This window comes from Ranitomeya variabilis, chromosome 5 (genome assembly GCF_051348905.1).
Source record: "Ranitomeya variabilis isolate aRanVar5 chromosome 5, aRanVar5.hap1, whole genome shotgun sequence".
Classification (NCBI taxonomy): Eukaryota; Metazoa; Chordata; class Amphibia; order Anura; family Dendrobatidae; genus Ranitomeya; species Ranitomeya variabilis.
Genome location: NC_135236.1, coordinates 17,420,739 through 17,564,917, shown reverse-complemented (window position 1 = coordinate 17,564,917; position 144,179 = coordinate 17,420,739). Strand labels below are relative to the sequence as shown.

Sequence of the window (144,179 nt, the reverse complement as noted above, 5' to 3'; positions counted from 1 at the left end):
TGTTCTCTGAGAAGGGTTGTTCAGAGTTGCCGCCACATCTCTCCTATGACTGTACTATCAGGTTTAAACCAGGGGCCAAATTGCCTAAAGCAAGGATGTTTAATATCTCCGGTCCGGAGAGACAAGCGTTAAAGGATTACATTGCTGACCGTCTGAGCAAAGGGCACATCAGGCCTTCATCCTCGCCTGTGGCAGCGGGGTTCTTCTTCGTTAAGAAGAAAGATGGTGGACTACGTCCGTGTCTGGATTTCAGGGAGTTGAACCAGATTACGGTTTGTGATCCATACCTTATGCCACTGATACCTGATTTGTTCAACCAGGTGGCAGGTGCTAAGTGGTTTACCAAGCTTGACCTCAGGGGGGCGTATAACCTCATAAGAGTCCGTCAAGGTGATGAGTGGAAGACGGCTTTTAATACCCCTGAGGGTCATTTTGAAAATTTGGTGATGCCATTTGGGTTGACAAACGCACCAGCAGTGTTCCAACATTTCATAAATGATGTGTTCTCGCATGTTTTGGGGAAATTCGTTATTGTATACCTGGATGACATTCTCATATATTCTTGAGACTGTGATACTCATTTAGATCATGTCAGGCAGGTGTTACAGCTTCTCCGTGAGAATAAGCTCTATGCAAAACTTGAGAAATGTGTATTTTCGGTTCAGGAGTTGCCTTTCTTGGGTTATATTGTGTCAGCTTCTGGGTTTAAAATGGACGCCGCTAAGGTGCAAGCGGTGTTGCGTTGGGTACGGCCTGATAACCTAAAAGCACTTCAGCGATTCCTTGGGTTTTCTAACTACTATAGGAAGTTTATCAAGGATTTTTCTATCATTACTAAACCGCTAACAGACATGACTAAAAAGGGTACCAATTTCTCTGTTTGGCCTGAGGCCTGTTGTGAATTCCGTTCTTGGGCTCCCTCCCGTGGTTGTGAATGGTACTTTTGTGAATTCTGCCCTTGGGCTCCCTCTGGTGGTTTCAAGTGGAACTGCTGCTCCTTGGGTTTAGCGTTAGCAGCTGCCTTCACTGATCATCTCTCCTGGCTCTGCTATTTAACCTGGCTCTGGTCTTTAGTCAATGCCAGCTGTCAATGTTTCTGGGTTGGATTCAGATCTCTCCTTGGATTTCTCTGATGGCCTGTCCATTTCAGCAAAAGATAAGTTCTTGCTAGTTCTTTTGTTGTCCATTTGCTGTGTACTTTATTGCTCAGCTCATGTTAGGTTTTTTCTTGTCCAGCTTGTCAGCATGATATATTCAGTCTAGCTGGAAGCTCTGGGGAAGCAGATTTGCCCTCCACACCGTGAGTCGGTGTGGAGATTATTTTTGTAAACTCTGCATGGACTTTTAGTGTTTAATACTGACCGCACAGTATCCTTTTCTATCCTGTCTATCTAGATTAGTATTGGCCTCCTTTGCTAAAGTCTGTTTTCATTTCTGTGTATGTCATTTCCCTCTCCACTCACAGTCAATATTTGTGGGGGGCTATCTTTCCTTTTGGGGTTTTCCTGAGGCAAAATAGCTTTCTGTTTCCATCTTTAGGGGTAGTTAGTTCTCAGGCTGTGACGAGGTGTCTAGGGAGTGACAGGAACATCCCACGGCTATTTCTAGTGTTGGTGTTAGGATTAGGAACTGCGGTCAGTACAGATACCACCTCCTCAGAGCTCGTCCCATGTTGCTCCTTAACCTCCAGGTCATAACAATGTTGCTCCTTGACCACCAGGTCATAACAGTACAGCTGGCCCGCAATGTGTTGAATGCATCTCAAAAGAGGGAAAAGAAAAGTTCTGAGCCATATTTTTTTCTTCTGTGCAGTTAGTTTTGTCTTTTTTTTCCCCTTAATCTCTGGGTGGTCCAGGATTTTGGTGCTAACATGGAGGTTCAAGGTTTGTTCTCTCGTGTGGATCAACTCGCTGCAAGGGTACAGAGTATCCAAGATTATGTTGTTCAGACCCCGGTTTTAGAGCATAGAATTCCTACTCCTGATTTGCTTTTTGGGGATAGATCCAAATTTTTGAACTTTAAAAATAACTGCAGATTGTTTTTTGCTTTGAGACCCCGTTCCTCTGGCGACCCCATTCAGCAGGTGAAGATTGTCATTTCTCTGCTACGTTGAGAACCGCAGGACTGGGCATTCTCCATTGAGTCAGGGAATCCTGCATTGCTCAATGTAGACGCATTTTTTCAAGCGCTCGGATTGCTGTATGACGAACCTAGTTCTGTGGATCAGGCAGAAAAAACCTTGCTGGCTCTGTGTCAGGGTCAGGAAGTGGCAGAAGTATACTGCCAGAAATTTAGAAAGTGGTCTGTGAAAAAATACATACCAAATGATACAGCCTTCCTAATACCCTGTCTGATGACAAATACACACTTAGCAGGATGCAGCAGGCCTCCACTGATAAAGGCTAGGTGCGGCACGAGTGCAAACTACTTGATAAAAACAAACACCCCCATCCTCCAAATATTGCAGGGGTTGGCTGCCTAGTAGAAATGCACATTGATATGACTCACATAGGATGCCAGTCACACTGATAGGTGTGGTGCACAGTGTCTGGTATGCAACCTATTAATGACGCCCCTTGTATTAACAGGTGGGCTGCCCAGCACTATAATATGCAGCACACGGTGACAGACGCCCCAAAAAAAACCTAACCAACGTAAAGAGGCCTGGCCACATCCTGCAAAAAAGGATATGATATAGTGCAAAAAAAATGTATGCATATGATAAACACATACACTATATGAGGTATTGGTTTATTATTTTGGCCAAAACAAAGTAAGCCCGCAACCCAACGTCAAGGGTCCCCATAATATTTCGGGTCCTACCACTAATATCATAAAACAGCTAACATAGAAAAAAAAAACTCAGAAAAAATACATACCAAGTGATACAGCCTTCCTAATACCCTGTCTGATGACAAATACACACTTAGCAGGATGCAGCAGGCCTCCACTGATAAAGGCTAGGTGCGGCACGAGTGCAGCCCGCCTATTAATACAAGGGGCGTCATTAATAGGTTGCATACCAGACACTGTGCACCACACCTATCAGTGTGACTGGCGTCCTATGTGAGTCATATCAATGTGCATTTCTACTAGGCAGCCAACCCCTGCAATGTTTGGAGGATGGGGGTGTTTGTTTTTATCAAGTAGTTTGCACTCGTGCCGCACCTAGCCTTTATCAGTGGAGGCCTGCTGCATCCTGCTAAGTGTGTATTTGTCATCAGACAGGGTATTAGGAAGGCTGTATCATTTGGTATGTATTTTTTCTGAGTTTTTTTCTATGTTAGATGTTTTATGATATTAGTGGTAGGACCCACAATATTATGGGGACCCTTGACGTTGGGTTGCGGGCTTACTTTGTTTTGGCCAAATAATAAACCAATACCTCATATAGTGTATGTGTTTATCATATGCATACATTTTTTTTTTGCACTATATCATATCCTTTTTTGCAGGATGTGGCCAGGCCTCTTTACGTTGGTTAGGGTTTTTTTGGGGCGTCTGTCACCGTGTGCTGCATATTATAGTGCTGGGCAGCCCGCCTGTTAATACAAGGGGCGTCATTAATAGGTTGCATACCAGACACTGTGCACCACACCTATCAGTGTGACTGGCGTCCTATGTGAGTCATATCAATGTGCATTTCTACTAGGCAGCCAACCCCTGCAATGTTTGGAGGATGGGGGTGTTTGTTTTTATCAAGTAGTTTGCACTCGTGCTGCACCTAGCCTTTATCAGTGGAGGCCTGCTGCATCCTGCTAAGTGTGTATTTGTCATCAGACAGGGTATTAGAAAGTGGTCTGTGCTCACAAAATGGAATGAGTATGCCCTGGCAGCAATTTTCAGAAAGGGTCTTTCTGAAGCCCTTAAAGATGTTATGGTGGGGTTCCCCACGCCTGCTGGTTTGAACGAATCAATGTCTTTGGCCATTCAGATTGATCGGCGCCTGTGCGAGCGCAAGGTGGTGCACCATATAGCGGTGTCCTCTGGGCAGAGTCCTGAGCCTATGCAATGTGATAGGATTTTGACTAAAGCAGAACGGCAGGAATTCAGACGTCAGAATGGGCTGTGATTTTACTTTGGTGATTCTGCTCATGCTATTTCTGATTGCCCTAAGCGTACTAAGAGGGTCGCTAGGTCTGTTACCATTATTACTGTACAGCCTAAATTTCTCTTGTCTGTTACCCTGATTTGCTCATTATCGTCCTTTTCTGTTATGGCATTTGTGGATTCAGGCGCTGCCCTGAACTTAATGGACTTAGAGTTCGCCAAACGCTGTGCTTTTTCCTTGGAGCCTTTGCAGAGCCCTATTCCCTTAAGGGGGATTGATGCTACGCCATTGGCCAAGAATAAACCTCAGTACTGGACACAGTTGACCATGTACATGGCACCAGCACATCAGGAAGATTGTCGCTTTTTGGTATTGCATAATTTGCATGATGTTGTTGTGCTGGGTTTTCCATGGTTACAGGTACATAATCCAGTGCTGGATTGGAAATCTGTGTCTGTGACTAGTTGGGGTTGCCAAGGGATACATAGTGATGTACCTTTGATGTCAATTTCCTCTTCCCCCTCTTCTGAAGTTCCTGAGTTTTTGTCGGACTTCCAGGATATATTTGATGAGCCCAAGTCCAGCTCCCTTCCTCCGCATAGGGACTGTGATTGTGCTATTAACTTGATTCCTGGCTGTAAGTTTCCTAAGGGCCGACTTTTCAATCTGTCTGTGCCAGAGCATGCCGCTATGTGGAGTTATGTTAAGGAGTCTTTGGAGAAGGGGCATATTCGCCCGTCTTCGTCACCGTTGGGAGCGGGATTCTTTTTTGATGCCAAGAAGGATGGCTCCTTGAGACCCTGTATAGATTATCGCCTTCTCAATAAGATCACGGTCAAATTTCAGTACCCTTTACCTTTGCTTTCTGATTTGTTTGCTCGGATTAAGGGGCCTAGTTGGTTTACTAAGATTGACCTTCGAGGGGCGTATAATCTTGTTCGTATTAAACAGGGTGACGAATGGAAAACAGCATTTAATATGCCCGAAGGCCATTTTGAATACCTCGTGATGCCATTCGGGCTCTCTAATGCTCCATCTGTGTTTCAGTCCTTCATGCATGATATCTTCCGGAATTATCTTGATAAATTCATGATTGTATATTTGGATGATATTTTGTTTTTTTCCGATGATTGGGAGTCTCATGTGAAGCAGGTCAGGATGGTATTTCAGATCCTTTGTGCTAATGCGTTGTTTGTGAAGGGGTCTAAGTGCTTTTTTGGAGTTCAGAAGGTTTCTTTTTGGGGTTTTATTTTTTCTCCTTCGGCTATTGAAATGGATCCTGTTAAGGTCCAGGCCATTCATGATTGGACTCAACCCACATCTGTGAAGAGCCTTCAGAAATTTTTGGGCTTTGCTAATTTTTATCGCCGCTTCATTGCTAACTTTTCCAGTGTGGTTAAGCCCCTTACCGATTTGATGAAGAAGGGCGCTGATGTGATGAATTGGTCCTCTGCAGCTGTTGAGGCCTTTCAGGAGCTTAAACGTCTTTTTACTTCTGTCGCTGTGTTGCATCGGCCAGATGTTTCTCTCCCTTTTAAGGTTGAGGTTGACGCTTCTGAGATTGGGGCAGGGGCTGTTTTGTCTCAGAGAAGTTCTGATGGCTCTTTGATGAAACCGTGTGCCTTCTTCTCCAGAAAGTTTTCGCCTGCTGATCGTAATTATGATGTCAGCAATCGGGAGTTGTTGGCTATGAAGTGGGCATTCAAGGAGTGGCGACATTGGCTTGAGGGAGCCAAGCATCGTGTTGTGGTCTTGACTAGTGTTGAGCGATACCGTCCGATACTTGAAAGTATCGGTATCGGAAAGTATCGGCCGATACCGGCAAAGTATCGGATCCAATCCGATACCGATACCCGATACCAATACAAGTCAATGGGACTCAAGTATCGGACGGTATCCCTGATGGTTCCCAGGGTCTGAAGGAGAGGAAACTCTCCTTCATGCCCTGGGATCCATATTAATGTGTAAAAGAAAGAATTAAAATAAAAAATATTGCTATACTCACCTCACCGAGGGAACCGACAGCGTTCTTTGCTTAAAATTCGCGCGTTTACTTCCTTACGTGAAGTCCCGGCTTGTGATTCGTCGCGTGCCGCCCATGTGGCCGCGACGCGACCAATCACAGCAAGCCGTGACGTAATTTCAGGTCCTTCAGGATTTTAAAATTACATTCTGGCTTGTGATTGGTCGCGTCGCGGTCACATGGGCGACGCGACCAATCACAAGCCGTGACGTCACGGGAGGCAGGACACGCCCGCATTTTAAAATGCGCGGGTGTCCAGCCTCCCATGACGTCCCGGCTTGTGATTGGTCGCATCGCCCATGTGACCGCGACGCGACCAATCACAAGCCAGAACGTAATTTTAAAATCCTGAAGGACCTGAAATTACATCACGGCTTGCTGTGATTGGTCGCGTCGCGGCCACATGGGCGGCACGCGACCAATCACAAGCCGGGACTTCACGTAAGGAAGTAAACGCGCGAATTTTAAGCAAAGAACGCTGCCGGTTCCCTCGGTGAGGTCCAGGCTGCGTCGGAGAGGTGAGTATAGCAATATTTTTTTATTTTAATTCTCTCTTTTACACATTATTACATTAATGTTGTTTCGATACCGATACCCGATACCACAAAAGTATCGGATCTCGGTATCGGAATTCCGATACCCGCAAGTATCGGCCGATACCCGATACTTGCAGTATCGGAATGCTCAACACTAGTCTTGACCGATCATAAGAAACTGATTTACCTTGAGTCTGCCAAGCGGTTGAATCCTAGACAAGCTCAATGGTCTCTGTTTTTCTCCCGTTTTGATTTTGTGGTCTCGTATTTTCCGGGATCTAAGAATGTGAAGGCTGATGCCCTTTCTAGGATTTTTTTGCCTGATTCTCCGGGAGTCCTTGAGCCGGTTGGTATTCTCAAGGAGGGGGTGATTCTTTCTGCCATCTCCCCTGATTTACGGCGGGTGCTTCAGGAGTTTCAGGCTGATAAACCTGACTGCTGTCCAGTGGGGAAACTGTTTGTTCCTGATAGATGGACTAGTAAGGTAATTTCTGAGGTTCATTGTTAAGTATTGGCTGGTCATCCTGGGATTTTTGGTACCAGAGATTTGGTTGCTAGGTCCTTTTGGTGGCCTTCCTTGTCGTGGGATGTGCATTCTTTTGTGCAGTCCTGTGGGACTTGTGCCCGGGCTAAGCCTTGCTGTTCCCATGCTAGTGGGTTGCTTTTGCCTTTGCCGGAACCTGAGAGGCCCTGGACGCATATTTCCATGGACTTTATTTCGGATCTTCCTGTTTCCCAGAAGCTGTCTGTCATCTGGGTGGTTTGTGACCGGTTTTCTAAGATGGTCCATTTGGTACCTTTGCCTAAGTTGCCTTCCTCCTCTGATTTGGTTCCATTATTTTTTCATCATGTGGTTCGTTTGCATGGCATTCCGGAGAATATTGTGTCTGACAGAGGTTCCCAGTTTGTTTCTAGGTTTTGGCGGTCCTTTTGTGCTAAAATGGGCATTGATTTGTCTTTTTCTTCAGCATTTCATCCTCAGACAAATGGCCAAACTGAGCGAACCAATCAGACCTTGGAAACCTATTTGAGATGCTTTGTGTCTGCTGATCAGGATGATTGGGTGACCTTCTTGCCGTTGGCCGAGTTTGCCCTTAATAATCGGGCTAGTTCGGCTACCTTGGTTTCGCCTTTTTTTTGTAACTTTGGTTTTCATCCTCGTTTTTCTTCAGGGCAGGTTGAGCCTTCTGACTGTCCTGGTGTAGATTCTGTGGTGGACAGGTTACAGCAAATTTGGACTCATGTGGTGGACAATTTGACGTTGTCTCAGGAAAAGGCTCAACGTTTTGCTAACCGTCGTCGGTGTGTTGGTCCCCGGCTTCGTGTTGGGAATTTAGTCTGGTTATCTTCTCATCATGTTCCTATGAAGGTTTCTTCCCCTAAGTTCATGCCTCGCTTTATTGGTCCTTATAAGATTTCTGAAATTATCAATCCGGTATCTTTTCGTTTGGCCCTTCCAGCTTCTTTTTCCATCCATAATGTTTTCCATAGATCTTTGTTGCGGAGATATGTGGTGCGCATGGTTCCCTCTGTTGATCCTCCTGCTCCGGTGTTGGTTGAGGGGGAGTTGGAATATGTGGTTGAGAAGATTTTGGATTCTCGTTTTTCGAGGCGGAAGCTTCAGTATCTGGTCAAGTGGAAGGGTTATGGCCAGGAGGATAATTCTTGGGTTGTTGCCTCCGATGTCCATGCTGCCGATTTGGTTCGTGCTTTTCACTTGGCTCGTCCTGATTGGCCTGGGGGCTCTGGTGAGGGTTCGGTGACTCCTCCTCAAGGGGGGGTATACTGTTGTGAATTCCGTTCTTGGGCTCCCTCCGGTGGTTGTGAATGGTACTTTTGTGAATTCTGCCCTTGGGCTCCCTCTGGTGGTTTCAAGTGGAACTGCTGCTCCTTGGGTTTAGCGTTAGCAGCTGCCTTCACTGATCATCTCTCCTGGCTCTGCTATTTAACCTGGCTCTGGTCTTTAGTCAATGCCAGCTGTCAATGTTTCTGGGTTGGATTCAGATCTCTCCTTGGATTTCTCTGATGGCCTGTCCATTTCAGCAAAAGATAAGTTCTTGCTAGTTCTTTTGTTGTCCATTTGCTGTGGACTTTATTGCTCAGCTCATGTTAGGTTTTTTCTTGTCCAGCTTGTCAGCATGATATATTCAGTCTAGCTGGAAGCTCTGGGGAAGCAGATTTGCCCTCCACACCGTGAGTCGGTGTGGAGATTATTTTTGTAAACTCTGCGTGGACTTTTAGTGTTTAATACTGACCGCACAGTATCCTTTTCTATCCTGTCTATCTAGATTAGTATTGGCCTCCTTTGCTAAAGTCTGTTTTCATTTCTGTGTATGTCATTTCCCTCTCCACTCACAGTCAATATTTGAGGGGGGCTATCTTTCCTTTTGGGGTTTTCTCTGAGGCAAGATAGCTTTCTGTTTCCATCTTTAGGGGTAGTTAGTTCTCAGGCTGTGACGAGGTGTCTAGGGAGTGACAGGAACATCCCACGGCTATTTCTAGTGTTGGTGTTAGGATTAGGAACTGCGGTCAGTACAGATACCACCTCCTCAGAGCTTGTCCCATGTTGCTCCTTAACCACCAGGTCATAACAGTGTTGCTCCTTAACCACCAGGTCATAACAGAGGCCGCTGTACGTGCATTTGAATTTCTTAAGAACAGTTTTGTTTCGGCCCCCATTCTTGTGCAGCCAGACGTATCGAAACCTTTTGTTGTGGAAGTCGATGCGTCTGAGGTTGGTGTGGGGGCGATGTTGTCACAAGGCTCATCCTTGAGAGATTTGCGTCCTTGCGCCTATTTCTCCAAGAAAATGTTGTCTGCCGAACGTAACTACGATATTGGCAACAGGGAGTTGTTGGCAATCAAGTTGGCCTTTGAGGAATGGCGACATTTTTTGGAAGGGTCAGTTCATCAGGTTACTGTAATTACCGACCATAAGAATTTGCTTTATTTGGAGTATGCCAAGCGTCTATCTCCCAGGCAGGCTCGCTGGGCATTGTTTTTCACGCGGTTCAACTTTGTTGTTACTTACAGACTTGGGTCTAAAAACTCTAAGGCGGATGCTCTATCCAGGTGTTTTCCGGGGGGAGAACCTCGGGAAGATCCGGTACCAATCCTCCAAAAGGGTGTTGTGGTTTCGGCTCTCTCGACCGAGGTTGAGGCTGAGATTGCCGAGGCTCAGGAGGAGGTACCATCTGAGCTTCCCATCAACAAATCGTTTGTTCCGCTTCATCTCCGCTTAAAAGTTTTGGCAGAGCATCATGATGCTGTCCTGGCTGGCCACCCAGAGGTCATGGGTACTTTAGAGTTCGTGTCACGTCGGTTTTGCTGGCCCAAAATCTGACAGGATGTGGTCTCATATGTGTCAGCTTGCACTACATGCACTAGGGCTAAGACGCCCGGTCCCGCCCTGTTGGCACACTACTTCCTCTCGAGGTACCTAGTAAGCCTTGGACAGAGATCTCTATGGATTTTATCACTGACTTGCCTTCCTCAGCTGGGAACACGGTCATTTTGGTGATTGTTGATCGGTTCTCAAAAATGTCGCATTTTGTGTCTTTGTCTTCGTTGCCTGTCTTCGTTGCCTAATGCTAAGACTTTGGCTCAGATATTTGTGCAGGAGGTGGTCAGACTTCATGGGGTTCCGTCTGACATCGTTTCTGATAGAGGTACTCAGTTTGTGGCAAAATTTTGGAAAGCGTTTTGCTTACGGCTGGGGATCAAGTTGTCTCATTCTTTGGCGTTTCATCCGCAGTCGAATGGTCAGACCGAGCGTATGAACCAAAATTTGGAGCAGTACTTATGCTGCTTTGTTTCTGATAACCAGGAAGAGTGGTCGGCGTTCCTTCCTTTGGCTGAGTTTGCCATCAATAATCACCGCCAGGAGTCTTCTGGGGAGTTTCCGTTTTTTTGTGTTTACGGGCTACATCCTCAATTTTGTACTTTGAGTCAGGGGGGCTCTTCCGGCGTCCCGGAGGAAGACCAGTTAGGAGCACAACTGTCATCAGTCTGGAGGAGAGTTAAGCAGCGCTTGTTGAGCGTGGGTGCTAGGTACAAATGTGTGGCTGACAGTAGGCGTGTGCCAAGTCCGGACCTGAGTGTGGATGACTGGGTGTGGTTATCCACAAAAAACATAAGACTCAAAATACCATCCCTTAAATTGGGTCCTAGGTTTATTGGTCCATTTAAGGTCACCTGTTATGATCCTTAGTGGCTGAGGATCACAAATAGACCAGCAAGTGATAAAACTTAGGACAAGCTCTAGGGAGATGGTAACTTGTCATGATCTCAATGGCAAGAGAACATAGCATAAGCATATATAGGAACTAGCTCTTGGAAGATGGGAACTGAGCTGACCATGAACTAAACCTAACGCACAACTAGCAGTGGCCGGGTAGCATGCCTACGTTGATTCTAGATGCCCAGCACCAGCCGGAGGACTAAATAAAACTAGCAGAGGAAAATATTAGTCCTAGCTCACCTCTAGAGAAATACCCCGAAAGGAGACAGAGGCCCCCCTGTTGTGAATTTGGATTCTGGGCTCCCCCGGTGGCCGCTTGTGGAATTGGACTTGTCATCCTCTTTCCTGTTTCACCTGATTCCATCAGTAGTGGGTGTCGCTATTTAAGCTCATTTCTCTGGTGGTTTCTTGCCGGTCAACAATGTTATCTGATGCCTCTCAGTGCTTGTTCCTGCTTCTGACAACTACTAGATAAGTTGGACTTTTGTCCATGTTTTGTTTTGCCTATTTGTTCCAGTTCACAGCTGAAGTTTTGTTACTGTGTCTGGAAAGCTCTCGTGGATCAGGGATTGCTACTCTGGCGTTATGAGTTAATGCCAGAGTTTAAGGTAATCTCTGGATGGTGTTTTGTTAGTGTTTTTCTGCTGACCATGAAAGTATACTATCTGTCTTCTGCTATCTAGTAAGCGGACCTCAAATTTGCTAAGACTATTTTCCTGCTGCGTTTGTTGTTTCATCTGAACTCACCGTCATTATATGTGGGGGGCTACTGTCTTCTTGGGAATATTTCTCTAGAGGTGAGCCAGGTCTTATATTTCCCTCTGCTAGCTATTTAGGTCTTAGGCCAGAGCTGGGCATCTAGCGATAAATAGGAAATGCTACCTGGCTATTTCTAGTTGCGCGGCAGGCTTAGTTCATGGTCAGTATAGTTCCATCTTCCGAGAGCTTGTCCCTCTATAGGCTTGCTATGATCTCTGCCTGCAGAGATCATGACAGTTTGACCGGACAATAAAGTGTTAAAGACCCAGGTTGAGAAAGGAGAGTGATAAGAAGTCTGCTGGAATTTTTTTTTTTTTTTTTTTTTCCTCCAGTCTGCCTTGCTGCAGTCTTTTTTCTCTCCCTCCTCCTAATCTCTGTATGCTCTGTGTGCACCTGACAATAATGGATCTCCAGAGTGTAACTGCGGGTTTGAATAATCTCATCACGAAAGTACAAAATTTACAAGATTTTGTGGTACATGCTCCGGTATCTGAGCCGAGAATTCCTTTGCCGGAGTTCTTCACAGGGAATAGAGCTAGCTTCCAGAATTTCCTAAATAATTGTAAGCTTTATTTGTCCCTGAAGTCTCGTTTAGCTGGAGACCCTGCTCAGCAGGTTAGGATTGTGATTTCCTTGCTCAGGGGTGACCCTCAAGATTGGGCCTTCTCATTGCCAGCAGGGGATCCTGCGTTACGCGATGTGGATGCGTTTTTTCTGGCCTTGGGCTTGCTTTATGAGGAACCTCATTTGGAACTTCAGGCAGAAAAAACTTTGATGGCACTATCTCAGGGGCAAGACGAAGCTGAAGTTTTCTGCCAAAAATTCCGTAAATGGTCTGTGCTTACTCAGTGGAATGAGTGCGCCTTGGCGGCAACTTTCAGAGAAGGTCTCTCTGATGCCGTTAAGGATGTTATGGTGGGGTTCCCTTTGCCTGCAGGTCTGAATGAGTCCATGACAATGGCTATTCAGATTGATAGGCGTCTGCGGGAGCGCAAACCGGTGCACCATCTGGCGGTGTCTATGGAAAAGACGCCAGAAAGTATGCAGTGTGATAGAATTCTGTCCAGGAGCGAGCGACAGAATTTTAGACGGAAGAATGGATTGTGTTTCTATTGTGGGGATTCTACTCATGTTATATCGGCATGTTCTAGGCGTACAAAGAAGCTTGATAAGTCTGTTTCCATTGGCACCATTCAGTCTAAGTTTATTTTGTCTGTAACCCTGATTTGCTCTTTGTCATCCATTGCCACGGACGCCTATGTTGACTCTGGCGCCGCTCTGAGTCTTATGGATTGGTCCTTTGCCAATCGTTGTGGTTTTGATTTAGAGCCTTTGGAGACTCTTATTCCTCTGAAGGGGATTGACTCCACCCCATTGGCTAATAATAAACCACAATACTGGACACAAGTAACCATGCGTATCAATCCGGATCACCAGGAGATTATTCGTTTCCTGGTACTGTATAATTTACATGACGATGTGGTACTGGGATTGCCATGGTTGCAGTCTCACAACCCAGTCTTGGACTGGAGAGCAATGTCTGTGTTGAGCTGGGGATGTAAGGGTATTCATGGGGACGTACCTTTGGTTTCTATTTCGTCGTCCATTCCCTCTGAAGTCCCTGAGTTCCTTTCTGATTATCAAGACGTCTTTGACGAACCCAAGCTTGGGTCGTTACCTCCGCACCGTGAGTGCGATTGTGCCATAGATTTGATACCGGGTTGTAAATATCCAAAGGGTCGTTTGTTTAATTTGTCTGTGCCGGAACATGCTGCTATGCGGGAATATATAAAGGAGTCTTTGGAAAAGGGACATATTCGTCCATCTTCTTCTCCCTTGGGAGCTGGGTTTTTCTTTGTCTCAAAAGAAGACGGCTCTTTGAGACCATGTATTGATTATCGGCTTCTGAATAAGATCACTGTTAAGTATCAATACCCATTGCCATTGCTTACTGATTTGTTTGCTCGTATAGAGGGTGCTAAGTGGTTCTCTAAAATTGATCTTCGTGGGGCGTATAATTTGGTGCGGATCAGGCAGGGGGATGAGTGGAAGACCGCATTTAATACGCCCGAGGGCCACTTTGAGTATTTGGTCATGCCTTTTGGTCTTTCTAATGCCCCTTCAGTTTTCCAGTCTTTTATGCATGATATTTTCCGTGATTTTCTGGATAAATTTATGATAATATATCTGGATGATATTCTGATTTTTTCTGATGACTGGGACTCTCATGTCCAGCAGGTCAGGAGAGTTTTTCAGGTTCTGCGGTCTAATTCTTTATGTGTGAAGGGGTCTAAGTGCGTTTTTGGAGTCCAGAAAATTTCCTTTTTGGGGTATATTTTTTCTCCCTCTTCCATTGAGATGGATCCCGTCAAGGTGCAAGCTATTTGTGACTGGACTCAGCCCTCCTCTCTTAAGGGTCTTCAGAGATTTTTGGGCTTTGCCAACTTTTACCGCCGATTTATTGCTGGTTTTTCGGATGTCGTTAAACCACTGACTGATTTGACCAGACAAGGCGCTGATGTTGCTAATTGGTCCCCTCATGCTGTAGAGGCCTTTCAGGAGCTTAAGCGCCGTTTTGCCTCTGCCCCTGTGTTGCGTCAGCCTGATGTGAATCTGCCTTTTCAGGTTGAGGTTGACGCTTCGGAGATCGGAGCTGGGGCAGTGTTGTCGCAGAAAGGTTCCGACTGCTCCGTCATTAGGCCTTGTGCTTTCTTTTCTCGCAAATTTTCGCCCGCAGAGCGGAATTATGATGTTGGGAATCGGGAGCTTTTGGCCATGAAGTGGGCGTTTGAGGAGTGGCGCCATTGGCTCGAGGGGGCTAGGCATCAGGTGGTGGTATTGACTGACCACAAAAATTTGATTTATCTTGAGACTGCCAGACGCCTGAATCCTAGACAGGCGCGCTGGTCTTTATTTTTTTCTCGCTTTAATTTTGTGGTGTCATACCTACCGGGTTCTAAGAATGTTAAGGCAGATGCCCTTTCTAGGAGTTTTGACCCGGACTCTCCTGGTAATTCTGAACCCACAGGTATCCTTAGGGAGGGAGTAATTTTGTCGGCCGTTTCTCCTGATCTGCGGCGGTCCTTGCAAGAGTTTCAGGCGGATAGACCGGATCGTTGTCCGCCTGATAGACTGTTTGTTCCGGATGATTGGACCAGCAGAGTCATCTCTGAGGTACATTCTTCTGCATTGGCAGGTCATCCCGGAATTTTTGGTACCAGGGATTTGGTGGCAAGATCCTTCTGGTGGCCTTCTCTGTCACGAGATGTGCGAGTCTTTGTGCAGTCATGTGACGTTTGTGCTCGGGCCAAGTCTTGTAGTTCTCGGGCTAGCGGACTGCTGTTGCCCTTGCCTATTCCTAAGAGGCCTTGGACACACATCTCGATGGATTTTATTTCAGATCTGCCTGTTTCCCAGAAGATGTCTGTCATCTGGGTGGTCTGTGACCGTTTCTCTAAAATGGTCCATTTGGTTCCTCTGCCCAAGTTGCCTTCTTCTTCTGAGTTGGTTCCTCTGTTTTTTCAGAATGTTGTCCGATTGCACGGTATTCCTGAGAATATTGTTTCTGACAGAGGTACCCAATTTGTGTCTAGATTTTGGCGGGCATTCTGTGCTAGGATGGGCATAGATTTGTCTTTTTCATCTGCTTTTCACCCTCAGACTAATGGCCAGACCGAGCGGACTAATCAGACCCTTGAGACATATCTGAGGTGTTTTGTCTCTGCTGACCAGGATGATTGGGTTGCTTTTTTGCCATTGGCAGAGTTCGCCCTCAATAATCGGGCCAGTTCTTCCACCTTGGTGTCCCCGTTTTTCTGTAATTCGGGGTTTCATCCTCGATTTTCCTCCGGTCAGGTGGAATCCTCGGATTGTCCTGGAGTGGATGCGGTGGTGGAGAGATTGCATCACATCTGGGGGCAGGTTATGGACAATTTGAAGTTGTCCCAGGAGAAGACTCAGCGTTTTGCCAACCGTCATCGTCGTGTTGGTTCTCGGCTTTGTGTTGGAGATTTGGTGTGGTTGTCTTCTCGTTTTGTCCCTATGAGGGTCTCTTCTCCTAAGTTTAAACCTCGGTTCATCGGCCCTTATAGAATATTGGAGATCCTTAATCCTGTTTCTTTCCGTTTGGACCTCCCTGCGTCCTTTTCCATTCATAACGTTTTTCATCGGTCGTTATTGCGCAGGTATGAGGTACCTGTTGTACCTTCAGTTGAGCCTCCTGCTCCGGTGTTGGTTGAGGGTGAGTTGGAGTACGTTGTGGAGAAAATTTTGGACTCTCGTGTTTCCAGACGGAAACTCCAGTATCTGGTCAACTGGAAGGGTTACGGCCAGGAGGATAATTCTTGGGTCAATGCATCTGATGTTCATGCTTCTGATCTTGTTCGTGCCTTCCATAGGGCTCATCCTGGTCGCCCTGGTGGATCTGGTGAGGGTTCGGTGCCCCCTCCTTGAGGGGGGGGTACTGTTGTGAATTTGGATTCTGGGCTCCCCCGGTGGCCGCTTGTGGAATTGGACTTGTCATCCTCTTTCCTGTTTCACCTGATTCCATCAGTAGTGGGTGTCGCTATTTAAGCTCATTTCTCTGGTGGTTTCTTGCCGGTCAACAATGTTATCTGATGCCTCTCAGTGCTTGTTCCTGCTTCTGACAACTACTAGATAAGTTGGACTTTTGTCCATGTTTTGTTTTGCCTATTTGTTCCAGTTCACAGCTGAAGTTTTGTTACTGTGTCTGGAAAGCTCTCGTGGATCAGGGATTGCTACTCTGGCGTTATGAGTTAATGCCAGAGTTTAAGGTAATCTCTGGATGGTGTTTTGTTAGTGTTTTTCTGCTGACCATGAAAGTATACTATCTGTCTTCTGCTATCTAGTAAGCGGACCTCAAATTTGCTAAGACTATTTTCCTGCTGCGTTTGTTGTTTCATCTGAACTCACCGTCATTATATGTGGGGGGCTACTGTCTTCTTGGGAATATTTCTCTAGAGGTGAGCCAGGTCTTATATTTCCCTCTGCTAGCTATTTAGGTCTTAGGCCAGAGCTGGGCATCTAGCGATAAATAGGAAATGCTACCTGGCTATTTCTAGTTGCGCGGCAGGCTTAGTTCATGGTCAGTATAGTTCCATCTTCCGAGAGCTTGTCCCTCTATAGGCTTGCTATGATCTCTGCCTGCAGAGATCATGACACCCCCCACATGTATTGGCGGTGAGTTGAGATGAAATAACAAACGTAGTATGAAAATAGGTTTAGCAAATTTGAGATCCACTTACTACATAGCAGAAGACAGAAAGGACACTTTCATGGTCAGCTGAAAACCCTATGAAAAACACCATCCAGAAATTACTTTAAAACTCTGGCATTAACTCATAACACCAGAGTGGCAATTCCTGTTCACAAGAGCTTTCCAGACACAGTAACGAAACTACAGCTGTGAACTGGAACAAAAATGCAAAAACAAACATGGACAAGAGTCCAACTTATCTAGTAGTTGTCTAGGAGCAGGAACAAGCACAGAGAGGCTTCTGATAACATTGTTGACCGGCAAGCAACTAACAGAGCAGCAAGGTTATATAGCGACTCCCACATCTTGATGGGAACAGGTGAACAGAGAAGATGAAGACACCAGTTCAATTCCACCAGTAGCCACCGGGGGAGCCCAGAATCCAAATTCACAACAGTACCCCCCCCTCAAGGAGGGGGCACCGAACCCTCACCAGAACCACCAGGGCGATCAGGATGGGCCCTATGAAAGGCACGAACCAGATCGGAGGCATGAACATCAGATGCATTCACCCAAGAATTATCCTCCTGGCCGTATCCCTTCCACTTGACCAGATACTGGAGTCTCCGTCTGGAAACACGAGAGTCTAAGATTTTCTCCACAACGTACTCCAACTCACCCTCAACCAACACCGGAGCAGGAGGCTCAACGGAAGGCACAACCGGTACCTCATACCTGCGCAATAATGACCGATGAAAAACGTTATGAATAGAAAAGGATGCAGGGAGGTCCAAACGGAAGGAAACAGGGTTAAGAATCTCCAATATCTTATACGGGCCGATAAACCGAGGCTTAAACTTAGGAGAAGAGACCCTCATAGGGACAAAACGAGAAGACAACCACACCAAATCCCCAACAGAAAGCCGAGGACCAACACGACGGTGGCGGTTGGCAAAAAGCTGAGTCTTCTCCTGGGACAACCTCAAATTGTCCACCACCTGCCCCCAGATCTGATGCAATCTCTCCACCACAGCATCCACTCCAGGACAATCCGAAGATTCCACCTGACCAGAGGAAAATCGAGGATGAAACCCCGAATTACAGAAAAACGGGGACACCAAAGTGGCAGAGCTGGCCCGATTATTGAGAGCGAACTCCGCCAATGGCAAAAAAGCAACCCAATCATCCTGGTCAGCAGACACAAAACACCTCAGATATGTCTCCAGGGTCTGATTAATCCGCTCGGTCTGGCCATTCGTCTGAGGATGGAAAGCGGACGAAAAAGATAAATCTATGCCCATCCTAGCACAGAATGCCCGCCAAAATCTAGACACGAATTGGGTCCCTCTGTCAGAAACGATATTCTCAGGAATACCATGCAAACGAACAACATTTTGAAAAAACAGAGGAACCAACTCGGAAGAAGAAGGTAACTTGGGCAGAGGAACCAAATGGACCATCTTAGAAAAACGGTCACACACCACCCAGATGACAGACATCTTCTGAGAAACAGGCAGATCTGAAATAAAATCCATCGAGATGTGCGTCCAAGGTCTCTTAGGAATAGGCAAGGGCAACAATAATCCACTAGCCCGAGAACAACAAGGCTTGGCCCGAGCACAAACGTCACAAGACTGCACAAAGCCTCGCACATCTCGTGACAGGGAAGGCCACCAGAAGGACCTTGCCACCAAATCCCTGGTACCAAAAATGCCAGGATGACCTGCCAACGCAGAAGAATGAACCTCAGAGATGACTCTACTGGTCCAATCATCAGGAACAAACAGTTTATCAGGTGGGCAACGATCAGGTCTATCCGCCTGAAACTCCTGCAAGGCCCGCCGCAGGTCTGGAGAAACGGCTGACAATACCACTCCATCCTTAAGGATACCTGTGGGCTCAGAGTTACCAGGCGAGTCAGGCTCAAAACTCCTAGAAAGGGCATCCGCCTTAACATTCTTAGAACCCGGTAGGTATGACACCACAAAATTAAACCGAGAGAAAAATAATGACCAGCGCGCCTGTCTAGGATTCAGGCGCCTGGCGGTCTCAAGATAAATCAAATTTTTGTGGTCAGTCAATACCACCACCTGATGTCTGGCCCCCTCAAGCCAATGGCGCCACTCCTCAAAAGCCCACTTCATGGCCAAAAGCTCCCGATTCCCAACATCATAATTCCGCTCAGCGGGCGAAAATTTACGGGAAAAGAAGGCACAAGGCCTCATCACGGAGCAATCAGAACTTTTCTGCGACAACACTGCCCCAGCTCCGATCTCAGAAGCGTCGACCTCAACCTGAAAAGGTAGAGCAACATCAGGCTGACGCAACACAGGGGCAGAGGAAAAACGGCGCTTAAGCTCCCGAAAGGCCTCCACAGCATCAGGGGACCAATCAGCAACATCAGCACCCTTCTTAGTCAAATCGGTCAATGGTTTAGCAATATCCGAAAAACCAGCAATAAATCGACGATAAAAGTTAGCAAAGCCCAAAAATTTCTGAAGACTCTTAAGAGAAGAGGGCTGCGTCCAATCACAAATAGCTTGAACCTTGACAGGATCCATTTCAATGGAAGAGGGGGAAAAAATATATCCCAAAAAGGAAATCCTCTGTACCCCAAAAACACACTTAGAACCCTTCACACACAAAGAATTAGACCGCAAAACCTGAAAAACCCTCCTGACTTGCTGGACATGAGAGTCCCAGTCATCCGAAAAAATCAGAATATCATCCAGATACACAATCATAAATTTATCCAAATAATCGCGAAAAATATCATGCATAAAGGACTGGAAAACTGACGGAGCATTAGAAAGACCAAAAGGCATCACTAAATACTCAAAGTGGCCCTCGGGCGTATTAAATGCGGTTTTCCACTCATCCCCCTGCCTGATTCGCACCAAATTATACGCCCCACGAAGGTCAATCTTAGAGAACCACTTGGCCCCCTTTATGCGAGCAAACAAATCAGTCAGCAACGGCAATGGGTATTGATATTTAACAGTGATTTTATTCAAAAGCCGATAATCAATACATGGTCTCAAAGAGCCGTCTTTTTTTGACACAAAGAAAAAACCGGCTCCTAAGGGAGATGACGATGGACGAATATGTCCCTTTTCCAAGGACTCCTTTATATATTCTCGCATAGCAGCATGTTCAGGCACAGACAGATTAAATAAACGACCCTTTGGGTATTTACTACCCGGGATTAAATCTATGGCACAATCGCACTCTCGGTGCGGAGGTAACGAACCAAGCTTGGATTCTTCAAAGACGTCACGATAGTCAGACAGGAACTCAGGAATTTCAGAGGGAATGGATGATGAAATGGAAACCACAGGTACATCCCCATGAGCCCCCTTACATCCCCAGCTCAACACAGACATAGCTCTCCAGTCGAGGACTGGGTTGTGAGATTGCAGCCAAGGCAATCCTAGCACCAAATCATCATGTAGATTATACAGCACCAGAAAGCGAATAATCTCCTGGTGATCCGGATTAATACGCATAGTTACTTGTGTCCAGTATTGTGGTTTATTATTAGCCAATGGGGTGGAGTCAATCCCCTTCAGAGGAATAGAAGTCTCCAAAGGCTCTAAATCATACCCACAGCGTTTGGCAAAGGACCAATCCATAAGACTCAAAGCGGCGCCAGAGTCGACATAGGCGTCCGTGGTAATAGATGACAAAGAGCAAATCAGGGTCACAGATAGAATAAATTTAGACGGTAAGGTGCAAATGGAAACAGATTTACCAAGCTTTTTAGTGCGCTTAGAGCATGCTGATATAACATGAGTAGAATCACCACAATAGAAACACAACCCATTTTTCCGTCTAAAATTCTGCCGCTCGCTTCGGGACAGAATTCTATCACACTGCATACTCTCTGGCGACTTCTCAGTGGACACCGCCAGATGGTGCACTGGTTTGCGCTCCCGCAAACGCCTATCGATCTGAATAGCCATTGTCATGGACTCATTCAGACCCGCAGGCACAGGGAACCCCACCATAACATCCTTAATGGCATCAGAGAGACCCTCTCTGAAAGTCGCCGCCAGGGCGCACTCATTCCACTGAGTAAGCACAGACCATTTACGGAATCTTTGGCAGTAAATTTCCGCTTCATCTTGCCCCTGAGATAGGGACATCAAAGTTTTTTCTGCCTGAAGCTCCAAATGAGGTTCGTCATAAAGCAACCCCAAGGCCAGAAAAAACGAATCCACATTGAGCAACGCAGGATCCCCTGGTGTCAATGAAAAAGCCCAGTCTTGAGGGTCGCCCCGGAGCAAGGAAATCACAATCCTAACCTGCTGTGCAGGGTCTCCGGCAGAGCGAGATTTCAGGGACAAAAATAATTTGCAATTATTTCGAAAATTCTGAAACCCGGATCTATTCCCCGAGAAAAATTCCGGCAAAGGAATTCTCGGCTCAGATACAGGTGCATGACAAACAAAATCTTGCAAATTTTGTACCTTCGTGGCGAGATTATGCAAACCTGCAGTTACACTCTGAAGATCCATTACAAACAGGTGGACACAGAGCCATTCAAGGGTTAAGAGGAGGTAAGAAGCAGCTAGACAGCAATTAAGGGCTAGGCAGCAAAACTCTGAGGGGAAAAAAAAAAAAAATTTCCCTTCAACACTTCTTTTTCTCCTGCTTCAGCCCAAACAATTAACACTTTGATGGCCGGTCAAACTGTCAAGATCTCAATGGCAAGAGAACATAGCATAAGCATATATAGGAACTAGCTCTTGGAAGATGGGAACTGAGCTGACCATGAACTAAACCTAACGCACAACTAGCAGTGGCCGGGTAGCATGCCTACGTTGATTCTAGATGCCCAGCACCAGCCGGAGGACTAAATAAAACTAGCAGAGGAAAATATTAGTCCTAGCTCACCTCTAGAGAAATACCCCGAAAGGAGACAGAGGCCCCCCACATGTATTGGCGGTGAGTTGAGATGAAATAACAAACGTAGTATGAAAATAGGTTTAGCAAATTTGAGATCCACTTACTACATAGCAGAAGACAGAAAGGACACTTTCATGGTCAGCTGAAAACCCTATGAAAAACACCATCCAGAAATTACTTTAAAACTCTGGCATTAACTCATAACACCAGAGTGGCAATTCCTGTTCACAAGAGCTTTCCAGACACAGTAACGAAACTACAGCTGTGAACTGGAACAAAAATGCAAAAACAAACATGGACAAGAGTCCAACTTATCTAGTAGTTGTCTAGGAGCAGGAACAAGCACAGAGAGGCTTCTGATAACATTGTTGACCGGCAAGCAACTAACAGAGCAGCAAGGTTATATAGCGACTCCCACATCTTGATGGGAACAGGTGAACAGAGAAGATGAAGACACCAGTTCAATTCCACCAGTAGCCACCGGGGGAGCCCAGAATCCAAATTCACAACAGTAACTGGACTGATCGCAAATCTGAACCTATCCAACACAACTAGAGGTAGCCGGTGAACGTGCCTAAAAAATTCCTAGACGTCTCGAGCCAGCCTGAGAAACTAGCTGCCCCTAAAGAGAAAGAAAGACCTCGCTTGCCTCCTGAGAAATAATCCCCAAAGATATAGAAGCCCCCAACAAATATTAACGGTGAAGTAAGAGGAAGGCACATACATAGGGATGAAATCAGATTCAGCAAAAGAGGCCCACTAATACTAGAAAGCAGAAAATAGAGCAGGGGTCTATGCGATCAATAAAAAACCCTTACAAAATATCCATCCTGAGATTTCAAGAACCCACACACCAACTAACGGTGTGTGGGGAGAAACTCAGTCCACTAGAGCAACCAGCAAGCGAGGGAATCACATTTTAGCAAGCTGGACAAGAAAACATGATAAACACTGATGATCAAAAAATGAGCAAACAAAACTTAGCTTGTCTTGGAGGGACTGGGAGCAAGGTAGTCAGAAGGAATCTGAGTAGCACTGATTACATCGACAGCCGGCAACAAGTGGAAGTGAAACAGGGCTATATAGGAACCTCCCAGAGGATAATGAGAGAGCTGGTAGCCAGAGACCAGCAGGATAACAAATAAAGCCACCAGGGGGAGCCCAAAGCAAAAGTCACACCATACCACCTGTGACCACAAGAGGGAGCCTGAAAACAGAGTTCACAACAGTACCCCCCCCTTGAAGAGGGGTCACCGAACCCTCATGAAAACCCCCAGGGCGATCAGGATGAGCCACATGGAAGGCACGAACCAAATCGGCCGCATGAACATCAGAGGCGACAACCCAGGAATTATCCTCCTGACCATAGCCCTTCCACTTAACCAAATACTGGAGCCTCCGTCTAGAAATACGAGAATCCAAGATCTTCTCCACCACGTATTCCAATTCTCCCTCAACCAGCACCGGGGGAGGAGGCTCAACCGGAGGAACCACAGGCACCACATACCTCCGCAACAACGACCGATGGAACACATTATGAATAGCAAATGATGCCAGGAGGTCCAGACGAAATGACACAAGGCCAAGGACTTCCAGAATCTTATAAGGACCGATAAACCGAGGCTTGAACTTAGGAGAGGAGACCTTCATAGGAACGAAGCGAGAAGACAACCACACCAAGTCCCCAACGCGAAGTCGGGGACCCACACAGCGACGGCAGTTGGCAAAGCGCTGAGCCTTCTCCTGTGACAGCTTCAAATTGTCCACCACATAATTCCAAATCTGATGCAACCTATCCACCACAACATCCACTCCAGGACAGTCAGAAGGCTCCACCTGACCCGAGGAAAAACGAGGATGAAACCCCGAATTACAAAAAAAGGAGAAACGAAAGTAGCGGAACTCGCCCGATTATTAAGGGCAAACTCGGCCAACGGCAAAAAAGTAACCCAGTCGTCCTGATCAGCAGAAACAAAACATCTTAAATAAGTCTCCAAGGTCTGATTAGTTCGCTCGGTTTGGCCATTCGTCTGAGGATGGAAGGCCGACAAAAAAGACAAATCAATGCCCATCTTAGCACAAAAGGTCCGCCAAAATCTAGACACAAACTGGGATCCTCTGTCGGAAACAATATTTTCAGGGATCCCGTGCAAACGAACCACATTTTGAAAAAACAGCGGAACCAACTCGGAGGAGGAAGGCAACTTAGGCAAGGGCACCAAATGGACCATCTTAGAAAAACGATCACACACCACCCAGATGACAGACATTCTCTGAGAGACAGGGAGATCTGAAATAAAATCCATGGAAATGTGCGTCCAAGGCCTCTTCGGGACAGGCAAAGGTAACAGCAAACCACTGGCATGAGAACAGCAAGGCTTAGCCCGAGCACAAATTCCACAAGACTGCAGAAAGGAACGCACATCAAGCGACAAGGAAGGCCACCAAAAGGACCTGGCCACCAAATCTCTGGTACCAAATATTCCAGGATGGCCCGCCAACACCGAAGAATGAACCTCGGAAATAAATCTGCTGGTCCATCTATCCGGGACAAACAGTCTCTCCGGTGGACAACGGTCAGGTCTATCCGCCTGAAACTCCTGCAGCACTCGTCGCAAATCTGGGGAGATGGCAGACAAAATCACCCCTTCTCTGAGGATACCAGCTGGCTCTGAATCTCCAGGAGAGTCAGGCACAAAACTCCTAGAAAGAGCATCAGCCTTCACATTCTTCGAACCAGGCAGGTACGAGACCACAAAATCAAAACGAGAGAAAAACAACGACCAACGAGCCTGTCTAGGATTCAGCCGCTTGGCTGACTCGAGATAAATCAGATTCTTGTGATCAGTCAAGACCACCACACGATGCTTAGCTCCCTCGAGCCAATGTCGCCACTCCTCAAATGCCCACTTCATAGCCAACAACTCCCGATTACCGACATCATAATTCCGCTCGGCAGGCGAAAACTTTCTTGAAAAGAAAGCACATGGCTTCATCACAGAGCCATCAGAGCTTCTCTGCGACAAAACAGTCCCCGCTCCAATCTCAGAAGCATCAACTTCGACCTGGAAAGGAAGAGAGACGTCTGGCTGACATAAGACCGGAGCCGAAGAAAACCGGCGCTTCAGCTCCCGAAAGGCCTCCACAGCCGCAGGAGACCAATTAGTAACATCAGAACCCTTCTTGGTCAAATCCGTCAAAGGCTTAACAACACCAGAAAAATTAGCGATGAAGCGACGGTAAAAATTAGCAAAACCCAAGAACTTCTGAAGACTCTTAACAGATGTAGGCTGAGTCCAGTCATGAATAGCCTGAACCTTGACTGGGTCCATCTCAATAGTAGAAGGAGAAATAAATGAAACCCAAAAAAGAAACCTTCTGGACTCCAAAAAGACATTTTGAGCCCTTCACAAATAAAGCATTGGCACGCAGGACCTGAAACACCATCCTGACCTGCTTAACATGGGACTCCCAATCATCAGAAAAAAACAGAATATCATCTAGATACACAATCATAAATTTATCCAGATATTCGCGGAAGATGTCGTGCATAAAGGACTGAAAGACAGAAGGAGCGTTAGAAAGTCCAAAAGGCATCACCAAGTACTCAAAATGGCCTTCGGGCGTATTAAATGCAGTTTTTCATTCATCACCCTGCTTAATACGCACAAGGTTATACGCACCACGAAGATCTATCTTGGTGAACCAACTAGACCCCCTAATGCGAGCAAACAGATCAGATAACAATGGCAAAGGATACTGAAATTTGACCGTGATTTTATTTAGAAGGCAATAATTAATACAAGGTCTCAGGGAACCATCCTTCTTAACCACAAAAAAGAACCCCGCACCAAGAGGGGAGGAGGAGGGGCGAATAAGTCCTTTCTCCAAAGACTCCTTTATATAACTCCGCATAGCAGCATGCTCCGGCACTGACAAATTGAAAAGTCGTCCCTTAGGAAACTTACCACCAGGAATCAAATTTATAGCACAATCACAATCCCTATGAGGAGGTAGAGAACTGAGTTTGGGCTCATCAAATACATCCTGGTAGTCCGACAAAAACGCAGGGACTTCAAAAGGAGTGGATGAAGCAATTGACACCACAGGAGCGTCGCCATGAATTCCCTGACAACCCCAACTTGACACAGACATTGCTTTCCAATCCAGGACTGGATTATGAGTCTGCAACCATGGCAGACCCAACACGACAACATCATGCAGATTATGCAGTACAAGAAAGCGAATCACCTCCTGATGAACAGGAGTCATGCACATGGTCACTTGTGTCCAGTACTGAGGTTTATTCGTAGCCAATGGTGTAGCATCAATTCCCCTTAGTGGAATAGGGAATTTTAAAGGCTCCAAAACAAAACCACAGCGCCTGGCAAATGACAAATCCATCAGACTCAGGGCAGCACCTGAATCTACAAAAGCCATAACCGGGTAAGATGACAGGGAACAAATCAGGGTAACAGACAAAATGAACTTAGGCTGTAAAGTACCGATGGTGACAGATTTATCAATCTTTTTTGTGCGCTTAGAGCATGCTGAGATAACATGAGCTGAGTCACCACAGTAAAAGCACAACCCATTTTGCCGTCTATAATTTTGCCGTTCACTTCTGGTCAGAATTCTATCACCTTGCATAGACTCAGGTGTCTGTTCAGAAGACACCGCCAAATGGTGCGCAGGTTTTCGCTCCCGCAAACGCCGATCAATCTGAATGGCCAGAGTCATTGACTCATTCAGACCTGCAGGCGTAGGGAACCCCACCATGACATTCTTAATGGCTTCAGAAAGACCTTTTCTGAAATTTGCAGCCAGGGCACACTCATTCCATTGAGTAAGCACCGACCATTTCCGAAATTTCTGGCAGTACACCTCTGCTTCATCTTGCCCCTGAGAGAGGGCCAACAACGTCTTTTCAGCTTGGTTCTCAAGATTAGGTTCCTCATAGAGCAATCCAAGGGCCAGAAAAAACGCAACCACACTGAGCAATGCAGGATCCCCTGGCACCAATGGGAAGGCCCAATCTTGAGGGTCGCCACGCAAGAAAGAAATAATAACTTTAACTTGCTGAACGGAGTCACCAGAGGAACGAGGTTTCAAAGAAAGAAACAATTTGCAATTGTTCTTAAAATTCAGGAACCTAGATCTATCTCCAGAAAACAACTCCGGAATAGGTATTCTAGGCTCTGACATAGGACTGTGAACAACAAAATCCTGAATACTTTGTACCCTTGCAGCAAGATGATCTACACTGGAGGCCAAACTCTGGATATCCATATCAGCAGCTGAACTCAGAGCCACACCAAGATTAAGAGGAGGAGAGGAGCTAGACACACAGCAGCTAGACACACGGCAGCATAAAAAAAAAAAAAAAAAAATTTCTCAAGGCTTCTCTTCTCCTGCTTCTGTCATGCAATTAACACTTTACTGGCCGGCTGTACTGTTATGATCCTAGAGGCAAGGATCGCAAGTCTGACTAGCTAAGTAACTAAACAGATGACTAGCTCTGGGGAAGTGGTAACTAGATTGACCGCAACCTGATCCTATCCGAACACAACTATAGGTAGCCGTGGAACGTTACCTGAAAATCCTAGACGTCTCTTCACGGCCTGAGAAACTGACTATTCCTAGAGGGAAAGAAAGTCCTCACTTGCCTCAGTGAAATGACCCCAAAGATATAGAATAGCCCCCCACAAATATTAACGGTGAGTTAAGGGGAAAGCACAAACGCAGAGATGAAATAGATTTAGCAAATGAGGCCCGCTAACACTAGATAGCAGAAAATAGGAAGGGAACTGTGCGGTCAATAAAAAACCCTATTCAAAATATCCACGCAGAGATTGCTCGAGCCCCCGCACCAACTAACGGTGCAGGGGAAGCAACTCCGTACCCCAGAGCTTACCAGCAGCAAGAAATCACATATGAGCAAGCTGGACTAAACTCATCATACACAGAAATCATATTGCAGACAGATGAGCAAAAAATAATCAAACAGAACTTAGCTTCTCCTGAAGAGACTGAAAACGAAGATAATCAGGAGTAATCAGAATAGCACTGAATAAATCGACAGCCGGCAAAAAGTGGAAGTGAAGCAGAGCTAAATAGGAACCTCCCTAGTGAATAACGAGGCAGCTGATCCAGCCACAGACCTGCAGGATAACAAACAAAGCCACCAGGGGGAGCCCAAAAACAAAAGTCACACAATACCAACTGTGACCACAAGAGGGAGCCCGAAAACAGAGTTCACAACACCACCAGCCTGAATGACAGCATATCTAGTGACAGAAGTTTGGCAATGCCTGCAGTCAGAGCCTGTGCTCGTGGGTGGTTTGACGAGAAAGGCCGCCTTTTCTCCCATGCCTGTACTACCGATGGCTGTTGACTGGGCTGGGAGTGTGTGGATGACTGGGAACGTGGAGCTGCGGGTGGAATTACAGTGGGTCTCTGGACAACAGGGCCAGAGGTTCTTCCACGGCGATCCTGTGAGGAAGCCGAACCAGCTGCGTGTGAGCTGGAGGAAGAGGCAACACGAGCTGAAGTGGTGGTAGCTGCCGCTGTTGTTTGGCCTAGCTCTTCAGTGTGTTTTTCTAACTCTGCCGCGTGCCTGGTGCGCACATGTTTCCACATGTTGGAGGTATTGAGGTTGCCGACATTTCGACCTCTTTTGACTTTGTGATGACACACCTTGCATTTGACATAGCAAATGTCATCTGCAACTGTGTCAAAAAAGGACCAGGCACTGCAAGTCTTGGGAGCGCCTTTTTTGACTTTTGGAAGAGACATGCTCCTAACAGGTGCCAAAGTGGAGGCTGCAGAATCCGCAGTCTTCCCCCTCCCTCTCCCTCTTTGGCCCGTTCGGGGAATCTCTTCCTCAGAGCTGCTCCCACCACCTTCCTGTCCCTCATGCCAAGATGGGTCAAGGACCTCATCATCTACACTACCCTCTGCCACCAACTGCTCCTCCTGGGTAGTCTCAGCAGCAGAGCACACACCAGAAAGTGGCACCTGAGTGTCATCAGCGGATGTGGCCTGCGATGTGGTGACCGAAGGCACTGGCCCACCCGCCTCTTCAGAGGAAGAGAGAAAAAGCGGTTGGGCATCACTGCACCCTGCCTCTTCTTCCATTTCTCCAATGCTGCTTGGCTGGCCCCCTGTTTCCAAGCCAAGAGATTCAGAGAACAGAAGTAGAGACGGCTCCTGTCCTGGGCTCTCTGTCTGCCTGGGCAATTTGGCAGGTGGTGAAGAGACAGATGGCTGCTCTCCAGTGCTCTGTGTCTGAGAGGATGTGGCACTAATTGAAGTCGATGCGTTAGCTGCCATCCATCCGACAACGGCTTCAATTTGTTCTTCACGCAGCAGCGGTGTATGGCGCTCTACGACAAAGCTGCGCATGAAGGACTGTTCCCTGGTGAAACTGGGTGCTGATGAGTCACCGATGCCCGCAGCAGGCACAGAATCCCCATGTCCTCTCCCTGCTCCGCGCCCACGCCCACGTGCCTTACTCCCTGCCTTCTTCATCTTGGTTGACTGATAAAGATAAGCAGAAAAGTACTAACGGCTTTGTGTGCTTATTCCTGAACAGCTCCTAACAGGTTTTAAGAAACACTAATTTTCTAAAGTGTGGACTAGACTTTAATATGAGCTAATGTGGCCTACACAAATGTAAAGTGGTGTGTTTGGTGAACTTTATTATTTATTTATTTTTTGGGGGCTGAACTGACAACAGAGAGAGCTGCAGTCACATGGAGACCGTGCAGACAGCCGTAAACGGCGCTGCAAGGCCCAAAAACCCTCCTCTACATTATCCTATGTAGTGTTTTTCCACAAGTTAGCTGGATACGGGTGGAAAGACACTAATAGGAATTTTTTGAAAAAATGTGCAGCAGCATGCACTACTTAAAACAAAAGGAAAATTGATTTTACGGTATGACGCAGTGAAGAACCCTGAGCTGGATACAACCAGGCTATGGCTGCTCACAGACTACAGGGCAAGCTGCAGTCACACGGAGACCGTGCAGACAGCCGTAAACGGTGCTGCAAGGCCCAAAAACCCTCCTCTACGTTATCCTATGTAGTGTTTTTCCACAAGTTAGCTGGATACGGGTGGAAAGTCACTAATAGGAATTATTAGAAAAAATGAGCAGCAGCCTACACTACTTGAAAAAAAAAATAGAACAGTATGAGGCAGTGAACCACCCTCCCTGAACTGAATACAACCAGCTATGGTATGGCCTATGGCTGCACACAGACTAGAGAGTGGGCTGCACTCACACACACACACACACAGACCTTGCAGATCGCTGTGAAAACAGCGCTGCAAGGCAAAAGCAAGGTGATTAGTAGGTGAACACAGCGGTTGCTAAATTAGCCTTGGAAAAGAACAATGAAGCAAATCGCTATCTCTAAACTGGCCCTCAGTCAGCAAACAGCGTCCTGTCACTAACTGAATTCACAGCAGAGTGAGCGCAAAATGGCGCCAGCGACTTTTAAACTGCAGCATGACATCATTTCAGCAGCCAATCACAGCCTTGCCAGTAGTTTCATGCCCTCCATGCTAAACAGCATGTTCCCACACTTGGAATTATTCTCATTGGCTGAATTCGTGCAAATTCATGCAGTTTGAATCCTGGGAACTTCCGATTCCGGTATCCGATACGCGGCAAGTATCGGATCTCGGTATCGGAATTCCGATACCGCTAAGTATCGGACGATACCCGATACTTGCGGTATCAGAATGCTCAACACTAATCACAAGCCGTGATGTCATTCTCAGGTCCTAAATTCCTAGAATTCGGAATTTAGGACCTGAGAATGACGTCATGGCTTGTGATTGGTCGCGTGGCGGTCACATGAGCGGCACGTGACCAATCACAAGCCGTGATGTCATTCTCAGGTCCTAAATTCCTAGAATTCAGAATTTAGGACATGAGAATGACGTAATGGCTTGTGATTGGTCGCGTGGCGGTCACATGAGCGGCATGCGAGCAATCAGAAGCCGTGACGTCATGGAAGGCCATAAACGCGAAGGCTGCCAGTTACCAGCGGTGATGTCAAGGGGCCTCCGGAGAGGTGAGTATATCAATATTTTTTATTTTAATTCTTTATTTTACACAGTAATATGGATCCAATACCGATTCCCGATACCACAAAAGTATCGGATCTCGGTATCGGAATTCCGATACCGCAAGTATCGGCCGATACCCGATACTTGCGGTATCGGAATGCTCAACACTAACAAGAACATTACATAACTGAATTGGTCGTGGACTCCTGAATATTCAGAATCAAGTTCCAGTACTTAATAAAGGGGCAAGGATATAGCCCTGTCGATAACTCCTGGGAACCTGTACAAAATACAAATGCTCCTCGACTGTTTAAAGAGTTTCCCAAAATATACCACCATAAACCAAGTCAATCATTGTCCAGAGGCTGCTTTTGTAAGGGAGGAGTAATGTCAGGATTCCTGTTGTCCTTCTACAGTTTGATCACTAGTGGCTGTTATTTTGCACCTTAATAATTTTACTGCAATTCCACTCCTTACCACTGAAGGCTGTTGTTGTGTTCTACAATTGCCCATTACTAAGATGGCAGGTTCTGAACCTGTGGAATTTATCTTGTTTCCTGTTTGGGCCTACTTAAAGCCTCATGGATCTCTCAGTCATTGCTTGAGCATTGTGACTATCTGTATCTCTAGCTCCAGTCTACAGCTCCTGAACTGCCTTACCCAGGCTGTTCTTACTTGTCACTGGATTGTTTCCCACAACTTCTTTGCTATTTCTAAGAGCTTCTATTACTGTTTGTTGTTCCTACTCATGCTCCATTAGCAAATGGATTCGAGCATTGCTACACCAATATAGTAACACAGAGACATTACAAGATAAAGTGAGACAGGAGAAGACATCATAGGAGACAAAGGGATAGAAGTAGAGCCATCGCAGGAGATACTTGGACCATTGCTCACCAGGACTGTCCAACATCAAGACATTATCCTTCAATACTTGCATGTGCATGCTGATAAGAAGAAATTCAGGGCCAGTGAAAGACAGCCACTGACTCAAGCACTGCAATAGCCAGGAATCTGTCCAGGGGCCAGAGAAAAGGTTGTGCCTTCTTAAGTTATTCCAGGTATGCATGTTTGCGGCCTGCAGGTCGGAGTTTCCCCACCCTTGGGCTATGGTAAAAAGCAAGTAATGATTAATAATGAAATGAGAAGAACAAATCTTTTGTAATTCAAATTCCCCAGATTCACTCAATATTCCCAAAAAATTGGATTTGCAGAGAATTAAGTTGCAATAAATTAAAAGCATCCAAATCCTCAAAATTCCCCTGAAAAAATGTGTGTGCCTTTATTTTCTGTACCTTCCTCTCACACTAATCTTCTTATTGTTTGGCCATCATAACAATTCATAGTTTTTTCATTTTTTTCAGTATTTTTAGGATTTCTCTCCCCATCTCTATAGCTCTCCTGCGAGATGTGATGATCCATGTTAGGCTATAAGTTGAACTTGATGGACTTAAGTCTACCCGAAAATTTAAAAATTGTGAAATTATACAAATTCTCAGTATGTGTAGTTTTTATTCTAGATTTACATGATAGATACATCATTCTCCAGGGTTTATATATATATATAAAAGGTCTAAAATTTGGCTGTGTAATAAAATGTTGGTCTGAGGATTTCTAAAGAAAGGATTGATAGTTTTTATGACTCTCTCTAAGGGAAATGATAAGTAAATAAAACTTTGTGTATGTGATAAATATAGATTTTTTTAAGTCGGGATTGATTTTTAGAATTTTGACTAATTTTTTTCTTCAAGATTATAAATAAAATTCTGTAATTTTTTTAATATACATTTTTTACCTTCACTCAAAATAGAATTAATTTAAGTAAAATATGTTGATTTCTGCTTTTCTGTTTTTATTATATTTAAATTATTTTGCAAGTTATCAAATATGACATAAAAATAAAAAAATAATCCATATGGAGTAGGTCTCAATAGAGAAGTATTGTGCAGACGCTCAGGGATCAGTTGTGAAGATCCCTCTGGACTAAGCAGGTACAAGACACTCTATAAATGTTGTTCGGAAATGACGGGATTACTGGACACATAACAATGCCTGTTATACTGCCAGAATCAGCTTACAGTTTAATAATGCATTCATGTTATCACGTCCTAATTCTAATATTATAAGACTAAGGAAATGTAATGTCAAATGGACGAGATAGAAGAAGCTCACGTGAGAATACTTATTTAGATTTGGTTAAAAGCTAAACTTATTATTTTGCTTGTTTAGTAAGATGAAGCTTTTACTTGTTTTCTTTTACATTGACCTTTTCGTATTCTCATTTTGATGTACTTCATTATTTGCTCACATAAAATATGTAAATAACTTAAAAAAATAATGTAACAATCCTGATAAAAGCCAAAAGGAGTTTGGTAGGTTTTGCCTTTATTGTAAAATCTGAGACAAAATAATGGGTCTGATGTAATTATCAAAAGTCCAAAGAATAGCCAGTGCTCACATCTTCTTACAATAATTGACCTAATAGTATAAAAGGCAAGAATAATTGGGTAAACTCAACAGCATGAAAATTAAAAAAAACGAAAATAAATATCCGCTGAACTCTCAGGAAACATGTTTCAGACTTACATGGTCCTTATGTCAAGCCTGACAGAGGACAGTGTAGGTCTGAAAAATGTTGCCTGAGAGTTCAGCGGATATTTCTTTTCTGCCTTTTTAATTATTGTTTTGTTGTGTCCAACCCTTTTGGTGCCTTTTTTACTACTGGATCAATAAAGCAATTCTGTTAAGAAGATGTGAGCGCTGGCTATTGATTTGACTGTTGCTATCACTGGAGTATTTTTCTGTGCACCCGGACAGGTGAGGTGGTTGGGCGGCAATTAAATTATGTTTATTTTTATATTTTTTCTATGCATTATTCATGAAGATTTTCATGATAACTGTAATGCACAATTGCTAACTTTTTTTTTTTTAATAGATCAGACCTACAAATAATGTTACATCAGTTATTCTTCTGGGGTTCTTAAATCTTGAAAATTTCAAAATCCCATTCTTCTCACTCTTGGTCCTCATTTACTGTGCTACCATTTCAGGGAATTGTCTAATCATTGCTCTATTTCTGCTGAGTAAAACCCTCCAGTCCCCCATGTACTTCTTCATTGCTCAGCTCTCCTTGTGTGACATCCTGCTGACCACAGACATTGTGCCCACCCTTCTTCTCACTGTACTGTATGGGGGAAGCTCGGTGACTCTCTTTGGATGTATCCTCCAGCTTTCCTTCTTTGTTTTGTCAGAGACTTCGGAATGTCTTCTTCTGTCACTGATGTCTTATGACCGATATCTGGCCATTTGTAGCCCCCTCCGGTATAATGCCATCATGAATCACATGTTTTGTGTGTTGTCTGTCAGTATAATTTGGTTCACTGTTTTTATTATAACATTAATTGATGTCATTCCTCTGTTTTTTATGTATTACTGTGGACCACATATTATTGACCATTTCTACTGTGACATAGAACCCATTTTACAGCTCTCGTGCTCTGATACATCCTTGATCCATATACAGATTCTTATCATTGGTGTTGTAAATGGATTTTTCCCTTTTATAGTAATTGTTACATCCTATGTGTGTATTGTCATCACCATTCTGAAGATCCCATCCAACACCGGTAGACACAAAGCCTTCTCCACCTGTAGCTCCCACCTCATTGTGGTTTCCATGCTCTATGGGACACTAATCACTGTTTATATGTTTCCAAGTGGAGGACAATCCCTGACCCTGAGCAAGATCTTATCTCTGATTTATACTGTCCTGACCCCACTGCTCAATCCCATTATTTATACTCTTAGGAACAAGAACATTAAAGAAGCTCTTTATAAACTAAATCTTGTCTAGTATAGAAGTTTGAGGAAGGGATTTGCAAGTACTGTATGCAAAGCTGAAATCTCTGGGTCCACTGATACAAATGTTCGGTTCTTAAAAATCTTAAGATGCCATACCAATAAATGAATAATTGTTTTCCTTTTGAGCCTTGAGCCAGCCCCCCCTGCATAAATCACCAAAATAAGAAAAAGTTTACTTGCAATTTTTTGAGCAGACAAACATTATGAAGTTTTAGGAAATGCAATATACATTCTTGTTGCTATATGTTGGTGTAAAAATTGCAAATTACATGAAAGCTGTGTCCCAGGCATGGATATGCAATTAAAGAGATTCAAAAGTCAAAAGAACAGCGCTCCAACCGGGTGTTATGATCCAATAGAACAAATCTTTATTCCAGCCATGTTACAGCAAAAACGTTTCGACCGTAAATCGGTCTTTATCAAGCATAAAGACCGATTTACGGTAGAAACGGAGCGCTGTTCTTTTGACTTTTGAATATATTAATCACCCAGGAGGGTTCCCTGGATCTGGAACGAGCGCCCTAAAAAGTGAGTGCTGGCAGTCACCATTATGTTGTACATGCAATTAAAGAGAATCTGTCATCAGAGGACGGACGAAAAAACCCGTTTCTAGACCATTTGTGCTCACTGGGCTCCGTGCAGCAGTCTGGATCAAACTGCTTGTCTAGTCCTCTCAATGATAAGCTCCTGCTATGAAGTCCTTGATATCCATGAGATATTATTATTATTATTATTATTATGGCGCCATTTATTCCATGACACTTTACATGTGAGGACGGGTATACATAATAAAAACAAGTACAACAATCTTAAACAATGCAAGTCGCAACTGGTACAGGAGGAGAGAGGACCCTGCCCGCCAGGGATCACAATCTACAAGGGATGGGTGAGGATACAGTAGGTGAGGATAGAGCTGGTCATGCAGCGGTTTGGTTGATCGGTGGTTACTGCAGGTTGTAGGCTTGCCGGAAGAGGTAGGTCTTCAGGTTCTTTTTGAAGGTTTTGATGGTAGGCGAGAGTCTGATTTGTTGTGGTACAGAGTTCCAGAGTATGGGGTGATGTGCGAGAGAAATCTTGTATGCAATTGTGGGAAGAGGAGATAAGAGGGGAGTAGAGAAGGAGACCTTGTGAGGATCGGAGGTTGTGTGCAGGAAAGTACCGGGAGACGAGGTCACAGATGTATGGAGGAGACAGGTTGTGGATGGCTTTGTATGTCATGGTTAGGCTTTTGTACTGGAGTCTCTGGGTAATGGGGAGCCAGTGAAGGAATTGACAGAGGGGAGAGTCCGGGGAATAGCAGGGGGACAGGTGGATTGGTCGGGCAGCTGAGTTTAGAATAGATTGGAGTGGTGTGAGAGTGTTAGAGGGGAGGCCAAAGAGCAGGACGGTACAGTAGTCGAGGCAGGAGATGATGAGGGCATGGACTAGGGTTTTTGCAGATTCTTGGTTTAGGAATGTACGGATCCGTGAAATATTTTTGAGTTGAAGGCTGCAGGAACTGGAAAGGGCTTGGATATATGGTTTGAAGGAGAGATCAGTGTCAAGGATTACCCCGAGATAGCGGGCTTGTGGGACTGGGGAGAGTGGGCAGCTGTTTACTGTAATGGATAGGTTCGTTGGGTGGGTCGCATGAGATGGGGAAAGACTATGAATTCTGTTTTGTCTATGTTAAGTTTTAGAAATCTAGTGGAGAAGAAGGATGAAAGAGCAGATAGACATTGAGGGATTCTGGTTAGTAGGGTGGTGATATCTAGTCCAGAGATGTAGATCTGTGTATCATCAGCATAGAGATGATACTGATAGCCATGAGATTCTATAAGCTCTCCCAGGCCAAAAGTGTAAATGGAGAACAGCAGGGGCCCTAGAACTGAACCTTGCGGGACTCCGACAGATACGGGGCGAGGTGAGGAGGTGGTGTGTGAGTTTGAGATGCTGAATGTCCAGTCAGTTAGGTATGACAAGATCCAGGATAGGGCCAAGTCTGTGATGCCAAGGGATGAGAGGGTCTGTAGTAATAGGGAATGGTCCACTGTGTCAAAGGCATAGGACAGGTCCAGGAGGAGGAGGATAGAGTAGTGTCACTTGCTCTTGGCGGTTAATAGGTCATTGGTGACCTTAGTTAGGGCAGTTTCAGTGGAGTGGTGTGACCGGAAGCCTGATTGTAAGCGGTCGAAGAGGGAGCATGAAGATAGATGGGAGGCAGTTCAAGATGGACATGTTGTTCCAGTAGTTTTGAGGCATAGGGTTGAAGTGATATAGGGCCATAGCTAGATACAGAGGATGGGTCAAGAGAGGGCTTTTTGAGGATAGGTGTCATTGAGACATGTTTAAAGCTTGTGGGGAAAACACCAGTTGTTAGTGATAGGTTGAAGAGATGGGTTAGGGTTGGGATGAAGACTGTGGCGAGGTTTGGGATGAAGTGGGAAGGGATTGGGTCAAGTTCACAGGTGGTGAGATGCGATCTTGAGAGTAGAGTGGAGAGTCGATCTTCTGTAATGGTGAAGTTGGTTTTGGAGGTGGAGGGCTGGGTAGTTGGGAGGAAGGTTCTTTTTATTCCCACTACTAATTGGCAGGGTTTTGCTCAAGCACAGTGTAAGTAGAAACATGATAATACATTTGGAGTATGAGTTTGGTTAGGGATCTTAAATAACCCCTTACTACCTAAGAAACCTATAAAGGATCATCTATGTGAATGGGAGTATGAATTACCAACGAAAACTATAGAAATACTCCCACAGACAAAAAGTCATTATAAAACAATTTTTTATTGAAACAATTAACAATTATATAAAAAGCAAGTAAAAAGGAGAGGTCATATAGCAAAAAGATCATAGGGTAAATATATCAATAATTGGTTCCAAACTACTCAAAATCATTTTCAAGTTAGTACAGATAGTTAGATACATCTCATATGAACATGTGGAAAAAAGAGAGGCAATAATATCTAATGGATTCAAATAAAATAATGCCGGCGTCCGGTCTAAATTGTATGCCATGTGGGATTATAATGGCGGATTTCATGTGTGACGGCATTGAACAACATTTGAGGCGCCTGATGGGAGGTAATTAGTGTTGAGCATTCTGATACCGCAAGTATCGGGTATCGGCCGATATTTGCGGTATCAGAATTCCGATACCGAGATCCGATACTTTTGTGATATCGGGAATCGGTATCGGGATCGATATTAATGTGTAAAATAAAGAATAAAAGTAAAAATATTGATATACTCACCTCTTCGACGCAGCCTGGACCTTACCGATGTAACTGGCAGCTTCCATTCCTAAGAATGAGCGCTTGAAAGACCTTAGATGACGTCGCGGCTTGTGATTGGTCGCGTGAGCGGTCACGTGACCGCCACGCGACCAATCACAAGCCACGACGTCATCTAAGGCTGGTTTCACACTTGCGTTTTGATCTGCAGCGTTTTAAAAAAACGCATATGATGAAAAAACGCATGTAAACGCGGCAAAACGCAGCGTTTTTTTGACGCATGCGTTTTTGCGCCAAAAAAAAAATTCGCTAAATTCCCGCATTTACATGCGTTTTTTCCCGCGTTTGCGTTTTTGAAACGCATGCTGAGAAGTGTGTGACAGCTGCCAAACATCAAAATCAACTAGAAAACACACTATTAATAGAATTAGCTAGGGTTAGGGTTAGGGTTAGGATCCCTAGGGTTAGGTGTTATGGACCTGGTGGTTAGGAGCACCTGGGATGACCTGATGGTTAGACTAGAAGACAGAACAAGCTCTGGGAAGTGGGATCTCTGCTGACCGCAAACCCTAATCCTATCACACACACTAGAAATAGCCGTGGAGCGTACCTAACTCTTCCTAGACGCCTCTTCACAGCCTAAGAGCTAACTACCCCTAAAGATAGGAGATAAAGCCTTACCTTGCCTCAGAGAAATTCCCCAAAGGAAAAGGCAGCCCCCCACAAATATTGACTGTGAGTTAAGAGGAAAGTCACAAACACAGGAATGAAACAGGTTTTGGCAAAGGAGGCCAGTCTTCACTAAATAGACAGAGGATAGGAAAGGGATCTATGCGGTCAGCACAAAAAACTACAAAAAACCATGCAGAGTGTGCAAAAAGACCCCCGCACTGACTCACGGTGCGGAGGTGCCACTCTGCAACCCAGAGCTTCCAGCTAGCAAGGCAATATCATGATAGCAAGCTGGACTAGAACTTAGCAAGTACTAAGAAATATATTCAGTACACAATGAACAACAAATGAACTAGCATGGACTTAGCTTCGGCTGGAGTAGACAGGTCATCAGAAAGATCCAAGAGAGATCTGAACCAGTACTGAGACATTGACAGCTGGCATGAAGTAACGATCTGAGTGGAGTTAAATAGAGAAGCCAGCCTAGCAACAAACGAGGGCAGCTGAGGAAGCAACCTCAGGAACCAGCAGCTCCACTTACAGCCACCAGAGGGAGTCCACGGACAGAACTCGCCGAAGTACCATTCATGACCACAGGAGGGAGTTCAAGAACGGAATTCACAACAGTACCCCCTCCTTGAGGAGGGGTCACCGAACCCTCACCAGAGCCCCAGGCCGATCAGGACGAGCCAAATGAAAGGCACAAACTAAATTGGCAGCATGGACATCGGAGGCAACAATCCAGGAATTATCCTCCTGACCATAGCCCTTCCATTTGACCAGGTACTGAAGTTTCCGTCTTGAAATTCGAGAATCTAAAATCTTCTCCACCACATACTCCAACTCCCCCTCGACCAACACCGGAGCAGGAGGGTCAACGGAGGGAACCATTGGCACCACATATCTCCGCAACAACGACCTATGGAACACATTATGAATGGCAAAAGAAGCTGGAAGGCCCAAACGAAATGACACAGGATTGAGAATTTCAGAAATCTTATAAGGACCAATGAAACGAGGCTTAAACTTAGGAGAAGAAACCTTCATAGGAACATAATGAGACGACAACCAAACCAAATCCCCAACACGAAGTTGGGGACCAACACAGCGACGGCGGTTAGCGAAACGTTGAGCCTTCTCCTGGGACAATGTCAAATTGTCCACCACGTGAGTCCAAATTTGCTGCAACCTGTCCACCACAGAATCCACACCAGGACAGTCCGAAGGCTCAACCTGCCCTGAAGAAAAACGAGGATGAAAACCAGAATTACAAAAAAAAGTCGAAACCAAAGTAGCCGAACTGGCCCGATTATTAAGGGCGAACTCAGCCAATGGCAAGAAGGTCACCCAATCATCCTGATCAGCAGAAACAAAGCATCTCAGATATGTTTCCAAAGTCTGATTGGTTCGTTCGGTTTGGCCATTTGTCTGAGGATGGAAAGCCGAAGAAAAAGACAAATCAATGCCCATCTTAGCACAAAAGGACCGCCAAAACCTTGAAACAAACTGGGAACCTCTGTCCGACACAATGTTCTCCGGAATGCCATGCAAACGAACCACATGCTGGAAAAATAATGGAACCAAATCAGAGGAGGAAGGTAATTTAGGCAAGGGTACCAAATGGACCATCTTAGAGAAGCGATCACAAACCACCCAGATGACCGACATCCTTTGAGAGACAGGGAGATCTGAAATAAAATCCATGGAAACATGCGTCCAGGGCCTTTTCGGGACCGGCAAGGGCAAAAGTAACCCACTGGCATGAGAAAAGCAGGGCTTGGCCCGAGCACAAGTCCCACAGGACTGCACAAAAGAACGCACATCCCGTGACAAGGAAGGCCACCAAAAGGACCTAGCCACCAAATCTCTGGTACCAAAAATCCCAGGATGACCAGCCAACACCGAACAATGAACCTCAGAGATAACTCTACTAGTCCATCTATCAGGGACAAACAGTTTCTCCGCTGGACAACGGTCAGGTCTATCAGCCTGAAACTCCTGCAGCACCCGCCGCAAATCAGGGGAGATGGCAGATAGAATTACCCCCTCTTTGAGAATACCAGCCGGCTCAGGAACTCCCGGAGAATCAGGCACAAAACTTCTTGAAAGGGCATCCGCCTTCACATTCTTAGAACCCAGAAGGTATGAAACCACAAAATCGAAACGGGAGAAAAACAGCGACCATCGAGCCTGTCTAGGATTCAACCGCTTGGCAGACTCGAGATAAGTCAGATTCTTGTGATCCGTTAAGACCACCACGTGATGCTTGGCTCCTTCAAGCCAATGTCGCCACTCCTCAAATGCCCACTTCATAGCCAACAACTCCCGATTGCCAACATCATAATTACGCTCAGCAGGCGAAAACTTTCTAGAAAAGAAAGCACATGGCTTCATCACAGAGCCATCAGAACTTCTTTGAGACAAAACAGCCCCTGCTCCAATCTCAGAAGCATCAACCTCGACCTGAAAAGGGAGCGAAACATCTGGCTGACATAACACAGGGGCCGAAGAGAAACGACGTTTCATCTCCTGAAAAGCCTCAACGGCCACAGAGGACCAATTCACCACATCTGCACCTTTCTTGGTCAAATCAGTCAACGGTTTAACAACACTAGAAAAATTAGCGATGAAGCGACGGTAAAAATTAGCAAGGCCCAGGAATTTCTGAAGGCTCTTCACAGATGTAGGCTGAGTCCAATCATAAATGGCCTGAACTTTAACAGGATCCATCTCGATAGTAGAAGGGGAAAAAATGAAGCCCAAAAAGGAAACCTTCTGAACTCCGAAGAGACATTTAGACCCCTTCACAAACAAGGATTTAGCACGAAGGACCTGGAACACCATTCTGACCTGCTTCACATGAGACTCCCAAACATCCGAAAAGGCCAAAATATCATCCAAATATACAATCATGAATCTATCCAGATACTTTCGGAAGATGTCATGCATAAAGGACTGAAACACAGATGGAGCATTTGAAAGCCCGAATGGCATCACCAGGTACTCAAAATGGCCCTCGGGCGTATTAAATGCTGTTTTCCATTCATCGCCCTGTTTAATACGCACAAGATTATACGCCCCTCGAAGATCTATCTTGGTGAACCAACTAGCCCCCTTAATCCGAGCAAACAAATCAGACAGCAGAGGCAAAGGGTACTGAAATTTGACTGTGATTTTATTGAGAAGGCGGTAATCTATACAAGGTCTCAGAGAACCATCCTTCTTGGCCACAAAAAAGAACCCTGCTCCCAACGGTGACGACGACGGGCGAATATGCCCTTTCTCCAAGGACTCCTTTATATAACTCCGCATAGCGGCGTGTTCTGGCACAGATAAATTGAAAAGTCGGCCCTTAGGAAACTTACTACCAGGAATCAAATTAATAGCACAATCACAATCCCTATGAGGAGGTAGGGCACTGGATTTGGGCTCATCAAATACATCCCGGTAATCCGACAAAAACTAAGGGACTTCAGAAGGAGTGGAAGAAGAAATTGACAACAATGGAACATCACCATGTACCCCTTGACAACCCCAACTGGACACAGACATTGATTTCCAATCCAATACTGGATTATGGACCTGTAGCCATGGCAAACCCAACACGACCACATCATGCAAATTATGCAACACCAAAAAGCGAATATCTTCCTGATGTGCAGGAGCCATGCACATGGTCAACTGAGTCCAGTACTGAGGCTTATTCTTGGCCAAAGGCGTAGCATCAATTCCCCTTAATGGAATAGGATACTGCAAGGGCTCCAAGAAAAAACCACAGCGCCTGGCAAACTCCAAGTCCATCAAATTCAGGGCAGCGCCTGAATCCACAAATGCCATAACAGAGTAGGACGACAAAGAGCAAATCAGAGTAACGGACAAAAGAAATTTAGGCTGTACAGTACCAATGGTGACAGACCTAGCGAACCGCTTAGTGCGCTTAGGACAATCAGAGATAGCATGAGAGGAGTCACCACAGTAAAAACACAGCCCATTCTGACGTCTGTGTTCTTGCCGTTCAGCTCTGGTCAAAGTCCTATCACATTGCATAGGCTCAGGCCTCTGCTCAGAGGATACCGCCAAATGGTGCACAACTTTGCGCTCATGCAAGCGCCGATCGATCTGAATGGCCAAGGACATTGATTCATTCAGACCAGCAGGCGTGGGGAACCCCACCATAACATCCTTAAGGGCTTCAGAAAGACCCTTTCTGAAAATTGCTGCCAGGGCACACTCATTCCATTGAGTAAGCACAGACCACTTTCTAAACTTCTGGCAATATATCTCCACTTCATCCTGACCTTGACACAAAGCCAGAAAGATTTTCTCTGCCTGATCCACAGAATTAGGTTCGTCAAAAAGCAATCCAAGCGCCAGGAAAAACGCATCTACATTAAGCAATGCAGGATCTTCTGGCGCAAGGGAGAATGCCCAGTCTTGAGGGTCACCACGTAACAAAGAAATAATGATTTTTACTTGCTGAATGGGGTCACCAGAGGAGCGGGGTTTCAAAGCAAGAAACAGTCTACAATTATTTTTGAAATTCAGAAACTTAGATCTATCCCCAGAAAACAAATCAGGAATTGGAATTCTAGGCTCTAACATCTGTTGTGAAATTGGATTCTGGGCTCCCCCGGTGGCCACTGGTGGAATTGAACTTGTGTGCATCATCCTCTCTGTTCACCTGTTCCCATCAGGATGTGGGAGTCTCTATATAACCTTGCTCCTCTGTCAGTTTCATGCCGGTCAACAATGTAATCAGAAGCCTTTCTTTGCATGTTCCTGCTACTAGACAACTCCCAGCTAAGTTGGACTTTCGTCCTTGTTTGTTTTTGCATTTTGTTCCAGTTCACAGCTGCTGTTTCGTTACTGTGTCTGGAAAGCTCTTGTGATCTGAAATTGCCACTCTGGTGTTATGAGTTAATACTAGAGTCTTAAAGTAATTTCTGGATGGTGTTTTGATAGGGTTTTCAGCTGACCATGAAAGTGCCCTTTCTGTCTTCCTGCTATCTAGTAAGCGGACCTCGATTTTGCTAAACCTATTTTCATACTACGTTTGTCATTTCATCTAAAATCACCGCCAATATATGTGGGGGCCTCTGTCTGCCTTTTGGGGAAATTTCTCTAGAGGTGAGCCAGGACTGTATTTTCCTCTGCTAGGATTAGTTAGTCCTCCGGCTGGCGCTGGGCGTCTAGGGATAAAACGTAGGCACGCTACCCGGCCACTGTTAATTGTGCGGCAGGTTTAGTTCATGGTCAGTTTAGATTCCATCTTCCAAGAGCTAGTTCTTATATATGCTGGGCTATGTTCTCTCGCCATTGAGAATCATGACAGTTTGACCGGCCAAAAAGGGTTAAATTATTGGCTGAGAAAGGAGAGAAAAAAGAAGTCTGCTGAAAATTTTTTTTTTTTTTTTTTCTCTCTAGTTCTGAGTGTGCTCATATTGAATCACTTGCTAGTCTGCCTATACTGCAGCCTTCCTCTCTTTCTCTCCTTCTAATCCTTGAATGGCTCTGTGTTCACCTGTTTGAAATGGATCTTCAGAGTGTAGCTACAGGTTTGAATAATCTCGCCACGAAGGTACAAAATTTGCAAGATTTTGTTGTTCATGCACCTATGTCTGAACCTAGAATTCCTTTGCCTGAATTTTTTTCAGGGAATAGATCTTGCTTTCAAAATTTTAAAAATAATTGCAAATTGTTTTTGTCCCTGAAGTCTCGCTCTGCCGGAGATCCTGCACAGCAGGTCAGGATTGTAATTTCCTTGCTCCGGGGCGACCCTCAAGATTGGGCTTTTGCATTGACACCAGGGGATCCTGCGTTGCTCAATGTGGATGCGTTTTTTCTGGCCTTGGGGTTGCTTTATGAGGAACCTCATTTAGAGCTTCAGGCGGAAAAAGCTTTGATGTCCCTATCTCAGGGGCAAGATGAAGCTGAAATATACTGCCAAAAATTCCGTAAATGGTCTGTGCTTACTCAGTGGAATGAGTGCGCCCTGGCGGCGATTTTCAGAGAAGGTCTCTCTGATGCCATTAAGGATGTTATGGTGGGGTTCCCTGTGCCTGCGGGTCTGAATGAGTCCATGACAATGGCTATTCAGATCGATAGGCGTCTGCGGGAGCGCAAACCTGTGCACCATTTGGCGGTGTCTACTGAGAAGACGCCAGAAAATATGCAATGTGATAGAATTCTGTCCAGAAGCGAGCGGCAGAATTTTAGACGAAAAAATGGGTTGTGCTTCTATTGTGGTGATTCAACTCATGTTATATCAGCATGCTCTAAGCGTACTAAGAAGCTTGACAAGTCTGTTTCAATTAGCACTTTACAGTCTAAGTTTATTCTATCTGTGACCCTGATTTGTTCTTTATCATCTATTACCGCGGACGCCTATGTCGACTCTGGCGCCGCTTTGAGTCTTATGGATTGGTCCTTTGCCAAACGCTGTGGGTATGATTTGGAGCCTTTGGAAGCTCCTATACCTCTGAAGGGGATTGACTCCACCCCATTGGCTAGTAATAAACCACAATACTGGACACAAGTAACTATGCGTATTAATCCGGATCACCAGGAGATTATTCGCTTTCTGGTGCTGTATAATCTACATGATGTTTTGGTGCTAGGATTGCCATGGCTGCAATCTCATAACCCAGTCCTCGACTGGAAAGCTATGTCTGTGTTAAGCTGGGGATGTAAAGGGACTCAAGGGGACGTACCTTTGGTTTCCATTTCATCATCTATTCCCTCTGAGATTCCTGAATTCTTGTCTGACTATCGTGACGTTTTTGAAGAACCCAAGCTTGGTTCACTACCTCCGCACCGGGAGTGCGATTGTGCCATAGATTTGATCCCGGGTAGTAAACCCTAAGGGTCGTTTATTTAATCTGTCTGTGCCTGAACACGCTGCTATGCGAGAATATATAAAGGAGTCCTTGGAAAAGGGACATATTCGTCCTTCGTCATCTCCCTTAGGAGCCGGTTTTTTCTTTGTGTCTAAGAAAGATGGCTCTTTGAGGCCGTGTATTGATTATCGGCTTTTGAATAAAATCACGGTTAAATATCAATATCCGTTACCACTAATGACTGATTTGTTTGCTCGTATAAAGGGGGCCAAGTGGTTCTCTAAGATTGATCTCCGTGGGGCGTATAATTTGGTGCGAATCAAGCAGGGGGATGAGTGGAAAACCGCATTTAATACGCCCGAGGGCCACTTTGAGTATTTGGTGATGCCTTTTGGTCTTTCAAATGCCCCTTCAGTCTTCCAGTCCTTTATGCATGACATTTTCCGCGATTATTTGGATAAATTTATGATTGTGTATCTGGATGATATTCTGATTTTTTCGGATGACTGGGACTCTCATGTCCAGCAGGTCAGGAGGGTTTTTCAGGTTTTGCGGTCTAATTCCTTGTGTGTGAAGGGTTCTAAGTGCGTTTTTGGGGTTCAAAAGATTTCCTTCTTGGGATACATTTTTTCCCCCTCTTCCATCGAGATGGATCCTGTCAAGGTTCAGGCTATTTGTGATTGGACGCAACCCTCTTCTCTTAAGAGTCTTCAGAAATTTTTGGGCTTTGCTAACTTTTATCGTCGATTTATTGCTGGTTTTTCTGATGTTGTTAAACCATTGAGTGATTTGACTAAGAAGGGTGCTGATGTTGCTGATTGGTCCCCTGATGCTGTGGAGGCCTTTCGGGAGCTTAAGCGCCGCTTTTCTTCCGCCCCTGTGTTGCGTCAGCCTGATGTTGCTCTTCCTTTTCAGGTTGAGGTCGACGCTTCTGAAATCGGAGCTGGGGCGGTGTTGTCGCAGAGAAGTTCCGACTGCCCCGTGATGAGACCTTGTGCTTTTTTTTCCCGTAAATTTTCGCCCGCCGAGCGGAATTATGATATTGGGAATCGGGAGCTTTTGGCCATGAAGTGGGCTTTTGAGGAGTGGCGTCACTGGCTTGAGGGGGCCAGACATCAGGTGGTGGTATTGACTGACCACAAAAATTTAATTTACCTTGAGTCTGCCAGGCGCCTGAATCCTAGACAGGCGCACTGGTCGTTGTTTTTCTCTCGGTTTAATTTTGTGGTGTCATACCTACCGGGTTCTAAGAATGTTAAGGCGGATGCCCTTTCTAGGAGTTTTGAGCCTGACTCCCCTGGTAATTCTGAGCCCACAGGTATCCTTAAGGATGGAGTGATATTGTCTGCCGTTTCTCCAGACCTGCGGCGGGCCTTGCAGGAGTTTCAGGCGGATAGACCGGATCGTTGCCCACCTGGTAGACTGTTTGTTCCTGATGATTGGACCAGTAGAGTCATCTCTGAGGTTCATTCTTCTGCGTTGGCAGGTCATCCTGGAATCTTTGGTACCAGGGATTTGGTGGCAAGGTCCTTCTGGTGGCCTTCCCTGTCACGAGATGTGCGAGGCTTTGTGCAGTCTTGTGACGTTTGTGCTCGGGCCAAGCCTTGTTGTACTCGGGCTAGTGGATTGTTGTTGCCCTTGCCTATTCCGAAGAGGCCTTGGACGCACATCTCGATGGATTTTATTTCGGATCTGCCTGTTTCTCAGAAGATGTCTGTCATCTGGGTGGTGTGTGACCGTTTCTCTAAGATGGTCCATTTGGTTCCCTTGCCTAAGTTGCCTTCTTCTTCCGAGTTGGTTCCTCTGTTTTTTCAAAATGTTGTTCGTTTGCATGGTATTCCGGAGAATATCGTTTCTGACAGAGGGACCCAATTCGTGTCTAGATTTTGGCGGGCATTCTGTGCTAGGATGGGCATAGATTTGTCTTTTTCGTCTGCTTTCCATCCTCAGACTAATGGCCAGACCGAGCGGACTAATCAGACCTTGGAGACATATTTGAGGTGTTTTGTGTCTGCGGATCAGGATGATTGGGTTGCTTTTTTGCCATTGGCGGAGTTCGCCCTCAATAATCGGGCCAGCTCTGCCACCTTGGTGTCCCCGTTTTTCTGTAATTCGGGGTTTCATCCTCGATTTTCCTCCGGTCAGGTGGAATCTTCGGATTGTCCTGGAGTGGATGCTGTGGTGGAGAGGTTGCATCAGATTTGGGGGCAGGTAGTGGACAATTTGAAGTTGTCCCAGGAGAAGACTCAGCTTTTTGCCAACCGCCGTCGTCGTGTTGGTCCTCGGCTTTGTGTCGGGGACTTGGTGTGGTTGTCTTCTCGTTTTGTCCCTATGAGGGTTTCTTCTCCTAAGTTTAAGCCTCGGTTCATCGGCCCGTACAAGATATTGGAGATTCTTAACCCTGTGTCCTTCCGTTTGGACCTCCCTGCATCTTTTTCTATTCATAATGTTTTTCATCGGTCATTATTGCGCAGGTATGAGGTACCGGTTGTGCCTTCCGTTGAGCCTCCTGCTCCGGTGTTGGTTGAGGGTGAGTTGGAGTACGTTGTGGAAAAGATCTTAGACTCCCGTGTTTCCAGATGGAAATTCCAGTATCTGGTCAAATGGAAGGGATACGGTCAGGAGGATAATTCTTGGGTGACTGCCTCTGATGTTCATGCCTCCGATCTTGTCCGTGCCTTTCATAGGGCTCATCCTGATCGCCCTGGTGGTTCTGGTGAGGGTTCGGTGCCCCCTCCTTGAGGGGGGGGTACTGTTGTGAAATTGGATTCTGGGCTCCCCCGGTGGCCACTGGTGGAATTGAACTTGTGTGCATCATCCTCTCTGTTCACCTGTTCCCATCAGGATGTGGGAGTCTCTATATAACCTTGCTCCTCTGTCAGTTTCATGCCGGTCAACAATGTAATCAGAAGCCTTTCTTTGCATGTTCCTGCTACTAGACAACTCCCAGCTAAGTTGGACTTTCGTCCTTGTTTGTTTTTGCATTTTGTTCCAGTTCACAGCTGCTGTTTCGTTACTGTGTCTGGAAAGCTCTTGTGATCTGAAATTGCCACTCTGGTGTTATGAGTTAATACTAGAGTCTTAAAGTAATTTCTGGATGGTGTTTTGATAGGGTTTTCAGCTGACCATGAAAGTGCCCTTTCTGTCTTCCTGCTATCTAGTAAGCGGACCTCGATTTTGCTAAACCTATTTTCATACTACGTTTGTCATTTCATCTAAAATCACCGCCAATATATGTGGGGGCCTCTGTCTGCCTTTTGGGGAAATTTCTCTAGAGGTGAGCCAGGACTGTATTTTCCTCTGCTAGGATTAGTTAGTCCTCCGGCTGGCGCTGGGCGTCTAGGGATAAAACGTAGGCACGCTACCCGGCCACTGTTAATTGTGCGGCAGGTTTAGTTCATGGTCAGTTTAGATTCCATCTTCCAAGAGCTAGTTCTTATATATGCTGGGCTATGTTCTCTCGCCATTGAGAATCATGACAAACATCGTATTCTGAACTACAAAAACTTGAATGCTTTGTACCCTTGCAGTGAGTTGATCCACACAAGAGGACAGACCTTAAATGTCCATATCTACACCTGAGTCCTGAACCACCCAGAGGTTAAGGGGAAAAGAAAGACAAAACACACTGCAGAGAAAAAAAAATGGTCTCAGAACTTCTCTTATCCCTCTATTGAGATTTATTAACACTTTATGGGCCAGCTGTACTGTTATGGACCTGGTGGTTAGGAGCACCTGGGATGACCTGATGGTTAGACTAGAAGACAAAACAAGCTCTGGGAAGTGGGATCTCTGCTGACCGCAAACCCTAATCCTATCACACACACTAGAAATAGCCGTGGAGCGTACCTAACTGTTCCTAGACTCCTCTTCACAGCCTAAGAGCTAACTACCCCTAAAGATAGGAAATAAAGCCTTACCTTGCCTCAGAGAAATTCCCCAAAGGAAAAGGCAGCCCCCCACAAATATTGACTGTGAGTTAAGAGGAAAGTCACAAACACAGGAATGAAACAGGTTTTAGCAAAGGAGGCCAGTCTTCACTAAATAGACAGAGGATAGGAAAGGGATCTATGCGGTCAGCACAAAAAACTACAAAAAACCACGCAGAGTGTGCAAAAAGACCCCCGCACCGACTCACGGTGCGGAGGTGCCACTCTGCAACCCAGAGCTTCCAGCTAGCAAGGCAATATCATGATAGCAAGCTGGACTAGAACTTAGCAAGTACTAAGAAATATATTCAGTACACAATGAACAACAAATGAACTAGCAGGGACTTAGCTTCGGCTGGAGTAGACAGGTCATCAGAAAGATCCAAGAGAGATCTGAACCAGTACTGAGACATTGACAGCTGGCATGAAGTAACGATCTGAGTGGAGTTAAATAGAGAAGCCAGCCTAGCAACAAACGAGGGCAGCTGAGGAAGCAACCTCAGGAACCAGCAGCTCCACTCACAGCCACCAGAGGGAGTCCACGGACAGAACTCGCCAGTACCAGTCATGACCATAGGAGGGAGTTCGAGAACGGAATTCACAACAGTTAGGGTTAGGGGTAGCTTTTTATTAGAATGTCCTGGTCACCAGGTCACTGATAAGCCACCCCCCACCATCAAGGTGATAAAGGGATCCTAACCCTAACCCTAACCCTAAGCCACCCCCCACCATCAAGGTGATAAAGGGATCCAAACCCTAACCCTAACCCTAACCCTACCCCTAACCCTACCCCTAACCCTAACCCTAAGCCACCCCCCACCATCAAGGTGATAAAGGGATCCAAACCCTAACCCTAACCCTATCCCTAACCCTAACCCTAACCCTACCCCTAACCCTAACCCTAAGCCACCCCCCACCATCAAGGTGATAAAGGGATCCAAACCCTAACCCTAACCCTACCCCTACCCCTAACCCTAACCCTATCCCTAACCCTAACCCTACCCCTAACCCTACACCTACCCCTAACCCTAACCATAACCCTACCCCTAACCCTAACCATAACACTAACCATAGGGATCCAAACCCTAACCCTAACACTAAGGGTTAGGATTCCTAGGGTTACTAGGGATCCTAACCCTAACCCTAACCGTTACCCTAGGGATCCTAACCCTAACCCTAAGGGTTAGGATCCTAACCCTAACCCTAAGGGTTAGGGTTAGGGTTAGGATCCCTAGGTTTAGGGTTAGGGTTAGGATCCCTAGGGTTACTAGGGATCCTAACCTTAAGGTTAGGGTTTGGATCCCTATGGTTAGGGTTTTCTTTTTTTTGTGTTTTCTTGTGTTTTTCTAAAAAAACGCATGCATTTTTAATGCAAACAAACGCATGTGCTTAAAAACGCATGCGTTTACATAGACAGCAATGCATTTTTTTTGCCGCGAAAAAACGCATGTGTTTTTTCGCGGCAAAAAAACGCCGCTAGAAATTACTACAGGTTGCATTTCTGAAAATGAACGCATGCGTTAAAAACGCATGCGTTGCCGAAAACGCATCAAAACGCATGCAAAAAACGCATGCGTTTTTAATGTTAAGTATAGGAAAAAAAACGCATGCGTTTTTTTGCATTTTTTAGCGCTCAAACGCAGCTTACAAATACGCAAGTGTGAAACCAGCCTAAGGTCTTTCAAGTGCTCATTCTTAGGAACGGAAGCTGCCGGTTACATCGGTAAGGTCTAGGCGAGTCGGAGAGGTGAGTATATCAATATTTTTTATTTGTATTCTTTATTTTACACATTAATATGGATCCCAGGGCCTGAAGGAGAGTTTCCTCTCCTTCAGACCCTGGGAACCATACAGGATACCTTCCGATACTTGGTGTCCCATTAACTTGTATTGGTATCGGGTATCGGTATCGGCGATATCGGATACTTTTCGGGTATCGGCCGAAACTATCCAATACCGATACTTTCAAGTATCGGACGGTATCGCTCAACACTAAAGGTAATGTAGTTATCAACAGCTGATAGGTTGTGATAGAAATATATATATCATGTATATCTCACTTGCATCTATAATCATATATACTCATATATCCACAGCTAATATATACTCAGCTAGTTCATAATCAATTGCTCGACTTGACCTCATGAGCTAGGCCAGATGGTTCCTCAGTACTTTCAAGACACCCAAAAAGCGGAACAGCCCCAGATGTATTAAGTGATGATCAGATGTCTCAACTTTGTCCTAGATCCAAACAGCTACACTTTAGTTGCTTAATCAGCATCCATATGTGCATTAATCACAATGATCCATATACAGTATATTTAGATAACCAATAACGGAGGAGCTAGACAATATGGTAATTAACTAACCACCCCTAACCACCCCTTTCTATATGCAATTATAAATCCATGTATGTACAATATATCATCAGTATTGATGGAATGTTATTGTCACAATGGTGTGCAGTCTCATTCCTTGAGCGCTCAAAATACTCAGTCTTATTGGGAACGGCCGCAGCACACACAGGGAGGTGGAGCTGCATATTCATCACTGTAATGAGCGGTACCACGTGACCGCTCACACAGGACAAGCTGCCGGCGCTGAGAGGAAGCATCTCGGGAGCTGGGTGAGTATTTTAATGCCAGCGGGCGGGCGCACAGGGGGTGGGAGGCGTGGGGTGACCACAAACATTATTTTAAACGCAAAAAAAAAAAACCTTTATTTTCCATTCCTTCTCTCCAGTGAATTCTGCTGGGGAGAAGGAAAGAATGCCAGCTTCAGCACCACATGCAGGGTGACAATGCTTAACTCTAGCGCTGTCTCCTGCACGGTCCGTGTGGTCCTCAGTCAGCACACGGACGGTATCAGTGTGCGGTACGTGTTGACACGCACCCATTGACTTTAATGGGTCCGTGTGATCCGTGCTCTCCCACGAGCACTGACATGTCTCCGTGTTTTGCACACAGACACACGGTCCGTGAAAAATTACTGACATCTGCAGAGACACATTGATTTTAATGTGTCTACGTGTGTCAGTGTCTCCGGTACGTGAGAAAACTGTCACCACACATACCGGAGCCACTGACGTGTGAAACAGTCCTTACATAGCATATATGCACACGATTGCTGTCACAAGTGTGCCGCATTGGGAAGACATATAATGATGCATCCCAACCTCCAGATCACTGGTGTGTTATCCTAAAAGGTATGGGAATAAATTCCCAAAATATGAAACACCATAGTTGGAAAGAGGAAAGGACAAGGAAAGTCCAATAATGGCATGTGCAGCAACACTGGGAAAAGGTCCAAAATTATTACTAAAATGGGTAAATGAGAAATGACATCAGATTCCAAAATATCTCTTGGTCAAGAATAAAAGATAGTCATCTTGGTGTCTCATCTTTTGCATGTATTTTTCCTCTTCTTTCTGGATTTTTGTATACCATAAATGTGATGTTTTAGGCTATGTATGTTTGAAGATGCTGGCATTTTTTCTCCTTTTTATGCCCACATGATGATGTTGTGCACCGCACCCTACTTTGAGATGTTTTCTTACCCAGTAAGCTGATGTTTCTGTGCCTTCATAAAATTCAAAAAACTTGGTGTTACGGCTGGCTGAACGCACCAAATAAATATAAAGATAATAAAAAGTGTGCTTGCAGCCCGGGGTCCACAATGCAGAGATGGAACCTGCTGCTAGGTAATGGCGGCACTATATGGTGGTACTACGCCGGACTAAACTTGGGTTCCGTCACCCGGTATGAACTAATGCAAACTCTGTTGCTTCACAGAGTCGCAGGAAAACAAAGGACAGCTGTGCCCTGTTAGCAGTCACAGGGTGCAGCAGATGGACGCTAGTGGGATCCCTGAAATTCACCCCCACTATGCTGGTGATTGATCTCGCTCTGACTCTCGGTGGCTTTTTAGACCGCGCCTGAGGACACCCTGAGTCAGATGCTGAGATCAAGCGGGAATTCCCACCCTACACTAACCAGTTGTCAGGACTAATTAAAGATTACTGCACAGAGTGCGTACAGTGCCGCTCTGGCAGACACCACTAACCACCCTTACAAGGGTTAGGAAAGCGTTCTAATTGAGCACGGTGCCGCACTGGCGGTCGCTGCTGGTTAGGCGCAGTAAGGATCTTGCTCTTGTGTTAAGGATAGCCCTGTCAGGTGCTAGATAGCTCCAACACTCGCGAACATTCAACAACTCTAGGAATTGAAATGATTAAGGAGCCATCACCAGAACAGGCATACAACCACACATGATAACAGGTTTATACTAGCGCATGGCCATGCTGCCATGCAAACCTTTTATAGCTGTAGCTCTCCGGCACCTTCCTAGTGGTCCAATAGGAGCTGCCACAGCTTGGGATAGAGTTCTGTGACTCCTTGCTTGCGCTCTTTGTGCGGAACTGCAGCCTTGTGACACAACAGGGTTCGCTTCATTCATACCGGGTGAAGCTAACCCGTGTGTGTATCCACATTATACCGCCATATAGTCTGTCATTACTAAGGAGCAGGTTCCATCTCTGCACGGTGGACCCCGGGCTGCGAACGCACCTTATGCCATCTTCTTAATTATTTGGTATGTTCCACTAGCCCTAACAATACACTAGCGCCAGGGTCTGGCTAGCAATGGCAGACGAACAGCGATTACAATGGTACATCTAGCAGCAGGAGGGTAGGTTGGCGGCTCTTGAGTGCACAACCTTGGCTGTGGATGTTACAGCGGTCACTGTTCAGGCTGCTAGAGTGGCTGCAGCCAGTTTGTCCACTGCCACCCCTGTTCCGACTTTGTCCCGTCTCCCGCTACCTGATAAGTTCACTGGTGACAGTAAGCTGTGTCGGGGATTCATGAGTCAGTGTGCCGTACACCTTGAGCTCCTGGCTGCACGTTTTCCCATGGAGCGGGCAAAGGAGGGATTTATTGTATCCCTGTTGTCGGGCAGGGCGTTAGAGTGGGCAACGCCACTGTGGGAGCATGACGATCATGTGGTGCAGAGTGCTCCAAGGCTTCTGGACTCTCTGAGATAGGTCTTTTTGGGACCTTGTGTCACTCATGATTCGGCGCTCCAACTGCCGGCTTTGACAAAGGGTTCATCCATGGTCAGTCACTTTTCCGTTCACTTCCGGACTTTGGCATCCTAGATGGAGAGGCCAGATAAGGTCCTCATCCCTGTGTTCTGGAGAGGACTGGCTGATCATATGAAGGACGCCTAGGCCACTAGGGAGATATCCGTCACAATGGAAGAGATGATAGCTATATCCACTCGCATTGACCTCCGTTTTCACGAGCGGGGGTTGGAGTGAGCCCAGTGTAGGCAGAGGTTTTGGCTAGCACCTACCTTCGCCAAGCCACTGGAGTACCCATTGTTCAGGTGTCCAAGCCCTATGAGGCCATGGAGGATTCTTCAGTGGGTCCTAAGTCTCGGGCAGCTCGAATACCCATGGTCTGTAATGTCTGCCAGCAATCAGGACATTATACCAAGAAATGTCCACAGCGGCAGGGGAAACGACCGCATCTAGTAACTGTAGGAGGAGTTTCACTAGACACAGCGGTGTTTTCCTCCAAATTATCCTTCAAGGGGACAATTAACTTTGGCCCTTACACTTTTATGGTCGAGCTTAGTGTGGATTCCGGGACGGAGGGAAATTTCATGTCCTCAGCCATTCGCCCAATGGCATGCAATACCCCTGGTTATGCTAGCCAAACTAGTGACCGTAAGAGTGGTGAATGGGTTGACACTGCCCTCACAAATTACACACCATACTATCCCAATTACATTGTCCATGTCTCCATCCCATTAGGAGAACATTTCCCTTCTTGACATTCCTGAGGGAATAGATGAGATTCTGCTAGGGATACCTTGGTTGCTTTACCACTTTCCACATATAAAGTTGTCCTCCGGGAGAAATCTGGGATGAAGTAAATCTTGTGAGGGCAGATGTCTGAGGGAGCGCGTTCAGATCTTACCTCTCTCCCCAAACACTATTGGTCTTATGCGGATGTATTCTCCAAGAGAGCTGCAGAGACTCTACTGCCTCACTGCCCCTATTACTGTCCTTTTGATCTCTTGCCTTGGTCAGAGCCTCCCGGGGGATGAGTCTCTCCCCTGTCTCTCCCAGAGATGAAGGCAATGTCCCTATACATCAAGGAAAATCTGGCAAGAGGATTCATTAGGAAGTCAGTGTCACCTGAGGGGGCGGGGTTCTTCTTTGTGCAAAAGAAGAATGAAGAATTGCATCCATGCATTGACTACAAGGGTCTTAACGCCATCACCGTTAAGAATCAGTACCCTCTGCCTTTGATATCTGAGCTCTTCGATAGACTACGTGGGGTGAGGGTATTTACTAAGTTAGATTTGCGGGGTGATTACAACCTGATTCACATCCATGAGGGGGATGAATGGAAGACGGCTTTTAATACAAGGGATGGGCACTATGAGTATCTGGTGATGTCTTTTGGGCTCTGTAATGTCTGAGCCGTTTTCCAAGACTTTGTGAATGACATCTTCTGGGATGTGCTCTCCACCTCGGTGGTAGTCTATCTGGATGATATTCTCATCTACTCTCCAGATATAGATTCTCACCAGAGAGATGTTTGCAGAGTCTTTGATCTCCTACAGGCAAACTCCCTCAATGCCAAGTTGGAGAAGGAGTCCTTGCCTTTCCTGGGTTATATCATCTCAGTCTGGGGATTAGCTATGGATCCTGCCAGGTTCCAAGCAGTGATGGACTGGCAGGAACCTCATTCTATTAAAGCAGTGCAGCGCTTTATGGGGTTCATTAATTACTATTGCCAGTTCATCCCCCACTTGTCCACTCTGGTAGCTCTCTTGGTAGCCGTCACCAAGAAGGGTGCAAATCTCAAATTGTGGTTGGAGGAAGCCTCCAAGGCATTCTTATCTGTTAAGTCCCATTTTGCTAGCGCTCCCATTCTGCATCGTCCCAATGTAGATAAGCCCTTCATTATTGAGGTGGATGCCTCATCCGTCTGTGCTGGGGCGGTCCTCTTCCAAAATGACGCTCAAGGTCGGAAGCATCCTTGCTTCTTCTTCTCCAAGACCTTCACTCACTCAGAGAGGAATTATTCCATTGGGGACAGGGAGATGCTAGCAATGAAGTTGGCCTTTTCAGAGTGGAGACACATCCTGGAGGGAGCTCACTTTCCCTTCCAAGTTTACACTGACCACAAGAATTTGGTGTGTTTGCAAACAGCCCTGCTACTAAATTCTCACCAGGCTAGATGGTCCCTGTTTTTCTCCCGGTTCCACTTCACCCTTCATTTCCTATCCAGGGAGAAGAATATTCTCGCCAATGCTCTCTCCCACTCTGTGGTGTCATCAGAGGAGGAGGAGCCTCGGTTAATTGTCCCCCCTGAGAGTCTGAGAACTGTGGCTCCTGTGGTGCTAGAGTCTGTGCCCCAGGCAAGACATTTGTGCCATCTAATTTGCAACTGGAGGTTCTATCTTGGGCTCATTCGTCCAGGGTGGATGGACATTTCGGGATCAAGAGGACATCAGAGCTTCTGGCGAGGACGTACTGGTGGCCGCATATGGCCTCTGACGTCGAAGACTATATATTCGGGCATATAGATATTCTCGACAATGGCCTGCTGGGCTACTTTACCCCCTACCAGTGGCTGATAAGCCAAGGGAGATGGTCGGGATGGACATTGTGGTTGGCTTACCCAAGTCCCATAGCTTCACCATTATTTGGGTAGTTACCGACAATTTCTCTAACATGGTGCATTTGGTGCCTCTCCCACGGTTACCTTCTGCACGGGCCTTGGCAGCATTGTTTGCCAAACATGTCTTCCATTTACACGGCATGCCTGACAAGATTGTCAGTAACTGTGGTCTCCAGTTTGGGCCTCGGTTCTGGAGAAAGCTTTGTCACCTACTTAGTATTGAGTTGAATCTCTCTTCAGCGTACCATCCTGAGAAGAATAGGTTGGTAGAGAGGGCAAACCAAACCCTGGTCACATACCTACAACATTTTGGGGTCACTTGCTAAGGTCCTGTTGTGGTTCCTATGGGACCATCTGAAAGGTCCCATAGCACTGCTGCTATAAAAGGTTCGAATGGCCGCTCAGCCATGCGCTAGTGTATACTTGAAAACGTGTGTGTGCAGATGGACACAATATGGGCAGCTGGTGCACCACAATAATATAGTAGATCAAATATGGGGGTGCAAACACAGTGGCTGATACATGAAGTAATTGAAAACACAAGAAAAAAGAGCCACCAAAGCATCTGCACACCACCAGAATTATAATGAAAAACACATAAGCTTTATTGGTAACATAATTAACCCCTTCAAGTCGCGGCCCTTTTTCGTTTTTGCGTTTTTTTTTTCACTCCCCTCCTTCCCAGAGCCATAACTTTTTTATTTTTCCATCAATATGGCCATGTGAGGGCTTAATTTTTGCGGGACGAGTTGTACTTTTGAAAAACACCATTGGTTTTACCATGTCTTTTACTAGAAAACAGGAAAAAAATTCCATGTGCGGTGAAATTGCAAAAAAAGTGCAATCCCACACTTGTTTTTTGTTTGGCTTTTTTGCTAGGTTCACTAAATGCTAAAACTGATCTGCCACTGTGATTCTCTAGGTCATTATGAGTTCATAGACACCTAATATATCTAGGTTATTTTTTATCCAAGTGGTGAAAAAAAATTCAAAACTTTGCTTAAAAAAAAGTGCCATTTTCCGATACCCGAAGCGTCTCCATTTTTCATGATCTATAGTCGAATGAGGGCTTTTTTTTTGCGTGCCGAGCTGTTGTTTTTAATAATATCACTTTTGTGCAGATACGTTCTTTTGATCGCCCATTATTGCGGCAGCGACCAAAAAACACGTAATTCTGGTGTTTTGAATTTTTTTCTCGCTACGCTGTTTAGCGATCAGGTTAGGTTTGTTGATAGATCGGGCGATTCTGAACGCGGCAATACCAAATAGGTGTAGGTTTGATTTTTTTTATTGTTTTATTTAGGATGGGGCGAAAGGGGGGTGATTTAAACTTTTATGTTTTTTACATTTTTTTCATATTTTTAAAAACATTTTTTTTTTACCTGTGCCATGCTTCAATAGCCTCCATGGGAGGCTAGAAGCTGGCACAACTCGATTGCCTCTGCTACATAGCAGCGATCATCAGATCGCTGCTATGTAGCTGAAATGCAGGTGTGTTGTGAGCGCCGACCACAGGGGGGCGCTCACAGCAGGCCGGCATCAGTAACCATAGAGGTCTCAAGGACCTCTATGGTTACTGTCCTGACACATCGATCATGTGACAGGGGTCGGCGATGACGTCATTTCTGCCCGACCGGCCGGAAGCTTTAGTTAAATGCCGCTGTCTGCGTTTGACAGTGGCATTTAACAGGTTAATAGCGGCGCGTGAATAGCGATTTCACCCGCCGCTATTGCGCGCACATGTCAGCTGTACAAAACAGCTGATATGTCGCGACTTTGATGTGGGCTCAGCGCCGGAGCCCACATCAAAGGGGGATTCACAGCATGCGCAGTACATGTACGGCGCATGTCATGAAAGGGTTAAAAACAGTTAAAACCATACAAAAATAACTCCCTTTGTGAACATGCTCCTGTGACAACCCTGTTCCGCAAGAAACGCACATCAAATAATGGAGCATATACACTAGATGTGCCAATAGGCCAATAATAAACACACAATACTAGCGGTTTAACAATAGACAGTCAAAATGGTGCTCAGCAAACCATGTAGAGAAATGTGACAATTATTTCATATATAAATCAAATAAGAGCCCAATAATGTTTTTAGGCCCAAGCAAGTCCAGTAGCCCCCAAAGATATCAATATAAAAGAGTATAGAGCATAGGGCCAGAAAGTTGCCCCAGACCAAGAAAAAATGTCTAAATCATAGAAGGATATCACCTGTCTTGTTAAAATACAGGACCATGATGAAGCAGACAAATGCTGCTCAGGGCATCAAGGCTCAAATGCTCATGGAGGAGGACATAAAGCTGAACAATCAAGGAGCAAGTAACACCAGAGGGAGAGCCCAACGCATGTCGCTGTTCTCAAGACAGCTTCGTCAGGGGAAGTAGCTATGCCGCGACCCATGAAGCTTATAAATACCTCATTCCATCATGGTTAATCTAACCCAGTGTGTGGCTCGCCAGGATAAATTCCCGGAGCGCCGGAAGCGATGCATGGAAGAAGGTCAAAAAGGTATGTCCTGGTAAATGAAATGTGCATGTGCCGGTAAAAAGACGGACAAAGCGCAAGAAGGTCAAAATGGGAGAATTAGGAAAAAGACTAACAGAGCACGTATGTGCAGATGTGTGAAAGTCGCTCATTAATCATCCCCCTTCCTAGTGTTGTTGACTGCTCGCGAATGGTGGATGTTTGCTATCTAGCACCCGACAATGCTATCTGTACCTAACACACGATACAGTGCTGTGACCGCCAGTGCGGAGCCGTGCACAATTAGAGCACTTTCCTGACCCAAGTCTGGGTGGTTAGTGGTGTCCACCAGAGCGGCACTGCACGCACTCTTGTGCATTAAATTATTATTTCTGTTAAACTCTGACTCCCCAGTAGCGGTGTCCAGCACAAGAGGTCTAGAGGAACTCTTTCCCTGCGTCTTGGGATAGAGTTATGTTACTCCTTGCTTGCGTTCTTTGTGTGGTACCGCGGCCTTGTGACGCAACAGGGTTCGCTTCCTTCATACCGGGTGAAGCTAACCCATGTGTGTATCCACATTATAGCACCATATAGTCCGTCATTATTCAGCAGCAGGTTCCATCTCTGCACGGTGGACCCTGGGCTGCGAACGCACCTTATACCATCTTCCTAATTATTTGGTGAATTCCGCTAGCCCTAACATCTTCTTTGTCATACAGCCCTCATCCACACTTAAACAATTATTTTTTCTGTTACTAATGTCATACAATAAAAGAGTTTTCACTTTTAAATTGTTTGGAACATCTAGTCTATTTTATACAGGCCTCATTCACAGACCCCAAAAATATTTATTCTGTTACTAGTAGTGTTGAGCGATACCTTCCGATACTTGAAAGTATCGGTATCGGATAGTATCGGCCGATACCTGAAAAATATCGGATATCGCCGATACCCGATACCAATACAAGTCAATGGGACTCAAGTATTGGAAGGTATCCTGGATGGTTCCCAGGGTCTGAAGGAGAGGAAACTCTCCTTCAGGCCCTGGGATCCATATTAATGTAAAAAATAAAGAATTAAAATAAAAAATATGGATATACTCACCTCTCCGGCGGCCCCTGGACCTTACCGATGTAACCGGCAGCCTCCGTTCCTAAGAATGAGCGCGTGAAGGGCCTTCGATGATGTCGCGGCTTCTAATTGGTCGCGTGACCGCTCATGTGACCGCTCACGCGACCAATCACAAGCCGCGACGTCATCGAAGGTCCTAAACTCCTCATTCTTAGGAATGGAGGCTGCCGGTTACAGCGGTAAGGTTCAGGGGCCGCCGGAGAGGTGAGTATATGGATATACTCACCTGTTGTGAACACTGTGTGAGTTCTCCGTTTTTTGTCTCCCTCTGGTGGCCTTTTTGTTATACTGCGGCTCTGTGGCTGGAATCAGCTGTCTCGTCACTTGCTTGTCAGGTCTGCTATTTAAGCTCACCTGAACCATTATTCCTTGCCTGCTGTCATTGTATTCAGTGCTGTTCTGAACTCTCCTGACTTCACTAGTTCCTGCCTCGTCTAGAGAAGCTAAGTTTTCCTGCTAGTTTCTTGCTCATCTTAGGTTGAAAATGTTCCTCTGTATATGATGAGTTTTTGTCCAGCTTGCAATATGTGATTCTCTGTTTGCTGGTAGCACTGGGATTGCAGTGTTGCTCCCCCCGCATCGTTAGTTGGTGCGGGGGTTCTTGCAATCTCTGCGTGGATATTTTTAGGGTTTTCTACTGACTGCACAGACTCTTGCTATCCTCTGTGTATCTAGTGATTAGCGGGCCTCCTTTGCTGAATCTAATTTCATCTCTGCGTTTTGTATTTTCTCCTGAACTCACCGTTATTATTTGTGGGGGGCTTCTATATCTTTGGGGGTTACTTCTCTGAGGCAAGTGAGGCTTTGCTCTCTCTTAAGGGGTAGTCAGTTTCTCAGGCCGTGAAGAGACGTCTAGGAATTTAGGTAATGTTCCACGACTACTTATAGTGTGTGCGGTTAGGATCAGGTTTGCGGTCAGTCCAGTTCCCACATCCCAGAGCTGGTCCTGTATTTTACTTAGCTGGTCAGTTCAGCGATCCTATGCCACTAAGGATCATAACAGTACAGCAGGCCCGAAAATTGTTAATGCATCGCCGAAGCGGGATAAGAGAATGTTGTGAATTTACTTTTTGCTCCCTCTAGTGGTTACTAGTTTTTTGACTCTGGTTTTTCTGTCATTCCTTTTATCCGCACCTGGGTCGTTAGTTAAGGGTGTTGCTATTTAAGCTCCCTGGACCTTCAGTTCAATGCCTGGCAACGTAGTTATCAGAGCTAGTCTGCTGTGCTCTTGTCTACTGATCCTGGTTCCAGTTATATCAGCTAAGTCCGCTTTTTGCTTTTTGCTATTTTGTTTTGGTTTTGTATTTTTGTCCAGCTTGTTCCAAATATATATCCTGACCTTTGCTGGAAGCTCTAGGGGGCTGGTGTTCTCCCCCCGGACCGTTAGACGGTTCGGGGGTTCTTGAATTTCCAGTGTGGATTTTGATAGGGTTTTTGTTGACCATATAAGTTACCTTTCTTTATTCTGCTATCAGTTAGCGGGCCTCTCTGTGCTAAACCTGGTTCATTTCTGTGTTTGTCATTTCCTCTTACCTCACCGTTATTATTTGTGGGGGGCTTCTATCCAGCTTTGGGGTCCCCTTCTCTGGAGGCAAGAAAGGTCTTTTGTTTTCCTCTACTAGGGGTAGCTAGATTCTCCGGCTGGAGCGTGTCATCTAGAATACGTAGGAATGATCCCCGGCTACTTCTAGTGTTGGCGTTAGGAGTAGATATATGGTCAACCCAGCTACCACTGCCCTATGAGCTGGATTTTTGTATTCTGCAGACTTCCACGTTCCTCTGAGACCCTCGCCATTGGGGTCATAACAGTTTGCCAGGCCGATGTCTCACTTCCCTTTCAGGTTGAGGTGGATGCTTCAGAGATTGGAGCAGGGGCCGTTTTGTCGCAGAGAGGCCCTGGTTGCTCTGTTATGAAACCTTGTGCCTTTTTCTCTAGGAAGTTTTCGCCTGCCGAGCGAAATTATGATGTGGGCAATCGGGAGTTGTTGGCCATGAAATGGGCATTTGAGGAGTGGCGTCATTGGCTCGAGGGTGCTAAGCATCGTGTGGTGGTCTTGACTGATCACAAAAATCTGATGTATCTCGAGTCTGCTAAACGCCTTAATCCGAGACAGGCCCGCTGGTCATTGTTTTTCTCCCGCTTTGATTTTGTTGTCTCGTATTTACCAGGTTCAAAGAATGTGAAGGCCGATGCTCTTTCTAGGAGCTTTGTGCCTGATGCTCCTGGAGTCGCTGATCCTGTTGGTATTCTTAAAGATGGAGTTATCTTGTCAGCTATTTCTCCGGATCTGCGACGTGTGTTGCAGAGATTTCAGGCTGATAGGCCTGAGTCTTGTCCACCTGACAGACTGTTTGTCCCGGATAAGTGGACCAGCAGAGTCATTTCCGAGGTTCATTCCTCGGTGTTGGCAGGTCACCCGGGAATTTTTGGCACCAGAGATCTGGTGGCCAGGTCCTTTTGGTGGCCTTCCTTGTCAAGGGATGTGCGGTCATTTGTGCAGTCCTGTGGGACTTGTGCTCGAGCTAAGCCTTGCTGTTCTCGTGCCAGCGGTTTGCTCTTGCCCTTGCCTGTCCCGAAGAGACCTTGGACACATATCTCCATGGATTTCATTTCTGATCTTCCGCTATCCCAGGGCATGTCCGTTATCTGGGTGATTTGTGATCGCTTCTCAAAGATGGTCCATTTGGTTCCTTTGCCTAAGCTGCCTTCCTCTTCCGATCTGGTTCCTGTGTTTTTCCAGAACGTGGTTCGTTTGCACGGCATCCCTGAGAATATTGTGTCAGACAGAGGATCCCAGTTCGTTTCCAGATTCTGGCGATCCTTTTGTAGTAGGATGGGCATTGATTTGTCGTTTTCGTCTGCTTTCCATCCTCAGACTAATGGACAGACGGAGCGAACCAATCAGACTTTGGAGGCTTATTTGAGGTGTTTTGTCTCTGCTGATCAGGACGATTGGGTGACATTCTTGCCGTTGGCTGAGTTTGCCCTTAATAATCGGGCTAGTTCCGCCACCTTGGTTTCGCCTTTTTTCTGCAACTCTGGTTTCCATCCTCGCTTTTCTTCGGGTCATGTGGAGCCTTCTGACTGTCCTGGGGTGGATTCTGTGGTGGATAGGTTGCAGCGGATCTGGAATCATGTGGTGGACAACTTGAAGTTGTCACAGGAGAGGGCTCAGCGCTTTGCCAACCGCCGCCGCGGTGTGGGTCCCCGACTACGCGTTGGGGATTTGGTATGGCTTTCTTCCCGCTTTGTTCCTATGAAGGTCTCCTCTCCCAAATTTAAACCTCGTTTTATTGGGCCTTACAAGATATTGGAAATCCTTAATCCTGTATCTTTTCGTCTGGATCTTCCTGTGTCGTTTGCTATTCACAATGTATTTCATAGGTCCTTGTTGCGGCGGTACATTGTGCCTATAGTTCCTTCTGCTGAGCCTCCTGCTCCGGTGTTGGTTGAGGGCGAGTTGGAGTACGTGGTGGAGAAGATCTTGGATTCTCGCCTCTCCAGGCGGAGGCTTCAGTACCTGGTCAAGTGGAAGGGCTATGGTCAGGAGGATAATTCCTGGGTGGTCGCCTCTGATGTTCATGCGGCCGATTTAGTTCGTGCCTTTCATGCCGCTCATCCTGATCGCCCTGGTGGTCGTGGTGAGGGTTCGGTGACCCCTCACTAAGGGGGGGGTACTGTTGTGAATTTACTTTTTGCTCCCTCTAGTGGTTACTAGTTTTTTGACTCTGGTTTTTCTGTCATTCCTTTTATCCGCACCTGGGTCGTTAGTTAAGGGTGTTGCTATTTAAGCTCCCTGGACCTTCAGTTCAATGCCTGGCAACGTAGTTATCAGAGCTAGTCTGCTGTGCTCTTGTCTACTGATCCTGGTTCCAGTTATATCAGCTAAGTCCGCTTTTTGCTTTTTGCTATTTTGTTTTGGTTTTGTATTTTTGTCCAGCTTGTTCCAAATATATATCCTGACCTTTGCTGGAAGCTCTAGGGGGCTGGTGTTCTCCCCCCGGACCGTTAGACGGTTCGGGGGTTCTTGAATTTCCAGTGTGGATTTTGATAGGGTTTTTGTTGACCATATAAGTTACCTTTCTTTATTCTGCTATCAGTTAGCGGGCCTCTCTGTGCTAAACCTGGTTCATTTCTGTGTTTGTCATTTCCTCTTACCTCACCGTTATTATTTGTGGGGGGCTTCTATCCAGCTTTGGGGTCCCCTTCTCTGGAGGCAAGAAAGGTCTTTTGTTTTCCTCTACTAGGGGTAGCTAGATTCTCCGGCTGGAGCGTGTCATCTAGAATACGTAGGAATGATCCCCGGCTACTTCTAGTGTTGGCGTTAGGAGTAGATATATGGTCAACCCAGCTACCACTGCCCTATGAGCTGGATTTTTGTATTCTGCAGACTTCCACGTTCCTCTGAGACCCTCGCCATTGGGGTCATAACAGAGAAGCCCTGTGTGTATTTTTTTTTCTTCTCTGTAGTTTTTCCAGCTTCTCTCCTCCCCTTAAAATCTGGGTGGCTCTGAACTCAGCTGTTGACATGGATATTCAGAATTTGGCTACTAGTATGGAGCATCTTACTGCAAGGGTACAAAGCATTCAGGATTATGTCTTACACAGTCCTATGTCAGAACCTAAGATTCCTATTCCTGAATTGTTTTCTGGGGATAGGTCTAGGTTCCTGAATTTTAAGAATAATTGCAAATTATTCCTTTCTTTGAGACCTCGTTCCTCTGGTGATCCTGTTCAGCAACTTAAAATAATTATTTCATTGTTACGTGATGACCCACAAAATTGGGCCTTCTCATTGGCGCCAGGAGATCCTGCATTGCTTAATGTGGATGCGTTTTTCCTGGCACTTGGATTGCTCTATGAAGAACCTAATCTTGAAAACCAGGCAGAAAAGGCTTTGCTGGCTCTCTCCCAGGGTCTAGATGAAGCAGAGGTTTATTGCCAGACGTTTAGGAAGTGGTCTGTGCTTACTCAATGGAATGAGTGTGCCCTGGCCGCGATTTTCAGAAAGGGTCTTTCTGAAGCTCTTAAGAATCTTATGGTGGGGTTCCCCACGCCTGCGAGTCTGAATGAGTCAATGGCCTTGGCCATTCAGATTGATCAGCGTTTGCGGGAGCGCAAACCTGTGCGACATCTGGCGGTATTCTCTGAACAGAAGCCTGAGTCTATGCAATGTGACAGGATTCTGACCAGAATTGAACGACAAAATCATAGACGTCAGAATGGGTTGAGCTTTTACTGTGGTGATTCTGCTCATGTTATCTCAGCATGCTCTAAGCAGACAAAAAAAGTTCACTAAATCTGTCACCATTGGTACTGTACAGCCTAAATTCATTTTGTCTGTTACTTTGATTTGCTCTCTGTCATCCTACTCTGTTATGGCTTTTGTAGATTCAGGTGCTGCCCTGAATCTGATGGATTTGTAATTTGCCAAGCGCTGTGGTTTTATCTTAGAGCCTTTACAGTTCCCTATTCCACTGAAGGGAATTGATGCTACGCCATTGGCCAAGAATAAACCTCAGTACTGGACTCAAGTGACTATGTGTATGACTCCTGCACATCAGGAGGTGATTTGCTTGCTGGTGTTATATAATTTGCATGACGTTTTCGTGTTGGGTCTGCCATGGCTACAGGCTCATAACCCAGTCCTGGACTGGAATGCAATGTCTGTGTTGAGTTGGGGTTGTCAGGGAATTCATGGCGATGCTCCTTTGGTGTCAATTGCTTCCTCTACTCCTTCTCAAGTCCCTGAATTTTTGTCAGACTACCAGGATGTATTTGATGAGCCCAAGTCCAGTGTCCTACCCCCTCATAGAGATTGTGATTGTGCTATAAATTTAATTCCGGGTAGCAAATTCCCTAAGCGACTTTTTAACTTGTCTGTACCAGAACATGCCGCTATGCGGAGTTATATAAAGGAGTCTTTGGAGAAAGGGCATATTCGCCCATCCTCGTCCCCTTTGGGTGCGGGATTCTTTTTTGTGGCTAAGAAGGATGGTTCTCTGAGACCTTGTATTGATTATCGCCTTCTGAATAAGATCACGGTCAAATTTCAGTATCCTTTGCCATTGTTGTCTGATCTGTTTGCTTGGATTAGGGGGGCTAGTTGGTTCACCAAGATAGATCTTCGTGGTGTGTATAATCTTGTGCGTATTAAGCAGGGCGATGAATGGAAAACAGCATTTAATACGCCCGAGGGCCATTTTGAGTACTTGGTGATGCCTTTCGGACTCTCTAATGCCCCTTCTGTGTTTCAGTCTTTCATGCATGACATCTTCCGAGAGTATCTGGATAGATTTATGATTGTGTATCTTGATGATATTTTGGTCTTTTCTGATGATTGGGAGTCCCATGTGAAGCAGGTCAGGATGGTGTTTCAGGTCCTGCGTGCCAATGCTTTGTTTGTAAAGGGCTCTAAATGTCTATTCGGAGTCCAGAAGGTTTCCTTTTTGGGTTATATATTTTTTCTCCTTCTACTATTGAGATGGATCCAGTTAAGGTCCAGGCTATTCAGGACTGGACTCAACCTGCTTCAGTGAAGAGTCTTCAGAAGTTCTTGGGTTTTGCTAATTTTTACCGTCGCTTTATCTCTAATTTTTCTAGTGTGGTTAAGCCTTTGACGGATTTGACCAAGAAAGGTTCTGATGTCACTAATTGGTCTCCTGCGGCCATGGAGGCCTTTCAGGAGCTGCAGCGTCGGTTTTCTTCGGCTCCGGTCTTGTGTCAGCCAGATGTCTCTCTTCCCTTCCAGGTCGAGGTTGATGCTTCTGAGATTGGTGCAGGGGCTGTTTTATCGCAGAGAGGCTCTGATGGCGCTGTGATGAAGCCATGTGCTTTCTTTTCAAGAAAGTTTTCGCCTGCCGAGCAAAATTATGATGTTGGTAATCGGGAGTTGTTGGCAATGAAGTGGGCATTTGAGGAGTGGCGTCATTGGCTAGAGGGAGCTAAGCATCGTGTGGTGGTCTTGACTGATCACAAAAATCTGACTTACCTCGAGTCTGCCAAGCGGTTAAATCCTAGACAGGCTCGTTGGTCATTGTTTTTCTCCCATTTTGATTTCGTGGTTTCGTACCTTCCTGGTTCGAAGAACGTGAAGGCTGATGCTCTTTCTTGGAGTTTTGTGCCTGACTCTCCTGGAGTTTCAGAGCCGGTTGGCGTCCTCCGAGAGGGGGTGATTTTGTCTGCCATCTCCCCAGATTTGCGACGGGTGTTACAGGAGTTTCAGGCGGATAGACCTGACCGTTGTCTACCAGAGAGACTGTTCGTCCCAGAGAGATGGACCAACAGAGTTATTTCCGAGGTTCATTCTTCGGTGTTGGCCGGTCATCCAGGAATTTTTGATACCAGGGATTTGGTGGCTAGGTCCTTTTGGTGGCCTTCCTTGTCACGGGATGTGCGTTCCTTTGTGCAGTCCTGTGGGATTTGTGCTCGGGCTAAGCCCTGTTGTTCTCGTGCCAGTGGATTGCTTTTGCCTTTGCCTGTTCCAAAGAGACCCTGGACGCATATTTCCATTTATTTTATTTCAGATCTCCCAGTCTCTCAACGAATGTCTGTCATTTGGGTGGTTTGTGATCGTTTCTCTAAGATGGTCCATTTGGTGCCCTTGCCTAAGTTGCCTTCCTCCTCCGATTTGGTTCCGCTATTTTTTCAGAATGTGGTTCGCTTGCACGGCATTCCTGAGAATATTGTGTCTGACAGAGGTTCCCAGTTTGTGTACAGATTTTGGCGGTCCTTTTGTGCTAAGATGGGCATTGATTTGTCTTTTTCGTCGGCCTTTCATCCTCAGACGAATGGCCAAACCGAGCGAACTAATCAGACCTTGGAGACTTATTTGAGATGTTTTGTTTCTGCTGATCAGGATGATTGGGTGACTTTTTGCCATTGGCCGAGTTTGCCCTTAACAATCGGGCTAGTTCCGCTACTTTGGTTTCGCCTTTTTTTTTGTAACTCTGGTTTTCATCCTCGCTTTTCCTCAGGTCAGGTTGAGCCTTTTGACTGTCCTGGGGTGGATTCTGTGGTGGATAGGTTGCAACAGATTTGGAACCATGTAGTGGACAATTTGACATTGTCACAAGAGAAGGCTCAGCGCTTTGCTAACCGTTGTCGCTGTGTGGGTCCCCGACTTCGTGTGGGGTATTTGGTGTGGTTATCTTCTCGTTATGTCCCTATGAAGGTTTCCTCTCCTAAGTTCAAGCCTCGTTTTATCGGTCCTTATAAGATTTTGGAAATCCTCAACCCTGTGTCATTTCGTTTGGACCTCCCAGCATCGTTTGCCATTCATAATGTGTTCCATAGGTCTTTGTTGCGGAGGTATGTGGTACCTGTGGCTCCTTCTGTTGATCCTCCTGCTCCGGTGCTGGTTGAGGGAGAATTGGAGTATGTGGTGGAGAAAATCTTGGATTCTCGTGTTTCGAGACGGAGGCTTCAGTACTTGGTTAAGTGGCAGGGCTATGGTCAGGAGGATAATTCCTGGGTTGTCGCCTCTGATGCTCATGCGGCCGATTTGGTTTGTGCCTTCCATTTGGCTCATCCTGATCGCCCCGGGGGCTCTGATGAGGGTTCGGTGACCCCTCCTCAAGGGGGGGGTACTGTTGTGAACACTGTGTGAGTTCTCCGTTTTTTGTCTCCCTCTGGTGGCCTTTTTGTTATACTGCGGCTCTGTGGCTGGAATCAGCTGTCTCGTCACTTGCTTGTCAGGTCTGCTATTTAAGCTCACCTGAACCATTATTCCTTGCCTGCTGTCATTGTATTCAGTGCTGTTCTGAACTCTCCTGACTTTACTAGTTCCTGCCTCGTCTAGAGAAGCTAAGTTTTCCTGCTAGTTTCTTGCTCATCTTAGATTGAAAATGTTCCTCTGTATATGATGAGTTTTTGTCCAGCTTGCAATATGTGATTCTCTGTTTGCTGGTAGCTCTGGGATTGCAGTGTTGCTCCCCCCGCATCGTTAGTTGGTGCGGGGGTTCTTGCAATCTCTGCGTGGATATTTTTAGGGTTTTCTACTGACTGCACAGACTCTTGCTATCCTCTGTGTATCTAGTGATTAGCGGGCCTCCTTTGCTGAATCTAATTTCATCTCTGCATTTTGTATTTTCTCCTGAACTCACCGTTATTATTTGTGGGGGGCTTCAATATCTTTGGGGGTTATGTCTCTGAGGCAAGTGAGGCTTTGCTCTCTCTTAAGGGGTAGTCAGTTTCTCAGGCCGTGAAGAGATGTCTAGGAATTTAGGTAACGTTCCACGGCTACTTATAGTGTGTGCGGTTAGGATCAGGTTTGCGGTCAGTCCAGTTCCCACATCCCAGAGCTGGTCCTGTATTTTACTTAGCTGGTCAGTTCAGTGATCCTATGCCACTAAGGATCATAACAGTACAGCAGGCCCGAAAATTGTTAATGCATCGCCGAAGCGGGATAAGAGAAGCCCTGTGTGTATTTTTTTTTCTTCTCTGTAGTTTGTCCAGCTTCTCTCCTCCCCTTAAAATCTGGGTGGCTCTGAACTCAGCTGTTGACATGGATATTCAGAATTTGGCTACTAGTATGGAGCATCTTACTGCAAGGGTACAAAGCATTCAGGATTATGTCTTACACAGTCCTATGTCAGAACCTAAGATTCCTATTCCTGAATTGTTTTCTGGGGATAGGTCTAGGTTCCTGAATTTTAAGAATAATTGCAAATTATTCCTTTCTTTGAGACCTCGTTCCTCTGGTGATCCTGTTCAGCAAGTTAAAATAATTATTTCATTGTTACGTGATGACCCTCAAGATTGGGCCTTCTCATTGGCGCCAATAGATCCTGCTGGTCCTGTATTTTACTTAGCTGGTCAGTTCAGCGATCCTATGCCACTAAGGATCATAACACTCACCTCTCCGGCGGCCCCTGGACCTTACCGATGTAACCGGCAGCCTCCGTTCCTAAGAATGAGCGCGTGAAGGACCTGCGATGACGTCGCGGCTTGTGATTGCTCGCGTGAGCGGTCACATGAGCGGTCACGCGACCAATCAGAAGCCACGACGTCATCGAAGGCCCTTCACGCGCTCATTCTTAGGAACGGAGGCTGCCGGTTACATCGGTAAGGTCCAGGGGCCGCCGGAGAGATGAGTATATCCATATTTTTTATTTTAATTCTTTATTTTTTACATGAAGATGGATCCGATTCCAATTTCTGATATCACAAAAGTATCGGAACTCGGTATCGGAATTCCGATACCGCAAGTATCGACCGATACCCGATACTTGCGGTATCGGAATGCTCAACACTAGTTACTAGTGTAATACAGAAGGGGACATCTCACTTTGAAATTGTTTGTAGCATCTATTTAATCTTATATAGGCCTCATCCACAGGCCAAAAATTTTTTGTTGGTTACTGTCATACAGTAGGGGAGATCTCAGTTAGAGATTAGAGCATATATTCTTTGTCATACAGGCTTCATCCACACTGAAACAATTCTTCCTTCAGTGACTAACAAGATTCATCATGCCATCTTTCACCTTTTCATTTTGTGTTCCTGAAATTCAGCTGTATTCAAGGGTGGTGCAGACTAAAAAATCTAAATTTTAGTTGCTAACACTTTGCTCCTAGCACACTATTTGACCAATAAGACTGGGAAAAGCGAGGTTGTGGTGAAACAGGGAACAGGCATGGTATTTTAAGTGCATGTGGGGCAAGTGTTAATGTCAGGGCCACCATCAGTGCATTATTGCCTTAACTGGCATATGGAGCCTGGTGAGCAGAGGCAGGATTCTGCTGGTACAGTAACTGAAACTGCATGTCACAACACAGCTGTCGTGTAACCCTTCACCAGGGGCTCCTTTCCTGGTCCTAACACTAGGGGGCGCCTTAGCTCACCCTGATCCCTGGGATACTTCAGATGGTGAAGATGCCTGGGCTTCCACCCTTGCATTATCTTTAAGGTTGCCCTCAGTCTATTCTCTTCACTTGTTCGCCAGAAAAATGATACTTAAAAAACTGCACTACAAAAATTGTGATCAAGATTCTTCACTCAGTTCCATTGATAGAGAGATCCTTGATAATCTGACTGCCTTGGAGGAGGAAAATAATTTGACAGAGGTTAGTACCATCCCTCAACAACTTTTTACTAGATCTAAAAAATTTCCTCCCCTTAGTATATGCCCGGCAGTCGATATCTTTACTAAATTGGTAACAAGAGATGTCAAAGAATTAGCTAGTAATCAAAAAAGTGTGTCAAATATAACCAAGATTGAATGCCAGGCCATACAAGAGCTGGCCTGATGTAGTCTATAAACTGGCCGACAAGGGTGGTAACCTTGTCATTTGGCCTAAGGAACTATATGAAAGACAAGCTTATAAATTGCTTAACGACACTTCATGCTATAAACGTCTTACCTATAATCCTCTATCCTCTTTCCAGAAACTTTTACTGGATATTATCGATAAAGCCTTCACACAAGGAATTGTTTCTAAAAAATTGGTTGACAGTATGCGGCTGAATCATCCTAAACTTCCTACTTTTTATTTGATCCCAAAGCTTCACAAGAATGCCCTGGATCCACCCGGCCGCCCTATAGTTTCAGGTAATGATGGGCCTTGTGAATTGATAGCGAATATCGTCAACTATTTTTTGAAACCCTTAGTTGCAAATTTACCTTCTTACATCAAGGATACCATGTCGGCCTTACAGAGATTAGACCAGCTATACCTGGAAGAGGGTATGATTATTGTAACGGCCGACGTGGAATCACTATATACTTCTATCCGTCATTCTGATGGGCTAAGGGCAGTCAAGCGATTCCTTTCCTCGAGTTCTCTGAATGGTTCTTTAATTGAACTTATTTTGATCTTTCTTGCGTTTTTGTTAACCCATAATGCCTTTATCTTCAATACCCAAATATACCTACAATTGCAGGGTACCGCGATGGGGGCATCTTGCGCCCCATCATATGCCAATCTGTTTTTGGGGGCCTGGGACATGGAAATCTTTCACAATGACCTCATCCAGGGAATGACTAACGTCCATAACTGGATGAGGTGCATTGATGATGTCCTCTTCCTATGGGATGGCACACTCGATGAATTGGACATATTGATGAGACAATTGAATGATAACAACCTGAACATAAGACTCACATTTAAATCTGGATGATAGATGGATTTTTTGGACATTAAGATGTGTGTAGGTTTGGATGGGCGGATTAATACGGATATTTTTAGGAAACCTACATCTACAAATTCCTTTTTGTCCGCAGATTCTTCTCACCCACCATCAACTATTCGTGGGATACCCATTGGTCAGTACCTGCGAGCCAAACGTATTTGTTCAAACGAGGAAAATTTTAACATGCAGGCCATCGATCTTACAAGTAGATTCCTCGATAGAGGCTACAGTAAAAGGGCCATAAAAAGAGGCTATCAGAGAGCTGCAAAGGCAACAAGAGACCAACTTCTATATCGCACGATGGTACCTACAAAAAAGGACAACAACCAGGTATGATTTATTTCTATATTTAACAAAGAATGGCAAAATTTGAAGAACATTATTTATAAACATTGGGAGGTACTTCTGGTGGACCCAGTTCTACGAGATATTTTACCAACACAACCATCAATTGTGGCCAGAAGATCTGCTAATTTGAAAGACCTATTGGTCCATAGCCACTACGAATCCACAAGAACAGCAAGTAAGCAAGCAAATCAAAAAGGACTGCCAGGCTTCTTCCCCTGTGGCTTGTGTAAAGGGTGCCTTAACCATACGAAATCTACATCCTTCACAAATTGGAATGGATCTCGTAGTTACACTATCCGACAACATATTACATGTGCATCAGTCGGAGTTATTTATCATGCCACCTGTCCCTGTGGGAAGGTCTATATAGGCCTGACCACGAGAGAATTGAAGGTGAGAACCCGTGAGCACATTAGGGATATAGAGAAAGCTAAATCTAGTGAAGAGGATTGTTCACTTAAAAGTCTTCCTAGGCACTTTAAACGCCACCATGAATGTAACACAAGGGGTCTGATGATTAAGGCAATTGATCAGGTAACACTTGGACCTCGGGGAGGGGATCTATCTAAAATATTAGCTAGAATAGAAAGCAAGTGGATTTATCGGTTGGGCACTATGAGTCCGTGTGGTCTTAATGAAAGTTTGGGGTTTGCATCATTTCTGTAGACATTTACTGTAATGTAACTAATGTTCCTTGAAGCATCTTTTTTAGGGATGGGTTTTTCAGGTTTTTATTGTTTTTAGGAGTTATATGTATTTATATGGTCATATTTGTTTATTAATCAGTGTTTTGTCTTGTTGTAGTTTACTTACCTTGAATTTTTATTTCGGCTATGAATTGGGAGCTCTCATGGACGTGCAGGAAGTAATCCGGGTCTCCTCGTTGGGGTTTTTTCCAAGAAACTCTGATATTTGCAAATGGACTTTGGCTAAATTCAGTGGATACACATTTAGCAGGAATGGACATTTTTTAGGGCATTATTGTATATTGCCTCTATGTGTGATGGCTGTATTAATATTATTTCTTTTCTAGTTTTTCAAGTAGGGATTATGTCATGTGAATTAATATTGATCCAAATGTTTATTTTTATATGCAATTTACCTATATTGAACCTTGTATATGGTAATTTTATATTTAATGTTTATATATTGATTGTCCCCCTTTTTCCTTTCCTTTCGCATTTTAAGCTTACCCATTTTTCTAGCTTATTCACTTACCTAGTTTACCCACCTTCCCAATGTTCACTTTTCCTTCAATGTATTATTGACGGTAATGTTCAATAATATTCTTTAATAAGCACTTTATTGTAAATCTGTATAATTTATGCACTATGCGTATTTTTATTAAATATATCTTTTTATGCACTTTTTCTCATGTCTCTCACTCGGCACAATAGACACTTTACCAGGGTTCATGGTTTATGATCGCTGTAATATATTAGTAGTTACAGCTTCTTCTTATTTCACTTGTACATCAGATAGAAGGTGCGCATGCGTTGATCATCCAGTCACCGCACTCTTCCTGGGGCGCTCCACACTGGGCCTGCGCAAACTGTTGCGATTGGTGCAGGGAGCGCAACCTGGCAAGCGCATTTATACAGTAGACTCGGCTGACCGCAAGCGCCGATAATTCTATTGATATACATTTGCACGCTTTATTAGCAAATTTGTAAATATTAGCGGCCGGTACATCATCTTTTTTGACATATTCACCTTTGTTTTGAGGCAACTTAGCAACGGTTTTGTTGTTTACAGGTGGGTGGCCTGGATATGGCTACACCAATAGACATTCACTTACATCACAGTTCCTCTTGCACGTTCATTGGTGGGTAACCCGGATAAGGCAGCACTATTAGGCAATTATTTGCATCACAGTCCTTCCTGCACGTTCATTGGTAACCTCTCATTTAAATAGTCACACCTATCATCCCTTGGGTACGCCCCCGGAAGAAGCTAAGGGCGAAACGCGCTTCGGGGCCACAGGGGGTCGCCGAATTACCCGATATTACAGGAGTCATGGTATTCATCTTTCCACGAGCCACTGCGGTGAGATAATGTGTACTTTGCATTCTGTACTATATATTGTGTGATACTGGTACATGCACGCCTGAGTAAAGTATTAGGGATTCCCCATAGGGGCACAACTGATTGTTATGTGTACAAGGGCGTGCATCAGGTAGATCTGGTTGTACAGTATACTTTGCATGGTGCATTTAACTCAAATAGCGGCAGATTATATTATTTGCTGCATCGTGGTAATAATATAATATACATACTTTGTAGGGTATTTTTCTGGCCCCCTGGGTATTTTTTGTATTATGTGTTCTGTAACCTTTTTTAACCCCTTCCCGACCTGTGACACAGCGTATGCGTCATGAAAGTCGGTGCCAATCCGACCTGTGACGCATATGCTGTGTCACAGAATGATCACGTCCCTGCAGATCGGGTGAAAGGGTTAACTCCCATTTTACCCAATCTGCAGAGACAGGGGGAGTGGTGCTTCAGCCCAGGGGGGTGGCTTCACCCCCCCCGTGGCTACGATCGCTCTGATTGGCTGTTGAAAGTGAAACTGCCAATCAGAGCGATTTGTAATATTTCACCTATGAAAATGGTGAAATATTACAATCCAGCCATGGCCGATGCTGCAATAGCATCTGCCATGGCTGGAGACCCCGATCTGCCCCCACCCCACCTCACCGATCGCCTCCCCAGTCATCCTTTTTGCCCCGATCTCCGTTCCGCTCCCCTCCTCCCTCCTGTCGGCTCCCCCGGTCCTCCTGTCCGCTCCCCAGGTCCTCCGATCCCCCCCCCGTGTTCCGATCCCACCCCCCATACTTACCTAGCTTCGATGTCTCTCCCGGTGTCCGGCCGTCTTCTTCATGGGCGCCGCCATCTTGGAAAATGGCGGGCGCATGTGCAGTGCGCCCGCCGAATTTGCCAGCCGGCAGATTCTTTCCTGCAGATTTTGGTCGCTGTGATAAGTTCTATCACAGCGATCAAAATAAAAAAAAAATAGTAAATAACTCCCCCCCTTTATCACCCCCATAGGTAGGGACAATAATAATAAACAGAAATTATAATTATTTTTGTTTTTCCATTAGGGTTAGGGGTAGGGGTAGGGGTAGGGTTGCACTTAGGGTTGCACTTAGGGCTAGGGTTGCACTTAGGGCTAGGGTTGCACTTAGGGTTGCACTTAGGGATGCACTTAGGGTTGCACTTAGGGATGCACTTAGGGTTGCACTTAGGGTTGCACTTAAAGTTGCACATAGAGATGCACTTAGGGATGCACTTAGGGATGCACTTAGGGTTGCACTTAGGGATGCACTTAGGGTTGCACTTAGGGTTGCACATAGAGATGCACTTAGGGATGCACTTAGGGATGCACTTAGGGATGCACTTAGGGTTGCACTTAGGGATGCACTTAGGGATGCACTTAGGGTTGCACTTAGGGATGCACTTAGGGTTGCACTTAGGGATGCACTTAGGGCTGCACTTAGGGTTGCACTTAGGGTTGCACTTGAGGATAGGGTTGCACTTAGGGCTAGGGTTGGAATTAGGGTTAGAATTAGGCTATGTGCACATGGTGCAGATTTGGCTGCGGTTCCGCAGCGGATTGGTCACTGCAGATTCGTAGCAGTTTTCCATCACGTTTACAGTACCACGTAAACCTATGGAAAACCAAATCCGCTGTGCCCATGGTGCGGAAAATACAGCGCGGAAACACTGCGTTGTATTTTCCGCAGCATGTCAATTCTTTGTGCGGATTTCGCAGCGTTTTACACCTGCTCCATAATAGGAATCCGCAGGTGAAATCCACACAAAAAAACACAGGGAATCTGCGGTAAATCAGCAGGTAAAGCGCAGTGCGTTTTACCTGCAGATTTTTCAAAAACAGTGCGGAAAAATCCGCACACAAATCCGCAACGTGGGCACATAGCCTTAGGGTTAGGGTTGGAATTAGGGTTAAGACTAGGGTTAGGGGTGTGTTGGGGTTAGGGTTGGGATTAGGGTTAGGAGTGTGTTGGGGTTAGTGTTGGAGTTAGAATTGAGGGGTTTCCACTATTTAGGCACATCAGGGGGTCTCCAAACGCGACATGGCGCCACCATTGATTGCAGCCAATCTTGCGTTGAAAAAGTCAAATGGTGCTCTCTCCCCTCCGAGCCCCGACGTGTGCCCAAACAGTGGTTTACCCCCACATATGGGGTACCAGCGTACTCAGGAGAAACTGGACAACAACTTCTGGGGTCCAATTTCTCCTGTAACCCTTGGGAAAATAAAAAATTGCAGGCTAAAAAATTATTTTTGAGGAAAGAAAAATTATTTTTTATTTTCACGGCTCTGCGTTATAAACTTCTGTGAAGCACTTGGGGGTTCAAAGTGCTCACCACACATCTAGATTAGTTCCTTTGGGGGTCTAGTTTCCAAAATGGGGTCACTTGTGGGGAGATTCTACTGTTTAGGCACATCAGGGGCTCTGCAAATGCAACATGATGCCCGCAGACCATTCCATCAAAGTCTGCATTCCAAAACGTCACTACTTCCCTTCCGAGCCCCGGCATGTGCCCAAACAGTGGTTTACCCCCACATATGGGGTACCAGCGTACTCAGGAGAAACTGGACCACAACTTTTGCGGTCAAACTTCTCCTGTTACCCTTGGGAAAATAAAAAATTGGGGGCTAAAATCATTTTTTGAGAAAAGAAAAATTATTTTTTATTTTCATGGCTCTGCGTTATAAACTTCTGTAAAGCAGCTGGGGGTTTAAAGTGCTCACTATGCATCTAGATAAGTTCCTTGGGGGGTCTAGTTTCCAAAATGGGGTCACTTGTAGGGGAGCTCCAATGTTTAGGCACACAGGTGCTCTCCAAACGCGACATGGTGTCCGCTAATGATTGGAGCTAATTTTCCATTCAAAAAGCCAAATGTCGTGCCTTCCCTTCCGAGCCCTGCCGTGCGCCCAAACAGTGGTTTACCCCCACATATGAATTATCAGCGTACTCAGGAGAAACTGGATAATAACATTTAGGTTCCAATTTCTCCTGTTACCCTTGGGAAAATAAAAAGTTCCGGGCTAAAATATCATTTTTGAGGAAAGAAAAATTATTTTTTATTTTCACGGCTCTGCGTTATAAACTTCTGTGAAGCAGCTGGGGGTTTAAAGTGCTCACTATGCATCTAGATAAGTTCATTGGGGGGTCTAGGTTCCAAAAAGGGGTCACTTGTGGGGGAGCTCCAATGTTTAGGCACACAGGGGCTCTCCAAACGCGACATGGTGTCCGCTAACGATTGGAGCTAATTTTCCATTCAAAAAGTCAAATGGCGCTCCTTCCCTTCTGAGCCTTGCCGTGCACCCAAAAAGTGGTTTACCCCCACATATGAGGTATCGGCGTACTCAGGAGAAATTGCCCAACAAATTTTAGGATCCATTTTATCCTGTTGCCCATGTGAAAATGAAAAAATTGAGGCTAAAATAAATTTTTTGTGAAAAAAAAGTACTTTTTCATTTTTACGGATCAATTTGTGAAGCTCCTGGGGGATTAAAGTGCTCACTATGCATCTAGATAAGTTCCTTGGGGCGTCTAGTTTCCAAAATGGGGTCACTTGTGGGGGAGCTCCAATGTTTAGGCACACGGGGGCTCTCCAAACGTGACATGGTGTCCGCTAAAGATTGGAGCCAATTTTAAATTCAAAAAGTCAAAAGGCGCTCCTTCGCTTCCGAGCCCTGCCTTGCCCCCAAACAGTGGTTTACCCCCACATATGAGGGATCAGCGTACTCAGGACAAATTGGACAACAACTTTTGTGGTCCAGTTTCTCCTTTTACCCTTGGGAAAATAAATAAATTGTTGCTAAAAGATCATTTTTGTGACTAAAAAGTTAAATGTTCACTTTTTCCTACCATGTTGCTTCTGCTGCTGTGAAACACCTGAAGGGTTAATAAACTTCTTGAATGTGGTTTTGAGCACCTTGAGGGGTGCAGTTTTTAGAATGGTGTCACTTTTGGGTATTTTCAGCCATGTAGAACCCTCAAACTGACTTCAAATGTGAGGTGGTCCCTAAAAAAAATGGTTTTGTAAATTTTGTTGTAAAAATGAGAAATCACTGGTCAAATTTTAACCCTTATAACTTCCTAGCAAAAAAAAATTTTGTTTCCAAAATTGTGCTGATGTAAAGCAGACATGTAGGAAATGTTATTTATTAACTATTTTGTGTTACATAACTCTCTGGTTTAACAGAATAAAAATTCAAAATGTGAAAATTGTAAAATTTTCAAAATTTTCGCCAAATTTCTGTTTTTTTCACAAATAAATGCAGAAATTATCGACCTAAATTTACCACTATCATGAAGCCCAATATGTCACGAAAAAACAGTCTCAGAACCGCTAGGATCCGTTGAAGCGTTCTGGAGTTATTACCTCATAAAGGGACACTGGTCAGAATTGCAAAAAACGGCCAGGTCATTAAGGTCAAAATAGGCTGGGTCATGAAGGGGTTAAAAAATATTTTTTGTGATAATAAAAAATAATTTTATCATTATCTTATGGTTCTCTTCATTGGACTCAGAAGTTAATTCAACTGAGTGTCCAAATTGCTGTTTATACATTTTGGGAAGTGCCATACAATTATTGTGGACATATTGATGAATTTTATGTTTTGATTCTGCAGCATTGGTGCCTCACTTTCCAAGGGGGAAGCAACTAGCAAAATTTATTTTTGTATCATGGATAGAACATACTGGCCATACAGTAGATCAGCACTATTTCAAATCATAACTATACGGTAACAATCATGTTGCAGATAGTGCTGCAAGAAGGCACTCATTTGTTGGTCTCTTTCATGAGGTCCAACTCCACAGTGTGTTGGTGATGGGATAACACTCAAGCTTTCTTCCTCCATTCCCTCCTGACAACCACTGACAACAGAGAGGGAATCATTATCATCTTCATCTCTTACTGTTGTATATCGATCACCTCTTTCTTCTTGACCTTTTTATAGTCCTTCTCCATTTCTTCCTCTTATGGCAACTGCCTGTGAGACAACAGACCTCCTCTTCCCTCGGGATGACAACCACCACCTCCTTACTCATGCTATTTAAAGTGTGCTCCAGCATGTAGATTACAGTAATAGTGATGCTGATGACGGAATCGTCACCGCTAACCATCTTAATAGCCATTTTGAAAATGTGCAGAAGGGTGCAGAGATCCTTCATCTTTGTCCACTACACAAGTGTGAATTGCACCACGTCTGTACTGCGTTATTGTCACGGGGGTACTGGGTAGACTAAGGATGGTTACCCGGGCCCCTGCGATGTCCCTCAGACTAGGGAATACCCTGTCTGTCCCTCTCCCAGAATTTACACTAATGGTGTGCTTGTCTGGGCCACCAGGCCTGACCCTGACTCCTGTTTCAGCCCAATGCTGAAACCTCCACCCGCCACCCAGAGATTAGACCACACACCAACCTCCACAGAAAGCACAGACAGGGAAAACTAAAAACGCACCACACCGCAGACACAAAGGAAAACACAATAATGTGCCCAGGGCAAAACAAATACAAATATAGGAAGGAGAAATATGACAAAGGATAATACACCACCAGATACAATATTACTTCTCCAAGACCACCACTCCAGACCGGAATCACTAGGCACGAGGCACAAGCTATAATTGGTGACGCCCAAAGTCCAGCAGAACTATTTAAAGGCAGTGGGCATGACCCGGCTTCCAACCTGAGTACCAGCTAAATTAACCCCGGACAACCTAGATAAAATCTAGTAGGCGCCACTGAGAGTATAGTGGACGAATGCGGAATTACCGCTGTCTGTCGGACGCCCTTGTGTGAATAGCGTCCGACATGACAGTTATACCAGGCTATGCAAAATGTTATACTGCACCAGGTCTCGGCGCTGCTGTCACAATTGCTGCAACATGTTAAGAGTTTAATTCCACAGTGTGGTCACATCGCATATCAACCAGTTAACCAATAGTCCAAAATATCTCTATATCAAATGAAGTGGAATGGTGGAAGTGAGCAAACAATGACAGTGGGTTCTGCTGCAGTGCATCCTGGTTGGGACAGTGGCAGACAAATTGCTGTTCCATCAGGTTTAGGATGCGAGCCATGTGTGTAAGGATGTTCCAGCACACGTGGCCTTCCCTGGCTACAGGTTGAGTGTACACAGCCATTGCTCAAACTCGGCATGGATACCTATCCAAAACTGTTGATCTGTATGACTGCGATCATCACTTGGTGTGTACTAATTTAGTTTTCCAACCCAAGGTGTTTAATAGTATAGTTCTCCAACCCCTGTTGTCTATTAGTTTAGTTCTCCATTTTTTGGCTTGCAGTGGTTTAGTTCTACTACCCCTTTTGTCCAGTAGATTAGTTATTCATCTTTCGGTGTGTAGTGTTTTATTTCTCCATCCTCAGGTGCACTGCAAGCCTTTGGGATTGCAAGACTTGTGTAGCAGCCCGTTCCCTGACTGCCCCCTCAGCCACCAGAGTCACCCATTGCCCAGTCATTGAGATATAACCCCTGTCCTTGCTTGCTCGTCTAGGTGTCAGTGTTGAAGTGCACCCTGGCAGACATCATAGAATTTTTCAGGGAATTGGTGATGTTGTCTGAGACTTGCTGTAGCACATCTTTCTTAGAGAAGTAAGGGTGACTGGGCAACTGGTACTGCGGGACTGTGATGGATATCAGCTTTCAGAAGCCGTCTGTATCCACAATGTAGAAAGGCTGCATTTCTGTGGCCAACAGATTGGAGTAGCCTTGCAATAATCACAGCCATCATAGGCCATGAGTCAAGCAGAAACAATTGCTGTGATCTTTGTCGTGAAGAGCTGTCAGCTGGCCTTTATCATCCAGACAATGACCAGATTGAGAGATGATCATCTGAGGAGTCTGCAGGCTGTTCACAATAATTAGTTCTCAGAAAAGTAATAATGAGTGTACGGCTTATCCACCTCCGGATTAGAACACAAGGAATATGTGTATATCCAGACGTGCGATCACCACTAACTCCATGATAACCCTACACTCTTCGCTGCCACCACCAATCCTGTTTTTAACCAAATAAATAAATACAGGCCAATCAGATGCCATTCTTCTTTAATGTTCGCAAAATCAGTATCTTCCATCCACCCTCCCTCAGAGTAGCAGTCATATACCGGTCCCCAGGCTCAACTACCCACTTCCTTGATCATTTTTAAGTGTTGCTGCCACACTTCATGTCCTCAGAATTTCCAACCTTATCCAGGGAGACTTAAACAGTCCCACCTCCCCAACTGCTTCCCATCTTCTATCTCTAGCAACTTCTTGTGGCCTCTCACAACTTTCAACATCATGCAAGGACTAAATACCGCTAGGCTCGAACCGATTCTGCCCATAGGACTCTTCCCACATTGGGGGCTTGTGACTTCTATGCTGAATGGATTACTTATTTTAAATAATTTTCCTAATGCAATTTTAAAGTTTTTAAGAGTCTGCCTGAGCTGGATTACCTATTGGATTTGCTCAAGTATTTGATGTTCTATGGGTGTCTAAAAAGCGCAAAACATGCGGGGCAGGGACTGGAGCTCCTACTTTAGCATTAAAAAATACTGCCCAATAAACGAGAATCCCGAGGTCACTGATGCTCGAGTGAGTGACGAACAGTGATGAGCACGCTCCAAAAGGTGGCATTTGGCATGGTCAAAAACTTTTGTATAGTTTTCTCAAATATATTATTATTTTTCGGTAATAAAATATATGACTTTATTTTTTGTTAAATTAGAAATCAATAAAAATAATTAGTAAAAAATTGAGTTTTATTTTCAAGTCTGTTAATTTGTATGCTACTGTTTTATATTGTTACTTTTGTATTTTGTAACAATTTTAAAATATGATATAACTAATTAAAATAAATTTCAGACTGGCAGTGTCTCAATGGAGAAGAATTACCTCGAAGCTCTGGGGACATTTTGCACCCTGTACTCTGCAGGTATATGACGCCCTATAAATGTGGCCGGAAAATGACTGGATGTCAATAAATTATACAATGACTGCAGTACTATCCACATGGTCCAATATTTATATCATCCCATTAATGTTGTCAGTTCCTAATTCTAATGCTATAAGACCATAGAAATATATCAAATGGACGCACAAAAGGAGATCTCAGAGGAAATTCACGTGAGTGTTATTTTTGCCTATACAGTTACTGAAAGTTAAAAGCTTAGTTTGCTTTTTTTCCCACTGTTTTAGGAAAAGTTTTACTTCATTTCTTTTTACATTGAACTTTTCAATTTCTGATGAACAGTGTTATTATTATTTGATGAAATAACCAGGAGTGGAAAGTTTACACTGAGCGCAAGGAATAAGACAAAGCTTTAAACCTTGTACAAAATTTGCGCAGACTGACTAAGATATCAACGTTAGACTGTTGTAAAAATGATTCATTGGAACATTTGTGAAAATTACCAGCTGCACACTCAGCAGAATCAGTGAGAACAAACAATGGAACAAGTGTTAAAAACTAGACAAAGTATTAGTCCACACCTGACTTAGCTTTCATTAAGAAGGAGATGGTGTGGATCGTCGCGAAACATGTCGGAAGAAAGTGGGGTAGAAAAAAATATAAGGAAGACTGAAAAATATCAGGGCTTGAAAACTGTGCAGTAATAATAGTCATTGCCACACTAAAGTTGTATTTACACGGAAAGATTAACTCTCGGTTCACAATAAATTTGCAAAATAGGCTGCTGATCACCAGATGAATGAGCAAAATGTTCACAGTAAAGCAGTCACTCAGTAGCACCAGTGGGTCTGAGTAAGCGGAGCCTTGATGAAATCCCTCCAAGACCTCTTTAACCCTTGTCAGGCTGCATAATTTTACAACCTTAACAGGCTGCATAGGTACAATTGTACCTTCACATATACCTCCACTGTGGGAAGACTTTACTTGGTTTCAGAAACTAAAGTTCATTCAGCTACAAATGTTATGCTGATATCTATTGTTCAGTGTTGTTACTGGTCACTTATGTTGCTGTCAATTAAGTTAATTCAAACTGGGAGTGGCTTCTACTTGTCTTCCTGCCTCCCTCCTCTCATTAGCCATTTTGCTGTTCATCTCATTGCTGTGAGCACACATTTCTAGGCTTGTGAAGTCTTCAATTTCTTGGAAACGAAGGTAGGAAAGTCTCACAGCATCTAACAGCCAGTTATACCTTTATTCTCATTATGTGGGGACAGAACAGTCAAATTGTCTTTCAGCCTGGACTTGGCTTACATATATTTTGTATGAAACTTATCACTATAGGTATAATTTTTATACGAAAAATGGATAATAATTAGTATCTACATATTGTTTTACGATGTTTTATTTATATTCAGCACAAAATACGAAGCCAAAATTCATCTAGCAAGTCATCATGAGTGATAGTAATGCTGGATCTAGTTTCCGCCATAATCCAAGAAAACGTGTTTGCAGGTTAGTATAATTTTGTGAAAAGCCAATAATGTAGTATTTCGGAAAATTATTTATTTTACATTTTTTCATATTTACAGATTTACGTCTGACGAAATAATGCGAATGCTAGAAGAATCTGATTCTGAGCATGAGGATGAACCATATGTTGCATCTGATGATGAAAACTATGTACCACAAGTGGATGTTACTGAAGAAGATTCAGACATTGAACAAGAAATGGTCATAGAGCATGAAAATGAATACGAATCAGACGAAAGTGTTGAGGATGATTCTGTGCCTCAAAGTGCAGGCGACATTTGGACTGCTAAGGATGAAACTCAATGGTGCAGTAATCCACTGCCAAATGCACAAACAAAATCTCGTAATGTCCTACGACAAAGAGGTGGCCCTGCAGCAATCAGCAACCTATATACAGCAAAAGAGCTATTCAAGTCCATCATGACTCCCGAGATGTGTGACATCATATTACGGGAAACGAATCGAAAGGCCAAGAGAGTTTGTGATGCTTACAACAACGAACTGGTACAACGTTTTCCTGATTCTTCCAAACGGCCACCACAAAAAACATTCAAGCAATTTACTGAAACTGAACTTCATGCATTTTTGGGCATACTGATTGCTGCTGGTGTGCACAGAGCCAACAAAGAGAATCTGGAGGAAATGTGGAATGTTGCTGCTCTGCCTCTTATACGTGCAGCCATGTCTCGTGACCGCTTCAAGATGATACTCAGATTTATCAGGTTTGACAACGAAAATACACGTGCAGAACGTGTGCAAACAGATAAAGCTGCACCAATACGGGACATCTGGACAATGCTGAACAGTAATCTGGAGAGAGCCTACAAGCCATATCATTGTATCCCCGTCGACGAGCAATTATTTCCATTTAGAGGTCATACTAAATTTACCCAGTATATACCTTCAAAACCAGCTAAATATGGCATAAAGATTTTCTGGGCTTGTGACTCATCAAATGCCTACCCTTTACAAGGTCAGCTCTACACTGGGAAACCAACTGATGGTCCTCGACAAGTAAACATTGGAGAACGAACAGTATTGGACCTAGTGAGCTCGTATAAAGGCTCTGGAAGAAATGTCACCACCGATAACTTCTTTACAACCATGGAACTAGCTAAGGTATTGAACTCCTGGAACATGACACTAGTTGGTACAGTAAGAAAAAACAAAAGGTTCCTACCTAGCAACATGCAGCCTGCCAAAGAAAGGCCTGTAAACTCGACAAATTTTGCCTACAATCATGATGCAACAGTCTGTTCATATGTACCAAAGAAGAACAAATCAGTCGTGCTTCTATCATCTATGCACATGACGGGAGAAGTTGAAGAGACACTAGCAGCCAAGCCAGAGATAATAAAATACTACAACATAACAAAAGGTGGCGTTGATGTTATGGATAAAATGTTGGGAGAGTACACTGTGAAACGACGAACATCACGTTGGACTTTGGCATTTTTCTACAATATGATTGATGTCAGTGGGTTAGCATCCTACATCATCTACAGAGAACACAATCCAAGCTTCAGGGCAAAGGATCAACGAAGAAAGTTCCCGAAAGATCTCGCAAATCAGCTGTGTATGATTGCAATTGAAGATCGTAGTACAAACAAAATGATAATGAGAAACCATTTTCTTCGAGGTGCAGTAGAAATGGTGCTTGGACGATGCATTGTGGTAGCATCGCAGCCAGCAGCTGGCCCCAACATACCTCATGGTAGTCGTGGACCCTCCCCTGTTGTTGGTAGTTGCTATGTCTGCAGAGACCTGAGGCGAAAACAACGCAAGACTAGAAAGTCTTGTGTGGTTTGTGTGAAACCCATTTGCGATGAACACTCTGTAGCAAAGCCAACATGCATTACTTGCAAAGAAAATGAATAAAAAAAAGTTTCTTACATTTTCTTTTATAATGTAAATGAACAGTTTTTTACTTGTTTATAATAGTTAAATAGCATTATCATTAAAAAAAAATTTATGCTTTTTCCCTTGCATTATCTTCATTCAAAATATATGAGGTACATTTGTACCTATGCAGCTTGTTATGGATGCAAAAAGATCTCGACCCCTTATCTCGGAAGCGGGTGGAGATATTTTATTGAAATTTGGCCAATATATTCTGGACCAAAAATGTAGAGATGTCACGAAATTTCAGCCCTCTACGTCTTTTAAAAAAAAAGTTATTGCAATTTTAAAACGGAATAGTTACAATTGTACCTATTCAGCCGGATAAGGGTTAAGCACTGAAAGTTGGGGAATGTTGAGAAAATTACCATAAGTCAACTGCAGAAAGAAGTTGTGATCACATCTGAGCACATCCGATGCCGATACGTATGGTACAACATCGTAACTTCTTGGAAAAGCTTGATGCGAAATTTAGGACAACACTAACTAGTGATCTCTGAGTTGCGATTTATAAACAATAATAGGAAACTGTACAATTAGAAACTTTATGCTCAATACGTAAGTTATTTTTATTTTAAATTTACATTTTGCTATTCGTTCTTCATTAGGATTTTTAAAACTATTTTTCATCATTTCTACCTTTTTTTAGATCACAAATAATGTTACATCGATTATTCTTTTAGGATTTTCAAATCTTCAAAATTTCAAAGTCCCATTCTTCTTAATTTTAGTTCTCATTTACTGGGTGACTATTTCAGGGAATTTTCTAATCATTGCTCTATTTCTACTGAGTAAAACCCTCCAGTCCCCCATGTATTTCTTCATTGCTCAGCTCTCCTTGTGTGACATCCTGCTGACCACAGACATTGTGCCCACCCTTCTTCATACTGTACTGTATGGAGGAAGCTCGGTGACTCTCCTCGGATGCATTCTCCAGTTTTCTTTCTTTGTGATGTCGGAGTCCTCAGAATGTCTTCTTCTGTCGGTGATGTCTTACGATCGTTATCTGGCCATTTGTAACCCCCTTCGTTATACCTCCATAATTAATCACATGTTTTGTGTGGTATGTGTAACTATAGTTTGGTTGATTGGCTTTACAGTAATGTTCATGTATATGATATCTATGTACCATCTGCATTATTGTGGACCACATATTATTGACCATTTCTACTGTGACTTAGAGCCTATTCTTCAGCTCTCCTGCTCAGATACATCCTCAATTCATAAAGAAATTCTTCTAGTTGGTGTTTTAAATGGATTTAGCCCTTTTGTAATAATTGTTATGTCTTATGTGTACATTGCCATCACCATTCTGAAGATCCCATCCAACACCGGTAGACATAAAGCCTTCTCCACCTGCAGCTCCCACCTCACTGTGGTTTCCATGCTTTATGGGACACTAATTATTGTTTATCTTTTTCCATCTAAGGGTCACTCTATGACTGTGAGCAAAGCTTTATCTCTGATTTATACTGTGCTGACCCCACTGCTTAATCCTATTATATACACTTTGAGGAACAAGGACTTTAAAAAAGCTTTTCGTAAACTAAAGGTACCGTTACACTAAACAATTTACCAACGATCACGACCAGCGATACGACCTGGCCGTGATCGTTGGTAAGTCGTTGTGTGGTTGCTGGAGAGCTGTCACGCAGACAGCTCTCTCCAGCGACCAACGATGCCGAAGTCCCCGGGTAACCAGGGTAAACATCGGGTTAGTAAACGCAGGGCCGCGCTTAGTAACCCGATGTTTACCCTGGTTACCATTGTAAATGTAAAAAAAACCCACTACATACTCAACTTCTGATGTCTGTCACGTCCACCGCCGGCGGCTTCCCGCACTGACTGTGTCAGTGCCAGCCGTAAAGCACAGCACAGCGGTGACGTCACCGCTGTGCTCTGCTTTTACTTTACGGCCGGCGCTCACAGTCAGTGCAGGGAAGCCGCTGGCGGTGGACATGACAGACATCAGAAGGTGAGTATGTAGTGTTTTTTTTTTTTACATTTACAATGGTAACCAGGGTAAACTAAGGGTTACTAAGCGCGGCCCTGTGACACCGATCCAGCGATGACAGCGGGTGGTCCAGCGACGAAATAAGGTGCTGGCCTTCTAGCTCCGACCAACGATATCACAGCAGGATCCAGATCGCTGCTGCATCTCAAACACAACAATATCGCTATCCAGGACGCTGCAACGTCACTGCAATGTCACGGATCGTTGTCGTTCTCGTTGAGTGTGACGGTACCTTAAGACTTGTCTGACAAAGAGAGAGATCGAAGGGATTAGTCATGGCCAGGAGCACAGGTACGCTCAGAAAACAAATGTTCTGCTTGTGTCTCCTTGTTACAGCATACCAATAAATGTATAATTATTGTCTTCCGAGACTGAAGGGGAACGCCCTTGACTACAGCACATGTTGGAGATGAAGTCTATTCACATTTTGGTTGAGAATGATTCTGCTACAGGTAGAAGGATGTATTAAAGGAGGTGGAGCATGGATAAAAGGAGAAGACAAACTGAATGCAGAAGCAGAAAATATATTTGCACATTTTATTTTTTTTCTTCATAGTTGAAAGCATCAATTCTTAACCCCTTTCTGCCATTGGACGGGATAGTACGTCCAATGGCAGTACCCCCACTTTGATGTGGGTTCCTGTGGTGATCCCGCATCAAAGCCAGTACATATCAGCTGTTTTGAACAGCTGACATGTGCCCGCAATAGGCGCGGGGGGAATCACGATCCACCCGCACCTATTAACTAGTTAAATGCCGCTGTCAAACTCTGACAGCGACATTTAATGCACACCACTGACCCCCGTCATGTGATCGGGGGTCATCGGTTCATCGGCATAACAACCAGAGGTCTCCTTGTTGATGAGGGATTGCTATGAGCACCACCCTGAGCATCGCCTCCATGTAGCAGAGCCGATCAAGTTGTGGCAGCTTCTAGCCTCCCATGGAGGCTATTGATGCATGCCAAAACTTAAAGAAAAATAGTTAAAAAAATATAAATAAATAAAAAAAAATATAAAAGTTTAAATCAAAATAAAACTATAAAAAAAAATCATACGTACACATATTTGGTATCGCCGCATTCAGAATCGCCTGATATAATAATAAAAAAAGAATTAACCTGATCGCTAAACGGCGTAGGGAGAAAAAAAATCGAAATGCCAGAATTACATTTTTTCATCTCTGCAACAGTGCATTAAAGTGCAATAACGGGCGATCAAAAGAACTTATATGCACAAATGTGGTATCACTAAAAACGGCATCTCGGCACACAAAAAACAAGCAATCACCCAACCTGAGATCACGAAAAATGGAGACGCTATGAGTATCGGAAAATGGCGCAAAGTTTGGAATTTTTTTTTACCACTTAGATAATAAAGAACCTTGACATGTTTGGTGTCTATGAACTCGTAATGACCTGGAGAGTCAAAATGTCAGGTCAGTTTTAGCCTTCAGTGAACCTAGGAAAAAGCCAAACAAAAAACAAGTGTGGGATTGCACTTTTTTTTGCAATTTCACCGCACTTGGATTTTCTTCCTATTTTCGAGAGCGTGACATGGTAAATCCAATTGTGTTGTTCAAAATTACAACTTGTCCCATGAAAAATAAGCCCTAACATTGTCATATTGATGGAAAAGTAAAAAAGTTATGGTTCTGGAAAGAAGGGGAGTGACATGAAAGGTCATGAAAGGGTTAAAAATCATACAACCCATGTGAAAACTGTATGTCTGTCAGTGATATGGAATTAACATTATCACTCGAGGCACTGTCAAAATAACATGTTGAGGGGTGCACATGAGTGAAATGGTTGTGTACTCCAGATGGAATTGTGGTGCATCCTCCAATGCTACTTAGACTTATCAGCAGGCTATGAGTAAGGATCATACATGATCTACACATGCTAATAATACACATGATAATAAATAAAATAAATAAAACAGTTACAGAAGAAGAAGTAATCAGGCTCCTTGCATCTTCTCACCCGACCACTTGCACCAGTGACCTCATTCTGCCACATGTCCTCCAGTCCCTTTCCCCTGCTGTCAACTCTCACCTAACAAAAATATTCAACCTTTCTTTTCTTCTGGTATCGTTCCCTCCTCATTTAAGCATGCCGTCATACATCCATTACTTAAAAAACCATCCCTTGACCAAAACTGTGCCGCTAACTATAGACCTGTCTCTAATCTTCCATTCATGTCTAAACTCCTCGAACGCCTGGTCCACTCACATCTTATCCGCAATCTCTCAGATAACTCTCTTCTCGACCCTCTTCAATCTATCTTCCGCCCTTTACACTCTACTGAAACTGCCCTCACTAAAGTCTTGATTTACTAACAGCTATATCTAATGTCACTACTCAATGCTAATTCTCTTGGATCTTTCCGCAGCATTCGATACTGTAGATCATCAGCTCCTCCTCACTATGCTACACTCCATCGGCCTCAAGGACACAGTTCTCTCCTGGTTCTCCTCCAATCTCTCTGACCTCTCTTTCACTGTTTCTTTTGCTGGTTCCTCCTCCTCTCACCTTCCCCTTACTGTTGGGGTTCCTCAAGGATCAGTCCTAGGCCCCCCCTCCTCTTCTCTTTGTATAGTGCCCCTATTGGACAAACAATCAGTACATTCGGTTCCAGTACCATCTCTATGCTGACGACACCCAATTATACACTTCTGCTCCTGATCTCACACCTGCCTTTCTAGAAAACACCAGTCTTACCGCTGTCTCAAACATCATGTCCTCCCTCTATCTGAAACCGAGCCTGTCAAAAATTGAACTCCTCGTGTTCTCTCCCTCTACTAACCTACCTTAGCCTGACATCGCCATCTCCATGTGTGGCTCCGCCATTACTCCCAAGCAACATGCCCTCTGCCTTGGGAGTCATACTTGATTCCGAGCTTTCATTCACCCGCCACATCCGATCACTGGCTCGCTCTTCTTATCTGTATATCAAAAACGTTTCTAGAATTCGCCCTTTTTTTACTTTCGACTCTGCAGAAACTCTTACTATTTCACTTATTAATTCTCGTCTGGATATTGTAACTCTCTACTAATCGGCCTCCCCCTTACCAAACTCCCTTCTACCAAACTCTCCCCTCTCCAATCTGTCCTGAATGCTGCTGCCAGGATCATATTCCTCTACCTTGTGCCAGTCATTACACTGGATACCCATCCACTCCAGAATCCAGTACGAACTTATTGCCCTCATCTATAGCTCAGCACCACCCTACATCTCCTCCCTGGTCTCATTCCACCACCCTACCTGTGCTCTCCATTCTGCTAATGACCTGAGGTTAACATTCTCAATAATCAGAAACTCCTACTCCCGTCTCCAAGACTTTACACGTGCTGCGCCAATTCTTTGGAATGCACTACCCAGGTCAATAAGATTAATCCTCAATCCCCACAGTTTTAAGCGTGCCCTAAAAATGCATTTTTTCAGACTGACCCATTAAAAAAAAACATAATCAGGTTCCTCACATCATGTTCTCATACACTTTATGCATTTAATAGCCCTCTGTGTCTGTACTGTTACATCTTTAGGCTGATATCTGGATCATGCCGCTTTACATGAACACCTGAGCCTTACACTATGGCTGGTCCAAACAATGAAAGCAATTGTTACCATCCACCTCTCGCGTCTCCCCCTTTTCCTCACAGTCTGTAAGCTTGCAAGCAGGGCACTCACTCCTCTTGGTATCTGTTTTGATCTGTGTTTATTGTTATGCTGTAATGTCTATTGTCTGCACAATCCCCTCTATAATTTGTAAAGCACTGCGGAATATGTTGGCGCTATATAAATAAAATTATTATTATTATTATTATTATGGCTGTGTGCACATGTTCTTCAGCGCTGTCTAATCATTGCACATGTCTAAAAGATACATTTCTTAAAAATTCTTACAATTTCAGTAGTAGAGTTGAGCGACTTTTACTTTTTTAGGATGGATTCAGGTTTCGCGAAACGGGTGAAATCGGCCGATTATTGCGAAAAGTCGGGGAGCCGACTGAAACTCGAAACCCAATGCAAGTCAATGGGGAAGCAAAATCGGCAGTGAGTGGAGGACAGGAAAACACCTACAGTGCCCATTGTAATGCCAAAAACATCAATTCTTGTTACTTAACCCCTTTCTGACATCTGACGTACTATCCCGTCGAGGTGGGGTGGGCCCGTATGACCACCGACGGGATAGTACGTCATACGCGATCGGCCGCGCTCACGGGGGGAGCGCGGCCGATCGTGGCCGGGTGTCAGCTGCATATCGCAGCTGACATCCGGCACTATGTGCCAGGAGCGGTCACGGACCGCCCCCAGCACATTAACCCCCGGCACACCGCAATCAAACATGATCGCGGTGTGCCGGCGGTATAGGGAAGCATCACGCAGGGAGGGGGCTCCCTGCGGGCTTCCCTGAGACCCCCGGAGCAACGCGATGTGAAAATATTATTCCCATAAATACATTTCTTTATCTAAATAAAAAAAAAACAATAAAAGTACACATGTTTAGTATCGCCGCGTCCGTAACGACCCAACCTATAAAACTGCCCCACTAGTTAACCCCTTCAGTAAACACCGTAAGAAAAAAAAAAAAACGAGGCAAAAAACAACGCTTTATTACCATACCATGGAACATAAAGTGGAATAACACGCGATCAAAAAGACAGATATAAATAACCATGGTACTGCTGAAAACGTCATCTTGTCCCACAAAAAACAAGCCACCATACAGCATCATCAGCGAAAAAATAAAAAAGTTATAGTCCTGACAATAAAGCGATACCAAAATAATAATTTTTTCTATAAAATAGTTTTTATCGTATAAAAACGCCAAAACATAAAAAAAATGATATAAATGAGATATCGCTGTAATCGTACTGACCCGGCGAATAAAACTGCTTTATCAACTTTACCAAAAGCGGAACGGTATAAACGCCTCCCCCAAAAGAAATTAATGAATAGCTGGTTTTTGATCATTCTGCCTCACATAAATCGGAATAAAAAGCGATCAAAAAAGTCACGTGCCCGAAAATGTTACCAATAAAAACGTCAACTCATCCCGCAAAAAACAAGACCTCACGTGACTCTGTGGACTCAAATATGGAAAAATTATAGCTCTCAAAATGTGGTAACGCAAAAAATATTTTTTGCAATAAAAAGCGTCTTTCAGTGTGTGACGACTGCCAATCATAAAAATCTGCTAAATAACCCGCTATAAAAGTGAATCAAACCCCCCTTCATCACCCCCTTAGTTAGGGAAAAATAAAAAAATAAATAAAATGTATTTATTTCCATTTTCCCATTAGGGTTAGGGCTAGGGTTAGGGCTAGGGTTAGGGTTAGGGCTAGGGTTAGGGTTAGGGCTAGGGTTAGGGCTAGGGTTATTGCTAGGGTTGGGGTTAGGGTTAGGGTTGGGGCTAGGGTTAGGGCTAGGGTTAGGGTTAGGGCTAGGGTTAGGGCTAGGGTTAGGGCTAGGGTTAGGGCTAGGGTTGGGGCTAGGGTTAAGGCTACAGTTAAGGTTGGGGCTAAAGTTAGGGTTAGGGTTTGGATTACATTTACCGTTGGGAATAGGGTTGGGTGTGTCTGGGTTAGAGGTGTGGTTAGGGTTACTGTTGGGATTAGGGTAAGGGGTGTGTTTGGATTAGGGTATCAGTTATAATTGGGGGGTTTGCACTGTTTAGGCACATCAGGGGCTCTCCAAACGGGACATGGCATCCGATGTCAATTCCAGCCAATTCTGCGTTGAAAATGTAAAACAGTGCTCCTTCCCTTCAGAGCTCTCCCGTGTGCCCAAACAGGGGTTTACCCCAACATATGGGGCATCGGCGTACTCAGGACAAATTGGACAACATCCAATTTCTCCTGATACCCTTGGGAAAATACAAAACTGGGGGCTAAAAAATAAGTTTTGTGGGAAAAAAAAGATTTTTTATTTTCACGGCTCTGCGTTGTAAACTGTAGTGAAACACTTGGGGGTTCAAAGTTCTCACATCACATCTAGATAAGTTCCTTGGGAGGTCTAGTTTCCAATATGGGGTCACTTGTGGGGGTTTGTACTGTTTGGGTACATCAGGGGCTCTGCAATCGCAATGTGACGCCTGCAGACCAATCCGTTTAAGTCTGCATTCCAAATGGCACTCCTTCCCTTCCGAGCTCTGTCATGCGCCCAAACAGTGGTTCCCACCACATATGGGGTATTAGCGTACTCAGGACAAATTGGACAACAACTTTTGGGGTCCAAATTATTCTGATACCCTTGAGAAAATACATAACTGGGGGCGAAAAAATCATTTTTGTGAAAAAATAGATTTTTTATTTTTACGGCTCTGCATTATAAACTTCTGTGAAGCACTTGTTGGGTCAAAGTGCTCAACACACATCTAGATAAGTTCCTTAAGGGGTCTACTTTCCAAAATGGTGTCACTTGTTGGGGGTTTCAATGTTTAGGCACATCATGGGCTCTCCAAACGCAACATGGGTCCCATCTCAATTCCAGTCAATTTTGCATTGAAAAGTCAAATGGCGCTCCTTCCCTTCCGAGCTCTGCCCTGTGCCCAAACAATGGTTTACACCCACATATGGGGTATCAGCGTACTCAGGACAAATTGCACAACAATTTTTGTTGTCCAATTTCTTCTCTTACCCTTGGGAAAATAAAAAATTGGGGGCGAAAAAATCATTTTTGTGAAAAAATATGATTTTTTATTTTTACGGCTCTGCATTATAAACTTCTGTGAAGCACTTGTTGTGTCAAAGTGTTCACCACACATCTAGATAAGTTCCTTGGGGGTCTACTTTCCAAAATGGTGTCACTTGTGGGGGGTTTCAATGTTTAGGCACATCAGGGGCTCTCCAAATGCAACATGGCATCCCATCTCAATTCCAGTCAATTTTGCATTGAAAAGTCAAATGGCGCTCCTTTCCTTCCGAGCTCTGCCATGCGCCAAAACAGTGGTTTACCCCCACATATGGGGTATCAGCGTACTCAGGACAAATTGTACAACAACTTTTGGGGTCCATTTTCTCCTGTTACCCTTGGTAAAATAAAACAAATTGGAGCTGAAATAAATTTTGTGTAAAAAAAAGTTAAATATTCATTTTTATTTAAACATTCCAAAAATTCCTGTGAAACACCTGAAGGGTTAATAAACTTCTTGAAAGTGGTTTTGAGTACACTGAGGTGTGCAGTTTTTAGAATGGTGTCACACTTGGGTATTTTCTATCATATAGACTCCTCAAAATGACTTCAAATGAGATGTGGTCCCTAAAAAAAAATGGTGTTGTAAAAATGAGAAATTTCTGGTCAACTTTTAACCCTTATAACTCCCTAACAAAAAAAAATTTTGGTTCCAAAATTGTGCTGATGTAAAGAAGACATGTGGGATATGTTACTTATTAAGTATTTTACGTGACATATGTCTGTAATTTAAGGGCATAAAAATTCAAATTTGGAAAATTGCGAAATTTTCAAAATTTTTGCCAAATATTTGTTTTTTTCACAAATAAACGCAAGTTATATTGAAGAAGTTTTACCACTATCATGAAGTACAATATGTCTCGAGAAAACATTGTCAGAATCGCCAAGATCCGTTGAAGCGTTCCAGAGTTATAACCTCATAAAGGACAGTGGTCAGAATTGTAAAAATTGGCCCGGTCATTAACGTGCAAACCACCCTTGGGGGTGAAGGGGTTAAGCTTGTCAATCTTAATTTACCTTATAATAATAGTTAGGCATTGAAAACAGGGCATCATTTGGCTAAAGTTGTGGGGGGTAGGGCTGGATCAAGATTTTTGTGGGCCCAGGAAACGCAGAATACGTCACGGCGGTGGAGCAGGGAGAGGTAAGTATTTCAACTTTGCACGTGCTGTGATCCTGAGCAAGCAGGGGGGGGGCCACTAGTTGGAACTGGCACAGGGCTGTTGTGAATTCTGCTCTTGGGCTCCCTCCGGTGGTTGTTAGTGGTAGTGCAGTGGTCTCTGGATTGTAAGCAGGACAGGTGTTTCTGCTTATTGCAGCTCTATTAGGTATTTAGGGTTTTAGGATCCTTCAATCCCTGCCAGTTGTCCATTGTATCTTGGAGGGATTGCATCTGTCTGGCTCTACTTGCCCTGCTGACATTTCTGCTAAGATAAGTCTCTTGTTTTTGTTCTCTGTAGCACGCATGCAGTGTGCTTTTATGTGCAGTGCAATCTATTGTGTTTTTGTCCAGCTTAGACTTGTTTGGATTTTTCTGTCATGCTGGATTCTTTGGAGATGCAGATATACATCCTATGTCTTTAGTTAGATGTAGTGATTAGTGTTGAGCGATACCGTCCGATACTTGAAAGTATCGGTATCGCAAAGTATCGGGCGATACCGGCAAAGTATCGGATCTAATCCGATACCGATACCCGATACCAATACAAGTCAATGGGACTCAAGTATCGGACGGTATCCCTGATGGTTCCCAGGGTCTGAAGGAGAGGAAACTGTCCTTCAGGCCCTGGGAACCATATTAATGTGTAAAATAAAGAATTAAAATAAAAAAATATTGCTATACTCACCTCTCTGACGCAGCCTGCACCTTACCGCCGTAACCGGGAGCCTTCTTTGCTTAAAATGCGCGTGTTTAATGGTTTCCGTGACGTCACGGCTTCTGATTGGTCGCGTGCCGCCCATGTGACCGCGACGCGACCAATCACAACAAGCCGTGACGTAATTTTCAGGTACTGAATGCCTAATTCTAGGCATTCAGGATTTGATAATTACATCACGGCTTGTAATTGGTTGCGTCGCGGTCACATGGCGACGCGACCAATCACAAGCCGTGACGTCATGGGAGGCAGTAAATGCGCACATTTTAAAATTATGTCACGGCTTCTGATTGGTCGCATGCCGCCCATGTGACCGCGACGCAACCAATCACAAGCCGTGACGTAATTTTCAAATCCTGAATGCCTAGAATTAGGCATCAGGACCTGAAAATTAAGTCACGGCTTGTTGTGATTGGTCGCGTCGCGGTCACATGGGCGGCACGCGACCAATCAGAAGCCGTGACGTCACGGAAACCATTAAACGCGCGCATTTTAAGCAAAGAAGGCTCCCGGCTACGGCGGTAAAGTCCAGGGGCCTCCGGACAGGTGAGTATATCCCTATTTTTTATTTTAATTCTTTATTTTACACATTTATATGGATCCCAGGGCCTGAAGGAGAGTTTCCTCTCCTTCAGACCCTGGGAACCATACACTGGAAACTTCCGATTCCGATTCCCGATACCACGAAAGTATCGGATCTCGGTATCGGAATTCAAGTATCGGCCGATACCCGATACTTGTGGTATCGGAATGCTCAACACTAGTAGTGATAGTATATTCTGCTGTGGATTTTTCTAGAGTTTTAATACTGACCGCTTAGAACTCTGTCCTATCCTTTCCTATTTAGCTAGAAGTGCCTCTTTTGCTAAACTCTGTCTTTTCTGCCTGTGTACGTATTTCCTCTTAAACTCACAGTCAATATTTGTGGAGGGCTGCCTATCCTTTGGGGCTCTGCTCTGAGGCAAGATAGGATTTCCCATTTCCATCTTTAGGGGTATTTAGTCCTCCTGCTGTGTCGAGATGTCTAGGCCATGTTAGGTACATCCCATGGCTACTTCTAGTTGCGGTGTCAGTATTAGGATTGCAGTCAGTACAGGTACCACCTACTCCAGAGATAGTCTCATGCGGCTCCAGGGTCACCGGATCATAAGACAGGGCCCCTCATAGTACGGGGGTGTGTTTGACGGCAGGCGGCGCCTCCTGTTGTGAACTATAGTTCTTGGCTCCCTCTTGTGGTCATTAGCGGTATGGCACTTTGAGTGTCTTTCCCCTGGTTGGCACTCACCTGCTTCGTTTGGTCTGGGTGTGCCTATATAAACTTCCTGGATACTCTATTGTGCCTGGATTCGTTGTTATCAGACCTAGTCTGTTTTGTCCTGTCTCCTGGTCTCCTGATTTTGCAAGATAAGCTAAGTCCTGCTTTCTTATTTTTGTGCATTTGAATTTCCCTTATTTTGTTCCAGCTTTGTTTAAAATGTGATTCCTGATTTTGCTCGAAGCTCATGGGGGACTGTTATCCTCCCCCCACACCGTTAGTCGGTGCGGGGGTTCTTGGATATTCAGCGTGGATATTTTGTAGGGTTTTTTGCTGACCGTATAAGTCATCTTTCTATTTCCTGCTATTAGTCAGTGGGCCTCTCTTTGCTAAATCTAGTTCATTCTTACGTTTGTCATTTCTTCTTACCTCACCGTTATTATTTGTTGGGGGCTTGTATTATTTCTTTGGGGTCCTTTCTCTTGAGGCAAGAGAGGTCTTATTTTCTCTGAAAGGGTTAGTTAGTTCTCCGGCTGGCGCGAGACGTCTAGAACCAACGTAGGTACGTTCCCCGGCTGCTGCTAGTTGTTTGTGTTAGGATCAGGTATACGGTCAGTCAAGTTACCACTTCCCTATGAGCTGACTTTTTGTGTTTGCAGACTTAGCTGGTACTCCTGAGATCCCCTGCCATTAGGATCATAACAGCCTCCCACTGCCAGAGACACTTTTGCGTACTATGAGGGGCCCTGTGCCCGTGCCAACGAGTATGCCCCCCACCTGATGAAGGAACCTGCACTTTCATCTTTACCTTCCTCTTTGTCCCTTTGTAAGGTGGTATAGTATGCGGGAAGGGGAACCTGACTTTCAGCAGGGTCAGATTCTGGCTGTGTAGAGTGCAAGGGGAATGTAGTGGTCTGGGTCAATGTACCAGCAGACTCATCTGGCAGTGGCTGGGCAATGGGCAGAATGAGGATGAAACACAGTTATAGGCCCAAAGAATAAAGTAGGTTACATGCAGTTCAAAATTGGTAACAGGACTAAACAGGCGGCATTGCTTTGTTCAGTGGAGGAAAACTGTAAAGAGTGGCAGACACAGTTAGTAGGCCCAAGTAATAAAGTGGGCCAAATGCAGTTCAAAATTGGTAACAGGAGTAAACAGGCGGCACTGCTTTGTTCAGTGGAGTAGAACATCAAGGAGCGGCACACACCGTTAGTAGGCCCAACCAAACAAGTTGGCCAAATGCAGTTTCATATTTTCTGCAGGCCGAAAGCCTGAAAATTGAAGCTCAGCTTAGTTCAGTGGAGGAGAAAAGCAAGGAGTGGCAGACACCGTTAGTAGGGCCCAACCAAACAAGTAGGCCAAATGCAGTTTCATATTTTCTGCAGGCCGAAAGCCTGAAAATTGAAGCTCAGCTTTGTTCAGTGGAGGAGAAAAGCAAGGAGCGGCAGATACCGTTAGTAGGGCCCAACAAAACTAGTAGGCGAAATGCAGTTTAATATCTGATCTAGGCCAAAAGCCTGAAAATTGAAGCTCAGCTTTGTTCAGTGGAGGAGAACAAGAAGGAGCGGCAGACACCATTAGTAGGCCCAACCAAACAAGTAGGCCAAATGCAGTTCAACATTTTATACAGACCGAAAGCCTGAAAATTGAAGCTCAGCTTTGTTCAGTGGAGGAGAACACCAAGGAGCGGCAGACACCGTTAGTAGGCCCAACCAAACAAGTTGGCTAAATGCAGTTTCATATTCTCTGCGGGCCCAAAGCCTGAAAATTGAAGCTCAGCTTTGTTCAGTGGAGGAGAAAAGCAAGGAGTGGAAGACACCGTTAGTAGGGCCCAACCAAACAAGTAGGCCACATGCAGTTTCATATTTTCTGCAGGCCGAAAGCTTGAAAATTGAAGCTCAGCTTTGTTCAGTCGAGGAGAAAAGCAAGGAGTGGCAGACACCGTCAGTAGGGCCCAAACAAACAAGTAGGCCAAATGCAGTTTAATATCTGATGTAGGCCAAAAGCCTGAAAATTGAAGCTCAGCTATATTCAGTGGAGGAGGCAAGCAAGGAGCGGCAGACACCGTTAGTAGGACCCAGACAAATAAGTAGGCCAAATGCAGTTTAATATCCGATATAGGCCGAAAATTGAAGCTCAGCTTTGTTTAGTGGAGGACAGCTGTATTGAGTGGCGCAGACAGACACATGTAGTAGGCCTAAAATAAAAAAGTTGTCTCAATGCAGTCTAAAATAGGTTACGGGGTACTGTAAGGACTCTGGATTCCTTGTTTATCTTTGGTGTTTTATTGCCATTTTCCAAGATGGCGTCTGCTGCCTCAAATCTGCTCATGTGATCTGACTTCCCTGTATTTATAAGCTTGGCTTGCTTCCTTCTCCTTGCTTGTGTATTCTGCCTGAATCCCTGGTTTGTGCTGCAAGAGACTTCCCCTCTCCAGATACTCCGGCTCCGCCTATTCAGCTAAACCTTCTCAGCTCTCAGAGGTTCTCCTGCATTTCTCTGCATTCTTCTCCTACCTGCTGGACATGTAAGCTCATCCTGCTACAGCTAGCTTGTTTGATTTTCACTGCTGGTTTATGTGACTGTTTTGGACTTGAAGCTCTGCACTGCTTCTGGACTCGTTGCTAAAACTGCCAGCCCTTGTTTGAACTTTGTCTTATCGTCTGTATTTCCCCAGAAGATGCTACGCCCATAAAACTTTGCCTGCAGCAAAGCTGCAAATAAACTATTCCTAAGAAAGACCCAGTTTGCCGTCCACTTGAACTGTTGTGCACATGCTGCACCCACGTTTGTGCGTTTGAATATTAACTGTGCCTGCAGCCGAGCTGCAAGGAACTTATCCTGATTTCACCTTATTTGCTATGTTTGAACTTGTTCACGCTTTGCATCAGTGTTTGTTTGAAAAATACAGACTTATCACTATATTTGGTTCTGCTGATTATTTGTCTCAAGCCAAGAGATTCCTGAGTGTTCCACTACAATTGTTACAGGATACACAAGCCAAATAAGGAATCTGCTGAGACAATGGCTACTGAACCTAAGATTGAACAACTGTTTTCTATGATGAGATCTCTGCAAAAAGAGATGGGCAGTCTGCAGAGTAAAGGTACCGTCACATTAAGCGACGCTGCAGCGATAGCGACAGCGATGCCGATCGCTGCAGCGTCGCTGTTTGGTCGCTGGAGAGCTGTCACACAGACCGCTCTCCAGCGACCAACGATGCCGAGGTCCCCGGGTAACCAGGGTAAGCATCGGGTTGCTAAGCGCAGGGCCGCGCTTAGTTACCCGATGTTTACCCTGGTTACCAGCGTAAAAGTTAAAAAAACAAACAGCACATACTCACCAGCGCGTCCCCCAGCCTCTGCTTCCTGACACTGACTGAGCTCCGGCCCTAACAGCACAGCGGTGACGTCACCGCTGTGCTTTCACTTTCAGTTTAGGGCTGGCGCTCAGTCAGTGTAAGGAAGCAGAGGCTGGGGGACGCGCTGGTGAGTATGTGCTGTTTGTTTTTTTAACTTTTACGCTGGTAACCAGGGTAAACATCGGGTTACTAAGCGCGGCCCTGCGCTTAGTAACCCGATGTTTACCCTGGTTACCAGTGTAAAATATCGCTGGTATCCTTGCTTTTGCTGTCAAACACGGCGATACACGGCGACCTAGCGACCAAATATAGTGCAGACCTTCTAGCAGCGACCAGCAATTTCACAGCGGGATCCAGATCGCTGCTGCGTGTCAAATACAGCGATATCGCTATCCAGGTCGCTGCAACGTCACGGATCGCTGGCGATATCGCCTAGTGTGACGGTACCTTAAGGGTACAGTCACACAGTGCAATTTTGATCGCTACGACGGTACGATTCGTGACGTTCTAGCGATATCGTTACGATATCGTTGTGTCTGACACGCTACTGCGATCAGACATCACGCTGAGAATCGTACGTCGTAGCAGATCGTTTGGAACTTTCTTTCGTCGCTTGATCACCCGCTGACATCGCTGGATCGTTGTGTGTGACACCGATCCAGTGATGTGTTCGCTTGTAACCAGGGTAAACATCGGGTAACTAAGCGCAGGGCCGCGCTTAGTAACCCGATGTTTACCCTGGTTACCAGCGTAAACGTAAAAAAAACAAACAGTACATACTCACATTCCGATGTCTGTCCTCCGGCGTCTCAGCTTCTCTGCACTGTGAGCGCCTGCCGGCCGGAAAGCGAGCACAGTGGTGACGCGGTGACGTCACCGCTCTGCTTTCCGGCTATGGTGCTTACACAGTGGAGAGAAGCAGAACGCCGGGGGACAGACACCGGAATGTAAGTATGTACTGTTTGTTTTTTTTACGTTTACGCTGGTAACCAGGGTAAACATCGGGTTACTAAGCGCGGCCCTGCGCTTAGTAACCCGATGTTTACCCTGGTTACCCGGGGACTTCAGCATCGCTCCAGCGCCGTGATTGCAAAGTGTGACCGCAGTCTACGACGCTGGAGCGATAATCATACGACGCTGCGACGTCACGGATCGTGCCGTCGTAGCGATCAAAATTGCACTGTGTGACAGTACCCTTAGGTTGGAGGCTTGGAACATAGTCAGCAGTTGTTTGGACAGACTCTGCAGGATCTGAGTACTCGAATGGACGCTCAGGAAAATAAATTTAAAAACATGGAGTCCGAGTATGGACAGGCTTTTCAAGACTTAAGTGCTCAGATGGCCACACAAGTGGTCTTACCCCGGGACAGCCGCAGGCAGTCAGTCCTCCTAAGCTGCCGCCATTCCGATACAATGGTGATCATGATAAATTTTGTGGTTTTGTAAATCAATGTTTGTTATATTTTGATGTGCATGCCGACCGCTTTCATACAGATCGATCTAAAGAGTTATGTATTATTATGCTATTGACATCACGAGCACTTGCCTGGGTGAATCCGATGATCGAGTCTCGTGATCCACGTTTAAATGTATTGGATGATTTTTTGGCTGCCATGGCATTAATGTTTGACCCTAACCGCCGCACCTCTGCTGAGACCGCCTTACTGTCCTTGCGTGTTCCACTACAATTGTTACAGGTACACAGGCGGCATTGGTTTGTTCAGCGGAGGACAATTGTAAGGAGTGGCGCAGACAGACTTAGTAGGCCTAAAATAAAAAAGTAGGCTTGATGCAGTTTAAATTTGGTTACAGGGGTACACAGGCGACATTGGTTTGTTCAGCGGAGGACAATTGTGAGGAGAGGCGCAGACAGACTTAGTAGGCCTAAAATAAAAAAGTAGGCTCTATGCAGTTCAAAACTGGTAACAGGAGTAAACTGGCGGCATAGGTTTGTTCAGTGGAGGACAACTGTAAGGAGTGGATGACACAGTTAGTAGGCCAAAACAATAAAGTGAGGTAAATGTCTGCCAAACAAATTTTCATAAATAAACAGGTGGCATAGCTACGTACAGGGGTGGGCTCCTCTGCTGATTAGCAGACAGTGGTAGTTGGCGCAAAGTATTAAATGGTCTAAATGGAGGCCAGGGCCCCTGTATATTTTTACTATCATCTATAATTTCAACATATTTTTATTGGCAGTGCCATTGAAGGATTTAACAGCACAGACTACACAGTGGTGGAGCCGGGAGAGGTAAGTTTTGCAAGTGGTAGAGCGCTGTTCGAGCTGGGGGGGACACTCTCTTGTGGGTGGCGGTACTGGCCCAGGGCCCCTCATATTACTACGGTGTGTCTGACGTTGTTTGTGCACCACCACCGTCAGAGACACTTCATTGTACTATGAGGGACCCTGTGCCAGTGCCGTCGTCCAAGAGTGGGCACACCCACCTGTCCAGGCAAACGGCACTCGCACGGGTGCTTGCGCTAGGTGGTGACCACGGCCCTGTGGGGGGAGTCAGCCCATTTATGGAGATAAAAAAATGGCCTATGGTGGACATTCAGCAGCTGCAAATGGAGGAATTGGAGCAGTCAGGAAGAGGAGTCCAAAAGCAAGACATTTTTCAGGCAAGCTACGTGTCAGCAGGGGAAGGTGGGGCAAAATAATTAGAAATCCATGATTGGTTCATTTTAATGAAGGTTAGATCATCAACATTTTGGGTAGCCAAACGAGTCCTTTTTTCAGTCAGTATTGAACCAGCAGCACTGAAGGCTCTTTCTGATAGCACACTAGCAGCTGGGCAAGCAAGCTCCTGTAATGCATATTCTGCCAATTCAGGCCAGGTGTCTATTTTAGATGCCCAGTAATCAAAGGGGAATGACATGTGAGGGAGAACATCGATAAGGGAGGAAAAATAGTTCATAACCATACTGGACAAATGTTGTCTCCTGTCACTTTGAATTGATGCAGCAGTACCTGTCGTGTCTGCGGTCATTGCGAAATCACTCCACAACCTGGTCATAAAACCCCTCTGTCCAATGCCACTTCTGATTTGTGCACCTCTAACACCTCTGCCATGTTGCCCCCTGCAGCTCGTGTGAGAACCATCACCGCCGCTGTGTGCTGGGAATGCCTGAACCAAATGGTCTGCAAGAGTTGCTTGATTGGTAGCCAATATTTGCTCAAGGTTCTCATGTGGCATGATGTTTTGTAATTTCCCTTTGTAGCGTGGATCCAGGAGGCAGGCCAACCAGTAATCGTCATTGATCATCATTTTTATAATGCAGGGGTCCCTTTTTAGGATACGCAAGGCATAATCAGCCATGTGGGCCAATGTTCTAGGTGTCAATTCATTGCTTGTGCTGGGCTGAGGAGCACTTTCTTGCAAATCAACATCACTTGTCTCCCGCAAAAACCCTGTACCTGACCTTACAATGCCACCAGTTTCTAGTGCCCCAGAGAAGCATCCTCCTCCCATAAATATTCATCCCCATCATCCTCCTTCTCCTCTTCATCCGCCACCTCGTCCAGGAGAGTTCCCTGAGCAGACAATGGCTGACTGTCATCAAGGCTTCCCTCCTCCTCGGCTGCAGACGCCTGCTCCTTAATGTGTGTCAAACTTTGCATCAGCAGATGCATTAGTGGGATGCTCATGCTTATGGTGGCGTCGTCTGCACTTACCAGCCATGTGCATTCCTCAAAACACTGAAGGACTTGACAGAGGTCTTGTAGCTTCAACCACTGCACACCTGACAACTCCATGTCTGCCATCCAACTGCCTGCCCGTGTGTGTGTATCCTCCCACAAATACATTATAGCATACCTCTGTTCGCACAGCCTCTGAAGTATGTGAAGTGTGGAGTTCCACCTTGTTGCAACGTCGATTATTAGGCGGTGCTGGGGAAGCTTCAGTGATCGCTAATGGTTCTGCATAAGGCTGGAGTGTACGGGCGACCGGCGGATGTGCGAGCAAAGTCTTCGCACCTTCAGGAGCAGGGCTGGTAACCCCGGATAACTTTTCAGGAAGCAATACACCACCAGGTTCAAGGTGTGAGCCAGGCAAGGTATGTGTTTCAGTTGTGAAAGGGCTATGGCAGCCATAAAATTCCTTCCGTTATCACTGACTAGCTTGCCTGCCTCAAGATGTACACTGCCCAGCCATGACTGAGTTTCTTGCTGCAAGTACACTGCCAGTACTTCCGCGGTGTGTCTGTTGTCGCCCAAACACTTCATTTCCAACACAGCCTGCTGACGCTTACCAATAGCTGTTCCATAATGGGACACCTCGTGTGCAACACTGGCAGCTGCGGATGGAGTGGTAGGGTGACATCGCTGTGTGGACGAGCTTTCGCTTCTGGAGGAGGAGGAGGAGGAGGGGTGTTGAACGCCTACTGTCAACTGTTTCCTAGACCGTGGGCTAGGCAGAACTGTCCCACTATGGCTGTCGCCTGTGGACCCTGCATCCACCATATTAACCCAGTGCGCCGTGATGGACACGTAACGTCCCTGGCCATGCCTACTGGTCCATGCATCTGTTGTGAGGTGCACCTTTCTACTGACTGATTGCCTGACTGCATGGACAATGCGGTCTTTGACATGCTGGTGGAGGGCTGGGATGGCTTTTCTCGCAAAGAAGTGTCGACTGGGTAGGTCATAGCGTGGTTCGCTTTCAACCAACCAGTAGGGCATCATCTCTAACGAGATTAGTCTAGCAATGTGGGTGTTCAAACCCTGTGTACGTGGATGAGATTATGAGTACTTCCTTTTCCTAACGAAAGTCTTTTGTAGGGTGAGCTGGACTGGAGAGCTGTATATGTTGGAACTAGCGGGGGTGGTGGTGGACATGGCAGACTGAGAGAGGGCTGGTGATGGTATTTTTGATGTTGGCCTACATACAGTGTTTCCTACCAAGAACCTGGTGATTCCCTGACTGCCTTGGCCTTGTGACGATACCTCCACATTTGCTGCAGGTGGTGTCCTAAATGGTGGGCTTACAGTGAGGGAAGCAATGTAACGTTGCTGACTACCTTCATTCTGAGCAGGTGCACCAACGGTACGGGATGTTTGGTAGTAAGTCCAGGCTTGCAAGTGCATGCTGTTTAAATATCTATGCATGCACGTTGTATTTAAATTTACGGTATTATTCCCTCTTCTAAAGGTTTTTGAGCATTTCTTACAGATAACTTTGCACTGATCATTCGGATCTTGGTTAAAAAATTGCCACACTGCACTCTTCCTACTATCGAATACCTTTTCAGGCATTGCACGCTGTGCTACTTTCACCGGATGGCCCAAACTGTTTTTGGCTTAGACACGTTTTTGGCCTGATACGGGCCTGCCAGATGAAAGCTGTTGTGATGTTGAGGCCTGCTGCGGATCATCCTCCTCCGCTTCAGAGCTACTGCCAGCAGCACCCTGTTCCCCCATTGGCTGCCAATCTGGGTTAACAATTGGGTCATCTATCACCTCCTCTTCAATGTCCTGTGCACCTTCCTCTGTGTCACCGTGTAAGGTGCTATAGCGTTCGGGACGGGGCACCATAGTCTCATCAGGGCCAGATTCTGGATCAGTACACTGCGAGGGCAATGTAGTGATCTGAGTCAATGGAACAGCATAATAATCTAGTTCTGGCTGTGCATCTGTGCACTCCATGTCCGATTCATCTTGTAATGGGCTGTTAACTATTTACCTTTCTAACCCTGGCACAGTATGTGTAAAGGGCTCCATGGAGTAAACTGTAGTGTCGCCTGCCGCATCCTTCACTTTTGCTTTGGGTGAAGGACACAAGGAAGCGACTTGTTCCTGACCGGGAATATCCACTGACGACTCGCTGCTTTTATATTTTGAACTTTCTTTAGAGGAGGCGAAAGAGCTAGAGGCTGAGTCAGCAAAGAAAGCCAAAACTTTTTCCTGCTGCTCCAGCTTTAAAAGCGGTTTTCCTACTCCCAGATAAGGGAGCCTTCGAGGCCTTGTGCAGCCAGATGATGACGCTGTCTGAACAACTCGAGCCTTAGGTGCTATTTTGCTTTTCCCACTACCACCAGATGCTCCACCACCACCACCACCATCATTACTAGTTGGCAATGACCGCCCACGGCCTCTTCCACCAGACTTCCTCATTTTTGGGAAAATGTAACCAAACTAACAACCGTTATATGGTATTGTAAAACAAGGTAGAAGGTGTGGGAGACTGCTGCAAAAACCAGGCCCGCTGTATTATACTACACAATGTAAGTGGCAGAATGTGGCTGGAAGATATATATATATATATATATATATATATATATATATATATATATATATATAAAGGGACCGTACTACAATAACAATCTCCCTACAATGATCTCAGGACAAGTATGGCAGCAATAAAAAGGACTGCTGCACACAAAAGTGTGGACAAATAAACAATAGAACTGTGCAGAAAGGAGCAACAGGATTTTTGCTTTTTAAAAAGCAGTTCGTTTGCACAGCAGCGTACAAACAGCAATGCAGCTATCAGGGAGCCTTATAAGCTACAGAGCTGATGCACAAAAATCGAGCCTCCACTGTCCCTGCAAAGAAAAGGTGGTGTTGGACAGTGGAAATCGCTACAGCACAAGCGGTTTGGGGGTTAATCTTCCCTCCCTAACTATATCCCTGCTTCTGACGAAGCTGCAGCAATCTCTCCCTATGCTCAGATCGGCAGCAGTAAGATGGCGGTCGGCGGGAACGCCCCTTTATAGCCCCTGTGATGCCGCATGTCATCACGCTGCCCACACTGCGTCCTCCTTCATTGGCTGAGAAATGGTGCTGAAAGCGTCATACGAAACGCGACTTTGGTGCAAAGATCGCCGACCTCATGGCCGATCCCACAGTGGGATCGGGTCAGGTTTCACGAAACCTGACTTTGCTGAAAGTCGGCGATTTTTCAATTTGTCCTATCCGTTTCGCTCAACCCTACTCTCAACATAGAGAAAAGTGTCATTGCCACAAGAATGGATGGCCAATATCAAGTCCAGGACCCTCACGAATCATTTATAAAATGCATCAAGGTTAATCAGGTCTGCTGTAGATCACAAGCCTGGACAAGTGAATTCTAATGCAGCAAAATGTCAGTTACTGTCATGGACTTAAGAGGTAACATCAAAACAGTGCACCTGATCATAAAATTCTAAGAGAGAGAATTTTTGGACAGGTTCTTCTTAGTTTGACAGCTCATGAAAAAGTCTGTCTGTGCTGTGATTTAATAAAAAGTTTTTTTTGGATACAATCTGCTGACATCCGTTTTGCCCTAGCCATATATACTATGTTAGGCCACATGCGCACATTGAGTATTTGGTGAGTTTTTTGCTTCAATATTTGTAAGTCAAAATTAGGAGTGGAACAGATATATTAGAAACATGAATATCACTTTGGCATGTTTCGCCCAGTACTTGATTTGGTTTACAAATACTGATGTTAAATACTGACCAAATACTGAATGTGTGAATGTGGCCTTAAGGTTAATTGGACATTTCTAAGGCTGCATTTGTATAAAAAAAATAAAAAAACAGTTCAATATATTTATAAGAGACCTCAGTGTTACTCATCTTTTTAGCTAAATTTGAGTCATTGAAAAATTAAGATTTGCTGTGAATCAATTTGCTTCCAATATAATGTTTTGAGAAATTTATTGAAACCAGTGAAATTGGAATTTAAAAGATGTGATCACTCTCTTAATTTTGCTATAATTAGTAGTATACACTAAGATAGAACAACCATTCCCAAATGGGTTAAAAATGTATTTTTATTTAAACAATTTCAAAATATACAATAAGGGTCATATAAATACTAGCTATTGAACCCGTTCTATGCCTGGGTGGCGAGCATTTATATTAGTATATGGTCTCCATCCTGGTATATGCTGCTTCCATCCTCACCCTCATCTTGTCATGTGCTGCTACCATATTGTGCCCCCATCCTGTCATATGCTGCTCCCATCCTGCGCCCTCATCCTGTTTTGTACACCTCCATCTTGTCATGTGTCACACTCTTCCTGTGCCCCAATCCTGTCATGTGCTCCCATCCTGTGCCCCAATCCTGCCATGTGCTGCTCCCATCCTGCGCCCCCATTCTGTCATGTGCAGTAAAACGTCTCTGGCTTGCTGCGCTGACATATTTTCTTTATATATTCAGTAGAAAGTGGCTGAATTGCTACTCTGACGTATTTTATATATAGATTCAGTATAAAAATGGCGCCAAAAGTGTGGACTGCGCACAATTCTCCTAGGCCACAATCCTCGTCCCCAGATGCATAACTTACAAAATGGCACCTGAAGTGCGCTATACACATGTGCCATTTCCGATGGAGGATTCATGGCCCGGCCTCCGGCCCGAAGAAACCCTGCGGCAATACCAGATATGTACCGTATATACTCGAGTATAAGCCGACCCGAGTATAAGCCGAGACCCCTAATTTTGCCACAAAAAACTGGAAAAACGTATTGACTCGCTTATAAGCCTAGGGTGGGAAATGCAGCAGCTACTGGTAAATTTCAAAAATAAAAATAGATACCAATATGAGTAAAATTGATTGAGACATCAGTAGGAGCCCCATATAATGCTCCATATAATTCATGATGGGCCCCATAAGAATCTCCATACAAAATACACCCCATATAATGCTCCAAACAGTTCATGATGGGCCTCATAAGATGCGCCATACAAAATACGCCCCATATAATACTCCATAAAATTCATGATGGGCCCTATAATATGCTCCATACAAAAATATGCCCCATGTAATGCTGCACAAAGGTTAATGATGGCCCCATAAGATGCTCCATAGAATAATATGCCCCATATGCTGCTCCATAAAGGTCGATGGCCCCATATTATGCTCCATAGCATAATATGCCCCATATGCTGCTCCATAAAGGTTGATGGCCCCTGTGATATGGCAGCTGGTCATGTGATTAATGGGCGGTATGTATCGCAGAGGTGGGTGGCCCTGTGATGGAAGCCTGGTAATGTTTTGCTCAGCAGAATTACTGCTGAGGGATTTGTTTTAAAATGGGAAGGCTTCCAGGTGATTGGAGAGATGGGTGGGTCCAGTCACCGACAAACCCACCCAAAGAGGCGTGTCTGAACACCTAAGATGGTTGTGTGTTTGAGGACCTGCGGTGATGTCACGATCACCTGACTAGCCATGTGATATGTACCTGGGAGTGGTTAGGGCTGTGTAATGGAGGTGTGTTTGGCATATGAGCACGAGTGCTGGCTAGTCTGAGCCAGAGCAAGGAGCCCTGTGAGATACCTCCGGAGTGGACGGTCTGATAACCGTGTGTGATACTGACCGGGGTCAGTGAGAGACATCTGTGAGATATCTCTGAGGATAAGAGGTATCCAGGAACCTGTGTGGCCGACACTAACAGTTTTTAAGAAAATCATGCCTGTGTGCTCTTATCCCATTGCAAAGCGAGTGTCCCCCAAGACACGCAGTAAGTGCTATGTTACACCCCACAGCACAATATGCCCCATATGCTTCTCCATAAAGGTTGATGGCCCTATAAGGTGCTCCATATTATAATATGCCCCATATGCTGCTTCATAAAGGTTGATGGCCCCATAAGATGCTGCATAGTATAATATGTACCATATGCTGCTCCATGAAGGTTGATGGCCCCCATAAGATGCTTCATAGCATAATATGCCCCTTATGCTGCTCCATAAAGATTGATAGCAAATAGATAATGGCTGCACTCAATTTTACTGTGCTAAAGCAAGGAAATGTGCGATACATGAAATGTGAATAGCATAATGGCTTGTGAAATCTATGAAAAAACACATGAGATGCTTAGCACAAGATTTGGCCAAAAATTGTGAGCCCATCCACCAAACGTCAAGGTAATCTCAGATCGGATGGGTACCTGACCTGACTGCCTAGTGTGAACACTTACCTATGGCTAATAACATGGTAAAGCCTGCTTTTATAGGAAGCTCAGAACCAACTGTGTATGGATGTAATTAAAATCACAGCATGGTGAAGGGCGGGGCGCTCAAGTCAGAAAAATAGTACATAGTAAATATAAGAAAACTGACTGTACAGCAATCTAGTTTTTTTGGTTATGCACCAGTTCAGACTAGATTGCTGTTCAGTCAGTTTTCCTATACTTACTATGTACTATTTTTCTGACTTGAGCGCCCCGCCCTTCACCATGCTGTGATTTTAATTACATCCAAACACAGTTGGTTCCAACCTTCCTATAAATGAAGGCTTTACCATGTTATTAGCCATAGGTAAGTGTTCACACTAGGCAGACAGGTTAGTTACCCATTCGATCTGAGATTACCTTGACGTTTGGTGGATGGGCTCACAATTTTTGGCCAAATCTTGTGCTAAGCATCTCATGTGTTTTTTCATAGATTTCACAAGGCATTATGCTATTCACATTTCATGTAACGCACATTTCCTTGCTTTAGCACAGTAAAATTGAGTGCAGCCATTATCTATTTGCTATCAATCTTTATGGAGCAGCATAAGGGGCATATTATGCTATGAAGCATCTTATGGGGGCCATATTAGCAGGACCTATGGCCCAGAAAATGTGACACTTTGTCTTATTAAAGGGAACCTGTCAGCAGATTTTGCCGCTATAAGTTGCAGCCACTGTCTTTCAGGGCTAATCTACAGCATTCTATAATGCCTCCCATATTCTTGCAACACCGCCTCTTATCTTATCTTCTAGAATGTTGTAGATAAGTCCTGAAAGGCGGTGGCCGCATCTTACAGCGGCAAAAATCTGCTGACAGGTTCCCTTTAACTTTGGTCCCTGTTATATAAAGGGATACCCGTTGTGTCTAATCCAACTTTGTGGTTCATTATGTTTACAGCACATGCACTTTATTTATTAATTTATTGACACTCTACGTATAGGCACATAATATTCTTCTGGGAATAGGCAACTGATGCTTGTGTTGTATCTACTTATTGCTTTGCTTCTTCCAGGTGTTCCCACCTTTATTCCCGTCCCTGTTTCTATGTATCCCCTCTTGTGCTCTATTTATTGGTCTATATTCATATGACCCTTATTGTATATTTTGAAATTGTTTAAATAAAAATACATTTTCAACCCATTTAGGAAGGGTTGTTCTATCTTAGAGTGGGCTTTAGTTTTCCTTTTTCCCTGTTTATTTTTTTATATTTGGATTGAAGGTTTCAATTGGTGTTATATATGATTATTATTAGTAGTAGTAGTGAAGGTAGTAGCAGTAGTTTAGCAATACAACATCATTAGAATTTGATAATAAACAGACCACATTCACTTTAATTTCATTGCTACAATGTATCAGGAGGACACTTGTATGCGGACTTTGTATTTACTGAAATTAAAGGACATTGGAAACACAAAGTTCTATAGATATAAAAGTTTCATTATTTGTGCAGTAATAGAAGAAGTCCAGAGAGAGCGAATAATCAGCCGAGGGACGGATAATTGAGTCTTTATCTTTTCTGTGTAATACAGCAGCAATGCCTCATGGGGAATAAACAGATACAGGAGAGAAATCAGAAATAAGAACGGTGGAAAATCCTCATAAGTCTAATTACTCAAAAGAGAATGAAATAGATGGAAATAATGTCACGTCCAATTTACAGCCTCCAATTATCACTAATGAATAGATGAAATCATTTCTTATTTATAACTATGTAAGAAAACCAGAACAGATATGAATGTGGGTCAGAAATAGACAAAGTGTAAAATGTGTGATTAACTGTTCACTGGCTGTATGACACATAAAGCAGGAGTAGCCGTAAACATGACAATAATAATAATAATAATAATAATAATAATTATAATATGCCATTACTATTTTTAATAAAAAATTACAAAATATATTGTATATAATAATAATAATAATACTAATAATAAATTACAAATATTGATTAGGATAAGGAGGGAAAGCTCAGAGTTCTCGGCTGTTCACAAATTTAGCCCTTTATGTAGATGAAATAATCAATCTGTTTCCTAACATTTACTATAGTGAGCCCATCCTGCGTGCAGTCTCCTTTTGCACTTCCAGGTTACTTGCTTTATTTTCTTAAAGATTTTTCTTCTTTCAAATAATTTTCTCTTTTTTTTTTGCTTTTCTTGAGCTTGTATTGGTATTAAACATTTTCCTTTTTTTTATGAAAAATCATGATTTATACCACGATTCCGGCCTATAGATTAGTCTGGATGCAGAGAGTGACAGTACAGCCGTCCAATCCAGGGCAGGAGAGTGCTGAGCTGTAGAGATGAGCGAATATATCAAAGTTTGGTTCAGATTACAATCGCCAAATTTGAAATAGTTACCGATTTATTTGCTGAATATTTGCCAAACATAGGCGAATGCCTTTCAAGTCAATGAGAGGCAAAAACAAACACATGCACAACACCTAACAGCCCCAATAGCTGCCAAAACACATCAAATGAGGGACAAACACCAGGAAAGTGGCCTCAATTCACTCACAGTACAAATTGTAGCATGGCACTGCAGCCATCAGCCAGGCATGAGGTATCGGGGTCTGGGACAGCATTTACAGCTTTATACTGAATGTCAAAGTAAGATGAGGTGGGTGAGGGATCGGTGTAGGCCTGTGTGCGGGAGCCCTGATACCACATACAACACCTCTACCTGCTTTCATGCTGAGCCACACTCAGGTGGGACAAATATCAGTTTCGTAGACTACCGTTGTCAGAAAAATCTAAGTATAATAGTAACACGGGTAGTTCACTGCAATGAAGTGGAGGGCTGATGGTCTCGGAGACCTACTGCTAGTATAATAGGGACAGACAGGTCTTCCACTACACCCAGCCAAGCAGATGGACACCCAACCAGGAGTTTTCAAATTTCAAAAAATGCCTTAAAGAGACACGCGTTCCAATAGTGCAGAGCGAATCCCCACCACCTCCATACTGGGCAGAAAGTGTGCACCGCAATCAGGCAGTATTAAAATTGATATGCCTTGGAGATTGCAGTCATACAGCGAAGAATTGTGGACAGCTCTCCAGGTTGAGTTTGATCAGTGGCTGTATCCGCTGAACCTATATCCAGGGAAGGCCGTGTCCAATAACGGTGCAAACCTGGTGGCTAGAGATGAGCGAATTTGTTCGTAAAATGACCACCAAACATAAATTCATCATGAATATGGCACATTTGGGTTCATGGTCGTAAATCAGAGAAAAAAATTCATAAAACTCGGTAAAAAATCGGTAACATTTGGTAAAAGTGCGGTAAAATATTTGCATTGCCACCAAAATATTTCCTGCACTTTAGCAACGAAAATGGGGGTGTGTAATGAGCATTTGGCATGTGTTTGATGAGGGGAGGGGGTTTGCAGGGCTCAGAGGCACGGCATTTTTGTAAGCACAGCACTGCAGTCATTTTTTTTCCTGATTTTATGTGTGCACATTGCGGCTAGCCAATCAGGGCACAGGAAACACCCACAGTGTCCTGACACAACGACTTGTGTTATTGGCTGCTGAAATCACATGTCCTTTGCATATAAATAGCAGACATATTGTTTTAGCGCCATTTTGATACTGATACAGAGCAGAGAGGCTGCTTCTGATCCTGCCACTGTTTGCATCAAGATTTCAGCTATTTAGTTAGGTGGGTGTATATCAGTGAAGTTGTGTAGCTAGATAGTGTCCAGTGTGGCTGTAAAATTTACCTTCCAGATTTTTCTTTTTTGGTGGGGCATAACTGAGGTTCTCAGAAAAACCTGGCAGGGCACATGTCCAACAAATGTGTTGTGTGTTGTGCTCCCTGCACAAGTATAGCATATTAAATAATGTTATTTCAGTAGCTAAATGTGGAAAAAGCCTGCTGTATCCCACATTGTAGCTAGTTAGATAGTTGGTTGTATATCAGTCAGATAGTGAAAATTTAGCTTCCTTTTTTTGAGGGGGTGCATTTCTGAGGTTCTCAGACCAAGCCAGCAGGACACATGTCCTACAAGTGTGTTGTGCACCGCTTTTATTGTGCTCCATACACAATTATAGCATATTAAATAATATTTTTTCAAAAGCTAAATGTGAAAAACCTGCTCTATCCCACCTTGTCATTTATCGCTGTGGTGATATGAAAATGTCTGCAGACCTAACACACATTTAAAAAAAAATGATATATTTTTTTTTTGCTGAATGTGATGCAGGCCGCCGTATCACACATTGTCATGTTGTGTCGGTGATATGAACCTGTCTGCAGACCAAACTTGCATTAAAAAAAATTATATTTTCTGTTGATAAACGTGATACAGCCTGCTATATGAAACCTTTTCATTTAGTGCCGTTGAAATTGTTCTGTGTGAAGAGCTGTTGCACATTAAAATTATATATATTTTTTTTAAACGTGATACATCAGGTGAGATCTGAGTTTGAAATTGTTTTGAGCCTATCTTCTAGATTATGTGCTTCGTTGGGAACCAATTTCTCACAGGCATCTTTTATACCTAGCTTGAGACACGCATCTGTTACACCCATCTTCTGCCGAGCATCAAATGCTCTCTGGTAATTGTTGTTGGGTAGATTTGTCATACAGGCCTCATCCACACATAAAAATGTTGTTTTACTGTGACTAACTCGATTCAGCACATCATATTTCACCTTCTCATTTAGTGCCAGTGAAATTCAGCTGTGCAGAGGTGGTGCATGCAGAGTAAAAAATCTATTTTGTAGTTGTTAATACTGTGCTCATAGCACACTATGTGAGCAACATGACTGTGAAAAAGTGAGGTTGTGATGGAAGGGGGATTAGGCTTGGTGTTTGAGGTGTAAATGGGGTATGTGGTGAAATTTAAGCCACTTTATTGGTGTCTGGAACTAATTTTTGGAAATGTGTACTTTTGGTTGTGTCCATTTGCTGGGTTAGCTGTAGTGGAAGATGCGTATTATACTATGCCTACTCTCTAGAAATTTATACCACTTTCTCGTTGACTCCAACTAATTTTTGAAAATGTGTGCATGAGTGGTTGGCTGTCCATCTGCTGGGATGGCTGTAGTGGAAGATTTGACAGTCCCTATTATATAATTTTCTACTGTGGTGAAATTGATGTCACTTTGTTGGTATCTGCCAATACATTTTTGGAAATGTGCAGACTCCTTGTTGAGTCTCCTTTAGGTGTGTTGTCTGTAGCAGTAGGCCATCGAGACCGGCAGTCCTCCACATTCATTGAGTGAGCTACACGTGTTACTATTCTTACATTTTTCTGACAATATTTATCAATGAAACTGATGTTTGTGCCACCTGAGTGTGGCTGAGCATCAATTTCAAATGTTTTTTTTATCATTACTGCTTCTGTCACCAATGGAACTCACACTCGAAATGTAATATCTGTATGTCTTTGGAGTGTGGGTAGTAAAATAAGTACTGTGAGGAAACCCTTGAATACATTGTGAGAACATATAAACTCTTTGCAGATGCTGACCTTGGTGGGGTTGGGACACAGGACTGCAGACTGGGTGCATCCCTTTTTCAGGTGGGGAGGCAACTGTCAAAATGTACTTTTGTATCATGAATAGACCACAGTGGCAACCAGAAGTCAGCACTATTTTGAATCATAACTGGACGGGTAACAATCATGCTGCAGATAGTGCTGCAAGAAAGAGCAAAGCTTTCTTTGTCCATCCCCTTGTGGTAACCATGGACAACAGAGAGGAAATCATTAACCTCTTCATCTTCTAACTGGTGTAAGTCCATGACATCTTTTTTCTCGTACTTTCCATGGTCCTCCTTCATTGGTTCCTCCCATGGCAACCGCCACTGAGATGACAGATCTGAAATTAGAGAAATTGTTAAACATAAAGGCATAACCATCTGCTTCCTCATTTTCCCCTGGGACCACCAGCACCTCCTCACCCAAACTATTTAAAGTGTGGTCCAGCATTTAGATGACAATAATAGTGATGCAGCTTATGGCATCGTAACCGCTAACCATCTTATCAGCCATTTCGAAAACATGCAGAAGGGTGCAGAGGTCCTTCATCTGTGCCGCTACGAAAGTGGGAATTGCACCACGCCCTGACTGAGATGTGCCAGGCTATGCAAAATGTCATAATACACCAGGTCTCAGTGTTGTCACCTCGCATATCAATTGGTTAACCAGTGGGCCAAAGGATCTCTATACCCACTTATGTGGACTGGTGAAAGTGAACACACAATGACAGTGTTTCCTACAGCAGCGCATCCATGCTGGGACAGTGGTGCAGGAATTGCTATACCATCAGGTTTAGGATGCGAGCCATAAAAGGCAGATGTGTAAGGTTGGTCCGCTGTAGGGCCGCCACCAGGTTTGCACTGTTATCGCACACGACCCTCCCTGTCTGCAGGTTGAGTGTAGGCAGCCATTGGTCAACCTTGGCATGGATAGCTGTCCACAACTGTTTATCTGTATGACTGTAATCTCCAAGGCATGTTAATTTTAAAGTGGTCTGATTGCAGTGAGCCGTGGATGCGCAGTACACAACTGGATGGGATTCCCTCTGCGGTGTTATAACGGTGGTTTCATCCCTAATCAAAGTCCATATATATATATATATATATATATAGCTCATTCTCTACTTCTCTGAACATAATTCATCATCAAACTCAACCATGCCCAAAAGGCTTATGCAGCCTTTACAGTGGGTGCAGGAAGTTTTCAGACCCCTTTAAATTTTTCACTCTTGTTTCATTGCAGCCATTTGGTAAATTCAAAAAGTTCATTTTTTCTCATTAATGTACACTCTGCACCCCATCTTGACTAAAAAAACAGAAATGTAGAAAATTTTGCAAATTTAATTAAAAAGATACTGAACTGAAATATCACATGGTCATAAGTATTCAGACCCTTTGCTCAGACACTCCTATTTAAGTCACATGCTGTCCATTTCCTTGTGAACCTCCCTGAGATGGTTCTACTCCTTCATTGAAGTCCGGCTGTGTGTAATTAAACTGATAGGACTTGATTTGGAAAGGCGCACACCTGTCTATATAAGACCTCACAGCTCACTGTGCATGTCAGACCAAAGGAGAATCAAGAGGTCAAAGGAACTGGCCAAGGAGCTCAGAGACAGAATTGTGGCAAGGCACATATCTGGCCAAGGTTGCAACAAAATTTCTGCAGTACTCAAGGTTCCTAAGAGCACAGTGGCCTCCATAATCCGGCAGTGGATGCCGTGTCTCTGCCAGACACGCCTGCACTCTGTGCTTCCTGGGCCTCTGCTATACACCGGTTACACCGGTTGGGACACTATATCATTTTACAGATTTTGCTGCGAACAAGCCAATTCTCCTTAACTGTGTTCACCAACGCTCTCATCCTCCTCTGAAACTAACTGTTACTGAAGAAAGCCGTTCACTGTGGCCGAAACATTTTTTTTTGATGACTACATTAAAGCACAAAAAAGTTCTGCATAAGTCGAATGCCTAAGTCTATTTACTTCTTTTGTTTATTAAATTGCACCTCCCTTACTTTTTCTAAATTTGGATCCTTACAAAAAATGTTGGTGTGATATTGCCCCGTTTCTGTGTATTTTAAGCACATCTAAGAGACTGGGTTAATACACTCCACAGACCTATTCAGGCCGCAGTCTTCCACATATTGGAACATGGTCATGGCCACGCTAAGGCCTTTACCTGAGCTCTGTAGCACTGCTGTCACCTGAGTAATACTCTCCACAGACCTCAACACTCTCTGGGAAAGATCCTGGAATTACTCCATTGTTGCTCAAAACCATGCAAAAGATCCATGCTGCCTGTTTGGGTAGTTTTCAGAAGAAGGGTTTGGTCTTGTGCAGATTGGTCAATGGCGCTTGTGTTACTTCTCCTCGAGGAGGCTGCTTCCAAGTAAAATGAGGCTTGTACATGTTGCTGAAATGGGTTTTAGGCCTGACCAACTGACCACAATACAGGCCCTCACTTCCATACACTGTATTCAGAATTTAATTCTAATGCTTTTGGTGTCTGGTCAAATCCAATTTAATGACATTGATCATACAGCTCCTGGAGGTTTCAGGGTTCTTAATTCACAGCAGATAAGATCCCAAGGGGGTCTAGTTTCCAAAATGTGGTCAATTGTGGGGGGATTCCACTGTTTAGGGACATCAGGGGCTCTCCAAATGTGTCATGGTGTCAGCTAATTATTCCAGCAAATTTTGCATTCAAAAAGTCACACGGCGCTCCTTCCCTTCCACGCCCTGCCATGCGCTCAAACAGTTGTTTTCCTCCACATATTGAGTATCGGTGTACTCAGGAGAAATTGCACAACACATTGTATGGAGAAATCTCTTCTGTTACCCTTATAAAAATGCAAAATTTGGAGCTAAAATAGATTTAGCTTAGAATTTTTTTTTTATTTTTATGGCTCTATGTTATACATTTCTGTGAAGCACCTGTGGATTTGAGGTGCTCAATACACATCTATATAAATTCCCTAAGGGGTCTAGTTTCCATATTGGGGTCAATTGTGAGTGGTTTCCACTGTTTAGGCACATCGGAGACTCTCCAAACATGACATGATGTCAGCTAATTATGTCATTAAATTTTACATTCAAAAAGTGAAATGGTGCTCTTCCCTTCTGAGTCATGTTGTGCAACCAAAAAGTGGTTTTCCCCCACATATGGGGTATTGGCATACTCAGTAGAAATTGCACAACAAAATGTATGGTCAATTTTCTCCTGTTACCCTTATAAAAGTAAAAAAAATAGGTCTAAATGAAAATTTTTGTGAAAGAGAAGTAAATGTTTATTTTTTCCTTCCACATTCCATTAATTCCTGTGAAGCACCTGAAGGGTTAATACATTTCTTTAATGTGGTTTTGAGTACATTGAGGGGTGCAGTTTCTAGAATGGTGTCGCTTTTGGGTATTTTCTGTCATATTGGCCCCTCAAAGTCACTTCAAATTTGAGGTGGCAATTGGTTTTGCAAATGTTGTTGTAAAAATGACAAATTGCTGGTCAAATTTAACCCTTATAACTTCCTAACAAAAAAAATATGTTTTAAAAATTGTGCATAAAAGGCATAAAAATTAAAAGATTGAAAATTGCAAAATTTAAAAACAATTTCGCGAAATTTCGAATTTCCAATGTTTTACAAATTAATGTCATATCAAATAAACTTTACCACTACCATGAAGTACAATATGTCATCAGAAAACAATCTCAGAGTCAGTGGGATCCATTGAAGTGTTGCAGAGTTATGACCTTTTAAAGTGACAGTGGTCAGAATGGTAAAAATTGGCCCGGTCAGGAAGGTAAGGCAAAGCAGATAGGTGGGGGCTGCTGGGAAGGGCCATGGATATTGGCCCATTCCCAGCATAATAAGACCAGCTCACAGACATCTGCTTTCCCTTGGCTGGTTATTAAAAATAAAGGGGACCGCACGCCGTTTTTTTAATTGTTTATTTGTTTGCACTGTCAGGTGGTTTGGCATGGCTGATAGGGCCATAAATGCCCACAGCCTTAAAGCTTGTTGATTGGCTGTGCTGCAGCCTTTCAGTAAGCCTTATTAGTCTGCAGAACCCAAACTGTAACATAGATGTACAGTACTATGTCATTGTTCAGGGTTCGGCACCGGACATTCCTAACTTTACAGTTGGGTTCGCTCATCCCTAGTAATAAAATCAACTCTATCTATAAATTATTTGAATGAATCAATATCAGCCTTGGGACAAAAGGAAAGTCCAGGCAGCATACAGAGGCCCCTGGCATCACATGGGGCCCCAGGCAGCACACTGAGCCCCAGGCAGCACACAGTGGCCCCAGGCTGCACATGTGGGGCAGAGACAGGGAAGGGGTCCCAGGCAGCACATGGGGGCTCCAGGCGCACAGGCCCCAGGCAGCGCACAGTGGCCCCAGGCAGCAAAAAGGGCCCCATGGCAGTGCATAGGTCCCCAGGGAGAACATGGGGGCCTCAGGCAGTACACAGGGCCCCAGGAAGCACACAGGGGCCCCAGGCAGCACACAGGGGCATCAAGCAGCACACAGGGGCCCCAGGCAGCATACAAGGGCCCCAGGCAGTGCACAGAGGGGCACAGACAGCGCATGGGACCCAAGACAGCACACAGGGGGCAAAGACAGCGCACAGGGGGGAGAGACAGTGTGCAAGGGGGGAAGAGACAGCGCACAGGGCCCCATGTGCTGCCTGAGACCCCATTCGCTGTCTCTGCCCCCTGGGCGCTGCCTGGGGCCCTGTTCTTGAGTAAATCACTCATTCCTGTGCGATGTCTGGGGCCACTGTGCCATGTCTGGGGCATTTTGTGCTGTCTGGGGCCCCATGCGCTGTCTCTGCCCCCCTGAGCGCTGCCTTTGGCCCCTGTGTGCTGCCTGGGTCCCCTGTGCACTGACTGGGGCCCCGTTATTAAGTATATCACTCAATGGTTTTCAAAAGCATGACAAATCTGATCTACAGCAGCTGGGGTATATTCTGACTCGGAGGGGTATATTCTGGGCTAGGCTGCTTTAACCCCAGGTATATTCTGGGTGGGGGGTTAATCTGGCCTGAGTCTGTTTAAAGAATCCATGGGGATTTCAGAACGGATGCAGTTTTCGATAACTGGATGTCAGCGTCATTCTCTTTTTTGTCTGATTTTCATCTCTGAAAGGTTTAAACAAAGCTGGGATCTGTGTATTTCTAAATCTTCATTCCTGGGTGTTATTTTTAATTGTGGGAGCTACAACAGGACAAATAAGTCTCACTAATGTGACTCGGATGAATGTTATATATCAGGTCGCGTTCAAAACTCCCTTTGATTTCTAATGATTTTCTGGCTTTTTTTAAGTATGAAATCTTTCTAAAATGTATTTAACCCCTTTCTGCCATATGACGTACCATCCCATCGAGGTGACCTGGGACTTAATTCCAAGGGACGGGATAGTACGTCATAGGCGAGCCCTGTAGGCTCCTGGCACATTAACCCCCAGAACACTGCGATCAAACATGATCGCAGCGTTCCGGCAGCATAGGGAAGCATCGCGCAGGGAGGGGCTCCCTGTGTGCTTCCCTGAGACCCTCAGAACAACGCGATGTGATCACGCTGTTCTGAGCGTCTCCTCCGTCCTCCTCCCTGCAGGCCCGGATCCAAAATGGCCACGGCGGGGCCTTCCGGGTCCTGCAGGGAGGTGGCTTGTGAGCTCCTGCTGAGAGCAGGCACCGGCAAGCCTCCTGCATTGCCTGTAAGATCGCTGATTTGACATAGTGCTTTGCAAAGTGTCTGATCAGCGATCTGAAACTATAAAGTGATGTCCCACCCTGGGACAATGTAAAAGAAAATATTTAAAAAAAATTCCTAAATAAAAAAAATAAATAAATATTGTTCCAATAATTACATTTCTTTATATAAATAATAAAAAAAAAAATAAGATTACACATATTTAGTATTGCCGCGTCCGTACCAACCCGACCTATAAAACTGTCCCACTAGTTAACCCCTTCAGTGAACACTGTTAAAAAAAAGAAAAAAAAAAGTAAAAAAACAACGCTTTATTATCATACTGCCGAATAAAAAGTGGAATAACACGCGATCAAAAAGATGGACATAAATAAACATGGTACCGCTGAAAATGACATCTTGTCCCGCAAAAAAACGAGCCGCCATACAGCATCATCAGCGAAATTTTTTTTTAATTATAGTCCTCAGAATAAAGCGATGCAAAAATAATTATTTTTTATACAAAATAGTTTTTATCATGTAAAAGCGCCAAAACATAAAAAAATGATGTAAGTGGGTATCGCTGTAATTGTACTGACCCAATCAATTTTATCAAACGCGGAACGGTATAAACACCCCCTCAAAAGAAATTTGCGAATAGCTGGTTTTTGGTCATTCTGCCTCACCAAAATCAGAATAAAAAGCGATCAAAAAATGTCACGTGTCCGAAAATGGTACCATTTAAAACGGCAACTAGTTCCGCAAAAAACAAGACCTCACATGACTCTGTGGACTAAAATATGGAAATATTATAGCTCTCAAAATGTCGACAAACAAAAACTATTTTTTGCAATAAAAATCGTCTTTTAGTGTGTGACAGCTGCCAATCATAACAATCTGCTAAAAAACCTCTATAAATAGTAAATCAAACCCCCCTTCATCACCCCCTTAGTTAGGAAAAAATAATAAAATTAAAAAAAATGTATTTATTTCCATTTTCCTATTAGGGTTACGGTTTTTGGCTACAGTTAGGGTTAGGGTTTGGATTACATTTATGGTTGGGATAAGGGTTGGAATTAGGGTTAGGGGTGTGTTAGAGCTCGGGTTGGAGTTAGAATTGAGGTATTTCCACTGTCCAGGCACATCAGGGGGTCTCCAAACATGACATGGCGTCCGATCTCAATTCCAGCCAATTTTGCGTTGAAAAAGTAAAACAGTGCTCCTTCCCTTCCGAGCTCTCCCGTGCGCCCAAACAGGGGTTTACCCCAACATATAGGGTATCAGCGTACTCGGGACAAATTGGACAACAACTTCTGGGGTCCAATTTCTCTTGTTACCCTTGGGAAAATACAAAACTTGAGGCTAAAAAATAATTTTTGTGGAAAAAAAAGATTTTTTATTTTCACGGCTCTGCGTTATAAACTGTAGTGAAGCACTTGGGGGTTCAAAGTTCTCACAACACATCTAGAGAAGTTCATTTGGGGTCTAGTTTCCAATATGGGGTCACTTGTGGGGGTTTCTACTGTTTAGGTACATTAGGGGCTCTGCAAACGCAATGTGACGCCTGCAGACCATTCCATCTAAGTCTGCATTCCAAATGGCGCTCCTTCCCTTCGGGGCTCTGTCATGCGCCCAAACGGTGGTTCCCCCCCATATATGGGGTATCAGCGTACTCAGGACAAATTTTATGACAACTTTTGGGGTACAATTTTTCCTGTTACCCTTGGGGAAATAAAAAACTGGGGGCAAAAACATCATTCTTGTGAAAAAAATATAATTTTTTATTATTACGGCTCTACATTATAAACTTCTGTGAAGCACTTGGTGGGTCAAAGTGCTCATCGCACATCTAGATAAGTACCTTAAAGGATCTATTTCCAAAATGGTGTCACTTGTGGGGGGTTTCAATGTTTAGGCACATCAGGGGCTCTCCAAACGAAACATGGCATCCGATCTCAATTCCTGTCAATTTTGCATTGAAAAGTCAAATGGCGCTCCTTCCCTTCCGAGCTCTGCCATGCGCCCAAACCGTGGTTTACCCCCACATATGGGGTATCAATGTACTCAGGACAAATTGTACAACAATGTCAGAATCATCAGGATCCATTGAAGCGTTCCAGAGTCATAACCTCATAAAGGGACTGTGGTCAGAATTGTAAAAATTGGCCCGGTTATTAACGTGCAAACCTCCCTTGGGGGTTAAGGGGTTAATCTGTACATGGTGGATTGATCCTTCTGGTGATTCTTTATATTCATTAAACTGTTTCTAATTTTATTGATAATATTTTTGGTCGCCAGACTCACCATGAAAGCATTCCTGCTATATTTTATGTATTAATCTTGTGATTAGACCCACAGAACAATTAAATATATATCTCTTCTAAACACAAGTGAATCATTTATAAAGGGTGATTCATAAATGAACCTTGAACCTCTTGGCACATTATTTTCTTTTCGATAGAGCCTTAAAGGGGTTCATCACCACGTTCTTGAGATCCCATTTGAGAGCAGCATAATGTAGAGGCAGAAGCCCTGATTCCAGTGATGTGTCACTCACTGGGCAGCTTGCTGCCACTTTGATAAAATCCCTGTTTCTTCTGCTGCAGGTCTTCCAGTTCTCTGAATGTTGAGTTGTGTCTAACCCTGCCCACGCCACTGATTGGCAGCTTTCTGCCCATGCGCAGTGTTTACAGCCAATCAGAAGTTGGGACAGGCAGGTACAGGGCTCATGATTATGCTTGAGTACCCTGCAGAAGGTTTATTAGTACCTAATGATAATCTCCTGCTGATAAAACAGTGATTTTATCAAAGCTACAGTAAACAACCCAGTAAGTGACACATCATTGGAATCAGAGTCTCTGTCTCTACATTATGTTACGCTCAGATTAGGTGACAGATTATCTTCAAAATAATCACATCTAAATTATGTTGAATTTCTCTTTTACAGGCTAGTAGCTGTAAATCATTCAGCTGCCGCGATGAAAACTTAATCTCCGACCACTAACAAATACTGGGAGGTCACCCCAGCGTGCTCAGGAAAATCCGAGCAATGAGTACACTCGCTGATCACTAATCGTTATTTACAAAAAAAATCGATTAGTGACAGATGAAGCAAAACAGATATATACTTTTGGTGTACAATTACAATTTACAATTTATAACTACCAAACAATTACTATATTAAAAACCTTATTTATTAATAAAGTGATTGTGAGCATATCAATAAATAATGTTTCTAAGCTAATTTAATATTCTAATTGTTTGGTGATAGTTGGATTCCAGTTTTGACTCACTTTGACTGTTTATCTGGCGCAGGACCCAGGATTTTCCTATTATGGATGATTGTCCGCAGTGGTCAGCAGATGGGAATTACTCCTCTTTTACAACTGATTGTGCAAACATTAGTTACGTATCAAAAGGAGAAACTAGGAGCAATCAGGTATAACAAAATAGTAAATTTGTTAATAATTCAAAATCCCCAAAAAATACATAATAAATAATATCATCCAATAAATCAAAAAACATATCTGCAGGAAAAAGACACAGAAAGAAAGGACCCTAACAATTGCATCTGCCCAATTTGTGCAATGATTACATAAATGGCAAGCCAGATCACCCTGTAGTAACTCTCATCGCTCTGTCAACATACGAAACAGGGGATAGAAAAATCCTTACCAAAGGCAGGGAGGGTTCAAGACCGGGTTTGGATACCCCAAATACCCCGACGCGCGTTTCTACATAGTTTGGAGTGCGTTTGCTTTTTGTTTGTTTGCGAATGGGCCACTCTTAAGCCCCATTGTGATGTTTACAACACGTCACTGAGGTTTTTGTCTTTACTATCATTAGTTATGGTTTAGAACATTTCTGCCCCCATGTCAAAGAATGGACAGGCTCATTTTATTTCCAAAAATGGAACAAAAAATGGAAATAATAACTGAAGATATGAGTAAAATCTTCTAAAGCAGACCCAAGTTAACATAGTTAGCAAGGCCGAAAAAAGACATTTGTCCGTCCAGTTCAGCCTATATTCCATCATAATAAATCCCCAGATCTACGTCCTTCTACAGAACCTAATAATTGTATGATACAATATTGTTCTGCTCCAGGAAGACATCCAGGCCTCTCTTGAACCCCTCGACTGAGTTCGCCATCACCACCTCCTCAGGCAAGGAATTCCAGATTCTCACTGCCCTAACAGTAAAGAATCCTCTTCTATGATGGTGGAAAAACCTTCTCCCCTCCAGACGCAGAGAATGCCCCCTTGTGCCCGTCACCTTCCTTGGTATAAACAGATCCTCAGCGAGATATTTGTATTGTCCCCTTATATACTTATACATGGTTATTAGATCGCCCAAGTTCTGCATTCTTGCCCATGAGATAATATGGAGATCTAGTAAAGAGAAGCTCTTTCTCACTGTTGTTCCATTTGCCCCACTCCAGCTGGAGCTTTACTCCACAACGCTCATTGCCAGTCCCAGCTTCTTTTTCGTTAACTGTAAGGCTTTCCAAATATCCTTATTTCTTAAACTGTATATAATGGGATTAATCATAGGGGTAAATACAGTATAGAGTAATGACATCATTTTACTAATGTTCAGGGTTTGTCCTTTTGTTGGAAAAATATAAACACCAAAAATAGTCCAGTAGAATAAGGAGACCACAATGAGGTGGGAGCTGCAGGTGGAGAAGGCCTTCTGTCTACCGGTATTAGATGGAATTCCTAAAATAGTAAAAATGATTTTACCATAAGAGATAACAATGATAATGGTTGGGATGATTACTAAAGGAATGCTGATCAAATAGATATCTAGCTGAACTGTAAAGATATTAGAACAGGCAATATCTAACAATGGGATGAGATCACAGAAGAAATGGTCAAGGATATTAGGGCCACAAAAGTTTAGCGTCGAAGTTGTTAACATGTCACTCAGTGTAATGGAGAAACCTCCCAACCAGCATATAACGGAGAGTTTCACACAATATTCACTTGTCATGATGAAAGTATAGTGGAGAGGATTACAAATGGCGACGTATCTGTCATAAGACATCACCGTGAGGATAAAACACTCAAACGCTTCCGAGGAGCAGTACAAACAATATTGAGTAATGCAACCAATAGAAGTAATGGTTCCTCCATTATTCAGTAGGATGTGAAGAGTGTTGGGGACAATGTTAGTGGTCAACAAGATGTCACTGATGGACAGTTGTGAGATGAAGAAGTACATTGGAGTGTGGAGGTTCTTGCTGGTGGACACCAGGGTGATGATCAGGAGGTTCCCACATATTGTCCCACAGTAAACCAGAAAGAGTAGGAAGACAAGAATTATTCTTAAAGTGTAACTAGCTTGAAATCCTAAAAGATAAAATCCATTCACAGTAGTTTGATTTTGTTCCTGTTTAAAAGTACATAAAAAAGACAATGATAAGGTAACAAAAAGGTCCTTAAGAGGTCGTCATGAGGTCCTTATGATAAGGCTTTTCTGCTGGAAGCACTCTATAACCTGGAGACGAGATGTTTTTAGGGATTAAGCTATTAATCCAAAATGTGAGGCATCCAAGTCATGAGCATACACAAATTAAGTTATTTTTAACAGTTTACCTTTGAATACTTTGGCTTTTCACACAGAATTAATATATACATGCATCTGTCCCTATTATTGCCAAAAGCACGCTTTACTCAATGGATGATTTGAGCAAAGTAAAGTTACAAGGAAAGAGGACGGTCCAAGGGCTTTTTACCAAACAATCAATATCAGGGCGTCCTCGTAGTCTTGTACACAACCAATAAGTTGTGTGCATCTTCTCAGTTGACCAGCCAAAATCCCACCCAACCTTTAATCCAAAGGTCTCCAGACAGCTGTCAATCTCTTATTTGAAAGCTGTCTACAATTTCACTCAACCTCCTAATTAATGATATCCGCAAACTGGTTGTTTTGCCAGTCATTTACCAAAGTTGGTGAACAAGATTCCCAAAATTGTACTCAGTTTTGTTGTTTTCATGCCAGTAGCAGCCAACAGAGCATATCCAGTGTTATGACACAGCGAGTCTAAGCCCACAAACCTTGTTCATGAAAAGCTACGCCACTTAGGTGGAGTAAATTTGGTGAGTTGGAGTAAATGAGTGGCGTAGAGGCCTAGCAGTTATAAACCCATTCATTAAAAGTGGTCTGCACAATGCAAGTCTTATGTATCAGGGCCATCTTCCAATATTTCATGTTTTTCTCAACATAGCTTTCCAGGATCTCTGAGCCCTGATCAAGGTAACCAGGAATGCAATGTGATCGGTCATCAAATCCCGCTCCTCTGACATCATTCTGCTTTCCTGACCCCAAAGCTCATTGCAACACTCAAGCACTTCTTTTATAATCCGGACATTTCATGGGTAAAAATAATAATAGACATTATATTGAATTTAGAAAATGATTTATGACTTTCCAAATATGAACTCATCTAAACACTCAGGTGAATACTTACATCAAAAATTTTCATGATCCTTTTCTTTCCCAAACAAATTAAAATGAAATGTGTGAAACCTAAATTTCATTTCTCAGCATTTTTCCTGCTTGTTTTTATTTTATTCAAATAATCCAGATTTATCTGCTCATGTGGATTTGTGTAGATGAGACATAAAGACTTTCCATAAACACAGAGGATAAAGCGCTGCCTGTCTTTATAGGTGTTGTGTTCAGTAGAGTAATTCTACGGAGATGATTGCGTCACGTCAGGGATTTTCTGTGTACTAATCCATTAAGGATTAAAAAAATAAACTGGTAATTGTTAAGTGGTCACTCCCAAGATAAAGAAAGTCATAAAAGAAATATACCATATAAGATATATGTTGGTTATCTATTCCATCTAGTAAAAAGAACAACAAGAACTAACACATCAACGTTTTACACCAGAAAAGTGGCATAAAGGCTTTGAAAAGGCCTAAAATTTAGACAAGACTTACTATTACCTTTTATTGAATAACATTTTAAATGACAAAGAAAACTACTATAGCTTATCTGCAGATCTATGCAGAGTCAGGTCATTGACATTTCTGATCCAACGCCCTGAGATAAGAAAGAAGAATATATTCCAGTGCAATTGAATGCTACTCAAAGTTTTGCATGGAACCAGAAAAATGACACTTTATAGAACCATTAAAGGACATCAAACGGTTAGAAAGAAAATAAAAAGTATACATTAAAACATTACACACATGTATACAAGTATGTATAAAACATGCACAAATACACAACACATACATATGCACAACAGACATGATTTTCTTCTATCATTTCCTTTCCTCTTTTCTTCTTTCCTTTCCTCTACTTTCATCTCCTCTTCTTTGCTTTCCTTTCCTCTTCTTCACTCTCCTCTTCTTTCCTTTCCTCTACTTTCCTTTCCTCTCTTCTTCTTTCCTTTCCTTTCCTCTACTCTCCTTGTCTCTTCTCTTCTTTACTATCCCCTACTTTCCTTTCCTCTCCTTTTTTTCCTTTCCTTTCCTCTTCTTCACTCTCCTCTTCTTTCTTTATCTCTACTTTCCTCTCCTTTCCTTTCCTATTTTATTCTTTCCTTTCCTCTACTTTATTCTCCTTTTCTTTCCTTTCCTCTACTCTCTTTTCCCCTCCTCTTCTTTCCTTTCCTTTCCTCTTCTTTCCTTTTATTTCCTTTCCTCTACTCTCCTTTCATCTCCTCTTCTTTCCTTTCCTTTCCTCTATTCTCCTTTTATCTCCTCTTCTTTACTTTCCCCTACTTTCCTTTCCTGTCCTCTTTTTTCCTTTCCTTTTGTCTCCTCTTCTTTCCTCTCCTCATATATCCTTTCCTTTCCTCTTCTTTACTTCCCCTACTTTCCTTTCTTTTCCTCTCCTCTTCTTTCCTCTCCTCTTCTTTCCATTCCTTTCCTCTCCTCTTCTTTCCTTTCCTTTCCTTTCCTTCCTTTTCTTTCCTTGCCTTTCCTCTACTCTCCTTTCCTCTCCTCTTCTTTCCTTTCCTCTATTCTCCTTTCCTCTCCTCTTCTTTACTTTCCCCTACTTTCCTTTGCTGTCCTCTTTTTTCCTTTCCTTTCCTCTCCTCTTCTTTCCTCTCCTCATCTATCCTTTCCTTTCCTCTTCTTTACTTTCCCCTACTTTCCTTTCTTTTCCTCTCCTCTTCTTTCCTCTCCTCTTCTTTCCTTTCCTTTCCTCTCCTCTTCTTTACTTTTCCCTACTTTCCATTTCTTTGCTTCATTCATAGTTGGAAGAGGCATAACTTTTTTTTTGTTCTTCACACAATTCGTTCTTTTTAGGAGACTAGCTACAGGTTTTTAAGTCCATTTTCACAAAACACTTCTTTAACCATAACATCTGTGTTAACTTTTCATAGGTTTAATGAAGGATATAAAACAATCACATCATTTATTTGTGCCATTTACAGATTACCAGAAATAATTTATTCACTACATTCTATTGTTGTATACAGCGATATCAAATGTATATGTGAATTAAAATGTAGTGCATTAAAATTAGACTATTATACATATTTTTCAATATTTTTCAAATATTTTTTAATAATTGTAGAATAAGAATTTTTTTCATTTTTAGCTTATCATTAATTGAAAGGAATATAGAAATACACCATGTTCCAAATTATTATGCAAATTGGATTTAAGTGTCACAAGGATTTAGTTGTTTTGTTTTTCAAATAAACTCGTGGATGGTATTGTGTCTCAGGGCTCAATGGATCACTGAAATCAATCTTAAACACATGGGATAATTAGTTTACCAGGTGATTCTAATTAAAGTAAAGCTACTTAAAAATGATGTTCCACATTATTAAGCAGGCCACAGTTTTCAAGCAATATGGGAACTAAAAAGGATCTCTCTGCTGCTGAAAAGCGTTAAATAGTGCAATGCCTTGGACAAGGTATGTAAACATTAGATATTTCACGAAAAATTAAGAGTGATCATCGTATGGTGAAGAGATTTGTGACTGAATCTGAGCAAAGACAGAGTTCATGCAGATAAAGGCATAATGAGGAAGGTTTCTGCCAGACAAATTCATCGGATTAAGAGAGCAGCTGCCAAAATACCATTACAAAGCAGCAAACAGTTATTTGAAGCTGCTGGTGCCTCTGGAGTCCCTCGAACCTCAAGGTGTAGGATCCTTCAAAGGCTTGCTGTTGTGCATAAACCTACTATTCGGCCACCCCTAAACAGTGTTCACAAGCAGAAATGGTTGCATTGGGCCCAGACATACATGAAGACTAATTTCCAAACAGTCTTGTTTACTGATGAGTGTCGAGCAACCCTGGATGGTTGAGATGGATGGCGTAGTGGATGGTTGGTGGATGGCCACCATGTCCCAACAAGGCTACGACGTCAGCAAGGAGGTGGAGGAGTCATGTTTTGGGCCAGAATCATGGAGAAACAGCTGGTAGGGCCCTTTAAGGTTCCTGAAGGTGTGAAAATGACCTCTGCAAAGTATATAGAGTTTCTGACTGACAACTTTCTTCCATGGTATAAAAAGCAGAAACGTGCCTTCAGGAGCAAAATCATCTTCATGCTGACAATGCCCCATCTCATGCTGCAAAGAAAACCTCTGAGTCATTGGCTGCTATGGGCATGAAAGGAGATAAACTCATGGTGTGGCCACCATCTTCCCCTGACCTCAACCCTATAGAGAACCTTTGGAGGATCATCAAGCCAAAGATCTATGAGGGTGGGAGGCCGTTCACATCCAAACAGCAGCTCTGGGAGGGAAGAAATACAAGCAGAAACTCTCCAGAAACTCACAAGTTCAATGGATGCAAGAATTGTGAAGGTGACATCAAAGAAGAGTCCTATGTTACCATGTAATGTGGCCTGTGAGGATGTTTTGGAGTTAAATACCTTTTTTTGTTCAGTGAATGTGACCTCCTAATGCTGCAAATTCCACAAATGAGCATTTTCAGTTCTTTATATCAAATGTTTAGAAATTCTACTGGGCCTAATAATTTGGAACAGTGCATTGTGGGGTTTTATTCATTTTGGAGATTATACTGTTATCATTGGGAGGTTTCTTCAATAAAATTCGATGTATAATCTAACAGGTGATGACTTTTATTAGACTGACTGTCATTTGCACCGACCATTTAGGAAAATCCGAGAAAAATGTCATTTGCATAATAATTTGGAACATGATGTACTTTCTTACATACAGATTTATCTTCACGTACCAAACAATCAATGCAATATTCCTGTAAATAATAATAATACTATTTAGATACTTTGGTAAACAGCATCCTAACTGAGAAGAATGCAATCTGGGTGGGCCTTCATCATAGGCCCTGTGCAGGTAACCAGCGGCACATATTGTATGTCTGGCCCTGGCTGGCTCTGACCAATCTGCACAGGGAAAATACCAAAAAGTAAAACACAGGAATGAATGTAACATCCATAAATGTTTCTAAGTCCTGGCCAAGTAGCAGATCCAGAAGAACAGTAACTAATAATAATAATTAAGTTTTCATTTTACAGCACTAACATATTCTGCAGCACTTTACAATTCAGAATGGACTTGTACAAACAGTGAGGGTCCTGCTCCCAAGCTTACAATCTGTGGGGAGATAGGGGTAACACTGAAGGTAAAAATAAAGTGCTTGTGTTGTGTTGTGATGGTCCAACCATTCATATAAAAATTGGGAACTTCAAATAACGCTGCATAAACCAGTCACCAGCCAGGATTTGTACAACTGCAGAGGCAAAGTGCTACTAAGAACGTCGAAGAGAGAACAGGGGATAGTTGATTAGATTGGTGAGGTAATGTGATAGGCCATTCTAAAGAAATGTGTTTTGAGAGCACTCTTGACACTATGGATAGTGAGAATTAACCGTATTGTCTGGGGTAGAGCATTCCAGAAAACTAGTGCAGCATGAGTGAAGTCCTGGAGATTGGAGAGGGAGGTTCGGATTATAGAAGATGTTAGTCTTAGGTCTTAGGAGTGTTGAGCAATACCATCCGATACTTGAAAGTATCGGTATCGGATAGTATCGGCTGATACCCGAAAAGTATCGGATATCGCCAATACCGATACCCGATACCCATACAAGTCAATGGGACACCAAGTATCGGAAGGTATCCTGATGGTTCTCAGGGTCTGAAGGAGAGGAAACTCTCCTTCAGGCCCTGGGATCCATATCAATGTGTAAAATAAAGAATTAAAATAAAAAATAGGGATATACTCACCTCTCCGGCGGCCCCTGGACTTTACCGCCGTAACCGGGAGCCGTTGTTCCTAAGAATGCGCGCTTGAAAGACCTTAGATGACGTCGCGGCTTGTGATTGGTCGCGTAGCGGTCACGCGACCGCTACGCGACCAATCAGAAGCCGCGACGTCATCTAAGGTCTTTCAAGCGCGCATTCTTAGGAACAACGGCTCCCGGTTACGGCGGTAAAGTCCAGGGGCCGCCGGAGAGGTGAGTATATCCCTATTTTTTATTTTAATTCTTTATTTTACACATTGATATCAATCCCGATACCGATTCCCGATACCACAAAAGTATCGGAACTCGGTATCGGAATTCCGATACCGCAAGTATCGGCCGATACCCGATACTTGCGGTATCGGAATGCTCAACACTAGTCTTTAGTTGAGTGAAGAGGACAGATAGGGTGGTAGACTGAGATGAGGGAAGAGATGAAGGATGCTGCAGAACTGTGAAGAGTTTTGTGTGTAATAGTGATGGCTGATGGTGGTGGCGTCAGTGTAGCGGTTGAAGTGGTGTAGTGGTAGAAATATGATCCTGCATTCATGATAGACTGGACAGAGGAGATTGTAAAAAGGAGGGAAATTGAACAGTAGAGAGTTGAGGTTGTCAAGGTGAGAATTAATCAGTGCAACAGTAAGAGTTTTCACAGAGTCGAAGGTAAGAAATGAGATGTTTTGTGGAGTAGGTGACATGAGAGAGCAAGTGATCAGATATAAGGAGTGAAAGAGAAATCTGAGTCTACAATCACCCCAAGGTAGCGGGCATGGTGTTTGGAAGTTATGGTAGAACCACCCATGGAGATGGCACTTTCAAGTTTAAGTAGGTTAGTACAGGGGAGATACAAGCAGAGTTCAGTTTTAAATAGAGGGAGGACATGATGCTAGAGACGGCAGACAGACATTCACTAGTATTTTGTAGTAATGTGGGGGAGATGTCAAGAGAAGAAGTGTGTATTTGGATGTCATCAGCATAGAAATGGTGCTGAAAACAAATAGTGGTGGTGTAAAGAGAGAAGAGGAGGAGGCCTTGGAATGAGCCCTGAGGAATCCTGACAGTAAGGGGAAGGGGAGGGGATGAAGAGCTGGCAAGTGATCCACTGTAGGAGCGGTCAGAGAAGTAGGAGGAGAACCAGGAGAAAGCGGTGTCCTAGAGGTGGATAGAGCGGAGCATAGTGAGGAGAAGCCGGTGATCCCCAGTGTCAAATGCTGAGGACCAAAAGAAGAAAGCCGAACATGTGGTCAAGGAAGGATAGGAACAACCATAAAAGTAAAATACCTTTATTTATGCAAAACTTGGTAAGTGGTAACACCGTGCACAGAGGTGCACACACAGATAAAAGTGAAGCATACTTGTTTATATTAAAAAAGTCATAAATGACCTTCAGTGACCACCAGGTGAAAAATATATATCACAAAATTAAATAAACATGCTATGTAGTATATATCCTGAAGACATATCATAAAACTGCTGCTATGTTAACAATCGTCCCATATAGTAAGTACAGTGTGTACGGAAAGTATTCAGAGCCCTTTACATTTTTCACTCTTTGTTTCATTGCAGCCATTTGTTCAATTCAGAAAAGTTAATTTTTTTCTCATTAATGTACACTCTGCACCCCATCTTGACTGAAAAAAACTGAAATGTAGTAATTTTTGCAAATTTATTAAAAAAGAAAAACCGAAATATCACATGGTCATAAGTCTTCAGCCCCTTTGCTCAGTATTGAGTAGAAGCCCCTTTTGAGCTAGTACAGCCATGAGTCTTCTTGGGAATGATGCAACAAGTTTTTCACACCTTGATTTGGGGATCCTCTGCCATTCTTCCTTGCAGATCCTCTCCAGTTCCATCAGGTTGGATGGTGAACCTTGGTGGACGCCATTTTCAGATCTCTCCAGAGATGCTCAACTGGGTTTAGGTCAGGGCTCTAGCTGGGCCAGTCAAGAATGGTCAAAGAATTGTTCTGAAGCCGCTCCTTTGTTATTTTAGCTGTGTCATTGTCTTGTTGGAAGGTGAACCTTTGGCCAAGTCTGAGGTCCAGAGCACTCTGGAAGAGGTTTTCATCCAGGATATCTCTGTACTTGGCCACATTCATGTTTCCTTCAATGACAACCAGTCGTCCTGTCCCTGCAGCTGAAAAACACCCCCATAGCATGATGCTACCTCCACCCTGTTTCACTGTTGGGATTGTATTGGGCAGGTGATGAGCAGTGCTTCGTTTTCTTCACACATACCGCTTAGAATTATCACCAAAAAACTCTATCTTCATCTCATCAGACCAGAGAATCTTATTTCTCATACACTAGGAGTCCTTCATGTGTTTTTTAGCATACTCTATGCGGCTTTCATATGTCTTGTACTGAATAAAGGTTTCCATCGGGCTACTCTGCCATAAAGGCCCAACTGGTGGAGAGATGCAGTGACAGTTGACTTTGTGGAACTTTCTCCCTTCTCCCTACTGCATCTCTGGAGCTCAGCCACAGTGATCTTGGGGTTTTTCTTTACCTCTCTCACCAAGGCTCTTCTCCTCTGATTGCTCAGTTTGGCTGGACGGCCAGGTCTAGGAAGACTTCTGGTGGTCCCAAACTTTTTCCATTTTAGGATTATGGAGGCCACTGTGCTCTTAGGAACCTTGAGTACTGCAGAAATTATGTTGTAACCTTGTCCAGATCTGTGCCTTGCTACAATTCTGTCTCTGAGATCCTTGGCCAGTTCCTTTGACCTCATGATTCTCATTTGGTCTGACATGCACTGTGAGCTGTGAGGTCTTATATAGACAGGTGTGCGCCTTTCCAAATCAGGTCCTATCAGTTTAATTAAACTCAGCTGGACTCCAGTTACTGAGTATTACCATCTCAAGGAGGATCAAAAGGAAATGGACTTAAATATTAGTGTCTGAGGAAATGGTCTTAATACTTATAACCATGTGTTTTTTCAGTTTTTCTTTTTTATTAAATTTGCAAACATTTCTACATTTCTGTTTTTTTTAGTCAAGATGAGGTGCAGTGTACAGTAATGAGAACAAAATGAACTTTTTTTTAATTTACAAAATGGCTGCAATGAAACAAAGAATGAAAAATTTAAAGGGGTCTGAATACTTTCCGTAGTTACTGTAAGTAGATAGGGGGGCCTAAATCAAAACCAGATACAACTTTATAATGCTATTATAAAATATTAAGTAATGACCTTTGTGGTTTTGACGCGGTAGCTGGATCAGACCCTAAAGGGTTACTGGGAAAAATGAAACCGTGCGGTGTGCAGAAAGGGGAGATAACTGCAGCATGGTAGATAGATATGCAGGAAGATCTGATTACCTGATGGTTGATAGATCACGTGTGGCACACGTCCCGACATGCGTTTCAGACCTTTGTCCTTCATCAGGAAGTGTTCTAAACCAAGTGTCAAATGTTATGAAGATCCAGGAGACCAGCAGGGAGCAGTGACCATTATCTGTTTGTAGATCACTAAAGATTTAAGTGAGGGCAGTTTCAGTAGAGGGTAAATGCTATAACAATAAAAATCATTTTTATTTCTATAGCACGGGAATATTCAGCAGCACTTTATAATTTTAAAGAGCAAAAATCAGATTGTAAATGGTCAAAAAGAGCGTTATCTGAGGGATAATTAATTAGACAAGTTTAGAGTTGAGTAGAGATTTGAGACCGGGCTGTAGTTTGCAGTGCAGTCCTGATCCAGGGAAGATATTTTTAAAAATGGGTTTATGACTGCGTTTTTGAAGGAGGAGAGAAAGATATCGGAAGAAAGAGAGAGGTTAAATATTTTAGTTAATAGTTAATATTTTTGTAAATAGTGACAGCTGGGGAGAGGGACTGGAGAAGGTGTGAGGGAATAGGGTCACTCTTGCAGATAGTAGGATGAGTAGACTTGAGGAGCCTTGTTTCTTTTTGCTGAACATCAAGACAATCTCATAGTAGAATAATTTCTATTCATGCTCATCCAACATACTTCTAATCTCTTCTATCCTCCCTCCCAGACAAGGAGATAGTTATCAGTGTAATGTCATGATATTTCATTTCCTCTGACTGATTGGCATACAACTACAGTTCTTCTCTCCGATATCATGACTAAGGGTGCTTGGTCACCAGAAACGCGTTGATATTGCATTTTATCCTTTGTTATTGCTGATGTTTTTATCATCCACCGAGCACATTTTCTAAGTAAATAAAGAAAAGGTTTTTTCACTATCTCGCTGAGCTGGATTCCTCAACAGTTTTGTATTACAATGCGATGTTAACCTGAGATTTTACATACAGAGAACTGCTGTTTGTAAAAGCTCATGCTAAAATCGCATTGCATACGGATGCCATACGGAACTCACTTGTTGCAAGGAAATCGCATCATGACATAGCAAACGGATTACATATGGATCACTGTTCAGAGAACATTGTTGCGATTCTTGTCCGCCAAAATAGGACAGATTTTTTATACGGCAAGTGTGACTCCAGCCTTAGCATGTCAATCTCCGACAGCGACATTTCACATGGCGGAAGCGAGTCATTAATCCCGCCCATCTGCACCCATGTCACATGATCATGGGACACCGATGGGTTGGCATGACTCCCTGAGTCTGCAGGAGACCCATATGTTTGTCATTGACGAATGCAGAATGTGGTTGGCGCTCATTGCAGGGGCTCATTTTAGCTACACACAGCAGAGTTTCAGCCCAAGAATTTTTTAGTGCTCGGAGTTTTAGTTTTTCTTGCCGCAGCTGAATGATTTACATCTGTTAGCCAGCATAAGTACAGTACGTGTGGGGGTTGCCTGGTTGCTAGGGAATCACCACATGTACTTATGCTGGCTAACAGATGTAAATCATTCAGCTGCGGCAAGAAAAACTAAAACTCCGAGCACTAAAAAATACTCGGAGGACCCCCGAGCGTGCTCGAGAAATCCTGAGTAATGAGTATATTCGCTCATCACTAGTTACTACAGCAAATCACAGATCATCCAATTCCCTTCACACTCACACAGACTCTGCAGGTTCAGCACCTCCCTGTCACTGGCATCTTTGAATTATTATTTGCAGAGTGACAGCCCTCTTATTTCGCTGCTATAAAGCACATGTACACCACAAGCACATATAGCTCTTTAAATATCTATCGGTAATAATCAGTTTTCTTGACCTCCTGCTTTAAGGCTGTAAAATCCTAAAATGGCTGCTGTGCGCTGGATTCCCAGCCACACCATTATCACTGCTTTAAAGTGTCCTTTGTGCTGCTTCTGAGCATGTTTTACACAAAGCATTACTGGGATTCCCTCTCTGTGCTCTGTGTATGGGAGACGCCACAACAGCTAGTGTCACCACATCAGCTCAGAGTGAACTGAAAAATACAGACCAGAAATTGTGTTATTCCTCATGTACATACACGTTACAGATGATTCTGAAAAGTCTCCTGAACTGTTAGAAACTTTTTAAAGTGGAATGCTTTTTATAAAGTTTCACTTTTTAAACTTTTATGATCTTTTAAGAACATTATTAATCATTAAAAGTTTTCCTCTTTAGTGGTTTAGAACACAAGAGACACATGATGTAATGGAAAACTTGTCCTAGTGTTTTTTACAGCCCTTTCCTTTACTGTATATATATATAAACAGTGGGAGTAACTGTGTGTCTGATCTCACAGGAGACCACTATGCCGGAAAAAGCTGCGTCCTCATCATCCAAATCTAATTGACCAGAACTATCGTTATTCACAAGCAACGAGAGAACTTGGCAATATCGGTAACAGAGAATTGATTATGCAGGAAGATGGGAGAATCTGATGTAAGTACATTTTCATTGTTGAAGCTCTTAGAGAGCGGATGAACATTTATGACATAGAAATATTATTGTTGGTCTGCTTGCGGTCATTGATTTATGAATATTAATTCTTATGATTATAATAAGTGTAAAGGAAAGGTTTTATATGGTTTAATGAAGAGGTGAAGGAGGCAGAACACATGTAGGTGGCGAAAGATTAACACCATAGATCATAAAATAGTTGGCGGAGAGAATATGTGAGACCAGCTGGCGACCAGAGCGTATGAATGAGTCTGATTTATGCACATATACGTCATTATTGGCTCATCCAAGCAGATATGGGCTGTGAAGGATAAGACTTGCACATTTCAGTATACTCACACTCTCTTTGCACATTTTTTTTTAGTTTATCATTCCAACATTTAATATCGGAGCAGCCATAACATTTTGCTTTTTTGAAAACTTTTGCAGGTGAGGACTTGTTTTCTAAACGTTAAGCTGCAGGTTACACGACACACAGAAGTGTTGCAGTTACATTAACCTTTATTGTGGGTTAAATGCGAGAAAAAACACAAATGAACTCATTTTATTTTACACCATTTATTGATAACCCTTTGCAAAATGTTCACTGCAATTATGGGATTACAAGGATACCAAGTAGATCTACAGGTGCGTCTCACAAAATTAGAATATCATCAAAAGTTAATTTATTTCAGTTCTTCAATACAGAAAGTTAAACTCCTATATTTTATAGATTTTCTATGGGGTTAAGGTCAGTCGAGTTTGCTGCCAATCAAGCCCAGTGATACTGTTGGTTGTAAACCAGGTATTGGTACTTTTGGCAGTGTGGACAGGGGCCAAGTCCTGCTGGAGAATGACATTTCCATCTCCAAAAAGCTTGTCGGCAGAGGGAAGCATGAAGTGCTCTACAATGTCCAGGTAGACGGGTTTGGCCTTGATATAACAAACTGGACCAACACCAGCAGATGACATGGCTCCCAAACCATCACTGATTGTGGAGACTTCACACTAGACCTTCAGCAGCTTGGATTGTGGCCTCTCCACTCTTCCTCCAGACTCTGGACCTTGATTTCCAAATGAAATGCAACATTTACTTTCATCTGAACACAAAATCTTGGACCACTGACAACAGTCCGGTTCTTTTTCTCTTTGGCCCAGGTAAGATGCTTCTGGCGTTGTCTATTGGTCACGAGTGGCTGACACAAGGAATGTGACACTTGTAGCCCATGTCCTGGACACGTCTGTGTGTGGTGAAGCAATGACTCCAGCAGCAGTCCACTCCTTGTGAATCTCCCCCAAATTTTTGAATGGCCTTTTGTGAACAATCCTTTCCAGGCTGCGGTTATCCCGATTGCTTGTGCACCTTTTTCTACCACACTTTTTCCTTCCACTCCACTTTCCATTAATATTCTTGGATACAGCACTGTGTGAACAGCCGGCTTCTTTACCAATGACCTTTTGTGGCTTCCCCTCCTTGTGGAGTGTGTTAATGACGCCTTCTGGACATCTGTCAGGTCAGCAGTCTTCCCCATGATTGTGGAGCCTAATGAAACAGACTAAGGGACTTTTATAAACACTTAGGAAGTCTTTGCAGGATTTTTGTGTTAATTATTCTAATTTATTGAGATCATGACTTTTGGGTTTTCATTGGCTGTAAGCCATAATCATCAACATTAACAGAAATAAACACGTGAAATAGATCACCCTGTATGTAATGACTCTATATAATATAGGAGTTTCACTTTTTGTTTTGAAAAACTGAAATAAATTCACTTTTTGATGATATTCTAATTTCTTGAGAAGCACCTGTATATTAGTTAATGGTTTTTGGCAATTATTTAACAATGAGATTATTGTTTTTGGCATTATTTTTAGTAACTTTCTTGGGGGGAAAAAAATCAGACTGATACTTTTTTTCTGTATAAAAAGGTGTATTTGTATGTGCCTATTCTTCACTTAGAAGAATACTATTTAGGGTATTAGGCAGAGTAAATTCTCTCCTACTCCGAGGTCCGGCCTGGTGTTGGAGTTCTCACTTTCCATACTTGTCGTTCTGAGTATAAGATTCAGCAAAGACAAGCTCTAAAATAAAACTAGCTGTCCATATAAATCTCATGACAGCGGAACCCACCAGAGCTTTACATTATTGCAGAGTCCGGATGTGTTGTGCGACCTTGGGCCAGATTCTCAGCTGTCTAAGAATGATCTTCATGACCAGAAACAAAATCACTGCCATTTACTCCTACTTCACATATTTGTGATTGTTTTCTCTTACATTTAAACTTGGACGGATTTTCCTCAGTGTTTTAGATCGGAGTTCCATCAGTGATTTCCATGTATGTAACAATAGGTCTCTTTATGATTATTTTATTTTGAGGACACAAGGTCTGCAAAAAAAAAACACGGCGATGTGGATAGCTCCATAGAGTATAATGGGTACACTTTCCGTCTGTGAAAAATACAGAACTCGTACATATAAAACAAAAATCCAAATCAGGCCTAAACTCCCACTCTTTTTTTTTAGCAAAGAGATGAAACCAAGAAAACTCTTTCTTCATTTGGTGCAATGGGTTTCACAGATAACTGTACTGTAAGTCCTTGGGTTGTCCAGGACAAATCAGTAAGTCTGCAGTCACTCTGTGTGACTGCAGACTTATGCATCCCCCACCAGCGCATGTATTGTGTGCTGCAGGGATTCGCCGGTTTCTAACCCAGGACTGGAGGGTATGTATGAGTTTTACTTACCCCCGGAAAGTGGGTGTAGTCTTGCTCCATACAAGTCTCTGGAGAGCGAGGCTTCACCCACTGGCCAGGAGATTGTATAACTTATACATACCCTCCGATCCCGGATCGGAAACCGACGAATCCCTGCAATGGACAGTGCATGCGCTGGGGGGATTCATAAGTCTGCAGTCACACAGAGTCACTGCAGACTTATTCATTTGGACCAGATAACCCCTTAAAAAAGGGTATTAGGGGTATTCCTGGTCTTGCACTGTATTATATTATGCATACACATTTGTTTGAATTAATGTTTTTACTTATTCACTTTCTTCTTTTGCTATCGATTCAGGTGAACAATTTGACCACCGAAACACATTTTTTCCTTTTAGGATTTCAAAGCAACTACCATTCTACTATCTTCCTCTTCTGTCTTCTCCTGGTGGCTTTCTGTGGGACATTATGTGGGAATCTCCTGATCATCACCGTGGTGTCCACCAGCAAGATCCTCCACACTCCAATGTACTTCTTCATCTCACACCTGTCCATCAGTGACCTTTTGCTATCCATCGATATTGTCCCCAGTATGCTCCACATTCTACTGAAAAATGGACAGCTAATTTCTCTTACACGTTGCATGACTCAGTTATATTTTTTCTGTGTCTCAGAAGGATGTGACTGTCTTCTTCTCACTGTGATGTCCTACGACAGATATGTGGCCATTTGTAATCCCCTTCGTTACACCACTATCATGACAAGGGACCGTTGTGTTATATTGTCCACCATTTGCTGGGCGATGGGTTTTTCTGTCGCATTGATGTATTCTGTAACAATATCGATGTTGAGTTTCTGTGGACCAAATATCATTGACCACTTTTTCTGCGATTATGTTCCTTTATTTGAAAATTCTTGTTCCAGTACTTACGCTCTTGAGTTAGAGATCTTTGTAATGTGTTTCATCGTATTGTTCATGCCTCTCGCGGTTATTATTGTATCTTATGCTAAAATAATTGTCACCATCTTGAGATTTCAGTCCAATGTCAGCAGACAGAAAGCCTTCTCCACCTGTAGCGCCCACCTCATTGTGGTCTCCATATTCTTCAGTACGTTATTGAGCGTTTATCTTTTCCCGAAAGGAGAGCAGACTGTGAACATCAGTAAGATCCTATCCCTGCTATATACTGTATTCACTCCATTGGTCAACCCCATTATATACAGTCTGAGGAATAAGGACATAAAGAAATCTCTAAAGGAAATAATCAATAAATGTGTAATGTATAACAGTAATAAAATAAACCATTGATAAAATTATACGGTAAACAGTATTTTACTAGACTTTGAGTGCCAATGGATTTTATTTGCTTGTAATATTCATCGTTTGAGTTGAGTAATTAGATTTTCAGGGTCCAGGTCCAGTAGTCACATCCGTTGTCCATGTTCAGACCTGAGCACCGTGAAACTTTTTATTTATCAGCGGCATCTCTGGTGCTTTTTTTGATAAGTTTGATTTCATTATTTCATGTGTGAATTGCACCACATATTAATGACATTGCTAATCAGAAGAGGCACCGCTAGAAGAGGCTCACAATGCTCTAGTTTGGCTGTCAAAGTCTACTGACGTGGCTACAGGACCAAAGTACTGCAAATAATTTTGCTCA

General features: G+C 44.0%; 5 protein-coding genes across 5 annotated transcripts; 4 read left to right on the top strand and 1 right to left on the bottom strand.

The window, feature by feature from the left end:
• The first annotated feature begins 33,379 nt into the window (after nucleotides 1–33,379).
• Nucleotides 33,380–34,661, top strand: LOC143774654 (olfactory receptor 5V1-like). Its single transcript, XM_077262405.1, has 2 exons — nucleotides 33,380–33,427; nucleotides 33,744–34,661. Exons 1-2 carry the CDS (start codon nucleotides 33,380–33,382, stop codon nucleotides 34,659–34,661), a joined length of 966 nt encoding a protein of 321 aa, XP_077118520.1.
• Nucleotides 34,662–83,848: 49,187 nt separating this feature from the next.
• LOC143774653 (olfactory receptor 5V1-like) lies at nucleotides 83,849–88,049 on the top strand. Its single transcript, XM_077262404.1, has 2 exons — nucleotides 83,849–83,863; nucleotides 87,132–88,049. Exons 1-2 carry the CDS (start codon nucleotides 83,849–83,851, stop codon nucleotides 88,047–88,049), a joined length of 933 nt encoding a protein of 310 aa, XP_077118519.1.
• On the top strand, nucleotides 84,472–87,099 carry LOC143773353 (uncharacterized). Its single transcript, XM_077260829.1, has 3 exons — nucleotides 84,472–84,565; nucleotides 84,643–85,087; nucleotides 87,091–87,099. Exons 1-3 carry the CDS (start codon nucleotides 84,507–84,509, stop codon nucleotides 87,097–87,099), a joined length of 513 nt encoding a protein of 170 aa, XP_077116944.1. The 5' UTR covers nucleotides 84,472–84,506.
• A 12,659-nt stretch (nucleotides 88,050–100,708) lies between the features above and the next one.
• Nucleotides 100,709–143,844, top strand: LOC143773250 (olfactory receptor 10A7-like). Its single transcript, XM_077260741.1, has 3 exons — nucleotides 100,709–100,851; nucleotides 139,664–139,803; nucleotides 142,874–143,844. The coding sequence occupies exons 2-3, from the start codon at nucleotides 139,789–139,791 to the stop codon at nucleotides 143,822–143,824; spliced, it is 966 nt and encodes a 321-aa protein (XP_077116856.1). The 5' UTR covers nucleotides 100,709–100,851; nucleotides 139,664–139,788; the 3' UTR covers nucleotides 143,825–143,844.
• On the bottom strand, nucleotides 127,257–129,297 carry LOC143774652 (olfactory receptor 5G26-like). The gene is made up of 2 exons (XM_077262403.1): nucleotides 129,283–129,297; nucleotides 127,257–128,201 (listed from the first exon to the last, which is right to left on the bottom strand). Exons 1-2 carry the CDS (start codon nucleotides 129,295–129,297, stop codon nucleotides 127,257–127,259), a joined length of 960 nt encoding a protein of 319 aa, XP_077118518.1.
• Nucleotides 143,845–144,179: the final 335 nt, after the last annotated feature.

Excerpts from the sequence above, each read along its gene's own strand:
- LOC143773353 (XM_077260829.1), top strand. The coding sequence starts at position 84,507 with ATGAGTGATAGTAATGCTGGATCTAGTTTCCGCCATAATCCAAGAAAA. Across the intron at positions 84,566-84,642 it reads CCAAGAAAACGTGTTTGCAG|ATTTACGTCTGACGAAATAA; the intron begins GTTAGTATAATT and ends TCATATTTACAG.
- LOC143774654 (XM_077262405.1), top strand. The coding sequence starts at position 33,380 with ATGTTTCAGACTTACATGGTCCTTATGTCAAGCCTGACAGAGGACAGT. Across the intron at positions 33,428-33,743 it reads CAAGCCTGACAGAGGACAGT|ATCAGACCTACAAATAATGT; the intron begins GTAGGTCTGAAA and ends TTTTTTTAATAG.